At 37.3% G+C, this 144,179-nt stretch overlaps 1 protein-coding gene across 1 annotated transcript; it reads right to left on the reverse strand.

The window, feature by feature from the left end:
• Nucleotides 1–8,392: 8,392 nt before the first annotated feature.
• Nucleotides 8,393–97,369, reverse strand: RB1CC1 (RB1 inducible coiled-coil 1). The gene is given in 24 exon segments (XM_037802431.1): nucleotides 8,393–9,374; nucleotides 10,139–10,209; nucleotides 11,240–11,367; nucleotides 14,071–14,129; nucleotides 16,235–16,282; nucleotides 17,302–17,356; nucleotides 22,156–22,396; nucleotides 22,509–22,617; nucleotides 24,270–24,435; nucleotides 28,507–30,407; nucleotides 30,494–30,620; nucleotides 31,024–31,127; nucleotides 32,488–32,549; nucleotides 33,199–33,280; nucleotides 33,364–33,550; nucleotides 33,827–34,011; nucleotides 36,449–36,631; nucleotides 39,178–39,604; nucleotides 41,066–41,268; nucleotides 53,533–53,703; nucleotides 53,920–54,046; nucleotides 55,842–55,963; nucleotides 56,883–56,996; nucleotides 97,022–97,369. Coding segments are annotated over 22 exon segments (4,785 nt in total). The 5' UTR covers nucleotides 55,913–55,963; nucleotides 56,883–56,996; nucleotides 97,022–97,369; the 3' UTR covers nucleotides 8,393–9,296.
• Nucleotides 97,370–144,179: the final 46,810 nt, after the last annotated feature.

Genomic DNA, 144,179 nt, shown 5'->3' on the forward strand with positions numbered 1-144,179 from the left:
TTACTAGTTAAATGAAATTGATTCAAAACACCATTTACCAAGCTCAGCATCCTGCCTTAGGGAAAAACCTATATTTCTTTGAAGTACAAATGCTAGATTCAGATAGTGACAAAGGTCAGGCTTACAAACTTAGTTTCTTGGACATTTTATTTAAAATGTTGACTACTTCCTGGTGTAAGAGAGTTAGAACTATCACAAAAGGCCTCCTACAGAAAATAGTCAACACATTCCTTGTCTAATGAATCATATCTTCTTAGATTTATATGTGGAACTTCGTTACGGAAGGAGTGACAGCAACCATGCCCTGCTTCCAGTGACATCCAACTTTGTTATTATAATAATCTTGAATATATCCTCATCCCATAGCAGAAAACTTGTGAGAAAACATCGTGCAAAGTAATTTTAATCAATCAATATCCTGTAATTATAATGAACATCCATGTTGCAACTGCAGTTTTAAAAAATTGCTACAAATGCATTAGGGGGCATTTTTCTTTGGCTCTTCTAATCAAAACCAAGCTTTTGGATTTCACTGTCATACAAGTAAACATAATCCTTTTGATGTCAGGCACTATTTAATGGAGACTTTCTGAACGCATTCCAAATATAAAAACTTTTAGTGATATGCTCAAACAAATTAGAGATAATATGATAGTGAAGCACTGAGCAGGAATTTCAGTATGTCAAACTGTTAGAATTTTCAAGAATTACGTAAATAATCTGGGCTGTTTCCAATTCCAGATTGCCTTATTCCAATAAACACCACAGAGCACACGTGAGGTATTTAGGTATTCCTAGAGCCCGCGTAAAATTTAAAAAACTTTAAAAAAGAATTAATTCAATTAATCATCTGGAGAAATAACTCAAGAGTCTATGTTTGGCTGGGATTTTTAAATAATGAGCAGCGGGGCCCAGCAAGACAACATGGATTTGGCTGTAGCCTCAGGGAGTCATGAATGTAATTATAATTTTTTAAAAGCTCAAGCCTAAAAATTTGAAGAAGGCAGCATTAACCAAAGAGGGGTGAAAGGATGGGAGGAAAAGCAGCGGGGGAGGTAGGATGCATCAGTGTGTACACGACCCCACTAAGAAAGAAAGCATGTCCCCACTCCAGGCCATTGCAGCTGGACAGCCATTAGGGACTGATTACTAAACCTGGCTCTCATTTCCAGCTCGCCTGAGCAACTTTTGGATAAACACAGATTTCCAATAATCAGAAAAAATTCATTTATTAGTATTTTTATATTTCCCTTGCAGTTTTCAGAGTATGTTTTGCACTTTTGTTAGTTATATTCCTAAGTATTTTAATGCTTTTGGTGCTATTGTGAATTGAATTGTTTTCTTAATTTCACGTGTATGGAAATATAATTTATTTTTTATATTGATCTTGTACCCTGATATCTTCTAATAGTTTAAAAGTGGATTTCTTAGGATTCTTCTATATACCAAGGTCATGTCATCTGTGAATATAAATACTTTTACTTCTACCTTTCCAGTCTGAATGTCTTTTTTTTTTTTTTTTTCTTGCCTAAATAGAACCACCAGTACAATGTTGAGAAGAAGTAGCAAGAGCAGACATTGTCTGGTTCCTTATCCTAGGGGAAAGCATCCTGCCTTTCACCACTAAAGATGATGTTGGCTGTGGGTTTTGTAGATACCCTCTTTCAGGCTGAGGAAGTGCCCTTCCATTCTAATTGTAGGACATTTGCTGTGTGTTTGAGGGTGCTTGATTTTACCAAATGTCTTTTCTGCATTCAATGGAATGGTCATGAGGCTTGCTTTTTATTCCATTGATATGATGCATTATATTAATTGATTTTTGAATGTTAAACCCATCTTGTATCCCTGAGATAAATCCCACTTGGTCTTGGTGTATAGTTCTTTATATGTTGCTGCATTCAGTTTGCTAATATTTTGCTGAAGACTTTTGTGCCTATATTTATAAGCCTTATTGGTCTGTTGTTTCTTGTGTTTGACTGGTTTTACCATCAGGGTGATAATGGCTTCATAAAATGAGTCGGCAATTGTTCCTTTTTTGTTGTTTTTTTTTTTTTGAGTAGTTTGTGAAAAATTGGATTAATTCTTTGAATGTTTGGTAGAATTCAGTGATGAAACTACTGGCTCAGGGTTTTTCTTTCTCTTTTTTTTTGATTATGGATTCAATCTCTGCACTTGTTATATTGGTCTATTCAGATTGTCTATCTCTTTCTTAGTCAGTTTCGGTAGTTTTTCCAGGAATTCCTCCATTTCATCTAAGTAATCTAATTTGTTGGATTATATTTCCCTTGGCAACCACACTACACCCTACAAATGATGAGTCTGATTCTGGAGTGTCCTAGAACCACACCCTGTATAATGTGGCTTGCAGATATACAAACACAGGGGGAACTTAGTACTATTCACTTGTGGACTTTTTGGTGGGAGTGGATGGAGGACAGTTGGACTGAAGATATTAGAAGACAGAGCTGCACTTGTTAAAGGAAAGGCTTGAGTATTTTCAAATAATGACGACAACTTATACATGCTCTGAAAGTGGAGACCTTTCTTTTTGGCATTCCAGTTACATACATGTTTCTACCCCTTGCTGATGCTCTGAACTAGGATTATTGCTTAGTTCATGGTGTGAGATTCAACTATCTCTACTGAGACTACTCCTTGACCACTGGCCAATTAGTTGTTCGATGAAGTTACAACTCTGCTTGCAAAACCTCTCCGATGCCTCAGGAGTGCATGATTGCTCAGTTGTCACTGGATGTGGTTGCCTTTGGGAAACATCACGTGCCAGAACTGGGAAGAGACCACTCTCTGGTACTCTCAATCCATGCAGGAGGACCAGAAGCAGCGAGAATTCTCCTGTGGAGCAGCATTTTTGAATGCTCTTCGTTAATAGAAGAATGATACTATTAGCTGTGGGGCATCTCAAAATAGTGTAACCAGCCCAGGCTTCAAACATGAATTGTTTAGTTTCTAAAAGAATGAGTTCTTAAACATCATCCCTACAGAAGAGGGAAGTCTAATCCCACAAGCATCAATCATACCTTCAATCTCTCAGCAATTTCAATGCTAATCATATATTACAGACCTATCTCTACACCCAGCCTCGTTCAGAAGTCTGAACTGCTTTTAGTGCTCATTGGTTAACAAGAGTAGCCCTCTGGTAACAAGATTTCTGGAGTCCAAAATGACCACTCTCGAGGTTTAGATTTTAAGTTGTTCATTCATGGTTCCTTCTGTTCAAAGCTACAGGGTAAACTTGAGGTATATTCATGAAAATGTATTACTTTTTAAAGTGACCTAATTAAGTCTATGTGGTACTAAAATAGAAGGGAAACAGTACACACTTCTACTTAACGTACAGCCCATTTTATTTTTTTTGCTTTTTTTTAAATTCGATTTTATTGAGATATATTCACATACCATGCAGACAGCCCATTTTAAAGGTGGCATACCTGCATATCTGACATCTTCAGAAATCAGACTTCTGAACGAGGCTGGCTGCAGAGATAGGTCTGTAATATATGATTAGCTGAGAGATTGCAGGTATGATTGATGCTTGTGGGATTAGACTTCACTCTTCTGTAGGGATTATGTTTAAGAACTCATTCTTTTAGAAACTAAACAATTCATGTTTGAAGCCTGGGCTGGTTAAGCAGATACCCACTGATGCTTCCAACAGAATTCCAAAGAGGTTACAAGAGGCATCTGTAACTGAGTAATAGTCCTACTATGACTATTAGAGGAATTAATTGGTGCCACTTTGAAACCAGTCTAAGAAAAGGGTATTACAACATGAGTTTGGAATTAGACTGTCAGAAGCATCTTTGCTATTAAGTTCCACAAGATTGGAGAGATCATTCTGAAGCAACACATGGGTAAAAATAGCTCCCCAAAGCCTCTGAACGTGTTGGAAATCCCTAAATTGCCAACATTAAACTTCAGGGATAAATTTTGCAGTTGGGGGGATTGCTGTTTCTAGCGGACCTAGAGCCTAATTCTGTAGGAAAAGTACAGGGTGACATCTTTGAAAATGGTTCAAGAGGACTGTTTCAATGAGGCATGGATATCAAAGAGGTTATCTGAGGTGCACTTATACATGGAATGTACATCCTATTATCACTTTGGTTAGAAGAGTACATTGAGGACAAATCTTCCATTTTTGTCATCTTGAGGCTTATCACTTGCTTCTACTAACATTATAACTGGTATTGCTTCTAAGCCCTTATTTATTTTAAGGTGGGACTGAACCAAACAGGTGGAGCTCACTATAAATGCTCTCCAAGTCTGAGACATCTAAGAAGTATGTAAACCAAATAGCTTACTGCTGACTGTTCAGTCTCACTACCACTGCTAAGAGTTGTTTGAAAGAATTTCCATCTTACCCATAAAGATTATAAATTATACAAAGTATTTTTAAAAACTGGCCAAAGATGGCCTGTTTATATTCTAGGAGTATGACTAACATAAAAGCCATCAATTAGTGAACATTAATAACAATTTTAACTGCTTACCCATTATCACTAGGAAGTAAAACAGGTAAATTTGTGAAAATTATATTTTTAAAGTAAGCATTACCCAGTTAGCTGACTTAAGGCATCAAGTCACACGCTTTGTTATCATCTCAAAGGATGAAAGCAGTTTTAGGCTTACCTCCAAAAAGAGGTGTGGAAGCTTTCAAAGGCTAGTGTCTTTGCAGCCCCTCCCACCCTCTGAACCAGGCTGGGCTCTGTGACTCAATATGACCAACAGAATGCAGAAATGACATTATATGGCTTCCCAGTCTCTGGCTTCTGCTGTCCATCTCTGTGGGATGCTGCAGCCACCAACAGAGGCTAGATGAAGAGCCAAGGCATCCCAGAAGGCAGCCTCACCATCCCGGGGACATGCGTGTGAGGTACTGTGAACCAGGAGGCCCCTGTCGAGTTGACAGAATGGCAGCTACGAGCGAATAAATGGTCGCTGTTTTAAGTCACTAAGTTCTGGGACGATCAATTACACATTAATATATCCTTGATACAAAAAATGGATCCAAGAGTGGGATGCTTTCATAAACAAAAACCTAGAACATGTGGCCCTGCCTGACCAAAGCTAGAAAGATTGTTGGGAGGCCGACCAAGGCTGGAAGGATGATGAACAAACTGTCAGGACATGTTGGAAAAATGAAGAAATTGCTACTGGAAGCCGGAAAGATGGTGACTCACAGTAGCAACACAATTGGCAAAACCAAAGAACCTGGTGAATCCAGCCAAGGTTTCCAAGTGATGTTCAAAGTATCAATTGGCTTATTTTATCTGTGTACAATGAGGCATGAGAAGAGAGATGAACTAGAAAATAAACTGCTCAGTTCACAAGCAAAATTTAGCAGAAAGGTAGGAGACCCAGAAATCACTGATCTGGGTCCAGCCACTCCAGTAATCTAAAGATTCCCAAGAAACGGTGTAAGGGTCATGAGCAAATCAGTAATGCCCTGTTAAGACTTGAGAAACATCTCAGTCAGTGTCTAGAAGACTCCCTTAGGAGTTCCTAAGAATCTTAAAGCATGTTCCCACAGCACACTAGCACCAGACATAGCTTTTTTTTTTTTTAGTTTGGGAATATATCTATTTTCGCAAATGGTCATTCTTAAGACTATTCAAAGTTTTACCCAAATATGTTCCTTTTCTGGCTCACATCAATTCTATAAAACAAAGTCAAGGCCCCATTCTTAATGAGGCCACATTAGATAAGAGACAGGAAAAGTGAACTTCAAGGTTGCAGCAAATCTCCTGTCTTCAAATAGATTCTATCCACAAATCAAGAGTAAGTCTGCATTGGTAAAACCAAACAAATGTTTTTTTTTTTTTGCCCCCATTTTTCTACTCATCCATCCATATACTGGACAAAGGGGAGTGTGGTCCATATGGCTTTCCCAATCACATTGTTACCCCTCATAAGCTACATTTTTACACAGTAGTCTTCAAGATTCAAGGGTTCTGGGTTGTAGTTTGATAGTTTCAGGTATTTACAGCTAGCTATTGCAATTCATTAGAACCTAAAAAAGGTTGCCTATATTGTGTATTAAGAGTGCCCACCAGAGTGACCTCTCGGCTCCCTCTGGAATCTCTTTGCCACTGAAGCTTATTTCATTTCCTTTCACATCCCCTTTTTGGTCCAGAAGATGTTCTCCATCCCATGATGCCGGGTCTAGATTCCTCCCTGGGAGTCATATTCCACATTAACAGGGAGATTCACTCCCCCGGGTGACAGACATAGCTTTCTAAAAAGCAAACAGTGAACATCAAATGTATGGGAAATCAACATCATTTTTATATAAAAGAACACAAAATGGAATGGCATCAGATTTCTCAACAGTAACAATGAATGTCTGCAAAATTCTAAATTCAGTTAAACTATAAATCAAATGTGTTCCTACTGTATTTGCAGATTCAAGTTTATCTCCCACTGATTCTATCCTTGGAAGATACTTGATCATAACATCAGCAAGAAAGAAGAGAGAACGCCAAGAAGCAGTGGCTTTCAAACAAATGTTAAGGGAAGTCTTAGGATGATAGCCAATAGTAGGATTAAAAAGTAGCCAGATTTGTTTGAAGCAGGAGAGCTAATGGTTCCAAAATGGAGGACTCTGAAAAATGGGACCAGCTATAATAATATTCAAAAAAACATTTATAAGGATTAGGACTGTGATAATTATGAGATAATAGCACAAAACCATCAAAGAAAAATATGGGATTATAGGAAAGGAAACATAATCATAGTTTCCTATCATAGATTACTAACTTGGCTTAGCAGAGAATATTTAGATTCATGATAATGTGAATTCTAATAAACAGGAAAGTAACATGATATAAAAGCAAGATAAAAATACAGTAATGTAAGGAAAGAACTAAATCTTACTATGAGAAAGTAAATTAATTGATGTCAAATTGATTTATCAAGAAATGGCAGTGCAGTTACAAATGAGCACACCAGGTAAAAATGGCTAAAAAGGTAAAGGCAATTGCTCCAAGGAGCTAAATCTGGGAACAAGGCAGGAACCTTGGGATATGGTACTGATTTTTGTTTTTTGAGACCATGTGTATGTTTTAGCCCTTGATAATTTTGTTAAATAAAAATAAAATGAAAGTTTTTGTGTTTTGCTCATTCTGTTCTTAGAATATATCCAGATAACTATGCCAAAATAAAACTATCCATATAATTCAAGAATATTTAAAGTCTCCTTACAGTAAAATGTGACTTAAATATTCATTCAATCACATAAGAAAACCACATTTCTATTAGAGTGTGAAGAGTGACTTTAAAGGTTTTGGTTATATTTTACAGGAACACCTTCATAATTGTTAATATTTGTTGAGTGCTTAGTACATGCCTGACATCGTTCAAAGCCTTTTCCATTTATAATTCTCATTTAAGTTTCAAAACAGCTCTATGAGTAGACTCTATTATTAATCCATTTTCAACATGACAAAACTGAGGTTCAGAATTTAGGCAACTTGCCCAGAGTTAAATTTAGATCTGGAAACAGAACTCAGGCATTCTGACTCCAAAGCACAGCTTTAAACCATCCAAAGGGTGATGAGTTTAGAGGCCCAAGTTTCATTTTTCTTCTTTATACCTAAGAATATTATTTTACTGTTATCTGTTTTGTCTTGTAAAGGTATGCATGAAAATGGACAGGACAGTTATAAAACAGGACATAAGAAAAACCATAAGCAATAGCAGCCACCATTAAAAAAGCGTGGTGATGGGAGGATGGGCTTGGGGTCTTGTGACAGCACTTCACTGTCCCACAGCACAAGGATTACGGAGGGAATTTTACGGCTCTAATGAAGTCATAATGGCCTATCTGGCAGATTCATTCAGATCCAACCAAATCTGCTTAACAAATCACCTCAACTATTAAGTCATTTAATGCCTTTGTGTCCTTTGTGTAAAGATGTCATGGAAGGATTGAATAGAAACATGTGAAATCATTTGCTCATTTATTCATTAATATGTTGTCAAATTCAGTTTTCTATACACTATGTTTATTCCATTTCTGCACTATTATATATACATATTTAAAAAAATATTTAACTTATTTTTATGAAGAAATTAAATATTTTCTGAAAAAGAATCATTTTATTATTGTTCTCTAGCAACAAACCTAAAATAAATCTTATTCAACTAACTCATTTAAATCCCTTTGTTCAATGGCAACTTTTCTAAAGATCTAGTTAATACAATTCTATTCTATTTAACACTGCTTTACCCTGTTACACAGTATAAAGTTAAAATTTAAAGAACATTTTTGTAACAAACAAGTTTCGTTTTGATATGATACAGAACAATTTTTTCACACTTCCCAGCAGTCACTCAAATTTAATAAAAATGTATCCTTCTTTAAAAGGCACACACATTTACAGGTTTGAATCTTTATTGTTTTAAAATTCTACATGTCTTTTACAATACAATATTTTGTTATTTAAATGACCTCTATATGGTTAATGTACAACGAATATCTTTTTTTCTGAAACTCAACCATGAATTACGATTTCATCAAAATGATCATTCTAAACAGAGTAATATAAAGATGTTGGGAAGATCTAAGTGCTTCATTTTAAACTGTCAATGGCACAGACTCTCCCCCCCACCCTGTAGAACCCAGATGACCAATATGTTGAAAGTGCTTTTGAAGACTGCTGATTACTTATGGCTGATCTTAAGATCAGTCAATCTAATTACAGAGTTCTTTTTTTTTTCCTTGAAACATCAAAGGGCATTTAAAAAAATAAATGAAAGTTTGCTTTAGTAATCTACAGAGGCAAACTCAAAATTATGATTATCTGCATGCAATAACACTCCTCTTTAAATAGTTTTGAAGAATTTACACATTTTATAAAGAATATGTTAAAGAGTGCAAGTATTCTGATACTGATTTCACAAAAGGACAAATGCTGGTAATAATTAACATTTAACATCTATGATCAAGCTAATGTATATTTAACAGGCAATTAACATGGCTAATCATAAGCCACAACACACAGGGGATGCCCTTTGAGAAAAAGAACAAGTTTGGTCCGCATTTCTAGAGTTATCTGGGTAAAAACAAAACCAAAACCATTTTAATTCAGCAAAGGGTTTTGATGAATTTATTGTTCCTAAAATGTAGCCAGTTAAAAAGTAAATGTTGCACACCAATGAAGTATATTGTCATGTTGACTTTTGTATAAAAAGATGGCCTGCTATTTTTGGAGTGGTAAATGAGTACTGTAGGTCAATTCAGAAAAAATGTCACCGGATGTGTTAATTTCTTCTTAAAGTTATACTTTCTTATTCCATGACACAGCTTTCACTCTGTAAAATTTTGTCCCCAAAGGAACTTTAAATCTGTTTTGTGCCTAAGAGGAAAGAAAAGAGGGAATCACTTCAATGATCACAGCAAATGACACAGGTACTTTACTATCACACTGCTCACTGCTGGAGTATTGGGGAGGAGAGGTCTTTATTAAACTACACTAGAGTCACTTGTCACTGGGGAGGATTTACTGAGCCATTATTACTGACTATTGCTAAGGATATGAAATTTAGTACAAAGCGAGCCTTATGTCATTATTTTAAGTTTCAAGGAAACTTCAATATGATTCAGCTCCAGTTGATGTTATGCAGCACTGAGGCCCAAAATCATAGTCAGCCAGAAAGAATAATCAGTAGATTTCATGAATTCCACAGCACCAATATTGCTGACATTATACTCACTTGTACTTTTAACCATGAAGTTTTTTACATTATCTTTTTTTCGATGGGGTATGGACTAAAAATAAGAAAACATCGACACTCTCTCCAAGAAGTATTCACTTTTGGTCACCAATTACGCAGTGTTCTTCTTTTGCAAATAAAAACATTGTTAACTTACAAAGTATAGGACAGAAACTTTATAGTAACAGCCCTGTATAGGTGATGGATTGTTGGTTACCTATCTCTACTATCTAAAGAAAAATAACATACTTATAAAATTGATTCAAGCTCAGTCTTATTAAAAAAATTCAAGCTCTAACTCAAGAGAGGTAAAAGACCAAGAACAGCAACTAGCAATGATTTCCACATAAAGCTTTGTGGGATTCTTTTTTGTAATTTCTAGGCTCATGTCATGATTAGGTTTTACCTTTTTAGCTTGACAGTATTCCTTTTCCATTACTTTTCCAAGTACCCAGGGTCTTCTAGATGTACCTGAAGCTAATGAATCAGATCATTAATTTCATTTGAACATAAGGTTATTATTATTCATAAAAACATAACTACCAGATTTAAAATTCAGATTGAGACTTTCATGAGTGAAAGTATATATAAGACTTCAAAAAGTATTGATATCAGTGAAATGCATATCATTTTATAAAACCAAACTGAATTCATGTTTTTTTCCAACCAGTAATATATGGCTTTTATCACTCATTAACTAAATATAGATGGTATATCAAGTCATAAAACAGTTTGAGAAACATTAAAAATCTAAATGTAAATTGTGAATAAATTTAAGAATTCCAGCCTAACTCAACAGTGCCACCTACTGAAAGAGCTAACAAAAGATGACCTTTTCCCTATCTGAAAGCAAAGTTATGCAGGACTGGTTTCCAGGTAGGGCTTGACCATAAGTCTGCAAGGGCAGGAACTGGCACCTTTCTCACTGGCTATGTTTTGAGCACCAATTGTTTTCACACAGTAAAGCCAAGGTACTGAAGAGTACAGGTGTGATAAAGGTGCCAAAGAAAGTATAGAAGGGCAGTACCTGTGTAAAGGGGAGCTGGAAAATGTGTGAGAATATCGAGTAGTTTACTGAAAAGCACAGGAGGGACACAGGATGATAAATGGGACCAAAAAAACTTTTTATAATATAAGTTAATATCTTTTGAGCCAAAAAAAAAAGGTAATGTCTTTATAAACAAAAGGGCATGCATCAAGCTTGAACAGGTTGTATTTATGAGAATTTTGGCTTAATATAATTCTGCTATTGCTAGGGTATGAGATGTTTGAATCAATTGGATATTCTGATCAATAGAGCAACTGCATAAGCTACAGTCTAATTGTGAACTCTAAATAGAATCCACTAAAATAAGCTGAATAATGCAGATAATAAAAAATAGATTAAGTAAACTTTCCTCCTAGTAACTTCATTGCAATATAATTAGACAACAGGAAAAAAATCTGAATACATTTTTTCCACTCCATTTTATATTTTAATTATAGATGTGACACTTACCACCCTCACCTGGTTTAAGATCCAGGGCAGGCAGAGACTCTGAATGTAGAAAATATAAAGTTGGACTAACGGTAAATAATACATAATTGTCATGGCGTTCATCTAGGATGATGAGTACCAAATCTCCCACCTGGAAACTGAATAAAGGAACATAATTTTATTGCACAGAAGAGTTACTCTGACAACATTAATTACATATTCTGCAAAAACACTATATATTCAAATATTAATGTAATATTAAATTTCACAGACATAACAGTCTTTCTGTACTCTCCCCAGCTCCCAATGGAAATGCTGGTCATATACAGATGTTCGAAAACATAATGCTTCCTTAATAAAATTTCCAATATTATCTAAAGTTTAAAAAAAGAAGAAAAAATACTGCTTGGATGGGGGGGAAGGGGATGTACCTACATTATTTCATCCAGTCATAGGAGGAAGATTATTTAACTTATAATTTTACACCAAAAACATAAGTTCAGAAAGAGGGAAATTACATATAATCACAGTGGCAAAGAAGGAACCACAACCTACTCCCCCAGTCTCTCAGTCTTGTACTCTTTAATTTGCAATAAAAAGCAACTAACTAGACCCATAAGCTTAATAAGGTCTATTCAAGTTATCAGATACCACTGTACAGGCCTGGCAGAAAGATAAGTGGAGAGAAGGAAGTGGATACAACGACCTTCACGGATTAAGTGGTGTCTGTCTCTTTAAAGCCCTGAAGAATGTTCAAAATATCAATAAATGGGCAAAAGGATTTGAAAAGATATTTCTCCAAAAATGACAAATGGTCTATAAATGCTCAAGAGCAATCATTAGGGAAATGCAGATCAAAACCACAACGAGATACCACTTCATGCCTACCAGTATGGCCATAATAATAATAATAATAATAATAATAATAATAATAAAGGAAAATATGTGTTGGTAAGGATGTGGAGAAATTGGAACCCTCATGCATTGCTTGTGTGAATATAAAATAGTGTGGCTGCTGTGGAAGACAGTTTGGCAATTAAACATAGAGTTACTATATGACCCAGCAATTTCACACCTAGAATATACCCAAAAGAATTGAAGACAGGGACTCAAAGTGATAACCTGTATGCCAATGTTCATTGCAGCATTATTCACACTAGTCGAAATATAGAAGCTAACCATGGTCTATCAACAGATGAATGGACAAACAACATGTGCTGTATCTCCATTATAATGGGCTACTCATCAGCCACAAAAAGGAATAAAGTTCTGATACATGCTACAACATGCATGAACCTTATGCTAAGTGAAGTGAAGTTGGACACAAAATGAAAAACATACGATTCCACTTGTATGAAATATTTAGAATTGGCAAATTCATAGTGACAGAAAGTAGATTAGAGTTTAGCAGGGGATGGAGGTAGGGGAATGGGGAGTTATCGCTTAATGGGTACAGTTTCCTTCTGGGGTGACGAAAAAAATTTGTAATAGTGGTGATGGTTGCCAATGCTGTGAATTTAATTAATGCCAACAAATCATATGATTAAAAATGGTTAAAATGGCAAATTTTTTGTTTATATATACACACACACACACACACACACACATGATTATGTTACCATAGTTAGAAAAAAAATTAGTGGTCATTAATTCCATACACCCTAGTTTTCTATAACATTTGCAATACAAAGAAATCCTTTGGCTTCCTGAACTTTTCAGTTCTCTAGAATTTTCATAAAAATAAAAATATAACCTCAACCACTCACCTCCAAATAAAACAACAAAACAAAATACCTGCAGGCCTTTAAAATCAATCCCGTATTTCTTAGTTTCCAAGATCAATTAATTTAATAGGCCCCATACCTGATAAATCATCAATATTAGCTGTGGAAGCTTTTAAAAGATAATCTGTATTCATTAATTATTTATTCTATAAATACTTACTTCCTATGTACCTTCTATGTTGTAGACACTGTCTGACTACCAGAAGATACAACCTTAAAAAGGTACAGGGGGCCTCTCTCCATCAATGTTATTTAAGCTCATCTCTCTCCAATCTCTGAAAAACCCTAAGGTTACCCACTGATTGGATATACAGCTGGAAAAGAGTCACCACTCAGCACTTTCAAATCAGGAGGCAAAATTGTAATGAGATGCCAAAGGTTAGTAACCATGACATATCTCACAATAAAAAATTTGGTCAACAGATCTACTGTAAAGAAAACAAAGGGCCTTTAAAAAAAAATTGAAAAAACTGGGTTAGTGCCTTTTGCATCCATCCAGTCTGGTAAAGAAGACTAACCACTATCCATGAGCTAACAATGTTTGATTATTCCACCACAGACCCTCATTTCAAACAACCCAAACCAAACAACAACATATTACTATGGTGTTGTTTGGTTCAGGAAGATTGACTATTGAATTAGTCACCTGATAAATTTAATACTGCATTATGAACTTGTAGCATGTCAGTAAAATAAAAATGAGGAAATACTGCAACTCTAAGACTCCCTAATCTAAAATGAAAAAGACTGAGGAAGTAAATGAGACTTAAAAAAGGTGGTACAGCTGAAAATTTAACTAGACTCAAAAAGGGTTCAAAGCTTTAGGTGTGAATGATAATTAAAGCTGTAACAGGAATGCTTTGCAATGGAATCCTAATGTTTCCAGAACAACAATTTAGAAAAACCTCGTTTTCCAACAAAAATGATTTTAGTACTATTAAGCACAGAATATGCAGCCCCAACAAACTGACTTTTGGATTATAAACACAGAAATACATTTCCATTAACAATTCAGTACAAGTCAATCCAGTAATTTTTTTTCATAGACAAAATCCCACAAAATATAAAAATACCTACTCTCTAATAGCTATTTTTTCAGAATGCCTTGAAGATACTGAGGACATGCTCTGAGACATCTAAAGAAAAAAAAAAAGAACAGTTCATAAAGCTAATAAAATTAGAGGACCATATGTACTTAATTTATTTGAGTGTTACACACATCCAAGTCTGTGCCCCAGCTTTTAAAGGGTCCAAACTTATTTAATGCTTATTTTCATTAATATAATTCCATTACTGCAACAATCAGTTTCACTGGACAAAGTTATTTTTACTTAGATTACTTACTTGATCAAATTTTGTTGGAATTTTGTTGGAATATACGCACAAGATTCATAAAATTTCATATTTAATCTCAAAAATAAAATACTACAGAGACAGAAACTGAAATTTTAGAGAAGAGTTTAAAAATGCTAGTACATCAATTTTCAAATCTTTCCTTTGGCAAGGGGAAAAAGAAAACAAAAACAAAAACAAAACACCCTGAAGCCCAATATCCAAATAAGAAAAACAAACAAAACAAACCCCACTACTACTATGGTGGAAATGGCAGCATAAAACTTGAGAGCTGATACATTGCCTCCTCTCATCTCCAAGATAATTCCTGAGATGCATCAGTCTGAAAAACCCACTATTTTCAGCAACAGCTAAACAATAAAGAGATGACTGGCCACCTGTCTCTTCCCCTGATGGCGAGTACGATGCAGTGGTCCATGCTGACTGATGTGATGCGGCCTTAGCTCTGCAGACTGCTCTGCTCTTAGAGCAGGTTTCAGACCATTTCTCACCCCACCAAATGTGGGACACTTGTTCCAAGGTCTTGGGGCCTGAACAGGTGGCGAGAACTCCTCTTTCCCAAGCAAAGTGGGACCAATGTACGGTCAGACAAGCCAAGGACAGATCAACTGCCTTGTTTTTTAAATCTAGTTTAAATCATGTTTTAAGTTTTTCATATAGTTATTAGAAAAAAGGGTTCAGATTTCAGGAAAGACTATCTGAATAGAACTGTAAATTTATATTAAAGTATGATTTACATTTAGATACCTTTCAGGATGGGAACACATGTTCTTTGGATGTGAAAAGCAAAATGCTTCATTCATAAATATTTCCAAAGCATTTACTGTGTACCGGGTACTATTCTAGGGGCTAGGAACACAGCAACGAACAAAACTGACTAAACCACTGACAAACAGACCTCCTATTCTCCTGGGGAAGACAGTGCATAAACACATGTTGAGTGATGTGTGGGATAGGTAACTCTTCTTCTAAGTCTTCAGAATTAGCCTTAAAATTGTTTTGGTGATAAATTAATAATTGACATTCTAATCACTATAGAATTAATATGCTTTCTGCTGTTCAAATTATTAAATGGATTAAAAATCTTAAGGTAAGAACTAAAATTATAAAACTTAGAAAAAAGCATAGGAATAAAGGAAAGCAGATACTTCATTATAAGATATTTTTAAAAAGCTTAATTCTGAAGTGCCTTAAATCATTTCCAAAGAACAGAACACCAGCCTTAAACTGTTTTTATTTTCTCATAAACAGTAACTGTTAAAATCTGGAAAATGAAGTAACTGATTAATTAAAGCATATGATTGATTGTAACACTTCAGTTGGCTATTTAAATACTGCGCTTGATTAAATTCACTAGGAGAAAAGCCAAGGTAACTCAGAAGACCCGCACATTGTCCTATGCCTTTCAGACATTCACTTAAAAAGAAGTTCAAGATTCATGAAAAGATATTCTACATTAATCAGGCAAACATGTTCGAGTAAACATGTCCATCTGTAAAAGGCCTGAGACACAGCTCTAACTTATTTACTAACTTTACTAAGAATCCTAACTTGAGATCACAACTACATATAATAATAACCGGAAGAGACTGCACTGATTTTTTTATTGCTTTTAAAAGTATCTCAGGTATTTTATTTGATCAGATCTAGTCTCACTGAAACAGATTTCTTTTCATGCTAAGAAAAAAGTCTAAATCCACAGTCAAAAAGGCTAACTAGGCCTGACCCACCTTTATCATTCTAGGTATCAACAGTCATCAACGACTCAACAAAACTACTGTAAACAAATTAATCAAAGTACACATCCTTCTGACATACATCTTTACAATGAAATAAAATGCAAACAATTAAAAAATGTTAAGATCAATTTGGCAAGAAAAAAACTTACAAGTCTTTGATTTAGCCGCTTATTTTCTTCTTCTTTCAACTGCAATGTCTGCAGGGGAAAAACAAACCTGGGGTTTATCCTGGTATTTATTCAAATAAAGCTATACAGCAACACTGTAATAAATTTCTCAATCTTCAGAACAATGTTTATTTGTGATACGAAACAGTAAAAGGGAAATAATTTTATTTTCTAGGAATCCTTTCCAACTATTTAAATTATTTACTGGCACCTTTACCTAATCCAAGTGCTCTCAAACTTTAATATACATTAGAACTATCCATGGAACTTGTCAATACTGTATGCAGATATCTGAAATCTCTCCCTAAAGACTCTCTTGTTTGATGTCTGACTTAAGAGGAAGGATCTGTATTTAGAACATACACCTCAGGTGATTCCAATGTGAGTGGTCACATAACATTTTAAGCAAAAAAAAAAAAAAAAAAGCTATATTTAAATGTTTACAATTTTGATTATACTTTATTAGACAACTGAGCCTGTAGAAAGAGAAAGAAATTGTTGAAAATCTTACGGGCTTAAGGAATGAAAATGGGCCCATGAACAAATATTTCCCAAATATGCACAAAACTTAGATCTTATCTGATGGTACAATTTGGGGGAATACCTTATTGCCAATTTTCTACTATTTATTTCAATTAATATTTATAAAAACCATAACTCTTTTCTTCATTATTTACTTATTCTTATAATCCTGCCCAAGTTTATAAAAAAAGAACATTTTGTATTTTGTTTTGGAAACAAAATTCTTATATTCAATGTTTTACTAAATGCTCGTGAATAAAACCGTTTTTCTATATATTTATTCAACCTTTTTTTTACTAATACAGACTTCATTAATTATGACAGAAGAAAGGCCTCTAAGAGTACTGACAATTGTTTAGCCTCTTGAAAAACAAAATGATACTCACAAAAATAAGTTCACAATAAAAATTTACCTTTTAAACACAAATAGAAATAGGCTAATAAAGTATACTTGCAGAATAAAATGTATTTAACTGTATCCCCAGACTGAACATATTAAACATATTTCAAGAAAATAATTCACTTACTCGTTCTAACAGCATTATCCTCTGTTTTTCTTCGGATAACGTATGGATGTTTTCTCTAAAAGTGAGAAAGTTATTTACGTCAGTTTTAAGCTTTAAAATTCTGAACTCTGAACTTTTCCACAACATTGATGAAATTTAATTATTGATTCAGAAAGTTTATACTACACTTTCAAAGCAGCCAGTTTAGGCTGGGTCATGTTTTAATGTTGTACATTCTCTGTACCAAAGGTCCTTACCCTAAACATCCAAAACATAATTAGAAAAAAGAACCATTGTCTAGGCTTTTAAACTATTCTGCAAGTAAAATTCTCCAAATACATTTTAAGTAACTTGATGGAAGGCAGGATTTATGCTTCTTCTAAACATGAATTCTTACAGAAGGAAGCTTTTCCTAACCAAGGTCATGAGATTTATTCCTATGCTTTTTTCTAAGTTTTATAATTTTAGCTCTTACATTAAGGTTTTAATCCATTTTGAAGGGCCCAACTTCATTTTCTTGTATGAAGATATCCTGCTGCCTCAGCACTATTTGTTGAAAAGACTTTTATCTTCCCAGTGAATTGTCTTTGCATCTTTACACTAAGTAAGGGTTCACTTGACCATAAACCTAAGGGTATATTCCTGGCCTCTCAAACCCATAGATCTATATGTCAGCCCTCAGGCCAGCACCACGTTGTCAGGATTACCACTGCTTTACAGTAAGTTCTGAAATCAGGAAGGGGAGTCCTTCAACATTGTTCGGCTTTATCAAGAGTGTTTTCGGCTATTCTGGGTCCCCTGCACTTCTGTATGAAGTTCAAGATCAGCTTGTCCATTTCTGCAAAAAGACAACTGGGATTTCAATGGTGATTGCATTGAAACTGCAGATCAATGGGGAGTACTGTCATCTTAACAAGATTAAATCTTCTGATCAATGAGTACGTGATGTCTTTTAGGTAGTTTTTACGCTTCTTTCAACAGTATTTTGTAGATTTCAATGTACAAGTCTTGAATTGTTGTTACATTTATTCCTAAATACCTTATTCTTTTTGATGCTTAATGAATGGAATTTTAGTAATTTCATATTTGCATGATTCATTGCTAGTGTGCAGAGATACAAGTGATTTTTGTATTTGATCTTGTATCCTGCAACCTTGCTGAACGCATTCATTAGTTCTAATAGTTTTTTTAGTGATTTCTTAAGATTTTTTATATGCAAGATGTCATCTGTGAATAGAGATACATTTACTTTTTCCCTTGATTTCTTTTTCTGACCTAAGTGCCCTAGCTAGAACCACCAGTACAATGTCGAGTAGAAGAGCTAAGAGCAGACATCCTTGTCTCATTCCCTATATTAGGGGGCAAAGCATTCAGTCTCTCACCATTGAATTTATTAGTTATGGGTTTTTTACAGATTCCCTTTATCAGGGTGAGGAAGTTCCTTTCAATTTCTAGTTTCTCGAATGTTTCCTTCATGAAAGGTGTTGGATTTTTGTCAAATGCTTTTTCTTCACCTACTCAGATGACCATGAGATTTTTATTTTTATTCTATTTATATGACGTATGACATTGACTGACTTTTGGTAAACCAAACTTGCCTCCCTGGGATAAAACCCACTTGGTCATGGTGAGTAATTTGTTATACACTGCTAGATTCAGTTTACTAGTATTCTGTTGAGGATTTCTGCATCTATATTTTTAAGATATAATGGTCTGCAATTTTCTTTCCTTGTGATGTGTTTCTCTGGTTTTGCTAACAGGGCCCCATAAAATAAGTTGGGAAGCATAACCTCTTCTGTTTTTTAGAAAATTCTGGGAAGAGTTGGTATTAATTATTTAAATATTTGGTGCTTTTATCTTTAATGTCTTTTTTTATACTGAAGTTTTAAATTTTGATGTAATAACATCTACTAGTCTCTTCCTAGGACATCCCTACCACAAATTCAGAAGTCTTCTATTTTCCTTAAGAAATCTGATAGATTTTAAAAATTTTGCCTTTAATATATCTGGAATTTATTTTTATATAAGGCAAAATAATGCATTAATCCTCACCACCACCCCCAAACAATGGGTAACCATTTATGTCCCATTCTAAGGAGTCCATCCTCTCCCAAAATGATTTAAAATGCCATATATAAATTTCCATTTATCCATGGGTTTGTTTTGAGATCACCAACTCTATTAATCTATTTATCTGTGGCTATATTAACAATGTAATGAACTACTATCTTTAGTTTAATATTACATCTTAACACCTAGTTGGACAAATCTCTACTCTGCATTTTTTTTTTAAAAATATGGTATTATCAACTCTGCACATTATTTTTCTTTATGAATTTTAGCATCAAACTTATTAGTTTCTCCTTAACTTATTCTGTTGGAATTTTGGTTTTAGATTAAATATAAGAATAAATCTGGTTTCCACACCTGGGGAATTACTGATATTCTTCTCATAAGCATTGAGGACTACCATCTAGAAGGCTGAGACCTCGATCTTGGGGCTTGCCCTTATGAAGCTTGTTACTGCAAAGGAGAGGCTAAGCCTCCTTACAATTGTGCCTATGAGTCTCCCCCAGAGAACCTCTTTGTTGCTCAGATGTGGCCTCTCTCTTTAAGCCAACTCTGCAGGTAAACTCATTGCTCTCCTCCCCCCCAACGTGGGACATGACTCCCAGGGGTGTAAGTCTCCCTGGCAACGTGGGTCATACTGCCTTTATTAAGTGTATGGACAGATGAATAGAAAAATGGGAACAAAAATTAAATGAGTAATAAGAGAGGTGGGGGAGATGGGATGTTTTGGGTGTTTTTCTTTACTTGTATTTTTATTCTTGTTTTTATTTTTTTCTTGGAGTAATGAAAATGTTCAAAAATTCATTCTGGTGATGAATGCACAACCATATGATGGTACTGTGAAAAAATGTACACTGGATGATTGTAGTTTTATGTGAATATATCTCAATAAAATTGAATTTAAAAAAGGAAAGAAAAAAAGAGAATAAATCTGGTGAGAAAACAATGCCTTTATGATACCATATGTATTTCTTTCTGTGAACTTGGTTTATCTTTTCAAGTCATCTTTCAGGTTAGGTCTTTTCACATCCTGCAGAAAAGTAGTTTCCCCACAAGGAGTTTACACATTTTTTTGTTAGCTATGTCACTAACAAGTTATTCCTTTAAATTTTTGTTGGGATCTTTTATATATACTCAAATTGGCTTTTGCTGATAAACATGTAAACTACTTTTATATCTATATATCTATATATATTTACCTATGACCTTCATTCTGATAGACTCTAAATAATTCTAATAGTTAGTTAAATCTTTTTGGTTTGAAAAGGGTATTATCCTGAAATGATGACAGTTCAGTCTCTTACTTTCCAATTTTTATTATTTCCTGTCTTGTTGAATAGCACTGCTGACAGGTGGCATCCTTGCATTCTTTCTAAATTTATGGAAAATACTTCTAAATGTTTCAACATTATAATTACATTTGCTGTATCTCATCATGCTCATCCAATTAAGAAAGTTTCTTCTAATCTTAATTTGCTAAATTTTAAAAACGTTATTTTTAATGAATGAGCACTGAATATTATCAAGTACCATTTCTGCATATACAACGATGATGATAATACTTCTCATGTAATCTGTGCATATGGTACTATTGAGGGATATTCTAATGTTTAACTATTGTTACCGTATTCCTGAAATACTCTGCTCATGACGACCATATCATCTTAATGCTACCACAACGTATTCCGCATGCTATGATTCTCTGCATCTTATACTCACAAGCGAGATCAACCTAGAATTTTAAAAACCATTTCTATGCCTGTGGTTACATATTCCTTTTCAATCCATGTATTTATTTGTACCTTCTTTTAACTCGATAATCTACTAAATAGCCTTTTATTTTTGTTTATATTAGATCAACTCTTATTTTCATTTTCTAATATATATACTTGAGGCTATATAGTTCTCCCAGAGTACCACCTTGGTTATATTCCTCAGTTTTTGATAGATTTGTTTAGTTGTGAATAACCTGATGTTCATTTGCATTTTATTTTAAATTCTAGCTGGAAGCAGGTATTCAAATTTCCGGTTACATGGACTGCTACTTTTGTAATTAATTTTTAGTATTTTTGCTCTATGTTTAGTGAGTGGTCTGAATAATATCAATGTTTGTAATTTTTGAACTTTCCTTTGTGATTTGTTATATAGTTGATTTCTTTAACTGTCATAATAAAATTTGAAAATTTGAAAATTTGAATTTGAATTTAAATCTAAATTTGAAAATTCAACATTCTACTTCTCTTTTAAATGTTTAAACTTTTAACATATACTTTCAGGCTTTATATCTTTCCTAGTCTAGAAAATCTAACCAGTTTCTAGATCCTTTCCTTTAAACTCGAAAGGAAGCTAAATGCATTTTGTTTTTCAAAAAACTCAGCCTTGCCTTTCTCCAGTATACCTCCACCCAACACACTTCCAGCAAAATCCAAATGCTTCTACTATTTATGACTCTTCACTACTACAGTAACATCTAGGTAATGGGTCTGAAAGCTTAAATGGTCCCTGTAAAGAAGAATGGCTCAACACTACGGCAGCAATTTTATCCTGGCAGTCTTTGAAAATTCTGGTACATATTTATGTGTAGTATGGAAACACATGATCCATATGGACACACAATCAGTACTATTAAAATTATTCCTCACATTTATGGTTTAAAAGTTATAATGAAACAACTTTAAGACATATGAGCTGTGGACAGCCAGTAATGTTAAACATGTTTCCCATCTTCATAGCTTTATACCTTACAGAATTGCAACTACTGGTTTAAAAGCCTTAAATAGCACAGTTAAAGAGAGACATACTCACTGTACGGACATCATGCTTGTCTCCATTGCTGAATCCAACCTTCCTTCATCTGCTGTTTCCATGCCTGATTTCTCTGCTTCACCTGGGAGTTCAGGTGCACAGGCTCCATAAAGTTCTGGGGCTGCAGCTACATACGGTGAAGGAACCAAACTGCTACTACGCAACTTACTGACTTCTTCTTCAAGTTTCTTCTTTTCCTCAAGCAAACGAGCTCTATCTTCAGAAAGTGACTCTATCAAATCTGCAGCCCCGTCCCCCAATTGAAATAAGCATTATTTAATGAAAAAACATTTCACATGAATCATTTTTTTTAAAAAGGCATTAAAACTAAATCACAACAAAATGGCACTAACCTTTATCTCGTTCTTGTTGTTGCATTGTACTTTTCAACTTATCACTAAGGTCATTTATTATGTTTTCTTTTCTCATTTTCTCTCTTGTTAAAACAGTGTTAAAATTGGTCTGGAACACAGAATGATAACTACTTAAATTATCTGAATGCACTTGGCGTCTAGAGCTAAGAAAATATCTCTGCAAATATTTGTTTGAGTGGTGGATTTGTGTGTGAAGAAAATACAGTGATGCCAGAATGACATTTAATTTCAAATAAAATGCTAACAAACTTTAAGACAAAGCTAAATGTATTTTTAGAAATGTTATCACAATTTATAACAGGCATATTAGAAAGAAGAGCTGGTTAAGGTGAGAACTTGGCCCAAGATAGCAGTTAGGTACAAATTACCATTTTAATCTTAAATAACTGCCACTTCACATACACACTGCTTAAAATCTGAAGGTACCTTAGAAGTCACTTCTTCTAATCTCACTTTACAGATACTAAAAGAGGCCTTGAGACATAAAGACCTGAATTAAACAGCAGTCAATTTTTTATTTTGGGGTTTCAGTCAATTAATTTATCCCCTGCTTTATTTTGAAAATCTGAAATTGTGTACGTGGGTGTGTATAAAGGAGCAGAGAGAGAGATGAGAGAGGAAGAGAGAGAAATTTAATACAAAATGAAATTCAGATTTTTAAAGAGACAAGTCAATGACCTTTTTGTTGACAGTTCTTAAAGTTAGTTACCCCCTCCCTGTATACTTAACTTGACTTGGCTTCCATGAAGCCACACTTTTGTTCTGTGATTTTTTTTTTTTCTGGCTGTTCTTTCTCATTCCCTTTTTTCCTTTACTCATTTTAAGGTGTCTTAAGGATTCTGAACTAGATCTCATTTTCTTTCTGTTCCCTGATTTACATCTTTTAATTCTAAAATGACACCAATTTGATCATAATATTGTAGGAAAAATACCACAAATTGTTAAATTTATGTGTCACCTACAATATATATTCCAGTTTTAGAAATGTATTCCTTGGGAAAAAAACAGCCTATCAGTGTCACTCCTGGCCTGAATTTCACCAACAGCCATTCCACCTGCTCCTACAGCCACCAGCTTCAGAGTCTTCAATCTTCCCCATGTTGCCGTGGCAACCTTCATTCAGTGCCCAGGACCTCGGGTGGGGTACAAGCTCCCTAACAGGGCACCCTGGTCCTTAATGCTCTGGCCTCTGTTGATCTCACAAGCTTTACTCCCTCACCAGTGACCAACACTAGTAAGTGAACTGGTAAAGTTCAACAACAGTCCATGTAATCTGCCCCCAGCCTATCATCTGGATAAGAATTATAGAAACAAAGTACAAGAAATTTGAACTGATCAGCACTTGCTAGAATGGAATTTTAGAGCTATATGAGTATAACACTGTCATTTTGCAGAAAAAAGAATCTGATTTCTAGAGAGGTTAAATGATGTAACCAAGATCACACTGGCAGTGAAGAAACCAGAAACAAAACTCACATTTCCTAATTTTTAATCCAGGACTATTTCATTTTGAAATCTCTAAGGTAGTATATATAACATAATGATATAAACGAGTAAAATATACACGTTTTTACCATGAGGAGGTATTTAATAAATATTAACAGGGTCTATGTAAATGAAAAAAAAAAAAAAAACACCTAAAATATAAGCAACCCTCAGCTACACAAAGAGTATTTAATTTAGCTATAGTTTATTTATTCATTGTGAGGACACACAGGAAATGGGTAGAGGGGAACATACCTGCTGTTCGGCAATCAAAGATGTTCGAACATTTTGCATTTCTTCATTCTTTCTTTTTTCTTGTTCTTCAAGTTGTTCTAAAAACTTAGCTTTTTCTTCCTGAAGCTTTTCTTGAAGTTCAGCAACTAAACTTGCAGAATCGTCTCTAGTAGATTCAGTGGCAGAACTTAAAAATTAAATACAGTATTAATTAAAAAAAAATTATAATAGTCACAAATGTATCAATTATATTTAATTTAAATTATTAAAAGGATATTTGCTTTCTTAAACTTAACAGGAATTAATTGGTGATAAAGATATTTAAAGATATTTCTGTATGAACCACCTCTTTCCCTCTCTATCTACAAAGGAAAGGGAAACAAGTAAAAAGGAAAAGTTTAATAAGGACTGTATGATCTCTTGCACTAATATATTTGAATGATTATATCAGATACATTCAGGATAATCTGCTTCTATCAGCAAATGGTAATATTTTTAACATAAAAATCAATATACTTCTTAATGTAGCTTCAAATCTCAGTCTTGCTATCCCTCCAGCTGTAATTTACATGTGTTACAGTTACAAATGTAACAGCATTTACATATTATGGAGAGAGGAAAAATGAAGCAAGAGTCTGTTTCATTTTTAAAGGTTTTGGTTTATATTGCTAGCTAATAAATAACACAAAACTAAAGGTGAACTTCACTGTTTATGCAAAGGAAATTTACATACTCCTGATTCCCATTTCCCTCAAAATTTGATAACACCCAAGGTGTTATCTTCTGACAAAACCCAAGACATGAAAAGTGAACAAGGCAAGGACAAATAAACAAACTCAGGTTAGTGATAATTTTCACTTCTGGTATGGATACTGTAGATATAAATATGATCTACCTAATAATCCTTTACTTAAAAAAAATTTAAGAGGAAGATAACTAGCTTCCCTTTCGTTGCTTCCTAGCTGTCATTTTCTTTTTCTTTTGTACCTCTACCTTCTTTGACTCTTCCTCTTTCTTTATGGAAGAAATGGAGATGTCCTTATATAGTGGTGAATACATAAACATGTGACTATACAGGGAACCATCGATTGTTTATTTACAATGGAATGTATGGTGTGTGAACAAAACCATCTTAAAAAACAAAATGGGTTGATGAAGAAACCTTGAAGGCACTACATTGAGTGAAATAAGAAAGACACAAATATTGCAGGCACTGATATGAACTAAATATAATACGTAAACTCATAAACATGAAATATAAGTTACTAGAAAATAAAATGAGGCTAAAGAATGGGGAGCGGTTTTTCATGGGCAGAATGTTCAACTAGGGTGAAAAACATATGGAAATGGACAGAGGTGATGGTAGCACATTGTGAGAATAACTAACAGTGCTGAATCATCTGTGAATGTGATGGAAAGGGCAAGCTCAGAGTCATGTATGTCACCAGAAGGAAAACTGGAGGTTAAAAGATGGGAATGGATAAAACAGTGAATTCTGTGGCGGACAATGTCCATGATTAACTGTACAAATATTAGAAATCTCTCTCATGAACTAGAACAAGTGTACAACACTGTAACTAGAAGTTAGTAACAGAGGGGCATAAAGGAAAAAAATACCTATTGCAAACTATACACTACAATTAGTAGTATTTTAACATTCTTTCATCAAAATTAACAAATGTACTATACCCATACTAAGAATCAATAATGGATGGGGAGTGGTTAGGGGTATGGGAGGATTTGAGTCTCCTTTTTTTGTCTTTATTTTTTTCTGGAGTAATGAAAATGTGCTAAAAATTGAATAAAAAAATTAACTGTGGTGATGGATGCACAGCTGTATGATGGTACCATGGGCAACTGATTGTAAACTTTGGATCTTTGGGTAATTGTATAGTATGTGAACAATCTCAATTAAAAAAAAAAATCCATAGCTGAAAAGGTTAAAATATTCCTCCCTTTTCCAACTACTATAGGCATAAGGCTGGATTCCCTTCATATACTTAAATTGAAACAACATAGTGAAAATGCAGCAGCAGATATGAGACTCCATTGAGTTAAATATTAAAAAGATTTACAAAAATATGAAACAATGCCACTCATAAATTAAACACTGGTAAAGGAGATCTGTAGGTGCTGAGTTGAAAACTGGATGTATGGTGCTGGACTGTCTTCACCCCAATGCTGCCCTCACCCTTCTTCTAAGAAGTCATCTGCATTGCCACGTAGATTCTAAATTCCCAGAATACCTGCAGAGCTCCAGTCCAAGTATGCCAGTGAAAAAGTAAGCACAAGATGCACTTTTACAGTAGCTTCCTGGCAAGTAACCGAGAACTACCCCTGGTGCTGTATACCAGGTCACTGGAGCTTTTAAGAGATGCCTGAGGACTGCAGTAATTTCCTTCTAAGCCTTGGAGATCCATCAACTTTAGGACGTGCTTCTAGGTCTGTCTTCCTGATATTTCACCTGGAGCTTTCCTGGCCTTCAGCCGTGACTCCCTTAACCTTTGGGAGTCCAGCTCTATAAACATCTGCGCAAGTCCTAATTCCTATGTTAAACCCTTTAAACCCCCCAGAATACTTGAAGAGTTTGTTTTCAAAACAGAAGGGAGAGTTCAACTTGTATACCAATCTACAAATGTTACAAAGCAAGAGACTGTCTAAAAGCAACAATACAAAAAAAGCACAGGTTCCAATATATAATACACATACCTCTAAAATTCACATGGAAGAATTATGATGGAACTAATTGATACATTATGTTCTAAAAACTGTTTATTAGGCCACAAAACCCCTCAGTAAATTTTGAGAAATAGAAATACTGAAGATTATTTTCTCTGCTCAAAAGACAATAACATTAGGGAGTAACAATAATAAAAAGGCAAAACAAAACAGAACAAAATATTAAAAAAAACTATGAAATCCAGAATTTAAGGAAAGCAGATATACAGAATATTCAGACATTCAGAAAATTTCCAGGAATATCCAAATAAACACCTAAGAATATCCAAATAAAATATCCAAATATCCAAATAAAATATCCAGGAATATCCAAATAAATATCTAGGAATATCCAAATAAAATACTCAAAAATCCAAATAAATATCCAAATAAATATCTAGGAATATCCAAATAAAGTTTCATTGTTAAAAGCCACTACTGAATTTATGTAGTTTGTTATTTTTAAATGTTGCAAGAAACATTAATTATTTTAAAACTTAAAAGTTTTTACTTCTTAATGCAGGGGTGTTGGGCTTCCCCACCTTGATGGCTGCTGATGTGCTCACAGACATAGGGGACTGGTGGTTTGATGGTCTGAGCCCTCTACCACAGGACTTGCCCTTGGGAAGACTGTTGCTGCAAAGGAGAGGCTAGGCCTGCCTATAATTTTGCCTAAGAGCCTCCTCCTGAATGCTTCTTTGTTGCTCAGATGTGGCCCTGTCTCTCTAGCCAAGCCAACTTGGCAGGTGAAATCACTGCCCTCCCCACTATGTGGGATCTGACACCCAGGGGAGTGAATCTCCCTGGCAATCTCTCCAGGGGAGGAAGCTAGACCCAGCATCGTGGGATGGAGAACATTCCTGGACCAAAAGGGGGATGTGAAAGGAAATGAAATAAGCTTCAGTGGCAGAGAGATTCCAAAGGGAGCCTAGAGGTCACTTTGGTGGGCACTCTTACGTACAATATAGATAACCCTTTTTAGGTTCTAATGAATTGGAATAGCTAGCAGTAAATACGTGAAACTATCAAACTACAACACAGAACCCATGAATCTTGAAGATGATTGTATAAAAATGTAGCCTATGAGGGTTGACAATGTGATTGGGAAAGCGATGTGGACCACACTTCCCTTTGTCTAGATTATGGACGAATGAGTAGAAAAATGGGGGAATTAAAAAAAAAAAAGGCACCCAGTGTTCTTTTTTACTTTACTTGTTCTTTTTCACTTTAATTTTTATTATTATTATTTGTGTGTATGTGGTAATGAAAATGTCAAAAATTAATTTTGGTGATGAATGCACAACTATATAATGGTACTGTAAAACAACTGAATGTATGCTTTGTTTTGTATGACTGCATGGTATGTGAATATATTTCAATAAAAATGATTAAAAAAAAATGTTTACTTCATAATACGCCCACACTGCCGTATTTACCTAAGGTACATGAGTAAAATCAAGGTACTCTATGATTACACACAATTAAACTTTGAATTATCAATATTTTTACTTTACAATTACAGACTATCAATAATTCTTACCTTCTTGTTAGTTGGCTCTCAAGATGTTTAACTTTTTCCAATAACTCATTCTCAAGAGCCTCTCTCTCCAATTTAAATTCTTTTAGAGCAGTCTGAATGGCAGCTTCTTTTTCACAATCAAGCTTCTGAATTAACTCTTCTCTTTCTTGTTCTTGGTTCATGACCAATTCCTCTTTGCCTTTCTCAAGTTTTTGGATAATAGCTTCAAATTTTTGTTCTTGTTGGGTAATCATTTCATCTTTTTGTTTTTCAAGAGCACTCAATTCTGAGTCCAATTTACTCTGTAGTTCAACTATCTGTTCCTTCAATTTTTTTTCTATTTCACATGCTTGGTGATGCAAGGATGTTACTTTGTTTAATTCAGCTTTAAGCATATCTGATTCCTCTTCATGTCTACTAATTAACTCTGAAATGCACTGATCTTTTTCAATTGTCATTAAAGTTCTTAGCTCTGCTAAGCCCACCTGATAATCTTCATTATTATCTTTAATCTTTTGGTTTAACTTACTTATCTCTATTCTCAGGTTTTCAGTCTCTTGTTCGAGGAGAAGCTTTAAGGTCTCTTTCTGCTGGGCTTTGCTTTCTTCCAGCAAAATTTTAATTTCATCAGTCTCCGCTTCCTTCAATGCAAGTTCAACCTCTAACTTGCATCTCATGTCAGACAAATCAGAAACCTTGAGTTTTAATTCCTGTAGCTGTTGTTCTTTGTCCTGGACAACTGCTGCATGACACTCTTGTATGCTATCGATTCTTTGTTGATTTTCCTTTTTTAGTTTCTCCAAAGAAATGTTGTAGTCTGTCATAACTTTCTCAAACTCCTGCGTATGCCTGACTTGCAGAGTGTCCTCCAATTCCTTCAGATGACTTTGCTCCAAGCATTCAAGTTCTGCCCTCAGTAACTGTATCTTCTCATCATTTTCAACATGGAGCTTTTTTAAGTCTTCTAACACTACCTCTCGAGACTGCTTCAGTTCTTTAATTTCACAATTTTGACTATGCATTATATTTTCCATTTCTAACAACTTCTGATCCTTTTCATTCTGTAGAAAGACGACAGCTTCTTTTTCATGTTTAACCAAAGCAAATTCATTGTCTTTATTTTGTAAAATCTCCTCAAGACCTATTAAGTCTCCTTTCAATTTTTTAATTTTGCTTTCATTTTCTTCACTCTCCTTCATTAGTGCATCAAGTTTAGCTTCATACTCATTTTTTAAGGACTGTAGTTCTTTTTGATGTTTTCCTTTTAGTGTTATTTCCAGAGAACATTTGACTCTTTCAATAATGCTTCTTATTTCTACTGCTGTACATTTTAAAGAATTTGAGAAGTCATACTGTTCTTTTTGTACAAATGTCCTGAAGTGGGAAAGGTCTTCCTTGATGGTCTGTATACTGAAGTGAGAATCTTGGGCAAAAACTCTACATTTTTCCAACTGGACATTTAAAGGGGTATGATCTCCCGAATCCTCTTTACCACATGTATTTGTATCCTGCATACGTCTACTATCTATTGCATTGATAACTGATGAATAAAGTGATTCCACCATCATTTCTGGGCTTTGTGGATCACTAATTGGATTAGGAGATGATAAATTTTCTTCTATTACAAACTCATTCACAGCAGACATAAAATCTGATTCAGGACTTTCGGCTAATGAATCCAAGTCTAAAGAACCTTGGTGAAGAGTCTGTTCACTGTTTGGATGGGGAATAGTTTCAAAATCAAATGTATGTGCATCAATGCTATCTGGAGACAATTCTTCTAAGGGACAAACTGCAGGACATAAGGGATCCTCAACAGAGAGTGGAGGAGGAGTTCTTGGTGAGGTAGTAGTTGTAATTCCTGCTGCACTTTCTATCCTTGGTGAAGAAGTAGACTGCGGGGATGCCTGATTTGTGGATGCCTAGAAAACAGAGTGGGAAGACTTAAAGAACTGCAGCAACATAAACTCCACTAATGAGAACAAGTGTTTGAAAGAAATAAATTTGCCTTTTGTTCACTCAGTAAATCTGTAATAGTCTGAGACATTTCATCCAAACTTTGTGCTGCTTTTACCAAATTATGTAGAGCAAGTACATGCTGGTGTAGAGGTTCAAAGTCGCAAAGTAAGGGAACCCTAAAACAGAATGCATTCAAATTAGATTTCTGATTTCTTAAGGAAAAAGACGGATAACAGTCAATAAATATTTTACTAAGTTAAAAATAACTAGAGCATTATTATCCCTTTTTAAACCAATATCAGGAGTACTTCAAGCAGCCTGAGATATAACCAGGAGAATAATAAATTAGAAATCCTACAATCTGCAATGTCAGAAAAACAATTAACTGCAAGCAAGGCAAAACTCACTTCTACAGTATTTTCCTTTTCTGATAAAATTATGTTCCCACGAAATTTCCTAAAACCACCATAAAAGATACAGCCTACTATAAAATATTTCTCGGAATCTGGTACCCCTTAGGAGTTCCGGTGCTACTTTTCATGATTTAAGTAATAAGTTTAAAATACAAATGACATCTACCTGAGAAATGGTTGAACTTCTGAAGGACAAAATGATTGTAAAAACTGTAAATCTTTTAATGAAATATCTGGAAGTTCACAGTCAAACTTTCGAGGTTTCTGAGTCTGTATAAATAAAATAATTTGTCAAAAAATATAAAGGACAAATTTAAAAATGGATTTTTACTATAATGAAATTCAAGATAACAAAGGAGTGAAAATATTTTGAATGATCTCATTCACACTTAAGAACAAGAAATTTCAGAATTTAGTTCTGATATCAATTCTCCTTAATACTTATTCCCAGAATCCCCCCCACCCTCCTTAAATCTCTGGTAGTGACCAGTAAATGTATTAGAAAATAAAAACAGAGGACTGTTCAATAAAGACATGGTGTACTATTTTTGAGTCTTTCATGACTGAGATATCAGTCGTTGGTAATCAAGTGATTCACTTGTCCCTTCTCTTCTGTTTTCACATCTTTCTCAGTATTCCCATGAATATTAAATGAACCCTTTTGTTTCACTAGTACCTAGGCAAAGTTTAAATTTTATCCTGACCTACAGCATGATTATAAGGATCTACTTCTCTAGTGCTAAATATATTCCCATCACCTGTTAGCATGCTTTGTTGCTTTAACATGATAAAAATATTCATTCTTTTCTATGTAATACTTTTTTTCTTGTCAGTTCCTTGACCTTTCCATTACATTTTCCAAGATATAAACTCTCTGGCAACTTTTGCTTCTTTTAAAAAGGAATTAACTGGTAAGTCCTATCATTTCTTCCTTTATAATACTGCCAAAAATTGTACCTTTTAAAATAGCTTCAATTATTTTCATCATTATTCAAGCAGACTTGGAGACAGCAAGAGAGCCTTCATAAAAAAAGGGTTCCCAGAAAAATGAGTGTAGGAGACTCTATATCACCCCTTCTTAGATATTCAAAAAACAAATATTTAAAGCCTGAAATAATCCTGCCATAAAGAAACATGTTTAACTGGTTCAAAATAAAAATAAATAAGAAACAGCACCATATAAATTTCTTATCACAGGAAGTTTCTTTTCTTCATATAATGAAATTAATGGCCCTCTGACAATATTGGTTTAGAAAATATACCAAGCTAATTTCTCATGGTCTAATTCAAATGAAGACAAAGACAAAGCTACTCTGATTTGTAAAAATGGAAGGAAGGAAGGAAGGGAGGGAGGGAGAAAAGAGAGAAAGAAAGGGAGAGGGAGATTGGGAGAGAGAAAACCAATAGTTTAGTCCTACTAATCCTAACAGTCTACAATGCGGCATTCTCCTCACAAAGACTTGAAAAATTATGATTTTATTTTGAAGCTTTATACAAACTGACTTTTAAAGCCAAAAACATTTTTATGTTGATTAAAAAAAGATCCTGTAAGTTTTTGATAAATACCAATACATTGGAAAAGGTTTTAAAACATACTGAATTTAATCATGGTTAGAAAATAAATACATACACAAAAGGAAGGTGGCCAGGAGTCCAGTCCCCTAAACAGACGATTTCTTAAAAAAGACTTCCCTGTGTGAAGAAATTAACAATACGGTTATCTGTAGTTTTTGGAAAACTAAGCTAAAGTTTGACAATGCTTTATATTTAAAACTTAAACACTGAAAGCAATGTTCCTCTAGACTTTAACGGTAATTAATAGGATTCACATGCATACTAAAGGCTAAAGTCCAGGAAGTGGAAATTTTAAATATTTTCTAAGTAATCATAATTTATTAGCACTTCAAATAATGGCCTAAATTTTAAAATATTTTTTATGCTTGAGAGCTCTGTAAACGTTAAAGAACTCTAACTGGGGTACAGGGAGCAGGCACTACGCTGGATTAGCTTTCATTGCGGTTGTTAGTCTTAACATCACAGCACTTTTTTAGATCATTTAAAGATGGAAATTCTTAAGTGAACATCTATACAATAGTTTGCATACACAAATTTTAATATTTAAACTCCAATATTTGTCAGATACCATACAAATGAAAATTCGTAAATAAACACTTGATACAATAATTTTATATTCAGAAATATTAGGACTTACTATATGGCATAATTGACTTCATAGTTTTAATTCTGAAAATACTACAGCTATTCCTGCCTAGAAAACAAAGAGTATATTTTTTTCTTTTAAAAAATAAATGTATTTACATTATCAATGAAGAACACTTACTAAATAATTTCCCAAAGGACTCCCTTTTTGACTTTTCAGCTTCATACAATCGCTTTCCATCTTTGACTAATGCACCAGCCCACTAGAAGAAGAAAGCTTATGTTAATCATGTACACTGATTCATTAAGGTTTATATGTAATTAAAATAGAATTTAACTTGCATACCTCCCTGTAGTGTTTTATGAACATTTTTCTTCTTACAACCTCAACAACAGCTAAGCAGTACATCTGAGGAACTGTGCTAAGTGCTTCAACAATCTTGACTCTTTCTAATAGCTCTATTACGAGATGGAGCAAAGCTTGCAGTTTCTCTCCATCTTGATCAGCATGAAGCATTACAAAGCAACACCACCTACAGAATGAAATCCGTTATTTTCAATATCCACAAAAGTTTACTAAAAAGAATTCTTTAATGGTTAAGATAAAGAAGAGAAATTACAAGTGCAATGAGAAAAATAATAGGTAAGTGGAGACATATAAACTCCATAAAAAGTCTGACCCCAAAGTTAATCAATCAACCACAAGTATTTTAGTATAGCGTTGAGGGGAAATCTCCCCATCACTTGGGAGGAATAAACATAAACATCATCTCTAAACATCCTAAATTAGATATAATAGAATCACTTACTTCAGTCTGACGTGTAGATTATTTGCTAGTTCTTGTTTGGCAGTGGTACACTTCTGTTAATATCCAAAGAGTTTTCTATGATTTTGCAACATAATCATCAACTGATTTGCATGACTCAGGCACAAATCAGGCAACACAGATGCATCCTTCAAGTTTTCAGCTCTCATCTGGTTAGCTAAAAATCCCTTTGAGAGAAAATATTTTAAAGGACATTACTATTGCTTCATGAAACACATGAACTTCTGTTTAACAGCAAAATCTCTGTTAAACATGAACTGTTCTATTTTCAAAAAAGATTTCAAAATCCCATGTTTACCTGAATGTAGTAGATGATCTCAAAGAACAAAACTCAATTTTTAAGAAGCTTATGCTCATCTAGTTTTGTTTAATTTTTCAATATGGAAAAAAATGAGGCTCAGGAGGAAAAAGTAACTCATCTAAGGACACCTGAATAGTCGTGTTAGAACTAAACCGTATGTGTCTAGACTCCTGCTGCAATCACACTGTTGCTGTCCTATAAAGTCGGTCAGAATACGACATTAAACAAAAAATGGGCAAGAAAAACAACTTATTTAATCCAAGCGACAATATACAATATTTTGTATCTTGCTTTAAAATAATATTTTTCTCTTCTAATAATGCTTTTAAGTGTTTCAGTACAATATGTTCAGTTTCTTTCTTTTAAATAAAGCTATAGGATGTGTTTTGTTCCTTGAAATATAAAAATACATTATATTAAAAAAAAAACCCAAAAAAACAGAGACAGCAATAAGAAAAAGACAGCCCATAGAAAACTTGGCCATAGGCTCAAACAGGCATATCATAAGAAAAACTATAACCAAATGATTCATAAACATATGAAAGCATGTTCAATCTCATTAGTAAGCAGAGAAATGCAAATAAACCACAAAGAGATACACTATACAATTATCAGAATGGCTAAAAGAAAAGTAAATTAACTGACAATGTCATATGTGGCGAGGATATGGTAAAATAGGAACCTTCAACTGTTGGTGGGTATTTTGGGAAACAGACAATATCACTAGAATTGAAAATAAGTATACCGTATGACAGCAATTCAACTCCTAGGTATACCACCCCACAAAATGCTACACACATGCACTAGGAGATATACAAATCTATAATTACAATTATATAAATAAAAAACAAACACAACTAAGCTACAGTGTTACATGTCAGAATAACAGCTATGTATGGGGAAGGAGGAGAAAGTATGATGGGGGGCATGGGGGATTCTGAGGGGCTAGCAATGCTCTATTTCTTGATGTGGGTTGCTGATACATGTCTGTTCACTCAGCAAACTACATTTATGTTTTACGTACTTCTTTCAATATGCACTGTATTTTATGAAAGAAAATTAAATAATCATAAATCTTCTTAGGAAAATGTATCTTGAAAATATCTCCAAGATAAAAAGTATAAAAGCTACACATTAATGCACATATCATCTCATATATTTATAGTATCTAAAAAATACTCAATGCAAAAGCATATAATTCTATATGTACACATTTATGCAAAGGCATAATAAAAGTTTTGAAAGGCTCTACTAAATGGATAATATAGTCACCTCTATGAAGATGAGTTTAACTAGGAAAATCAAGGTGTGCTTTAGCATATCATTTCAATGTTAAGGGAGAAAGGCAGAGAATTGGGGAATTCCAAGAAACTATAAAAGCACAGATATTTCAAGTGTATTTAAAAGTAATAAAATAAAGAAAGGCTGTAGAGCTTTTCTCTATAACATATTGCATATACTCAACCATGCAGGTGAAGTAAACCAATTGTACACCTTAAAATAATTACTTACATGCTTTAATAAAAGAAGAAATTTAGATGGAAAATGCTAGCAGAGAAAAGTTAGAAAATTAGGAAAGTGACTGCTAGAACCAGACTATAAAATTCAACTGTTTTGTTACAGGCTGTTTTCCCACAGTCCTTGTTAGTGTGGGTAAAGGACAAAGCACTTATGAATTAAAGAAAGTCACTAGTGTGGGGGAAAGTGTCTAACCATTTCATAACCATCCTTTGTTTAGGTTCATTGTTGAACTCGCCTTTGACAACAGTTCTTGAACTCTCATATATTAGACCTGAAACCAAAAAATCTTCAAGACTTCATATTTTCTTTTTGTCCCTTACATTTTTTTTGAAAGTGGGGGAAGAAGATACTCAAATGCTTAGCATGATGACTACACTTATGATATCAAAATGTTTTGGTACCAACACATTAACAATGTCTCAAGAGAGCAAAGAATTCCAACAGAAATACAATTTTGATAAATAAGAGCTACATTATTAAAAGCCCCCCAAATCACAACTTTGCTTCCTTCATAGTTTTCCCCGGCTGCTAACAGCATTTTCAGGTTTCATACAAAGTAGCTTCAGCCCTATCAGCGCTTTTAGTCAGTGGTTCTATAAGAAACCACTTCATCAAACCCAACCACCAAGAACATGGCTTTCTGCTTTATTACATGAAAACAATAATACCGCAATGACAGTATTCAAGGATGAAGGGAAAACATGGTAAATAACAAATAGATATTATATATAAAATACTTCTCGGAAAAAACTAAAAATTCCTTTTCTTTAAAAGAAGAAGACTGTACTAAAATACCTGAGCAAGTTCTTTTGTTCATTTACCAGCCGGCTGCAGCTAGCGATCATCTGGTCCAGGGCATAGAGACGATCTTCAAGCCCTTTAATGGCTTTCATATTCTGATTATCAAGTTTGGCAATAGTTTGACGACATTCTGCTAGAAACGGTCGAATAATCCTTGGATCAAGCTAAATGACAAGGAAATATAAATGAATAAAATTGTCAGCAAATAGTTTAAAATATATGTCACACAATATTGATACACAGGTTCACAGAAAATCTAAAGGTAACAGAAAAATAAAGAAAAGCAAAAGCATGGGAAATCTAGGTTATACTTTCATAAGAAAGTACAGAACACGATAGTCATTATACAAGCAAAAGACAATTATCACTGTAGAATACTATGGAACATAGTTCCAGAAATTAATAGCACCATTTAATCAATTCTCAGCATCCCTCAGGAAATGTTAGTTTCCAGTTACTAAAGAAAGCAGAGTTAATGGTTAAAATAAAATATTTTTATCATTAATTCCTTTATTAAGCAGACTTCTCTCTAAAACTTACCAATGTTTTCAGCCAAACTTGGCTCCCTTCTTGTGTCAGAGGATAAAACTCCTTCATTCTGAGTCTCTCTCTCTCCTGAAGTACACTTTCTTAATCCTCACTCAATCTTTCCTGTTCCCCGACTTTTATTCTACAAATTTGGTGGAGTTCATGCAACTCAAAGATTTCTCTAAACGCTGCTCTCCTTACCCCTGAAAGAATCATTTGCACTGGTTGCCTTTTTGCCTACACTCTCTAGAAAAACTGCTCTGCCAAGATCACTAATGATCTCATTTCCCTTTCTGCTTCTGTACGTTTAGCATTGCAGACAACCTTTTCCTAACTTGAGAGCTTTTGGGGCATTCCCTTTACAAGTTCTCAGTTAAGAGTTCTCTGACAGTGTCCTTTTCCAGCTCCTCTTCCTCTATCTGATCCTTAAAAATGGGTGATCCATACGGGCTTTGTCCTTAGCCCATTTTTACTCTTCTGTATATATTTCAGCATGACACATAATTTCTATGGAGGGTAACTGCCAAATCTCTTTCAATCCTCGATCTTCTCACCAAATTCATATTCTGTGTTTCCAATTCTTTGCTAATATCTCCAATGCCAACAATGTCTTCTGTTACTGATTTATTATGATTGCTTCCTGATTAAAAAACCCAAATGGCTTCCTTCTGCCAACAAATCAAATCTGATAAACTTAAATGTAGTAAAGTCTTCAGTGGTATGGTATCAGTTGATCTTTCCAGGCCTGTCTTCTTTTTAAACTGAATTACCTCTTACTTCTAGACAAATCCAGTATTTCTCTACCTATGGTCTCTGTTCACGTTGTTTGTACAGCCTAGATCGTTAAGCCTATCCTGTCCTAGTCAAACTTCAACTCCTTCATGATGCTTTCCTTGACCTCTACAGTCTAAAGAATGTAACTTATTTATTTTATGCACAGTATCTTGTAGACAGGGAGTACAAAAGGGCAGTTAAAACTGAAATATTGTATGGTTATTATCAAGAATCTGATGCAGTTAACAAGAGATTGCACTTCTAACACCACCAAAAAATTTAACAGAGCCATTATTTACATATAGGCAGCCCTTGTTCATGCAATACTGTCATAACTGCAACTCATATAAATGTGAACACTTCCTCAATTTTAGTTCAATAAATCATTAGGGTGGTAGGAGACTGAAAAGGATGACTAAAATTGGTTCAATTTTCAATTTGGACAGAATTACAACAATACATAAACTTAACACAGCAATGATTTTAGGAAGATAAAGACCAGGGATTGACCCTAATTATGATTTCATAATATATTGAAAGTATAATACAACTGCACTGACAAACATGAATACAGTTCATATAATTCGATTTCCTAAATTCTTTTTCTACTTAAAATTTTGATTCCATTTATCCACAAGTAATGAAAAAGAAAATTTCCCAAATAAAGTCTTTAAAGAAATTTTTAAGATTATACATTTTAAACCACAGAATTAAAACACTGAAAATTAATTAGCAAGTTTTCGATGATTAAACACTTATTGTTGTACTAATTTTCACTCTTGGGCTCTTTTAACACCTACAAAAAAAAAGCTAAGATTATCGTTGCCTTAAGAGGAGAAAGCACTAGAAAAATGAAAGTTTCTTACCCTCTCCATTCTTCCCATCCCACTTCCAAGCCCACCCCCACTGCACAGTGCAAACAAAATTCCAACAAGACCACATCTCCTGAAAGAAATACTATGATAACATTAAAACAAACAAACGAAACAAAACAAAAGAAAAAAACATTAGGCTGGTATTAATCTGAATAGTTTTGAAATGAGCTAAGTGCAACCTACCAATTATTAACTGTCAGAGATATAAATCAGTTTGATATAAATCAAACTGCTACCACCACCAGAATCCTCACTGCTTGAATGCACACATCAAGATTCAGGCACTGCTCCAGAAATTTTCCCTACCTTACCTTAAATAATCTTCACAAATTTAGGACCAATCGTACATAATGGTGGATATTAAATAATTCAATTTGTCCAAAGTCATATAGTTGGTTAAAAACTTCTATTCCAAGGCTCATTATTTCCATTATAACATCCATTTTCCCATGATAAAATTGTAGTATAAATAATATATTATTAACACATAATGTTAATATGTGACATCAGAAATATAAAATTCCCTTACTTACCCTGCTCATAGAATCAAAGCACTTCCTGACCAAAGATTCCACATCATTAGGTCTATCTTGAACATTTATCCAGTCTAACAAAGAAACATTAAAAAAAGGCAGATCACCCTCTTTAGCATCTACTGAAGTTTCATCATGCTGGACAGTACTTTGACAAGATTCTCTAATTTCTTTGCCACTTTCAGCATCGGTGGTATCTAGGGTTACATTTTCCACTGACTTGTGAAATGAGGTTAACAGTGATTTGTTAGTTGTTCTAGGCATATCGGGAGAGAGCACCAGTTCAGTGGATCTTTTCATTTCAGCCTTTTCTGAGCCTTCATGTTCAGGTGAAGAATCCAGTCTTCCCAAACATTCCTTGTAACTATGTCTGGTTAGGCACTCCAACAATGGAATCTTGGCCATTACTGAAACGGCAGTTCCTAAACTTAAAATACAAAAGATCTGTCAGTAAAACAATGAGACAACTCTAGTTGTCAGGGATTAGTATATTTGAAAGATATACCATGATTTCATACTCAAATCTTACCACCTATCACATTATATTAATTATTACATATAAAGCTGTCTATGAGGTGTTCTCTACAAGTAGCTTGGTTTAGCGGATAGATACAAGGATATCGTTAACTCAGTAAAATACCACTTAAAGCTAGACAGTTTATACTAAACACTTGGACATGTGGCCTTATTAAATCTTAAGGTATTAAAAAAAATCAAATTTACAAATATAAAAACAAACAAAACTAACAAAAAAGGAAAAATTTTAAAAGTTCAAATTTACAAAAGACTCCCAATACCTGTCCCTTATTTTGTAACCTTTTCTCGTTAAGTCAATCACATAATTTTGATATTGAAAGCATAGGATAAAATTAACAATTCTAGATTAGAATTAGACTAGAATACCTCTAACTTTCATCAGAAACCTCCCAAAAAAGTAGATGGATAGACAGACAGATGTTATCGAAGACAAGGGGAAAATAAGGAATCTTGACCATGTGACTCTTTTAGAAACATATAAAGTGATGCAAGCATATCTAAAAGAACTTAATCATATAAACAGTTACTGAAAAGATTATTATACAAACTTAAAAAATCTCTTTCTAGTCTTAATTACATCATTGCTTTCATTAGTCGGAGCCTTCCTTCCCAATATTTGTGCTGGAAAGGAAGGGGGAGGGGGAGGGAAGGAAAGGAGAAAGAATAGGTTACTTCCCCAATTCAAGGTCAAGGTAAAGAAAGGAAAAAAAAAACAAAAACCCACAATTAAAACACTAAAAAAAAAAAAAAAAAACCTCAAGAAACTGAAAGTACACACACATACACAAAATAAAGGGCTATAATTATGAATTACTGCTATATTTTTACACTTACTGTAGTATCTTTTTATAAAGAACCAGTGAGTATTAGATGTGCTTATAGGCCAAAAAAACTAGAAAAGCCATCTAAATGAGAACTAGGACACAAAGAGATTTTTTCTATCTTGTCAAGCCTGCATTGGGATGGTAATGCTGAAGAAAACATGATATTTTCCTTTACTGTCTAATATTTGAAAGGTTTCCAATTTCTATTTGATATGTTCTTTTTACATTTTGCCTTTTCACTATTGGCAAGTTTTTAGGAGGACAAGAAACAGGCAAAGATTCTAGGTTTTGAAAATTTTTCAAAAGCATTTTGAGCCTTTTCGGTCCAGGAGACAACACCAGAAATAGAAATGTAGAAGACTCATGGCAAATAAACTTTTACAATCTATAAAGCACTATGTTAGAAACCTCTAAAAATAAACCTCAATTATAACAAGTATATGGTCTATGAGAAACAAAATGACAGTGATTTAAACTAACAATAAATTTCAAAGGTATTTCATTATCCATTTTAATGGCAAACATACTGAGTTAGTTTTAACTTGATGTCTTCTACCGAATGCAGATAATTTGAATAAATACTTTCAAACTTGAAAAGTAGCTTTTGGTATGAATTTGAACAGTCCTCCAAATTGGCCATGATAGCAGCCCAGCCTTGGTGTTGAAGATGTTCATCATGGACCAGACCTTCACAAAACGAACAAAGTTTCTTGGCAACTTCATACATTTCCTAGAGGGGGAAAAGAAAAAGAATAAAGACATTAAAAGAAGGCAACGGTTTTGGTGCACATATTTGCATATGTGCATGTACATGTACATGTGAAGGTTCTAAACTCAGAAAATGTTTCCTAAGCAATGTTCTAGTTTATCTTATTGTTCGTGCATTTAAGAATCTAAAAATATCACACAGGTTATGAATAGTGTGGTGTTTCTGAGCAGGTATTCTAAGAGACTGTAAACAGGAGGATTCCCAGAAGGCATCATCTCTGGTAAACAGAACACTTGGGGTTCCAATGATTTGACAAATGGCCAATGTGTGTCATCTCAAATGTCAATGTCTGCTCAAGAGTTATCTAAAGCTGACTTAGCTTATTAAAAAGCAATTTTGCAGAAGACAAAAGCTGAGGACTACTAAATACATTATCCACTTTAAACTAATGTAACTATAATGCACTTCATAAAATATTTTCAAGAGTCTCACTAGCTTATGTAAAATAATGAAAATACCTTCAGATTAGGCTTTTGAAACACAGTTCCAAAGAATAAAGTATAAAAATATTTATCAAATATGAACTTCTAGAAAACAATATAGTAGATACGTGAATAAGAAAAGCCATGGTCACATGAGTTTAATATAATAGGAAATAAAAGGGTTACACAACTTCTGTAACTGCTCTAAGGCAAATATAAAATTTAAGAGAGAAAAAAAGGGTTAGAAGTAAAAGGCTTTCCACAGGTGATAGCATGTAAACAAAGTACTGAGTACCAGGAGAATACAGACAAATAAAGGTGGGAAAAGAAGCATTTCAAAGGATGGAACAGAATCAATTATGTGGCAAAGGCAAAAAAGGATAAAATACTGCTTTTCGAAGAAAAATTAAAGAAGGAGTGAGGGTCAGATGATCAAAGACCCTAAATACACTATGGTGAGAAAGAAGATGGACTTTCCTCAGAAAAGAAAGCTAAAGTATTCTTTTCCATGGAAGAAAATGGTCAAACATATGCTTTGAGAAGATTAATAATACTGAAAACATTTTATAGGATGGAACAGGAAGTAGGTACCTGAGAGAATAGATGTAAAATGATTATTTTATCTTCTAGCTGTCACAGGAGGGTTGTAAAAAGACTACTGTAAAAGCAGCAACAGTTATCTAGTTATCTAGATATCACGATAAACAAGTAATAAGAAACGGTAATCTCTACAGGCTAGGGCTGCCAAAAAGACAGCCCTATGTGTGATATCATCAGAACATAACTTATCAGCCAGTAAGGACATGAGAAAATGCGAAACAACATTATCCACTGGGGAATGCAAATCAAAACCTCAATGAGAGGCCACTTCGCGACCCACCAGAATGGTTATATTATCAAAAAATAAATAAATAAATAATAGGATGTGAGGATGCAGAGAAAGAAGAATAAAAAAAAAAAATTGGAAAGCCATGTACGTTGGTGGTGGTGGTGGTGGTGGTAATGTAAAACAGTGCAGCACCGTGGGAAGCAATATGGCAGTTCCTTGGGAAGTTAAGTATAAAATTACCACATGACCTAAAAATCCCACTTCTAGTTATATATCCAAAGGAACTGAAAACAAGGACTCCAACAGATATTTGTATACCAATGTTCATAGCAGCATTATTCACAAAAGCCAAAATGTGGAAGTGTAAATCAACAAATGAATGGATAAGTAAAATGCGGCATATACATGTAACGGAATACTATTCAGCCGTAAAGGGAAAGAAGTTCTAATACATGCTGCTATGGAGATGAGCACTGACTACATCATGTTCTAACAAGCCTGATGGAAAAGGACAAATACCATATGGTTTCACTTATATGAAATATGTAAAATAAATTCAGAGACAGCAAGTAGATTATAGATACCAGAGGCTGGGGGGAAAGGGAATGAGAAGCTATTGCTTAATGTTTGCAGAGTTTCTGTTTGGAGTGATGAAAGGGTTCTGGTAATGGATGGTAGCGATGGCAGCAAAATACTGGGAATGTAATTAATATTAATGAAGTGTACACATGAAAGTGGTTAAAATGGGAAATTTTGTATCGTATATGTTGTTACAATAAATCAAAATGCAAAAACAAACCATCATACTGATGCCAAAAATATAGGGGAAAAACCCCCCCCATAGAATTATGAGGCAAAATCTGTTTTCATATTTTTAAGAACAGAAGGGAGACAAGGTGATCCCCGCCCCCCAAAGCACCACGAAGCAAAGCTGTCTGGGTACATTAAAGCATGGATTTATGTGTGTATGTGTGTAGAAAAATTTAAAATTATTTAGAGTTCCAATGGACTATTCGATGCCTTAAAAAAGATACAAACTAAAAAAGCTTCTATAAAACTAATAAAACAGCTTTCTTTTACACTGGTTTTCCAAACCAGTGTAATAAAAGCATGGACTGATAATTCAGTAAACGGTTTTGGAAGAATATCTCACAACACACTGCAATCCCCTCCCCACTATGAAATCAGGATATAAAGGTACAGACAAAAATATAAACGTACTTAAAGAAAATGTGGGGAAAAAAAATTCTTAAATACACAAAAGAAAACATAAGAAACTAAATTACATTCTATATAAACATTTAAATTTCTGGAATATTTAAGACCATAACAAATAAAAAGAAGAGTAACAATTAAAAATATGTATTGGATATGTATATAGAATGATATATATAATAGGAAGATAGGCATAATATCCAGAGAACACCTGTCAAAAAAAGAAAACGCCAATCCAATAGGAAACCAGACAAAGAATATGAACAGGGAATTCACAGAATACCACAGATATACAAGATAAATGAAAAATGTTCAAACTAATAATCTGGGAAATGCAGAATAAATTAGTAAGGTACCATTACCACCACTCATCACAATGGAAAGTGTTTTCTTTAGAGTGGGAAATGGACACTCTTCAAAGCCTACTGGTAGAAGCAAAATTTGCAAAAAAATTCTCAAAATCAAATATGCAATTTGACATAATTTTATTTACAGAAATCTGTCCTACAGAAACATTTGCATGGATACACAAATATAAATAATTGCATGTGTTGATACAGAACTGTTCACTAGGAAAAAAAAAGATGATGCCAATGATGTGGGTACAGGAGTCTAAGTAATTATCAAGAGAGGACTGTTTAAATCATGACACATAGAAAATGGGAGTACTATGCAACAAGGAAAAATAATGACAATGACATTTATCTATTTACAAGAAGACCTATTCCTATAAATCCCAGTAAGATAACATGAGGAATAATATGTATGGTATTATGGTCCCATTTATTTGTGAAGCTTGGGTTGGATAGAAAATATGTGAAGAGGGATACGGAATAGAAGTATACCATGTGTGTGCCTCTGTGGATATATAAGTCTGGAAGAATACGCACCAACTGATCATTACTGGGATGGGGGAAGGAGGGGTAGGATGCAGCAGAATAGGAAGTTCACTTTTTCTGTATACATTTTTTATTATTTTGAAGTTTTATAAACATACAAAAATCATCACTACTGTTTTAAAATAATATTGTTAACAAACTGAGCCCCAAATATCTTTGTATTGGTCAGGATTCTTTAGGGAAATAAATATATGTATATTATGTAAATATTGTGAGATTTATCATAGGAATTGGCTCACACAACTGTGGGAATGGGCATGTCCAAATCCTGTAGCGCAGGCTGCAAGCAGTGGAACTACGATGAAGGTTTTTGATGGATTCCCCAAGAGAAGCTGGCTAGCTGAAGTAGAGATGGAAATTCTTCCTTCAGTTTGTAACTTCTCTGTTCCTTTCAGTGGTTCTGCACGTACACATTCTGCAAAAACCTTGTTGGCTTTATGTGCAGTTCTCAAGGGTCCAAACCATCAGACAGAAGGACCTTTCACAGATCCTTCCTCCATGACTGCACATCCAATCCTGACTTCCACTGAAATGGGCAACAAAAGGAGCCCTACTCTCTAGGACTCGCTTTCTGGAAGTTCAGGGAGATCCCTGATAGAGTTGCTTCTGGCCCTTGTCTCAGAGCACACTCTCTGCATAGGCTCAAAATTTTCTAAACTATCAATTTCTGGTCTCTTTGTGCTTAAGAGTTCAGTTTTCACCTTATCCCTTTCCCCTCACATTTCACCACAGGCTGCAGCAAGGAGAAACCAGGCTGCACCTTCCACTTAGCTTGGAAATCTCAAATAAAGTTCACTGCTTTCGAGTTCTGCCTTCCATCTGACAACAGAACTCAATTTTGCCAAGTTCTCTGCCACTTTAAAACAAAGATTGTCTTTATTCCAGTTTCCAATAACACATTCAATATTTCCTTCTAAGGCCTTATCAGAAATAACTTTATCATCCATATTTCTACCAACAGTGTCTCTTCAAAGCTATCTTGACTTTTGCTATCAAGAACCTCACAATTACTTCAGCCTCTACCCGTTACACAATTCCAAAGCCGTTTCCACATTTTTTTGGTATTTGCAATAGCAGCACCCCACTCTCCTGGTAACAAAATCTGTTTTTAGTTTCCTTGCTGCTTAAGCAAATGCCATGCAATGGGCTGGCATCAACGATGGGAATTTATTAGCTCATGGTTTGAAGCTAGGAAAAAGTCCAATCTGCTTATAAAGGACTCTAGTTGCTTAAGACTCATCCTAATTAAGCTGGGTCACACCTTACATTGTAAATAACGTGTTATTTCCAACGGGTTCACCCCCCCAACACACACACCACCAGCAGAAATGATTAAGTTTAAGAAGTTATTTTTCTGGGGTACACAGCTCCAAACCACAATTGGGACTGAGGGTATGGCACGGGCAGAGAGAAGCAGCAGAATAGAAAGTTCACTTTCTCTATTTTCCTATTTTATAAACATCATCATTATCACTGTTTTAAAATAATACTGTTAACATACAAACTGAGCTCAAAATATCCTTGAAAATGCCTTTGAGAACAAGGTCCCTCTTCATTCTCACTGGGAATTTGGCCTTGAATAAATTACTTAACCTCACCTGTCCTTGCTTCCTTCTTTGTAAAATAAAGGAGGAGTAGTTCTCGTTGCAAGATGATGAAGTAAAGCCGTCTTTGCCTGCTCCTCCTCCCTGAAACCAACCAAATACAACAAAGAAAACAAGAAACAAAAACTCCATCTCAAAACTAGGAAACACCTATATCCACACCCACCCCCACCCCCAACACCACCCCCCCAAGACATTTTTCATTAATCCTGTAGAATATGAAACGTGATTCAACTACCTACTATTACAGATCTTTGGCAACAATGGTGAGACCTGAATTCTCACTGTTTGGAAATCTACAGGAAGCATGAATGTGCTGCACCAGCCTCTCTGAACCCTCCCAAGAGCAGCCGGCGATGAAACTGTAAAATCTGTCTGACATACTTTCTAACGACTGCACAAAGGTCAGAGGAAAACCTTTGAGGATAAGCAGCCCTAGAGCTGCTAAATTTTGTCTAAAGTGAAGGGAAGAATAGACCATCTCTCCCTCCCTCACCTTCACACGCACTCTGCTTCTTGAAGGGCTCCCATGTGAACCGGGGAGACCTACTGCCAGCCAGGAGACGCTGAGACTGTCCCACACCCTCACCTAACACTAGTGTCTGGGAAGAATTCAACTTATTCAAAGATGAGCAAGAATTTTAAAAGATGAACCAGTACAAAATCCATACTGCACTGTTACTCTAAGGGGTACAACAACAACAACAAAAGGATTAAGAATAAGGGAAACCAAAGGCAGAAAAACTTTTCTCCTGGATAAAATGGGAATTATGCCCCAATTTTTTCCTAAGAATTTCTTTTTTTTTTTTTTAAAGAGCTCAAAGTAGAGATTCACTAGTTTAAAGATAACATAAGGAAACTTAAAATGCACTGGCAAAGCTCAGGAAATAAGTGGAAAAGGAAAAAACAAATCACTGAAATGAAGACCACATTGGGCTCAATAAAAGGAAGAACAGATGGAAGGAGGACACGTTGCTAAAAAAAATGGGGAATAAGCCAGCCTTTAAAAATCAAAATCAAACGAAATGTAAAAAGCTAAGTTTTTAAAAGAAATTACAGAGCAAATTGCAGATGAAAAGTAGTGTCCCTCAACCCTTTTTAGGTTCTAATAAATTGGAATAGCTAGCAGTAAATAACTAAACTATCAAACTACAACCCAGAACCCTTGAATCTTGAAGTCGACTGTATAAAAATGTAGCTCATGAGGGGTGACAATGTGACTGGGAAAGCCATATGACCACACTCCCCTTTGTCCAGTGTGTGGATGGATGAGTAGAAGAATGGGGGCAAAAAAAAAAAAAAAAAAAAAAAGCACCAAGTGATCTTCTTTACTTTAATTGTTCTTTTTCACTTTAATTTTTATTCATATTACTTTCGTGTGTGTGGTAATGAAAATGTTCAAAAATTAATTTTGGTGATGGATGCACAATTATATGGTGGTACTGTGAACAACTGATGACGCTCTGTATGACTGTATGGTATGTGAATTTATCTCAATAAAATTGAATTATTTAAAAAAAAGAAAAAAAAGTAGTGTCCCTGAAGACCAAAGAAACTAAAGAGAAAAAATAAAACTACTGGATTTCAGAAACAGTTAACCCCATAGACAAAAAATAAATAAATCACTATAGGACAGTAGGGAGTGGGAAATGAAGCTGGCTGCAGTAGAACAGTGTTTGTATCAACAAACTCTTAATGGATGACACATTACTTTACATATACCAAACTGTCATTCAAAATAGCCTACAAATATCTCCAAGCTTCTAATAATCTAGTTTCCATGATCCATTCTTGAAGAAACTACTGGAAAACAAACTACACTGAATTAAGAAACAAATATAGGGAGGGGTGGCTGCTATGCTGAAAAAAACATTCTGTGGGAATTTAAGGCTTTAGCAAGGTTGATATCGTGACAGGTCCAGAAACTGATGCTCAATTCCACTTCACTGGTATTTAAAAATATTTCAACTCTTGGACTCGAACAGGTACATTGAACTGTGTACTGGCCACATATAGAGACACTGCTTTGACGTCCTATACTTCAGGTTAAGGTCTAAAAACTTCGAGCTGTGAAAGAAAAATAAACAGATTCTAAACTGTTCCTCATCCATTAAGTTCTCATGCCTGGAGAAGTTAATGTCAACTCAACATATGATATTCATTTTGTACAATAAGTTATGAACCTGGAAAAAAGGAAAGAAATGTAGATAATATGGTAAAAACATTAGGCAATGAGCATCAAATCCATCTGGACAGAGTCCAAAAGAACTATGAGCATTTATTTTGGTTGGAGAACAGAATGTAAACATTCTAAGCCATCACAATGAAGAAATTGCGAAATTACTAGAGGAAGCCTAGAAGTAGAAGAGAGAGGAAGATTGAATATAGTCTAAATATACTGATTTCTTCACACTACAGCAGTCAAAAAACCTCTGAAGGTGGAAAATCCAGAAATAACAATATAAACACACTTAAGGGTAAAATGGCAATCATTAAAAGAACTAAAAATCACACAGCTAACCAAACCTGAACAGCAGAGAAGAAAAGGTGAGGAAGCAGTGGTAGACTAATGGTGACACTGCTCAGAATAGCAACAGATATTTGACAAAGAAAAAAGAAAAACTAAATGTATTCAGTGAAGCTATCAGTAAAAAGATACCCATTAGAAGAACTCAGACTATAAACCTTCCAAAGTATCCGAAGAAACAAAAATAAAGCAAAAGTAGACAATAGTGAAAGATTACAAACAAAAGAGATATTCAAACAGAAAACAATAAGATGCTAGAAGTAACAAACATATATTTACAAAAATGTAAATGGAATAAACTTCTTCAAAGAAAAGAACTCAGAATAACAATTGATAAAGTTTACCTAACTGATGTTTCAATTTCCATATCAAGAAAACAAACAGTAACTTTTATTTTCAAATAACTAACCATACCTCCGGCCACAAAAATATTGGCCACTCCAAAAATTACAATATATTTTTCTGATTACAAAGTAGTGACATTAGAAATTAATAACTGTATGACAAAAATACTCTAGCACCTGGAGATATAAAAATTCTTACACTTGGGTCAATAAAGAAACCAAAACCCAACTGCAGAGCATGCCATATCAAAACCTATGATATACAACTATAATAGTGCTCAGAGGAAATCTTCATGGTCTTAAACATCTACATATTATATATATAGGTATAAATATATAAAATATATTTGTAAAAGTGTTAAAAAAGTGGAAAATATATTTGCAAAACATCATGTCTCCAACTAAAATTAGAAACGTAACATAATAAACCTAAAACCTAACATTTAAAAAAAGGTAAATACTAAAGTATATTCTTTGAAAACAAAACAATAAAGAAGACATATCATTTGCTAACCTGCTGTTTCTCAACAAAGAACCCTGCCCATTTGGGGCAGTTACTGTTCTCTGCTGTTCCGTGTTGCATTTAGATAAGCCTTGTAGGATCCTCAGCCCCGTGCATTTGAACAACCAAAAACTGCCCACACACTTCCAAAGGCTCAAAAGCTAACATTTGTAAAAGAGAAAAAGCAAGCCACAGAGTGGCAGACAATATTTGCAGTATATATAACCAACAAAGAGCTTACATAAAGATTTTACATAAAGATAACATGGAAGACAATATAAAAGATCGTATATAAATCAATTAGAAAAGGACTGACAACCCAACAAACAAAGTCAAGGAAACTTGAAGAGTCATTTCAATTGTAAAATGACACACATACATTTTTGCATACTGGTACTTTTATGACTAATGAATAGAGTCACCAAGAATGCTGGGTCAAAGGGTATTAGTATCATTTTAATAAATAGCAGCAAATTATGAGCATAAATACCCTTTCTTTTATCTCTTCACCAGCATTTCTTTTTAAATTTTCTTACCATTTTTCACATTTCATTTTTGCAGAATAATTTACCTTTTACAATATGTCAATTTATATTACCTAAAGTTGATCATATTATCCCTGTGTTTCTTAGCCACATTTGAGCAGTGTGCTTTGCCCATTTTCCACAGGATTCTGTTTTTATGAGCTTTTTTATATAAGGTTCTGTCAGAAATGCACGTTGCAAATATTTTTCCCAAACTCTCATTAGACTTTGAACATTAAGTATATATATACATATTTTTTTAGTTTGTGAATTAAAAAATAAATCTTTTTCCCAGTGAAATTTGAAAACTGTTTTTTTATGTTTTTACACTTAGATCTCTATTCCTCCTAGAATTTATTTTTGCATATGGTGGGAATTGCAGGTCTAATATGGTTTTCAGTTGGACAGCTTGTCCAGAAAACTTAAAAATCAAACAAAAAACATCCCCAAAGTTCCCCTCACTCTCAAAAATAAAAATACCACACCGTGGCAATCTTGACATTCATTAAGTTCACGAGCCAATTTTTTAAGAATTAACATTTTTATCATATTAAGAAAATGTTTTTTCATTTGTTTATATCTTGTTTATGCTCTTGTATAGGATTTTATCAAGCTCATATAGCTAACTTGTTAAATATATTCGTATTTGACATATCTAGTGCCACTGCAATTGTAATAATTTTACCATTTCCATTCCTAAGCATGACCAGTACTGAGAAACCCTACTGATTTCTATATATTTATCACATATCCAGCCACCTTACCAAAATCCTTTCAATAGGTTTTTAAATGAAATCTCACATTTCCAAATATGCAATCATCGGCTTTAAAAGAGATTTTTAAAAATCCTGTTCCATTAATCTTCCCACTTACTTCATTTTCTTATTTTAAAGCTTCCCTAGAAGCTCCACAAAAATACTGAATAGACTGTTTCTGATTAATGCAAAGATGGCTTTAGCATTTCACTGATTGGAAAGCTGTTTATTTTTGGTAAAGTCTGTATTATATTTAATTTGTCTCTCTCTAGGTCTATTTTACTTATTAGGAACAGGTGCTGAATTTTAACAAATATCTCTTCAGGAATATATTAATGTGATCGCACAGGTTTTCTCCTTTAAGGCATAAATGGCTGATTCTATTAATTATATTAGTACATTTTCATAAATTGAATCTTTTATCTTACATTTCACTTTGTTTTAAATTCCACTTTGTCAAACATTACTATTGCCATTTTATCTCTGTTCACACTTATCTTTTAGCTCTGTGCATGCCTTTCTTTCACTTTAGTAGTCTGTTTTAATTTTATTTCTCGTGACTATAATTGTGGGTTCTTTGTTTTTTAAACCTATCATAAGTTTTATAATTTAATGAGAGAGGGCTAAATTAAGAGTAACACCAGATATACTGTATTATGTTATTGTATGTTTAGTATTCATTGTAATTTACTGTCTCGACTAGTTCCTTTAAATTTCTGCTATATTAATGAAGTTATTATTCATACTCAGTTCTTCTTTGCCTTCAGAATGTTTTCACTTCACCATTCTAATCCCATCCTCTTTTCCACCTCTCTTGTCCTCTGCCCATATGAAACCTTTAGAATGCCTTTGTCACCCTGAAACACTAGATATTGCTGGGACAGTTTACTTCTTGACAATCTAGATTATTGCTAGGTTTTACAACATTGTCACATCTGTTCTATCTCAAGAACCCTTAATTTATTAAGTTTATCAATTCTGTGTGTCCTTTTGACACGCCTTCATTAATCTTTGAGTGCTTCCTTACTTTTTGGCACTAGATAATTCAGGCTGAACCTGTACTTTCCTTTCCCCAGATGTAGAATCAGATACATTTCTTGAAATTCTCTCTTCTTTCTAACAGGAAATGAGATTTAGAATGCTCAGCATTTTTGTAAATTCTGTCCACTTTAATCTCAGATCACTAATTCAGCATATTAATACCAATGAACCTCTTTTTCATTTCATCTACCTAATTTCTAGATTGTTTTAACGCCATGCTTTAATAGAGAATCACAGTATCTCATAATTACTGATTCCTTATGTGTATATATATCTATTGAATGTATTTCTACCACTTTATCTTTTCTCTGTATAATACTTTCTTGATTTTTATTTTATTACCTTTTATTTTATTTCTCTCTGATCACTGTAATTTATATATCCTATTTGTTTATCCTTTAATTTTTCATATTAAAATGCATGTATTTTATTAAAAATTCACATCTTTTCTATTAGCATGGATTATCTGTATTTTCTGTCCAAATTAAAACATTATGCTTATTATTTTTTAAACTCAGTCAGCAATTGTATAGTCCGTTTTACTAGTTTGCTTATACACCAATGTTTTTGCTCTGTTAACAATCAAAAACCAAATCTAAACGACTCTATTATATAAATTCTGTTTACAAAATTTGTGTTTTTAAAAATATTTTTTTTCCTCTCAAAAGCACCTTGGATCCCTCAATATTTAAAAAAAAACTGTGCCAGAAAGATGAAATAATTACCTTTTTACATTGTATTCCAAGCGAAAATCAGTGGTTTCACAAATGTATATACAACAAAACTTTTACTACATTAAATGCTAGCATTTAATAAATTATTTTTATTAATTTGGTTATTTTACATAAGGTAAATACTGTTATTAATTATTCTAAGAGCTTTGTTTACATTTTATCACGTCTGAAAGCAAAATGTGTCTTAACTGTTAGCTTAGATTCAACGATATACAATAAGGTACTAGCAAATCACAAGAGAAAATCACACGGGTGCAAAACAATGCATTAGGATTGTGAGCAGCAATGTAAGAATACATACTGGTAACATGGTTGTGCTATAGAAAAAAAATATGGGCATGGAAAAAAGAATTATATCTTTACAATTATTTAAACTAACTCTCTTTGTCTATATGTACTCTAACATAGGTACTTTATTTGTTAAAGCAATGCTCAAAAGTAATTATCTGTGTCCATCGTTTAGCAAAGAAGTCGAGCTTGAGACAGCTTTCCCACTCTAAAATCACACAATTCTTCGTAAACATAGAATGATTAAACATGTGTTTGAAATTTAAAAATTGGACATATTAACCGCAACATAATTTTTTAAGAAAGTTTATATTTTACTTTTTTTGCATGTTTTCCATGTAATTTAGACTACCTGCTATTAAGGTTCAACTGTTTTTAAGAACATTCAGTTTATATTCACCAATGCCTAATATGTTAACATTTCGTGAAAATATTACCAAATATGTATGACATAATTTTATTAAATACATCTTTTTAATTTTAAATCGCATTAGATGCAAATAAGTATAACAATATCAAAAAATAATTGTTTATATCTTACCACTGCAAGTTGTGTCCTTGAAGCTACAGTGTGAAAAACTGCAGGCATCATAAGAGACTCTTCAACTTTTATTTCCATGTCATTTTCTGTTGAAAAGGTAGTTTTAGGAATAGCAGGTGGACGATCACATAAGATCATTTCTTTGTTAAAAAGAAATATTGGATTTGTGTCCTATATTTTTAAAAAAGTGCAGAAAGATTGCATTTAAATGTTACATATAATTTAACAAAACTATTCAATTACTCAAAATCAAAATCAAACAAATGAACATTCACATTGTCCTCGATTTAGGAGGCATGCATACAAGCCTCCGTTTTGAACATCAGGCCCCCACACCCCACCTAAGGGGAAGCCCCAGCACCATCCGGAGGGCTCTCGGACACCTACCGTCCCGGCGCTGTAGGTGCACACTCTCCGATCGGCAGCCATGCACTCTCCACCATTGACCACCAGCACCTGGTGCTGGATGGCAATCTTGTATTTGTTTTGAATGGCATGCTTAAGGTCTGCCACACTTAAAAAAAAGAAAAAGAAAAAAGGAAAAAGATCAGTTACTTACATTTGCCCCCATGATGAACTTTTATGAGCAAAGTAGCATTAAGTAAAAATATGTTAGGTTAATGAATTCTACTCTAAGTCCGAACTGTTAAAACTTTTCCCCAAAACAGTAGTAAAAAAAAATTAAGCTTCTCAACTAGCTGATCTTGGATGAATAAATCACCCATGTGCACTTGTTACATTTAAAATTTATAGTCTATGAAATACAGGCAGTAGATAATTATTTTTGTGCACTGTAGCAAAGGAATATGCTCCAATTGACATCAGTTTTGTTAAAACGTGGAAATTCCTTTCTTTTAATTATTTAAGTTCTGTCTATATGTACTCTAACATAGGCAATTTATTAAAGCAAGTTTCAAAAAATCTTTCAGAAAACTATATTTAATGAAAATTCCTTTTAGAAAAAAAATCCCCTAATTTCATATTTTAAATTAAGATTTATTAATTCCAAAAATTATTTATAATAATTTTAAAGTGTCAGATTTTATTTAATCTGTATTCTTACCAAGTCTTTGGTATTATACACTATAAAAATAAGCAGGTTTTAAATTGGCAGATTTATGAGATCCATGTTTACACTATAGAGGAAGTTCTTATATCTCTGTAAGGATCATCTGACAAGAAAAAAATCTACATATTTCAAGGGCTTTTTGCTCTGGGAGAGAACTGCATGGTGGATTCTACACACCAAATCATCTTCAAAATAACATGCCAAAAGCTTGCAGTCTCCAAGCCCACAAGCAAATCGATTTGGCTCATTAAACATCAATGTGGTAACAACAACTGCTGAGCTCCAATGCCAGATGTGAACTCTCAGATGGAATCTGCTCCCAGGCTCCACCACACTAAGACTATGGATGCAAGGAAATCATCTGGACAGGGGCGAAACTAGCAAGCTAACGCTGGTAGCAGAGGTGCCACTCCACTGGAATCAGGCAGCATTACTATGACTGTGCTGCAACAGGAGCAGAAGGGCAAGGCATTCGGATGACAACAAATGTCCCTGGTTCCTTTGCAGGGTGCTTAAGTTTCTCTCTCTCTCTTTTTTTTTTTTAATAAAGTGATTAAACTTTAAGGAAAAAAAAAAGAAGGCTTGGGAATGATATGAACTACTTCTCTTTCTTGTTTGACCTCAAAATACATCCCCCCTTCCCACCCCCATCCAGCTCTCTGTACTTTCACAAATATAGGAGGGCATCCAATAGTCAAATATTTGACACTGCTACCAAGTTGAGGAATTATTAGACATGAGTCTCATTAACCTGGCAAATAAAAGTAAACCTATTTCATTCTCTCATTAAAAAACAAAACAATTTCTATTTACTTTATTCATACAAGGAAATAAAAACAAACTACCAAAAACCATAGGAGTGATATATGTTGCTTTATATGGCTGACAATAATTCCCCTAGCAATGTTCTGTGAAACTTAGAAGAGCAATTAGCTCTAGGAACCCATTTGTAATGAGAGCTTGGTTTGAAATCAGTTTTTATTTGTTTGTGGGTAGGTTTATATATTGCAAACAATACATTCATGAAAACAGAACAAGGCACAACTTAAAGAACTCAACTTTAGCATACCAGAGAAAGATAACAACTGCGTATATAAATGTGTTGGAATAAAAGATTAAAGACTTGGCATATTGCTACATTTATTTAAGAATGGAATAATTTCCTCAAAATCAAATATTTCTTTAACTTTTTACAAGCACACAAAATGTGAAACTGAAGAGAATATATGAAGTAGCTCACGTTTGCACTGTTAGTTCAGTGTCAAATGTCAGGGTAGTTCCAGTGTTGACCAGAAATACATATAACTTCATGATGATTTCTCTGGAATCTGTGAGATTATACCTCACACTGTGATATGGTTACTGAAAGAAAAAGAGAATAAAAGCGATCAATTTTACAGACACAACTACAAATACTAACACGTTTACCATAAGAGACAACACTCTTACTATATAAATGACAAAAAATAAAATGAATTTTGGTGACTAAGAAGACTAACTGGAGAATTTGGCAAACTCATTACCTCAAAAACAACAGAAAACAGTAGTAACACTAATGAAGATAAAAGCATAATCATTCTACCATGTAAGGAAGAAAAGTTTTAAGGAGGAAAGAGACCAGTGGTAAGAACAAAAGCTGATATCTACTTATGGGCACATTTCACACTGTTTTCATGCTATCTCTCTATAATAAAAATAAAAATAAAACAAATGTCTTCCTAACCCCGAAAGTATTTCACCTATTTTTCCCTTTGAATAATAAAAAATAGATGTCAAACTTTTTAAAAAAAAATTGTGGTAACTTATAACATAAAACTTGTCATTTAAGCCCTTTCTAAGTGTACAATTCAGTGGCATTAATTATACTCAAATTATTGTGCTACCATCACCACTTTCCATTACTGAAACTTTTTTTCATTATTCCAAACAGAAACTCCGTACCTATCAAGCAATAATTCTCCCATTCTCTCTCCCACCGTCTCCTGGTAAACTCTCAATTACTTTCTATCTCTGTGATTTGTGATCTGTCTGTTCTACACATTTCATATAAGTGAAATCATACTATAAAGATCTGGATAAAACGGAGGATAAAATTCCAAAGATAGAAAGCAGTGAAAGACAACTATGAATAAATTACTAGAAGTTAGTAGGCACTTTTCCTTATGCTCTTTCTACATGAGCCTTAGAGTAAAATTATCAGGGAGGAAGAATATAGCAAATAAGGTTTCAAAAGTACATTAGATTATGAACTCTTGTTATGAAGGTAAGAAGTGGGACTTACCGTCTTGTCACTGTGAAAAGGACTACCACCTTTCTTTAAAAGATTATTGTATGGCTTATATTTGCTTTGCTTGATATTGGCAACTGAATGGGATTACTGGTTAAACTCAGTGAACTGGAAAAGAAAAATTTCTGCATTATAGAGAGAATTCAATATGTAACAACATATGGTTACTGTTCTTTCCTTTCTTGTAAAAATTACCTTCTAAAGATTAGTCCTCTAACCAGCCTCCTTTTCCTAACTGCTTATTCTCTGAAGCTATAACGTTAAACAAGTCACCATTGAACTCCCTATAACTGCGACACCCTACAGCAATTTCTTAGTCCTTAAAATATAATGGCTCTGGGGTCAGACTCCCTGAGTTTGATCCTGGCCCTATTATTTATAATTACATGATCTTGGGCAAGTTACTCAACCGCCTTCAGTCTCCTCTTTTGCAAAAGAGGAACAAAAATGGTATCGAGGACAGCCAGACTCTAAGATAGCCTCAATTATCCATGCCACCTCCCGTCCTGGTATCCACATTCTAGTAGAATCCTCCATCCTGCCCACCTTGGGTGTGGGAGGGCCTATAATCTGCTTCTAACCAATACAATATGGCAAATGTGATAGGATGTCACTTCCATGATTTGTAACTTAAAATTGTTAACCTCTGTCTTGTCAGTTGACTTTCTCCATTCCTGGCTTTGATGAAGTAAGCCACCTATGGAGAGAGGCCCACTGTGGCAGGGAGCAAAGGGTAGCCTCCCGCCAAAATCCAGCAAGAAGCAGAAGACGGCCTCGTCTTACAACTTGCAAGGAGCATAATCTTGACATCAACTGCATGAGCTTGGGAGCAGAACCTTCCCTAGTCAAGCCTCAGACAAGACTCCAGCCCTGGTCAAGAACTTCACTGTAACCTTGTGAGAAACTCTTAAAGCACAGGACCCTGCTAAGTCGTGCCAAGAAACAGTGAAATAGTAAGTGCGTTGTTTTAAGCGACTAAATTTTTGGTAATTTCTTACTTGGCAATAGATAAGTAATGCAGTAACACCATATCATGGGGGTGTCATGAGAATCAAGTGAGAAAAAAGTGTTCATGTATTCAACAGCCAAAGTTGAAAGGTTCTATACTGCAGAGAAAAAAGAGCTCACGCTTTCAACAAAGTTGAAAGGTTCTTATTTGCATCAGTTCAAATAAGGAACATTAATTCCAAAGTTTATTTAGCGTGTCTAACTCACTTGGCTTAATAGAGAACACTTTTACAAATAACCCTCACCATCATTGCTAACTTAGGCCAAATCAGTTGTCTCATTTTGTACTTGCATATGAGTTGAAATTTGAGCAGTTTCCAAAAATAAACCCCCTGGTCCAAATTTTCCTTTCTGCTTCGACCCAACAGTAAATAATGATCACTTCTCCAAGAACTACCTATATGAACTTATTACCCATAAAAAGATAGCTCTAACTCCCTTATTTTACAAAAGAACTAGAGTCCAGAAGTGGAAGTGAGCAGACTGCCCACTTCACTCCTTCATTAAACATCAAAATACCAATATTGTCCAGTTCTTGTAAATGTCTCCCTGTCTTTGTGCCCTTTCTCCCACTATTTCCATCTGTAATTCCATTGCATGTGAGCACCGAGATATGACTGAGATATGAAACCCTTGGAAAAAATGCATGCCCCTTTTAAATCCTTCTTTAAATAGGCTCTTACCCCACTAATTCCCACCCTTTCACTCCTGGCCACCTCCACCCCTAGTAGCTGGGCTTTATCATTTAAAATGGTCAAGAATTAAGGCATTAATACTTAAGGTGTGGTAAATTCAAAAGTGAACATCCACATGCTAGTTCCACAACTTTGTGGAGATACTAAAAACCACTGAACTGTACACTTGGAAAGAATGAATTTTATGGAATTTGAGTTGTATCTCAATTTTAAAAAGTGAACATCCACAACAATTTAGTTACTTTCTATGTTTTTTGCTTCCAGTATCACAATTTATTACCAATATTTACTTAGTGTCAAAGCTCAAATTATGTGTTTTAAAGGGGTAAATTATATGTTAATAGATCAGACTTAAAAAAAAAAAAAAAAAGGTCCAAGAAGATGACTAATGGCAATTGTAACAAATTGTAAAAAATGGTCATTACTAATGGAGACTCTGTAATATTAGGTGACACTACTTACTTTAAAAATGTTTAATGTCCTCCCAAAAAAGCATTTTCTTAAATTACCTAAGTACCATAAATTAGTCTTGCCTGTAACACAACAATTACTGCCTAATTTATCAGATGGAAAAATCCTTGTTTTTAAATACTCCTTTTTAAAACTACTGATGTGGTCGTTAATGTTGATCATCAAATATTTCTGGTTCCTCCAGGTTCCAGACACCTGATAAGACTGGGCTTCCTTGTTGCTCTGAGGTTAGGTAAGGCCACGTGACTTGCTTTAGCGAGTAAATATAAGGGAAGTGGCGCACTCAACACTTCTAGGCTGAAGCTTTCAGCAACAGTGCACAATTCACTGCATCACTTTCTATTGCTACTTTGTGGCACACTGTGTCAAGATGAAGTTTTGTTCATCTGGGTCCCTCAGTAAGTACAATGAAGAAGGTCCCTGCCAACCCCTGGAGGGCATGTAGCATGAAAGATAAACGACCATATTAGGTCACTAGAATTTTGAAGGTTTCAAACCACAGCATTATCCAAGCTATTTTGACTTATATAATTATATTTTCTTCACTTAACAGGCATTTTCCACATTATTATGAATGCCTCATAAACATCAATATTAATGGCTAGCAAATATTCCAACTTGTGACTTCACCACAATTTACTTACTGCTTCACCCAAGTTTTTGTTTTGTTTTGTTTTTAATTTCACCAATGTAGTTTTTATCTAATGTTTAAAGATTTGTTCCCATAAGGCAGATTCCTAGAAGTAAAACTGCTGGGTCAAAACATTAAAATATTTTTAAGGCTATTAGGCATGTTGCAATATTGCTTCTTTCCAAACGGTGTTACCAATTTCTACTTCTTAGGCAACATGTCCAGTCAACCAGATCACTCACTATCCTTGTCAGTATATTTTAAAATGTTTGCTAATATTTCACCATTTTTATTTACACATTGTCTTTAACTGTTAGTGAGTTTGAACTTTATTCATTCATATATTGCCTACTACATATCAAGCATTATGCTAGACCAAAAAATATAACACTGAACAGTAAGTAATATAAAGTCCCAGGACTACTATGGACCTCAATTACCAGAAAAAACAGTAACTCCATCTTAAAGTTAGCTTAAAAGACAAAGCAAGAGAAACACACATAATGCACCCAACACAGAAACTGAGACAAGAACTCATTCAATTTATTCAAAAGACTTTCATTTTGTGCAAGCATGTGCTAGGCAGTGAAGATGAAAAGAGGTGACGTGTGGTTAGAAAAAGCGGAGAATTGTAATAAATGTGGTGAGCATGAAGAGACAGGAAAACACGGAGGGCACTTAGCCTGGGACTGGGGGAGCACTGGAAGAAAACTGGACCGGGAGCTGTCTGAGGTGGCTTTTCTGGAATCTACAAGAACGAGAGGTGATCAGCCAGAGGGGGCAACCCTAGGAAAAGCATGCAGAGCTGAGAGAAGTGGACACGAGATTAAGTTAGAGAGATAAGCAGGGAATCAGATTACTGTGTTCAATCAAGATTTGCTTAATGAAGAAGTGAATGCATTAATATATGATACCGAATGTCAAACCCACAAGTACAGCCTTTATCTTATAAGTGAAATGAAGTCATTTTGTCTTCTTCATGAAAGTAAAGAAGAATAACAGTGGGGGTAGAAAGGAGGACCTAACTTTAGATTTGGGTGATCAAGGGAGGCCCCATGTGGGTTACATTTAAGTGGAAAAAAACCACCAGTCCTAAGAAGGTGGGAGTCAAGCAGTACAAAGAGACACAACATTCTTGTGAGACTAAACACAAAATCTATGTAAGTAATGATTATTGTAATATTTTTAAGTTTTCCTTTTTGTTTCCTTTTAAAATAACTTTTTTTTTTTTTTTACCATTTTGATAGTTTCACATACAGAGAAAAGTTATCAGCATAGTACAAAGAATCACCTTGTATCCTTTAACCAGATTCACCAACTGTTAACATTTTGTTTCACTAGGCTATCATTTGTGCCACACATACTATCCTCTATATGCACAGATGCACAGACATATTTTTTTCCAAACTACTTGAAAGTAATCTGCAAACAGGATGTTCCTTTATCCATAAATACTACATGTGTATCTATTTTTCTTTGTGTATATTTCTTAACAGCAAGGAATTTCTCATACATAACCAAATTACATTTATCAAATCTTGAAATTTAATATTATATAATCCACAATCCATAATCAAATTATTATCCAAATAATAGCTTTATAAGTCCTCCCCCCTCACCTGGTCCAGGGTCCAGTTCAAGATCACATATTTAGGATTATAAATTCAGTTTTAATATCTATTTAATTTCCTTCAATCTGGAAGAGTTCCTCAACCTTTCCTTATCTTTTCAAGATCTAGGACCAATACTGCTCTTAACCCACAGCGGGGCTTTACGAGTAGAGTAAAGATGGCTCAGTTCCATGTTAAAACTTAAGAGCAGGTTGAGGCAAGCTCTGATAAACTGTAGCAGCTATCACGTGTTCAGTAAATACTGGCAACTTTGATAGACACTGGATATGGTAACAAAATAGGTGTGGTCCCTAGCTTCTGTAAGCATGAAGAAAGTGTTTGCTCTAGTTTCAAATGAAAAGACTCTCAAAACATTCTACCACCACACTACAATTATGACATTTGGAGGTTAGTCAGTAATGTTTAGAAGGCAGAATAGTATAAAGGTTTAGGTTAAAATCACTCATGTGCTATCTGACTGTGGGGAGCCGCTTTCCGGGTTAAGGCCTAGTGGACACGCCGCGACCTGCTCTAGAGTAGCCCCCGCCCATCGTTTGAGCCAAGATGGCGCCCGTATCCTGCTTCCGCATATGACGCATGAGGCAGCAGTTGCTGCTAGCCTATTGTACACGCTTACGTAGTGCCAGCACATTGGTTGTAACTGTTGTATATAAGAAATTACCCGGGCTAGCCTCGGGGAGACAGCCCACAGGGAGCCGTGCCTGACGGCCGCATAGAGGTTGTTCTCCCGCGGGGTATAGGGCCTCGTGTGGAATATGTAACAGAGAAAGTTTTCTTCCTGGCTCCAGTAAAAGGCTTGCATTCACTGCTATTGTGTGCCTCAAGTGTCAGTTTGTCTGTGTCTCTCCCTCTTTCCCTCTGTTCTCCTTGCCGGCCGAGGACAGGACGCGCGGGACCGAGTGAGAAGGCGCCGGACAAGTGGTGGCCCGTACGGGGCACCTTTCGCCTCGCTCCTTTTTCATTGCAGCGGACTTCCCGCGCCTGATCAGCGCGAGAAGGTGAGTGTTTCTTTTACGTGAGAGTCAGGGCCCGTGGGTTCTCAGGCGGTCCCGGGGACTCGGAAGAGCTCTCCGAGTGGTTAAAGTACAGTGCCGACTGCAAGCATGGGGCAGTCTGGAAGTTCACCTTTGTTGGCTCCTTTAAAAACCCTCCTGAAGCAGAGGGGTATCTCAGTTAAGAAAAGCTCCCTACAGAGGTTTCTCGATGATGTTGAAACTTTTGCCCCTTGGTTTCCCTCCACCGGCAGCCTCAGTCTGCCCTCTTGGCTGAAGCTTGGTCACGATATAGACCGGGCGCGGCAGACGGGCGTTTGTCTGGATCCAGTTCTAGTCCCTATATGGGAGACCGTCCGCGCGGTCCTTGAACTGGAGTCGGCTACAGGCCTAAGTCCGTCCTCCGCCTTGCAAGAGGTACGGCACGCTCTCCAGGAAACCCAGTCGGTGTCATCTGCGGCCGGCTCCCATAAAGGCAAGCAGCCAGAGTTGAGTGGTGGTAGCTCGGACACCTCTGCCTCAGAATCGGATAGCGTTGACGGTGAGGGAGCGGAAGCGCCTCCATTAATTGATTGGGAGGAGCCTCCCGCCCCACCCACGCGGCCTTCCGCCCCGCCGGTGCCTGTCGCCGCGTCGCAAAAAACGCCGCGGCTTCCGGTGGGCTGGTTGAGCGGTTCCGCCAAAGGCCCTTACCGAGAGCTCCCACTAGTGCCCGAATCCGATAATCACGATGGTCCGCCTTTGCGGGACCCGGAACCCCTTGCAGGCGGGCCGGGGGAGGGGCATCCACAGCCGTATCCCCCACCCGAATACTCAGGCCCCCTAGACCCCATATCATCAGAATGTGGAAGGAGGCATTTCTGGAAATGGGTCCCCTCTTTCACCTTTAGGCCTTTCGGTATACTAGGTGGGTACCAACCACTTAAGCCAGAACCATCCCCAGAAATGTACCCGGTTATTATTAACCATCAAGGCAACAACCAATATGAAGCATATGATTACAAACTTTTGAAGGAGCTAAGGCAGGCCGTCCATCAGTACGGCCCCAATGCCCCTTATACCCTGAACATGGTTGAAAACCTCTCCGCCCTAAATCATACGCCCGCAGATATCGTTCAGTTAGCCCGTGCTTGTTTGCCACCAGGCCGATTTATAGATTGGAAAGCGTGGTTTGAGGAGTTAGCTGAGGAACAAGCGGCTAAGAACGCAACGGGAAGACATGGCGCGTGGAATACAGACATGCTGTTGGGGAGGGGAGCCCATGCCCAAAATCAAACGCGGTTCCCTCAAGAGGTCTATGCCCAAATCTTCCGTTGTTTCGTGGGAGCTTGGAAAAAGCTGACAGGTGAGGGAGAGGCTCAAGCCTCGCTCAGTAATATTCATCAGGGCCCCACAGAACCTTTTGTGGACTTTGTAGCCAAAATGCAGACTGCAGCCGAGAGAATTTTCTCAGATCCAGGGGTGGCAGAGACTGTAGTTAAACAAATGATATTTGAACAGTGCAATAAAGAATGTAAAGTTATTTTAGCACAAAACAGAGGAAAACAGCTGACGGACTGGGTTCGGCTTTGCAGAGATGCTGGCAGCCCGTTAACTAATGCAGGTCTAGCTGCCATGCTAGCCAACTCCTTACAAGTGTCTGCAAAGAAATCTAAAGAACTAGAAATGAAGCCCAGAGGATGTTATCATTGTGGCCAGCTGGGACATATTAAGAGGAACTGTCCCAATAAAGGTCAACCACCTGCCACTCCACAGTTTGGTAGACCATATGCAGCAACCAGGCTATGTGGCCGTTGCCACAAGGGACCTCATCGCGCAGAAGACTGTAGGTCAGCCTTCGATGCGCAAGGTGTGCGCCTTTCTGGCCGTCCTGAACAGGACCCAAAAAACGGGCAGGGGGGGTCCACCCTTTCGGTGGGCCCCCCTGCATGCCATCCGGCGACACGACGCCCGCCCAAATCCGCGCATCCCCTGGGTCAGCGGGACTGGACCTCTGTGCCACCTCCAGACTCGTACTGACCCCCTCCATGGGTGTCCAGTTGGTAGGGACCTCCTTTAAAGGGCCCTTGCCAACAAAGACTGTTGGGCTCATAATAGGGAGAGCATCCACAGCCCTGAAAGGACTAAATGTCATACCAGGTGTTGTGGATTCAGATTTCACAGGTTACGTCCAGATTATGGTACAATCTCAGCAAGGTACGCTGGTCATTGCAAAAGGTGACAAGCTGGCACAGCTCTTGCTCTTACCCAGCTTACATACACTCTTTCCGAGTAGACCCAGACAGAGAGGAGATAAGGGATTTGGGTCTTCAGGAGAAGTTTTTGAGGGCCTCCATATGTCTCTGGAGTCTCGACCCATGCTGACTATCAAGGTACAAGGCAGATCTTTCCTAGGCCTGCTAGATACCGGGGCCGATCGGTCAATTATAAGACAGCAGGACTGGCCCTCCACCTGGCCAACGTGCAAGGCGGAAGATACCATCAGAGGAATAGGCCAGGTTTCGGCACCCATGCTGAGTGCCGCTGCCCTTCATTGGGCAGACGAAGAAGGACACCAAGGTAGTTTTCAGCCATATGTATTAGCCCTGCCTGTTTCCCTGTGGGGAAGAGACATTCTTACCCAGATGGACGTTACCTTGACCAGTGGTTGCTCCCCAACCTCTAAGCGATTGTTAAAAGGAATGGGATATGTCCCCGGCAAAGGCTTAGGAGCCTCGTTACAGGGACGTGTAGAGCCCATACAAGCTACCTCCAACATTGTCAAGCAAGGCCTGGGTTTTTCCTGGGGGCCACTGAGGGAATGTTCCCACCCACACCCATAAAGCTAAAATGGAAAACCAGATCTCCGGTTTGGGTGCCTCAGTGGCCCTTATCACGGGAAAAGCTCTCCGCATTACACACTCTGGTGTCAGATCAGCTAAGAGAGGGCCACCTCATTCCCTCCACATCACCTTGGAACACCCCTATTTTTGTCATAAAGAAAAAATCAGGCAAATGGAGGTTGCTGCACGATTTAAGAGCCATCAATAATTGCATGGAGCCTTTAGGGCCCGTTCAGATGGGGTTGCCCCTCCTTTCGGCCCTGCCAGAGCGTTGGCCTGTTATCATCCTAGATATCAAAGACTGTTTCTTTTCTATCCCACTTCACACAGAGGATACCCAAAAATTTGCTTTTACTGTGCCCTCTCTAAACCAAGAGGAGCCCTGTCACCGCTTTGAGTGGACGGTCCTGCCCCAGGGCATGACCAACAGCCCTACCATGTGTCAGTTGTATGTCGCTGCACAGTTGGCCGATACCCGGCAGCAATTCCCCAAAGTAAGGATCCTTCATTACATGGATGATATCTTGCTGACTCATGAAAGCCCAGATCTCCTTAACGCTGCACTATCACATTTGGTTCTTACACTTAGAGAGGTCAATCTTGAAATAGCCCCAGAGAAGATCCAGATGACCGAGATTGTCACCTTCCTGGGAGCAAAACTTACGTCTACTCAAGTCTCCCCCCAAAAGGTGTCTCTCAGGTTAGATAAACTGAACACCCTCAATGACTTACAAAAACTCATGGGAGACATAAATTGGGTTCGCCCATATCTGAAGTTACCCAATGCCGAATTAAGACCCTTGTTTGACTTGCTTAAAGGGGATCCGGACTTAGCTTCGCCCCGGTCCTTCACCCCTGAAGCGAGACAAGCACTATGCCAAGTAGAACAGGCACTCAGTAGTGCCACGTTAAAAAGAATAAACCCTGATAAGCCTTTCGAAGCTTGCCTGCTGCCGACGGTGTCACAGCCCACGGCGGTGCTGTGGCAACAGGGGCCATTACTCTGGATCCACCCCGGAGTTTCTCCAAAAAAGATCTTAGAGCATTACCCTACCGCAGTTGCAGATCTGGCCCTGGAGGCCATCAAAAAGGCCATCCAACACCTTGGCCAACCACCAAAAAACCTTAGAGTACCCTACTCTCTCCCACAAATTGAGGTGCTTACCGGATGCATAGATCAATGGGCTGTTCTCCGATGCACCTTTTCGGGATGTATTAATAACCAATATCCCAAAGACCCCCTCTTACAGTTTGTCACCCAACATCCGGTAATCTTTCCCAAAGTGACTTCGTCTAGGCCACTAGCGAACGCCCTCACCGTGTACACGGATGGCTCCAGCTCCGGTACAGGGGCGTATTGTGTGGAAGGGGACACTCCCAAAACAGTGTTTTTTCAACCACAAAAACCGCAGTGGGTTGAATTGCAGGTTACTATTACAGTCCTGAGAGAGTTTCCTGGCCCCCTGAATATTGTCTCTGATTCCCTTTATGTCGTAAATTCTCTACAAATCCTAGAAACTGTGGGCATTATAAAATGCTCCTCCACTGTAAGCACATTCTTTCTCGAGCTGCAAAAGACGATTCGTACTAGGCAACATCCCTTTTACACAACTCACATTAGGGCCCATACAGGCCTACCTGGTCCCGTGGCCCAAGGAAATCACATAGTAGATGTGGCCACTCGACAGCCACACGTCTTCCCCGTGCTGACACCATATCAGCAAGCCCGAGAGTTCCACGCCAAATTTCATATCAATGCAGGTACCCTGGCTAAGCGGTTTAGTATACCGCGAGCGGCCGCTAGAGACATAGTCCGAGCTTGTGGAAATTGTGTTACTCAACAGCATATCCCATCTGTGGGAGTTAACCCTAGAGGTCTCGTCCCAGGAGACATTTGGCAAATGGATGTCACTCATCATTCAGAGTACGGAAAAATCAAATACCTGCATGTGTCAGTAGACACATGTTCTCAAATATTATTTGCCTCTGCTGAGACAGGAGAAAAAGTCCACCAAGTCATTGCACACTGCCTTGCCGCTTGGGCAGCGTGGGGCAAGCCAAAAATGTTAAAGACAGATAACGGACCTGCTTATACCAGTAAAACTTTCCAAAAATTTTGTGATAATATGGGAGTACAATTGAAGCATGGAATCCCTTACAACCCTCAAGGACAAGGTATCATTGAAAGAGCACACAGGTCTCTGAAAGACTTGCTCAAAAAACAGAAAGAGGGGATAGGTCACGGCCTATCCCCAAAGGCTCAACTGTCTGTAGCCTTATTCACGTACAATTTCTTAAATGAAAATTCACAGGGCATGACACCTGCCCTTCAGCACACCTCCCCGAGTCCTCCACATAGAGGTCTAGTCCGATGGAAGGATGTCCTGTCAGGACAGTGGCAAGGCCCTGACCCCGTGCTCAGCTGGGCCAGAGGCTCTGTTTGTGTCTTCCCACAGGAACCAGGACGTCAACCGGTGTGGGTTCCGGAGAGATTGGTGAGAACCGTATCAACGCCCGAGAGCGCTGAGAAGCTGCAGCCTGACCAATTGGGGAACCCCCAACATGACACAAGAGACCCAACCTTCAACGCTGGTGACGACCAGCAAGATGACCAGCAAGATGATAAGAATGATCCTGACCGCCTCCCCGTCGTCCAGGGGGAGGACCGGTGATCCCAACCCCTATTCCCCTATAAATACCCTCCTGATTTGTTTTCTCTTTCTCAGCAGTGTTGCAGTGGTTCAGGGAGAAGATCAGTTCCTCTGGGGCCTCTGGCACCATCCCCCGACGCTAGCTCCCTTTTCTGCGGGGTCCCCCGCCTCTCCTCAGTTCTTCACTCCTAATTTAACTCTTAGCCTCCATCATCTACCTTTGCCTGCCAATGTTTCCTCCATAACCTTCAACGAGACCTTTCCTCTAACCGATGATACGCTGATCCTTTCATTTGCTAATCGCTCTATAGCTAATTGTTCCTGCGCAAACAGCACAAGTACTGCCTGTGATACCCATTGCACTCAGGTGACTTTTGGAGTCTTGCTAGAATTTCTTAATACCTCGGCTGGCTATCAACAGGATTGTGAGGGGTTGCTTAACAAAAATGAGACGAAAAGATGCCTCAAGTTTTCTGGGTTTAGACCAACAGTCCTTAACTGCTCTCGAGATCCTGATGCCCCGCAGCCTCCTTCCCCCCCTTGCGCGCATGATCTGCACAGGAAAACCACTCTGGGGGACTTCTCTTGGCACAGCTGTATGCCCGTGAGGCACCCGTTCCTCTTAAGTGAGGACTGGTGGCTCTGGTCCGTGCGCCCTCACATACGTAATTTCACAGCAATAAGCAAGATCCGAAACTATACTGAGGCATCGGCGTGGGGTACCGTAAACCAATGTCGAGAACCGCTAATCGACCCCATAGCCTCCCGTATCCAAACCTTCGCTCAGCATTTGGCCTGCAACCCCCTGGGGGCATGTCTGGACCTGCGCTATTTCATGCTATTGAATGGTACCCTTACCAACACGTCAACCGACGCGACGGGTGACTCTACCACTGCCAATTGTTCTTTTTCGGGTGCAGAGGGAACATATGCTGATAAGAATTGTTCCTTCCCTTTGCACAGGCAGGTTTGTGTGCTCCCTCCCTTCGCCTTTCTACTCTCTACAGAGCCTACCTTTAACTGTTCCAGCGTCCCCTGTACCCTGTCTGAATGCTGGAACGGATTCCCTCCCTACGCCATCCTAACCTACCGTCCCAGCTATGTTTGGGTCCCGGTCAACACCACTGATTGGGTAGGCCCTATTACCCAGGTTGTGTCAACGGAAAACTTTCCGTTTTCTGGACCTTTTAATCCCTCCCTTAACAGGAAACCAAGAAGTGTCAAAAGCTGGCTGTGGAACCTCGGCGGCATCGTCGCTTCAGTGTTCGTCCCAGCAGTGGGGAATGCGGTGCTTCAAGCCTGGACAACGGAGCAGATCGCCCTGACGATGGAAACAGTCAACACTTTAGCCAATGCCACCCGGGACGCGTTGCACGCCCACAATCTAATGTTAGAGTTGAATTCGCAAGCGATCCAGAAAATGCAAAATGAAATACAGGAACTTGGACAGGAGATAGATGGGCTCTGGAAAACAGTCGAGCAACTGTGTGACACCCGATGGATCCTTTTCAGACTTTGCGTCACTCCGGTCAGGGCCAATGTAACTGTTAACACCCACAAAGTCTCTGACTGGCTTAAAAATACTTATCTGCCAACTTTTACCAATCTTACCCAGCAGGTGGACGTCAGCCTGGACAAGATTGGGACCGTTAAGTTGACCCCCGTTAAGTTCAACCTTGCCAGTTTGGTAACTGACCTGTGGAACCGAGTTACCTCCTGGTTTTCATGGCCCAATCTGACCACTTGGGTTCTCCTCGCTATAGGGTTGTTGGTGGGTTTAGTAATCGTCAAATGCCTGTTAGAACGCTTGTTTCAAGCACAGCAGCAACTGCGCGTTACCACTATGATGGCTATGTCTTCAACCTGTAGTACTCCTGACAGTGGCTTCTATACTGATCGATCCCCGTCCCGGCCACTCGGGGTGGGGCGCTCTGGGGCCAGGTTCGCGGCAAAGTCCATGGCCGTATCCCGGATATAACATATAACTCCAGCAGTCTTAATTTTTGTCTCAGGCGAGTCTCTTAGGCGGAGTCCCAGTTGTGGCCAGACTGGACTCTGGCCATTGCACAGAGACGCCTAGTGACGCCTTTGACGCTGGTTGCCACTCTCCTGCCCCAATCGTCTTTCCCCAGTTACGAGGCGAAGTACTGTAGGGAGAGTCACGTTGTTTCCAGCTCACGGGCTCTCCGGTCTCTATATGAGGTAAGCATTCTGGTCGGTGCCAGAGGTTCCGCCGTAAAATGGCAGGGGCCTAGTCCAGACTCCCCAAAGCACCAAAACATGTAGTGGGTCACTCAGGCCCACGGGAGTACACTCATCAATGGAGACACTGGGTTGAAATATATAAAAAAGGGGGAGATGTGGGGAGCCGCTTTCCGGGTTAAGGCCTAGTGGACACGCCGCGACCTGCTCTAGAGTAGCCCCCGCCCATCGTTTGAGCCAAGATGGCGCCCGTATCCTGCTTCCGCATATGACGCATGAGGCAGCAGTTGCTGCTAGCCTATTGTACACGCTTACGTAGTGCCAGCACATTGGTTGTAACTGTTGTATATAAGAAATTACCCGGGCTAGCCTCGGGGAGACAGCCCACAGGGAGCCGTGCCTGACGGCCGCATAGAGGTTGTTCTCCCGCGGGGTATAGGGCCTCGTGTGGAATATGTAACAGAGAAAGTTTTCTTCCTGGCTCCAGTAAAAGGCTTGCATTCACTGCTATTGTGTGCCTCAAGTGTCAGTTTGTCTGTGTCTCTCCCTCTTTCCCTCTGTTCTCCTTGCCGGCCGAGGACAGGACGCGCGGGACCGAGTGAGAAGGCGCCGGACATCTGACAGAGAAAGAGAGACTATTAATGTATCCTCCAGAGTAAAGATGCTGTTGGAGAAGACCACTAAACAAACAGCAATCTCTTCATCTGGTGTTCAACCTAGAACAGCTCAGCCTAAGAAACTTAATTCATTAACAATAAAACCAAAAAAAGTGAATGAACTTATTTGAGAATTAGCTTGTCAGCACATGTCAAGGAAAATTTAAACTATTTTCAAGGATAGCTTTTGATTGCCCCTGCTCCAGAACCTACATTAAATTTGACTCCATTTTATAGGCACACTTCATTTAGCTCATTTCTAACAGTTCCAAAATGATGTTAATGAAAAGATCATTCTGAGAAGCAGCTCCTGACCTATCCCTAATATAACATCCCATGTTTTCATCTATTTTCTATTTTTCATAGTGCTAGACCAGCAACTTTAACCAGAGGCTCCCTTCTGAATCTTAATTCTCTTCAGCCTCTTTTACCACCAGACACCACAAAGTAACAGAGAGAAAAATCTACCTAGGAAGGTAATTGGGCATTAGTGCCCCTTGGGTCTACCACTGCTGGTAGTCTCTAAAGGTGGGATCATAGCTTTTGTGGCCACAAATGCTTTTTATTTATATTCCACATGTCCTAAATAGACATCACAGAAACTAAAGGGCAATACTTGCTAATATTATTATATACAAGTCATTATGCTAACAGTTTATATGCATTACCTCATTTATTTATCATAACATGTAATAAATCCATATTATTACTATTACCATTTGCAGATGAGGAAAGAGGGTCTTAAACCCAGGTCATTTATAGTATTCATTCAATTAATATCACATAGACTTTTACATGTACTGGTGATTTCTTAGCTGGGGAATAAAACAGAAAACAGTAATACAAAAATTGCCTCTTCTCACAAAGCATTCTTCCTAGTGGATGATGTGAAAATTTCACATCTAATACACAAATTCCATATCTACTTTCAAAAAAGTAAAAATGTAAATCCCAAAATTCATACTCCCACTTTTCTATGTTTTATTCTTTTAGAGATGATATTGTTACCATTAACAATAGCTGTCACTGATTGAAAGCATGAACTAAAGGCTATACCAGGTACATGATATTCTTACAATTCATACGGTGAAAAAGGTTACAATTACCCTCATTATTCAGAGGAGCAAACTGCGGCTCAAAGAAGTTCAATTATTTCTCAAAGTCGCATAGCAAGAAAATGGTACAACCAGAGTTAAAATCAATGTCTGGCTCAAGGAGGAAAAAAGAACATGAATGTACTACTAAAACATTAAGATCCCTTAAATATAACCACGTGTAATAAGCACATTCTAAGATTTGGCATTTTACTGTTCCTTTAGAAATCCCAACACTTGTTTTAGTCCACACATTTTACCCCTTTATTCAACCATTTTTAACTCTTCATTTCCAAATACAATACAAAAAAAAAACTTCCACAGTTAACTGAGGGGTGGAAATGTGACAAAGTAACATTTTTAACCTGAAAGTCATCCCATACAAGAAATGGCAAGACCTACGCACTGGGAGAAAAAGATTTCCTGAGTTCATAGGTAAGAATGTAATTCCCGGCATGTAGCAGACACTGGATTTGCTTCTTTACTTGGTCATCCTGGCTTTGTAGGATTCTCTGGGAATGTGTACACTGAAAGCTTCACAGCTAAAGAAACTTACAGAGAAGAATCTACCTACTATGATAACAAATAGGGGTCTCTTCTTTGCTCTTCCACCAATGAACTAGTTTCTTCACAAAAAATATGGCTTCAAAAAGAAAAGGGAAGAAGACTTTTATAGATTAAAAGAGCTATAAGACCCTAATGCAATGTGTGGAACTGTTTGGATCCTGATTCAAATAAAAATTTCTGTAACTTGACCTGTGTGTAGAAGGCAATTCACCGAGTTTTCCTACAGAATGCTGTGGGAGAGAAGTCAAGTCAAGTAGCTGAGTATAGGACATACAGTGCAGTGCCTGGGACTGAGAGGAAAGTTTCCTAGAGAAGAGAGAACATTCATAATCCATGTAAGTGGGGAAATCTTAGAGTCACACACACATGCCCAAGACAAGACATATACAGAAAGGATCTGGGAGGCCCCCCTACACTTTGGCCTCGAGCTATTCTCCACACTAACCGTATAGGGATAAGCTCTGAAGGATAGCAACTCAATCAGGTCAATCTGCAAAGACTGGGAAATGTTTTGCCATTCAAGGAAAGATCTGTTATAACATTAACTGGATATAAGCTTAAGGAACAGAACCCTAAGAATCTAACTTCCAGCAATAATACAGTAAAATATCAACATATCCATATAAAATATCAAAATATCCTCAGAACCAGAGTCTAACTTCCAGCAATAACACAGTAAAATATCAAAACATCCACATTTCAACAAAAGAGTACAAAACATAAAGGAAACAGGAACTGATGGTCCATGCCAAAGAGAAGATTTAATTGATAGTCAGAAACTATCAATGAGGAAGATCAGACCTGGACTTAGGAAAGACTTTTAAAAAGTGGTCCTACATATGCTCAAGCTGCTAAAGGAAAACACAGACAAAGAAATAAAGTTCAGGAAAATGACAGATGAACACAAAGAGACTATCAATAGAGCTGGAAAATATGAAAAGGAGCCAAACAGAACTGAAGACCACAGGAATAGGAATTAGAAATTCCCTAGAGGGGTTCAACATCAGATTGGAGCTGGCAGAAGAAAGAATCATGGAACCTGAAGACCACTGAAATCATCCAGACTGAGATACAGAAAGAGGAAAGAAGGAAGAAAAGAAACAGAGGAACCCATGGAATACCATCAAGCATACAGACAGACAGGTTGGCAGAGTCCCCAAAGAAGAAGAAAAAGAGAAAGAGACAGAAAGAATATTCAGAGAAATAATGGCTGAAAACTTCCCAAATTTAATGAAAGACATGAACATACACAGAACATACACATCCAAAACACTCAACTAGGATAAACCCAAATCGACTCAAAGTGTGCCATCAAACTGTCGAATGCCAAAGATAGAGAACTCTGAAAGCTGAAAGAGAGAAGCAACCTGTCACATACAAGGAAGCCTCAATAAGATTAAGTGCTGATTTCTCATCAAAACCATGGAAGCAGGAAGGCAATGGAAAGACTTCAGTGCTGAGAGCAAAAATTGCCAATCAAGAATTCTATATCCAGAAAAAATGTCTTTCACAAATGAGGGAATGATTAAGTCATACCCAGATAAACAAAAGCTTAGGGACTTTGTCACCACTAGACTGGCCCTGTAGGAAATGCTAAAGAGAGTTCTGCAGGTTGAAAGGAAAGGATACTGACAACTGACCGGAGCCATATGAAAAAACAGAGATCTCCAATAAAGATAATGACATGGGTAACTATAAATATCAGTATTTTTTATTTGTAACTGCATCTTTTACTTCCTACAGGTTCTAAAAGGCAAATGCAGAAAATGTAAGGATAAGTCAATGATTTTGCACTTGTAATGGATAAACATGCAATTTGTGAAAACTACATGGGGGGGCGAAGGAGTACAGGAACATAATTTATGTACGTAATTGCAGTTGTTAGGTTGATATCAAAGCAAACAAGATTATTATAGTCTCAGTAAGTTAAATTTAAGTTCCATGGTAACCACAATCAAATATCAGACGATATGCAAACTCATAGAGACACAAAGTAGAGTACTGTTTACTAGGGGTGGGAGTAGGGGCAAGGGGGAGTTAATGCACAAGGAGTAGAGTTTCTGTTTGGAATGACTGGAACAAAGACAGACATATTCATCAATGGAATCGAACTGAGAATTCGGAAATAGACCCCCATATATACAGTCGACTAATTTTTGATAAGGCCCCTAAACCCACTGTGTCAGTTTGGATGTATTATGTCCCCCAAAATGCCATTATCTTTGATGCAGTCTTGTGGGGGCATATGTATTGGTGTTGATTAGATGGGAATTCTTTGAGTGTTTCCATGGAGATGTGACTCTCTCTACTGTAGGCAAGACCTTTCATTGGATTATTTCCATGGAGGTGTGGCCTCACCCATTCAGGGTGGTTCTTAACTGGATCACTGGAGTACTTTACAAAGAGCCACACGGCCCAGATGCTTGCTGCAGATGAGAGACAGTTTGAAGACAGTCATTGAAAGCAGACTTTTGCTCCAGAGAAACTAAGAGAGGAAAAATGCCCCAAGAGCAACTAAGAGTGACATTTCTGACAAACTGCAGCCTAGAGAGGAATGTCCTGGGAGAAAGCCATTTTGAAACCAGAACTCTGGAGCAGATGCCAGCCACGTGCCTTCCCAGCTAGCAGAGGTTTTCCAGACACCACTGGCCATCCTCCAGTAAAGGTACCGAACTGTTGATGACTTACCCTGGACATTTTATAGCCTTAAGACTGTAACTTTGTAACCAAATAAACCCCCTTTATAAAAGCCGATCCATTTCTGGTGTCTTGTGAAAAGGCAGCATTACAAACTGGAACACCCATTAAACTGAGACATAACAGTCTCTTCAAAAAATCGGGCTTGGAGAACTGGATATCCATATCCAAAAGAATGAAAGAGGACACCTACCTCACACAATACACAAAAATTAACTCAAAGTGGATCAAAGACCTCAATAGAAGAGACAGCACTATACAACTAGAAGATAATGTAGGGAAACATCTTCAAGACTTTGTATTAGGAAGTCGCTTCTTAGACCTTACACCCAAAGCACAAGCAACAAAAGAAAAAACAGATTAATGGGAACTTCACAAAATTAAAAGCTTCTGTACCTCAAAGGAATTTGTTAAAAAGGTGAAGAGGCAGCCAACTCAATGGGAAAAAATATTTAGAAACCATGTATCTGATAAAAGACTGGTATCTTGCATATATAAAGAAATCCTACAACTCAACGTCAATAATGCAAACAACCCAATTACAAAACCGGCAAAAGATATGAAAAGACATTTCTCTGAAGAGGAAATACAAATGGCTAAAAAACACATTAAAAAATATTCATCTTCACTAGCTATTAGGGAGATGCAAATTAAGACCACAACGAAATATCATCGCACACCAATTAGAATGTCTGCCATTAAACAAATAGGAAGCTACAAATGCTGGAGAGGATGTGGAGAAATTGGAACTCTTATTCATTGCTTGGGACTGTATAATGGTACAGCCACTCTGAAGGACAGTCTGGCGGTTCCTTAGAAAACCAGATATTGAGCTACCCTCAATCCAGCAATTTCACTTCTCGGTATACACCCGGAAGATCTGAAAGCAGTGACACGAACATATATCTGTACACCAATGTTCACAGAGGCATTATTTACAATCGCCTAGAGATGGAAACAATCCAAATGTCCTTCAACAGATGAGTGGATAAACAAAATATGGCATATACACATGATGGAATACTACACGGCAGTGAGAAGGAACAAGGTTATGAAACATATGACAAATTGAAGACATAACGTTGAGTGAAATAAGCCAGATACAAAAAGAGAGAGATTGCAGGTAACAACTAATGTGAACTCTGTGAAAAATGTAAAATAAATGTTTTATATTGTTTGGAGTGGAGGGAAAGTTACTGTAATGGACAGTGGTGACGGTACTGCAACACTGTGAATGTGATTAATCCCACTGAATGGTATGCTTGGGAGGGGTTGAGATAGGATGATTTGTGTTGTATATATTTTAAAAAAGAAAGATAAATTAAAGAAACAATGAACATTAAATGCAATATATGATAATGGATGGGATCTAAGAATGTAGGAGAAAATGCTCAATAAGAATTATTGAGACATAAGAAAAAAGTTGGAATACAGAATATAAACTTGATATAAAGTTAAATTTCTTGACCTTGATAAGTGCACATCAGGTGATTATACAAGTGAATATCCTTATTTGTAGGACATATACAAGGAAGTATTACATGTTCAAGGAATATGTGTGCAACTTGCTTTCAAAAATTCAGGAAACAGATAATTAGGTAGATACATCGATAGATAAACAGAAAAATAGAAAGAATGACACAGCAAAGGTGGCAAAATGTTAAAATTAGTGGATCTGGGTATCTGGCGGTGTGGGTATGTTGGAATTTTCTGTATGGGATTTTATTTTTGCAACTGTACTATAATGTGGAGACACGGAAAGCCCCCTGGCTTAACAAACTATAGAGCAGGGCTTTCCCAAAGCTACAGATGTCTGAAGGCGGACACTGGAGCTAGGGAAAGGCCAAAAGCCTTGCATGTCTGAAAGCGGACTGCAATTTAGATGAGGGAATAATCTCTGAGCTCCTAGCGGGCTCCTTCCATGCTCCTGACTCCCGCCCCACTGCTTCCCATCTAGCCCCCAAAGAAATTGTCCCTTAAGACTAAAGATACGTAAATACACCTCATGGCTTTAGAAAAAATGTACCCCTCCAGGAAATACCTGAGAAGAGTCATGTAGAAAACTACCTTGTATGCTATAAAGACCTGTAGAAATGAGTAGAAAAAACTTTCTCTTGCATGGACACTGAAGACGGAGTGTGCTCCCCTTCTTTCACAATTGGTGCCCCGTGTGAGGCTAATCCAAGCCCGCCATCACCCCTTCTTTATCATGCATATTCGCTCTCACACTTCTCTACCAGGATCTTTAACATATGGTAATCAACAAGCTGATCTCCTTGTATCATTACTCCTGCACCCCGCTGTTGAGTCTCACCAATTCTTTCATCAGAACTGGTGCAGTTTAGAAAAACAGTTTGATGTAACAGCTCAACAAGCCAAAGATATCACCCATAGTTGCCCTTCCTGCCAACTACATAATTTAGCACCACCTATCTATGGCACTAATCCCCGCGGCCTTCAGCCCAATGCCATTTGGCAGACGGATGTCACCCACTTCGTCCTGTATGGTCGTCTCCGTTTTCTTCATGTTGTTATTGACACACACTCTCGATTTCTCTTTGCACTCCCTCTCTCAGGTGAAACTACAACTCATGTTTGTCGCTTTCTATTACAGGCTTTTGCCGTCCTTGGACACCCGCATCAACTTAAAACTGACAATGGTCCTGCCTACACTTCCTCTCGCTTTCATACTTTCTGTTCTCAATGGTCTATACAACAAATAACTGGCATTCCCTTTAATCCTACAGGACAAGCTGTCATTGAACGCACTCATCACACTCTAAAAACATGTCTTTTAAAACAAAAAGGGGGGAATATGGATCCCTCTGCAAGAACAACTAAAGCCCTATTTGTTCTTAATTTTTTAAATCTCTCAGATGAAGGACTGACAGCAGCACAGCACCATTTCCACATGCCGTGTGAAACAAAAAATACAGAAATGGCGAAACCTCCTGTGCTCTGGAAAAATACACAAACCGGACACTGGGAAGGACCAGTGCCCTTATTAACCTGGGGGTGGGGATATGCTTGTGTCTCCACCTAGGCAGGTCCCCAGTGGATTCCAGCGAGACACATCAAACCGTGGCATGGCATGGATGAAGCCAAATCCGACTCCCGAACTCCGCAACCTGAAGATGGAGGAGACAGCTCCGCCAACAATGAAACTGCCGAAAACTCACCAGGCCCCGTTGATGACGTGGGGAGCCCTGAAGAAAACTACTCAAAAGGCTGAAGCAGTACTTCGAAAAACCGGCACTCCTGTAACTCCAGAAACATTATTCCTGGCAACAGTGTCTACCAGCCCTTGCCAGAGCGCAGTAACATCTATCTTTACAATCTTATTACTCTCTCCACTTCAGTGTGTTTCAGCCCACCTGTATTGGGCACACATTTTAGATTCTCCTTTATTCCGCCCCATTACATGGGCGGATTCCCCCTTCCCTATTTCTAACAATGTAACCACTTGGCTGGGTGGAATAAATGTACCACCTAGCGGCTCTTTACTTAATGGCAGCCACTGGATTTTAGCAAATAGTAATATATCCTTTGTCTCCTTTGTGCTGCCCCTCTGTGTATCTCATAATGTAAAATACTGCATGAAACCCCAGCTTAACTCCTGGCCGCCTCAGTGTACACTGTGGCGGCTTGGGCACGTTTTTTTAAGAATATTTGGCATAATATGTATAACTCTACAAAAACATTTGCAATAGCTAGACCCAAGCTCCTGGGGTCACATGTTTTCTCTACCCTTTCTAACTAAATGGCTCTTACCTATTGCTGTGTTTTGTGTTTTGCTTTCAGAACTCCAGTGTGGATGGACCAGCTTAAGAAGACGTGGCACCCATTCCCGGAACCCCCATGATATCCCTATGAATAAGCTTTATGTCACTACAACAAATTGCAATCTTAATAAAAAGGGGGGAGATGTGGAGACACGGAAGGCCCCCTGGCTTAACAAACTATAGAGCGGGGCCTTCCCAAAGCTACAGATGTCTGAAGGCGGACACTGGAGCTAGGGAAAGGCCAAAAGCCTTGCATGTCTGAAAGTGGACTGCAATTTAGACGAGGGAATAATCTCTCAGCTCCTGCTGAGCTCCTTCCATGCTCCTGTTTCCCGCCCTCACTGTTTCCCGTCTAGCCCCCAAAGAAACTGTCCCTTAAGACTAAAGATATGTAAATACACCTCATGGCTTTAGAAAAAATGTACCCCCCCCCCCCGGAAATACCTGAGAAGAGTCACGTAGAAAACTACCTTGTATGCTATAAAGACCTGTAGAAATGAGCAGAATAAAACTTTCTCTTGCATGGACACTGAAGACGGAGTGTGTGCCCCTTCTTTCACACTATAAATTTGATATTATTTCAAAATAAAACATTTTTTAAAAAGATTAGCTAACATCAGAAAGATTCTATAAGGTAAATCTTATGTGTAACGCTCTTGAGTTGATTATTTAGGGAAACAGACAAAATTAGGTCTGTGTCTTGAAGGGCTGTATACCTGTAAAAATGAAGCAAAATATAAATAATAATTTTTGAAGGGCCAGATATGTGAAATAAGCAGAAATGGGAAAGGAGTACTATTACTCTTTCATGGGCACTCTTTCCCAGTCAATAAAAAGAGAGGATGTTGCCCCTCTTTTGCTCTTTTAGATCTCCATTTTTCCGTTGCCCAAATCCTCCCCATAAAGCTGCTTAATCTAAAATTCTCTCTTCTTTATCTTAGCTCCTATACCACCAGTCTTTTTTTAATTCTCTCTTGAAGTACTTAAATTTTAGGTAATCATGTCATAGCTTCACAGCAAAATAAATTTGTGTGGCACAGGAAAGATTTTTTTTATATTTCTATTTTTTTTCTCAAATTTCACAGACTGGGCACCATAAGGGAATATGAATTTTTGTGTAAGCAAAATAAAAGGTTTTGCATTAGAATAACCTGATTTATATTTTAACTCAAAAGTATAGTTTATAAAATAAAGTGCTTTATATGGATAACAGGATGAAATATATTCATGTTAATGCTTTAAATTCTGTTATTAAAAGACAAGTCATGAGACCTACGTAAAGACCAATTTTGTGTACCCTAAGTCATGGTAATTATATTTTGTTGAATTATACCTTCTCAATCAACTCATGAGCTATGTGGCTTTAACAAAGGAAAAAAAATGCAGTTAGTTAAAAAAAAACAAAAAAACAAACTTCCTGACAAGTACATATCTGTCTAAATTTCCATTTCCTAATCTGTATTATAGAATGTTAATTATACCCACTTTATATGGCTGTTGTGGGAAATAAATATGGCGGCTTACCTTACACATCCTCCTCCTCAAAACTATCTCCCTTATTGACTTCTTTGGTTTTATGATTATCTCTCAACTTGGTTTAAGATCTCAGAGTATCGTAAGTACTCTCTGTACCCACACTGAGGAGTCACTAAGTCTGTGTACCCCTCTCTATCCAATTCTTAATACTGCATACCTGGGCTATGGCAATAATCTAACTGCAGACTTCTCAAATCCTTCTTGGAGGACCCCATCTTTAAACAATCTTAGGTCATTTATTTTAATGCCACTTACTTCTCCCCAAACTTTAAACTCTTTGTAACATCTACTCAATTAAATCTAAATTCCTCAGACTGACACTCCACTATTACCTTTTTATTGCTCAATACAATGAAGCTCCACAGCTACGTCATGAATAAGCCTTGCCTGCTCCTTCGTGCCTTTACTCATATTATCCTGTAGGCTCCATTTTGTAAAAACGAAGTCACAAACATCAAAAAGTCTTCTCTAGTTTACTAGTTGTTAATGGTCTATTCTTTAATCACTTTTAGTTCATACTTCATATTTCAATTAATCAAATAGTAAATGCCTTGCTATACTTTTTCTCCCACATGCCTAATGCCTGACATTCTTCTAATGGTACTGTAAATGGCTAGAGGAGATGGGCCACAAAACATACCTCTCTTTGAAGCATCACAGACCTAGACATAACGGACAACTCAATAAGTTTAATGCCAAAGCCAAAGATGAGGACTAGAATAAGAACCAAAATTGTGAAATCAAAACCAAAATGGCTCAGGAGGAAGACTGACTCTCTACTTACAAGAATGGGTAGTTTTACATATTCCTATGTTTGTCATGTTTGTTGATGATCCAACAAAGCTGAATTTTCTGCTTTGTAATTATTAAAATAATTAAAAAGTGTATTGGTAACCAAGCATATATAGTCATCCTGAAGTAGAAAATACTTGGTCAGAAATAAAATGTTCTAACTCTGCACCATTACATCAGTGACCTTGAAGCAACTTACCTAATTTCTTTGAATCTCAGTTTTCTCACCTGAAAAGTGAAAAAGGCACACTAGGTGATTGCACCAAGCCTTCATAAAATGCCATGTGGTCAGATAATACATTAAACCAGTACTACAGTCATTTAATAAATATTAAAAATAAATAAAACAAAAGTTTCATGTGCCAGTCAAGGAAGATAAAAAATAAAATAAAAAATATGTGCTACCTGCCTTCAAGTAGCTCAGTGTATTAAAAAAGGATTCAGGTACCTAGGCAAGATGGCAGACTGGTGAGCTGTATGTTTTAGTTACTCCTCCAGGAAAGTAGGTAGAAAGCCAGGAACTGCGTGGACTGGACACCACAGAGCAATCTGACTTTGGGCATACTTCATACAACACTCATGAAAACGTGGAACTGCTGAGATCAGCGAAATCTGTAAGTTTTTGCGGCCAGGGGACCCACGCCCCTCCCTGCCAGGCTCAGTCCCGGGGGAGGAGGGGCTGTCAGCTCCGGGAAGGAGAAGGGAGAACTGCAGTGGCTGCCCTTATCGGAAACTCATTCTACTGATTCAAACTCCAACCATAGATAGACTGAGACCAGACACCAGAGAATCTGAGAGCAGCCAGCCCAGCAGAGAGGAGACAGGCATAGAAAAAAAACAACACGAAAAACTCCAAAATAAAAGCGGAGGATTTTTGGAGTTCTGGTGAACATAGAAAGGGGAAGGGCCCTGAGGCGCATATGCAAATCCCCAAGAAAAGCTGATCTCTCTGCCCTGTGGACCTTTCCTTAATGGCCCTGGTTGCTTTGTCTCTTAGCATTTCAATAACCCATTAGATCTCTGAGGAGGGCCCGTTTTTTTTTTTTTTTTTTTAATCCTTTTTTCTTTTTCTAAAACAATTACTCTAAGAAGCCCAATACAGAAAGCTTCAAAGACTTGCTATTTGGGCAGATCAAGTCAAGAGCAGAACTAGGAGAGCTCTGAGACAAAACGCAATAATCCAGTGGCTGAGAAAATTCACTAAACACCACAACTTCCCAAGAAAAGGGGGGTGTCCGCCCACAGCCACCATCCTGGTGGACAGGAAACACTCCTGCCCATCGCCAGCCCCATAGCCCAGAACTGCCCCAGACAACCCAGTGTGACGTAAGTGCTTCAAATAACAGGCACACACCACAAAACTAGGCGTGGACATTAGCCTTCCCTGCAACCTCAGCTGACTGTCCCAGAGTTGGAAAGGTAGAGCAGTGTGAATTAACAAAGCCCCATTCAGCCATCATTTCAGCACACTGGGAGCCTCCCTACACAGCCCAGCAGCCCAGAACTGCCCTGGGGGGACGGCACTCACCTGTGACATAGCACAGTCATCCCTCAACAGAGGACCCAGGGTGCACGGCCTGGAAGAGGGGCCCACTTGCAAGTCTCAGGAGCCATACGCCAATACCAAGGACTTGTGGGTCAGTGGCAGAGACAAACTGTGGCAGGACTGAACTGAAGGATTAGACTATTGCAGCAGCTTTAAAACTCTAGGATCACCAGGGAGATTTGATTGTTAGAGCCACCCCCCCCCTCCCTGACTGCCCAGAAACACGCCCCATATACAGGGCAGGCAACACCAACTACACACGCAACCTTGGTACACCAACTGGACCCCACAAGACTCACTCCCCCACTCACCAAAAAGGCTAAGCAGGGGAGAACTGGCTTGTGGAGAACAGGTGGCTCGTGGACGCCACCTGCTGGTTAGTTGGAGAAAGTGTACTCCACGAAGCTGTAGATCTGATAAATTAGAGATAAGGACTTCAATTGGTCTACAAATCCTAAAAGAACCCTATCAAGTTCAGCAAATGCCACGAGGCCAAAAACAACAGAAAATTATAAAGCATATGAAAAAACCAGACGATATGGATAACCCAAGCCCAAGCACCCAAATCAAAAGACCAGAAGAGACACAGCACCTAGAGCAGCTACTCAAAGAACTAAAGATGAACAATGAGACCATAGTACAGGAGATAAAGGAAATCAAGAAGACCCTAGAAGAGCATAAAGAAGACATTGCAAGACTAAATAAAAAAATGGATGATCTTATGGAAATTAAAGAAACTGTTGACCAAATTAAAAAGATTCTGGACACTCACAGTACAAGACTAGAGGAAGTTGAACAACGAATCAGTGACCTCAAAGATGACAGAATGGAAAATGAAAGCATAAAAGAAAGAATGGGGAAAAAAATTGAAAAAATCGAAATGGACCTCAGGGATATGATAGATAATATGAAACGTCCAAATATAAGACTCATTGGTGTCCCAGAAGGGGAAGAAAAGGGTAAAGGTCTAGGAAGAGTATTCAAAGAAATTGTTGGGGAAAACTTCCCAAATCTTCTAAACAACATAAATACACAAATCATAAATGCTCAGCGAACTCCAAATAGATTAAATCCAAATAAACCAACTCCGAGACATATACTGATCACACTATCAAACACAGAAGAGAAGGAGAAAGTTCTGAAAGCAGCAAGAGAAAAGCAATTCACCACATACAAAGGAAACAGCATAAGACTAAGTAGTGACTACTCAGCAGCCACCATGGAGGTGAGAAGGCAGTGGCATGATATATTTAAAATTCTGAGTGAGAAAAATTTCCAGCCAAGAATACTTTATCCAGCAAAGCTCTCCTTCAAATTTGAGGGAGAGCTTAAATTTTTCACAGACAAACAAATGCTGAGAGAATTTGCTAACAAGAGACCTGCCCTACTGGACATACTAAAGAGAGCCCTACAGACAGAGAAACAAAGAAAGGACAGAGAGACTTGGAGAAAGGTTCAGTACTAAAGAGATTCGGTATGGGTACAATAAAGGATATTAATAGACAGAGGGGAAAAATATGACAAACATAAACCAAAGGATAAGATGGCTGATTCAAGAAATGCCTTCACGGTTATAACGTTGAATGTAAATGGATTAAACTCCCCAATTAAAAGATATAGATTCGCAGAATGCATCCAAAAAAATGAACCATCAATATGTTGCATACAAGAGACTCATCTTAGACACAGGGACACAAAGAAACTGAAAGTGAAAGGATGGAAAAAAATATTTCATGCAAGCTACAGCCAAAAGAAAGCAGGTGTAGCAATATTGATCTCAGATAAAATAGACTTCAAATGCAGGGATGTTTTGAGAGACAAAGAAGGCCACTACGTACTAATAAAAGGGGCAATTCAGCAAGAAGAAATAACAATCGTAAATGTCTATGCACCTAATCAAGGTGCCACAAAATACATGAAAGAAACACTGGGAAAACTAAAGGAAGCAACTGATGTTTCCACAATAATTGTGGGAGACTTCAACACATCACTCTCTCCTATAGATAGATCAACCAGACAGAAGACCAATAAGGAAATTGAAAACCTAAACAATCTGATAAATGAATTAGATTTAACAGACATATACAGGACATTACATCCCAAATCACCAGGATACACATACTTTTCTAGTGCTCATGGAACTTTCTCCAGAATAGATCATATGCTGGGACATAAAACAAGCCTCAATAAATTTAAAAAGATTGAAATTATTCAAAGCACATTCTCTGACCACAATGGAATACAATTAGAAGTCAATAACCATCAGAGACTTAGAAAATTCACAAATACCTGGAGGTTAAACAACACACTCCTAAACAATCAGTGGGTTAAAGAAGAAATAGCAAGAGAAATTGCTAAATATATAGAGACCAATGAAAATGAGAACACAACATACCAAAACCTATGGGATACAAAAAAAGCAGTGCTAAGGGGAAAATTTATAGCACTAAACGCATATATTAAAAAGGAAGAAAGAGCCAAAATCAAAGAACTAATGGATCAACTGAAGAAGCTAGAAAATGAACAGCAAACCAATCCTAAACCAAGTACAAGAAAAGAAATAACAAGGATTAAAGCAGAAATAAATGACATAGAGAACAAAAAAACAATAGAGAGGATAAATATCACCAAAAGTTGGTTCTTTGAAAAGATCAACAAGATTGACAAGCCCCTAGCTAGACTGACAAAATCAAAAAGAGAGAAGACCCATATAAACAAAATAATGAATGAAAAAGGTGACATAACTGCAGATCCTGAAGAAATTAAAAAAATTATAAGAAGATACTATGAACAACTGTATGGCAACAAACTGGATAATGTAGAGGAAATGGACAATTTCCTGGAAACATATGAACAACCTAGACTGACCAGAGAAGAAATAGAAGACCTCAACCAACCCATCACAAGCAAAGAGATCCAATCAGTCATCAAAAATCTTCCCACAAATAAATGCCCAGGGCCAGATGGCTTCACAGGGGAATTCTACCAAACTTTCCAGAAAGAACTGACACCAATCTTACTCAAACTCTTTCAAAACATTGAAGAAAATGGAACACTACCTAACTCATTTTATGAAGCTAACATCAATCTAATACCAAAACCAGGCAAAGATGTTACAAAAAAGGAAAACTACCGGCCAATCTCCCTAATGAATATAGATGCATAAATCCTCAACAAAATACTTGCAAATCGAATCCAAAGACACATTAAAAAAATCATAAACCATGACCAAGTGGGGTTTATTCCAGGCATGCAAGGATGGTTCAACATAAGAAAATCAATCAATGTATTACAACACATTAACAAGTCAAAAGGGAAAAATCAATTGATCATCTCAATTGATGCTGAAAAAGCATTTGACAAAATCCAACATCCCTTTTTGATAAAAACACTTCAAAAGGTAGGAATTGAAGGAAACTTCCTCAACATGATAAAGAGCATATATGAAAAACCCACAGCCAGCATAGTACTCAATGGAGAGAGACTGAAAGCCTTCCCTCTAAGATCAGGAACAAGACAAGGATGCCCGCTGTCACCACTGTTATTCAACATTGTGCTGGAAGTGCTAGCCAGGGCAATACGGCAAGACAAAGAAATAAAAGGCATCCAAATTGGAAAAGAAGAAGTAAAACTGTCATTGTTTGCAGATGATATGATCTTATATCTAGAAAACCCTGAGAAATCGACGATACAGCTACTAGAGCTAATAAACAAATTTAGCAAAGTAGCGGGATACAAGGTTAATGCACATAAGTCAGTAATGTTTCTATATGCTAGAAATGAACAAACTGAAGAGACACTCAAGAAAAAGATACCATTTTCAATAGCAACTAAAAAAATCAAGTACCTAGGAATAAACTTAACCAAAGATGTAAAAGACCTATACAAAGAAAACTACATAACTCTACTAAAAGAAATAGAAGGGGACCTTAAAAGATGGAAAAAATATTCCATGTTCATGGATAGGAAGGCTAAATGTCATTAAGATGTCAATTCTACCCAAACTCATCTACAGATTCAATGCAATCCCAATCAAAATTCCAACAACCTACTTTGCAGACTTGGAAAAGCTAGTTATCAAATTTATTTGGAAAGGGAAGATGCCTCGAATTGCTAAAGACACTCTAAAAAAGAAAAATGAAGTGGGAGGACTTACAGTCCCTGACTTTGAAGCTCATTATAAAGCCACAGTTACCAAAACAGCATGGTACTGGCACAAAGATAGACATATAGATCAATGGAATCGAATTGAGAATTCGGAGATAGACCCTCAGATCTATGGCCGACTGATCTTTGATAAGGCCCCCAAAGTCACTGAACTGAGTCATAATGGTCTTTTCAACAAATGGGGCTGGGAGAGTTGGATATCCATATCCAAAAGAATGAAAGAGGACCCCTACCTCACCCCCTACACAAAAATTAACTCAAAATGGACCAAAGATCTCAATATAAAAGAAAGTACCATGAAACTCCTAGAAGATAATGTAGGAAAACATCTTCAAGACCTTGTATTAGGCGGCCACTTCCTAGACTTTACACCCAAAGCACAAGCAACAAAAGAAAAAATAGATAAATGGGAACTCCTCAAGCTTAGAAGTTTCTGCACCTCAAAGGAATTTCTCAAAAAGGTAAAGAGGCAGCCAACTCAATGGGAAAAAATTTTTGGAAACCATGTATCTGACAAAAGACTGATATCTTGCATATATAAAGAAATCCTACAACTCAATGACAATAGTACAGTCGGCCCAATTATAAAATGGGCAAAAGATATGAAAAGACAGTTCTCTGAAGAGGAAATACAAATGGCCAAGAAACACATGAAAAAATGTTCAGCTTCACTAGCTATTAGAGAGATGCAAATTAAAACCACAATGAGATACCATCTAACACCGGTTAGAATGGCTGCCAGTAAACAAACAGGAAACTACAAATGCTGGAGGGGATGTGGAGAAATTGGAACTCTTATTCACTGTTGGTGGGACTGTATAATGGTTCAGCCACTCTGGAAGTCAGTCTGGCAGTTCCTTAGAAAACTAGATATAGAGTTACCATTCGACCCAGCGATTGCACTTCTTGGTATATACCCGGAAGATCGGAAAGCAGTGACACGAACAGATATCTGCACGCCAATGTTCATAGCAGCATTATTCACAATTGCCAAAAGATGGAAACAACCCAAATGTCCTTCAACAGATGAGTGGATAAATAAAATGTGGTATATACACACGATGGAATACTACGCGGCAGTAAGAAGGAACGATCTCGTGAAACATATGGCAACAAGGATGAACCTTGAAGACATAATGCTAAGCAAAATAAGCCAGGCACAAAAAGAGAAATATTATATGCTACCACTAATGTGAACTTTGAAAAATATAAAACAAATGGCTTATAATGTAGAATGTAGGGGAACTAGCAATAGAGAGCAATTAAGGAAGGGGGAACAATAATCCAAGAAGAACAGATAAGCTATTTAACGTTCTGGGGATGCCCAGGAATGACTATGGTCTGTTAATTTCTGATGGATATAGTAGGAGCAAGTTCACAGAAATGTTGCTATATTAGGTAACTTTCTTGGGGTAAAGTAGGAACATGTTGGAAGTTAAGCAGTTATCTTAGGTTAGTTGTCTTTTCCTTACTCCCTTGTTATGGTCTCTTTAAAATGTTCTTTTATTGTATGTTTGTTTTCTTTTTAACTTTTTTTTCATACAGTTGATTTAAAAAAGAAGGGAAAGTTAAAAAAAAAAAAAAAAAGAAACAAGGTAAAAAAAAAGATGCAGTGCCCCCTTGAGGAGCCTGTGGAGAATGCAGGGGTATTCGCCTACCCCACCTCCATGGTTGCTAACATGACCACAGACATAGGGGACTGGTGGTTTGATGGGTTGAGCCCTCTACCACAGGTTTTACCCTTGGGAAGATGGTTGCTGCAAAGGAGAGGCTAGGCCTCCCTATGGTTGTGCCTAAGAGCCTCCTCCCGAATGCCTCTTTGTTGCTCAGATGTGGCCCTGTCTCTCTAGCTAAGCCAACTTGAAAGGTGAAATCACTGCCCTCCCCCCTACGTGGGATCAGACACCCAGGGGAGTGAATCTCCCTGGCAACGTGGAATATGACTCCCGGGGAGGAATGTAGACCTGGCATCATGGGACGGAGAACATCTTCTTGACCAAAAGGGGGATGTGAAAGGAAATGAAATAAGCTTCAGTGGCAGAGAGAATCCAAAAGGAGCCGAGAGGTCACTCTGGTGGGCACTCTTACGCAGACTTTAGACAACCCTTTTTATGTTCTAAAGAATTGGGGTAGCTGGTGGTGGATACCTGAAACTATCAAACTACAACTCAGAACCCATGAATCTCGAAGACAGTTGTATAAAAATGTAGCTTATGAGGGGTGACAAGGGGATTGGGAAAGCCATAAGGACCACACTCCACTTTGTCTAGTTTATGGATGGATGAGTAGAAAAATAGGGGAAGGAAACAAACAGACAAAGGTACCCAGTGTTCTTTTTTACTTCAATTGCTCTTTTTCACTCTAATTATTATTCTTGTTATTTTTGTGTGTGTGCTAATGAAGGTGTCAGGGATTGATTTGGGTGATGAATGTACAACTATGTAATGGTACTGTGAACAATCGAAAGTACGATTTGTTTTGTATGACTGTGTGGTATATGAATATATCTCAATAAAATGAAGATTTAAAAAAAAAAAAAAAAAAAAGACATAATGCTGAGCAAAATAAGCCAGGCACAAAAAGAGAGATATTGTATGCTACCACTAATGTGAATTCTGTGAAAAATGTACAATGTTTTATACTGTAGAATGTAGGGGACCTAGAGATACCAATTAGTGGAGGGGGAATGATAATCTAATAAAAACAGATAAACTATGGAGGGTAATCTCAATGTTATGGGAATGCTCAGGAATGATTATGGTTTGTAAACTTTCTTGGATATAGTAAGATCATGTTGGAAGCAATAGAGTTATTTTAGGTTTTTTTTTCTCTTATTCCTTTGTTTTCTTAGGGGTTGTTAATTTTCTTGGGGTATGGTAGGAACATGTTGGAAGCAATGTAGTTATTTTAGATTATTTGTTTTTCTTACTCCTCTGTTTGGACATGGTTTATTAATTTTCTTGGGGTATGGTAGGAACATATTGGAAGCAAAGTAATTATTTTAGGTTATTTGTTTTCCTTAATCCATTGCTTTGTTTGAAATATTGTGGGGTTTTTTTGGCTGTTGTTTGCCTGTTTGTTTTTAATTTTTTGATAAACAAAGTTAAAAAATTGAAAAAAAATCAGTAGAAAAATGGGAGTAAAAACTAAATGACAAATAGGATGGGATGGGGGGATGGTTTGGGTATTCTCTTTTCACTTTTATTTTTTATTCTTATTCTGATTCTTTCTGATGTAAGGAAAATGTTCAGAAATAGATTGTGGTGATGAACGCATAACTATATGATCATACTGTGAACAGTTGATTGTATACCATGGATGACTGTATGGTTTGTGAATATATTTCAATAAAACTGAATTAAAAAAAAAAGATTCATATAAAATGATCATTACAGTATAATTAATAATAAAAAGAGAGGTATGCCAAAGTTATAACAGCGTGAGAAGGAATGGACAAGAATTCACAAAAGGGAAGTGACATCTCAGAAAACCAAAAGAAGATACATAGAACTGACTTACAATCTGGAACAGGTAATTTATCTTCATTGACCACATTACTGAGACCAAAACTGAGAGGATACATTTAGTAAATCCCTGACTTCCTTTAAGAAAACAATCATTAAAAAGAGCTAGTCCTTTCCTGAACTTGCAACTTTGGGGTGGCTCATTATGTACATTTTCCCTTAAGAGCTGGAAAATCTATTAAATTTCATATAAGTGGGCTGAGAATCTAGATACTCTAAAACTAAAGTTATTACATGTAAGGTAACAGCATAAAGGTCAACTGCTGCTGAAGGTATTAGAAATCACCTTTACATAATGCCTCACATAAACATCAGCCTAGCATATTAGCACAATTTTACTTTTACCCAAATAGTAAAGATTTTTAAAATTTGGCATGATGCTCATTTTATATAAACTTGTCTTAATTTTTATGAAACAAAACCATATTTAATAGTACACAAGTTATTTATGCAAGTTAACACAAACCTCTAAATTAAAAGCAATGGGTTAGTAGCTTAACAACTGACACAAAGTTTTCTCAAAATTATTATGCAGCTCTCTGCCCAAAGACTGCTGCCCTTAGTTTCTATCCATTAAGACAATAACTATTATGGACTTAATACATATATATTGAGATACTGGTAGGAGAGAATATTTGTTCTAATTGTCAAAACATATTTTAAAGCCAAAGTACTTAAAAATGAGATTCTCGTATATTATTATAGATATATGTATGAAACAGAAAAGAATCAAACATATCAGCAAATACACAATAATGGTAGAACTTCAAAACAGGAAAAGATGAATAATTCAAACAATGATATTATGACAAACCATGCAGAAAAATAAACTCTGCCAAAAGATACACAGTCACTAAGAAATGCAAACTAAAAGGTTAATCAGAAAGAATTTTTTTACCCTTCAGATTACTAATGATTAAAATGAGTACCAGGTGCTGACAAGACAGCAGTGAGCACACTGGCGCATTTTTTTACAAGAATATAAATTAGCATAACCTTTAAGGAAATTTAATCTGGCAAATGTACCAAATTTGAAATGTGCAAACCAGCAATTCTACTACTAGTCATGAATTGAAAGCCAATATCAATCAGACAAGTGTACAAAGATACATATCCAATGATTTTCATTACACCATTACTTTTAAACATGAAAAATAAGAAAATTATCAATAGGATAGTTGGTTAAATAAAGTATGGTACAACCATATAATATGACATCATTAGGATGTTTTTAAATGTCATTTACTGATGCTATATGTAGTATTCAGTAAGAAAAACAAGTTACAGAATATACCATACATTCTGTTTGTGGATTTTACCTTTATATTAAGTAATGCAGAGGGATTGAGTATGTACACAAAAGCATTAAAAAAGTCAAAAAGGGTGTAAATCTCCCTGGCAACATGGGACATGACCCCCGGGGATGGGTCTGGACCCACTGTGGGACTGAGAAAGCCTTCTTGACCAAAAAAAAAGGGGAAGAGAAATGAAACAAAATAAAGTTTCAGTGGCTGAGAGATTTCAAATGGAGTGAACGGTCATTCTGGAGGTTATTCTTATGTGTTATACGAACTCCAAATTGAACACATTCATCCATTGTTCATCCAACATTTCCTGAGCTCCCGATATATGCCAGGCATTGTGCTACATGCTGGGAATACAAATACTCTCAAGCTGTTTTCAACCCTAGCAGAACACATGAGAAGAGATTTGGATGACCCTAGATAAGGTAGACAAAAAGCTTCCTAGAGAAAAGGCAAGGATTGGGAATGATTTTGCCTGGATTTGCAGTTTTGCAAATTTCAGTTATTGGCAATTTCTGTCTGCCTGAAGGGTCACTAGCAGCTACATCAAAGAAAATAATCTTCACCAACAAATGGAGTGTCTAGGTTGCCCAGGGACTGAAAAATGGGCATCTGTCTCTCAAATCAAATCTATTACCATCTGATTCTACTCGTCCTCTGCCGAGAGTAAAAGGAGAGAATAAAAGAAAAGAGGAGGTCAGCACCGTTTCCTAAGGGTTCCTTCTAAGAGAAGTTTTCCAGAAGGTTCAGGGTCTCCTAAATGCATGCCCTTTTCTACAACTAGACACAAGCAACTTCATGGAATGACAGAGCCAAAAGACTAATTAGAAAGTGAGCGCAAAAAGACTCAACTCAAATCTGTTCCTAATGTGATATGAAGTGCATTTTCATGAAGAATTTTTTAACATTTTTCATGTCATCTTCAATGCTACATTTTATGATCAGTAAATTTGAAATTGTACCCACCTTCAAAAAATAAACAAACAAAAAGGGCAGCAAAGATATCAGAACAGGAATATTTTTAAAACAAAGATGAATAACTGTTACAGGTATATCCTTCAGTTTTTTTTTCCTATGCATATAAGAAATATACACATGTGTGTGCACAGAAAATATGGTTTCATAAAAATGACATATCTTGCATCCTACTACGCAATTTGTTAGAACTGAATAATAGATATCTTTCTATATCAGTACTTATAAATGTTTTTACACATTTTGGTGCCCTACCATTCATAAAAATTATTTTTAAAAATCCACATATTTGGAAATATTAGCAAATTAATACTCTGAAAAAAAGGCTTTCCCATGCCAGAGTATCATTACGCCAACTCTAGATTGTTATTATTTTTTAATGCAGTTTTGTTGAGATATATTCATACAAACCATCCAAAGCATATAATTGCTGGCTCACAATAATATCACATAGTTGTGCTTATATCCCTATGATCAATTATAGAACATTTTCATTACTCCAGAAAAGTAATAAAAAGAAAAAGAAAACCCAAATCCTCCCATACCCCTTATCCCCCTTCCCATTCCCCCTCCCATTACTGACCCACAGTATTGGTGCGATACATTGTTACTGTTGATGAAAGAATATTAAAATATTACTGTTAACTATAGTCCCTAGCTTGCAATAGAGATCATTTTGAATAATTAGCCTCATTCATAAAAACCAAATTCACTTTATAAATATTATAGCATCCTTTTCATTTTAAACTATTTCATATATGCTGTGTTATTTGATGGCCTCTGCTTAACAGAAACTCAAAAGACCCATTAAAATGAATTTATTAAAAAATAGCTCTTGCATCCAAAGTGTACCGACGATGGGAGCCACATCCATGTCATGTGTTATTGTTACCAGCTGAGATATGACATCTAGGGCTGTGCATGGTACAATTTTTCAGGGATACCAATATTAAGCAGTAACATTTCCTTTAAATATGAATCTTCAATAGCTATATAATTATATCTACGGCAAAAATTTTCTAGTTGTATGTTTTACCTTACAATGGATAGTAAGAACAAAAATGAAACCAAAATTACCTTTATAGAAAATGTTACATTAATATCATTCTATTAAACTCAAACTATTCGTATAAATATACAGCAATACCAAAGAAGCACACATAAATATGGCATTTGGCATTTACAGCGTAACTGCTACAATGGCCATGGACATATTAACAGAATGGTATTGATTTGATTAATATTTTAACTGAGATATTCTGGACAGTTACTGACCAATTATTACATGAGGAATATGAAGGAAAAACAATGTGGATAGTTACAAACCAGTAACAAAAAAATGGAAATGGTACTATGAGCCAATAGAATGTGAGAATTCAAAAGAGTAAAATCATGGTGGGAGAAAATGTTATTCCATAATCCTCAGGGCACTCTGTAAAAGCAGAAGCAAACTAATCAACAAAAGAAAGGGTGCTTGGAGTCACTCCAGTACTATACTTGCAATAAGGAACCAAACAGAACCTTAACTTTACAGAGGGAAGGAAAGAAACACCACCTTCTCAGGGCCCTGGACATCGGGGTCCACTTTACAGATAAAAGTAAGCTTATTAGGTACATAATAACTACAGAGGTAAGTACAAACTCTCCAACCTAGCCCTCCAAAATGTTTCTTTAGCCTTACAGCTATTCCACCATCTCAAAGCAACCTGTACCTGTCATTTATCTTCTTTAAAATCTTCAAAACATTCATCATTTCTTATAACCTTATATACAAAGCTTACATATAAAGTCCCTCTTGTTCACTATTATACTGCAGGGATTCAACTGATATTTCGTGAATGAATGAATTTGGCTCCCACTTGCTTTCTAGCATTGCTGGTTCTACTGGAACTAAACCTCCGTGCTTTTGCACTTGCAGGGTTAGAGTACATTATCGTTTCCTTAACTATAACCTGCAGAGTACTACGTCATCTAGAAACACCCCTCTCCCCTTCATTCACACTCATCCCCACTCCCACTAACCTCTTCATTTTTCCTTCTACAAACCAAGTACGCTTGTATCTTAGAGCCTTTGCATTTACTGTTCCTTCTGCCAAGAATGTTCTTTCCCCAGATAATCATATAGCTAGCTCTCTCACTTCCCTTGGGACTTTACTCAGAAAAGTTACCAATCAGTGAGGTCTTTGCTGTGGCCACTTTATTTAAAATTTCAACCACCCTATCTTGATAACTTCATAACCTCCTTCCTTGCTTTATTTTTCCTCCTTAGCAGGTATCACTCTCTAACACACTGGATATTTTATCTTGAATGAGGACAGGGATTTGTTTTGTTCACTACCTAATCACCAGCACTTCTAGACTAGTGCCTGGCACATAGTAGACACAAAATAAAAACCTGTCAAAATCCTTTGAGGTAGGTAGGATATTTGTCATTCCTTTCTACCAATTTCAAATGATGCCCATATTATAATTCTTTTTATACTGAACTCCTATTTTCTTTCTTTAAAGGCAACAGCAATTATACATTCTTAAATTCCTCATGGTAATTGCTCCAATAATCTTATCTATGGTAAGTAAATAGTAACTGAATGGATATGAATGTCTGCAGAAAGGTACTGCTAGATGTTCATTTTTTTTCTGAGACAGAATATTCTTTGCTACAAAAAAAAAAAAAAAGTGGTTGGCGTTAGAGAATACCATTCCTTGGATGAGAAATTTACTATCCAGTCTTCTTTTTTAAAACATTCATAAGTTACCTACATGTGCAAAGTAAGGCATATAGGAGGTGCTCAGATGTTTGCTGAATGCATGAATAAAAATTTAAAGATAATCTAAAAATTAGAGACCAAATAAAAGCTCTTATCAGCCTTAAATAATCAAACTTTAGGTTCAAAATTGCAACTTTTCAAAAACAAAAGTCTTGTGTCCTTTGCTCTTTTGCAGTTTATAAATATGATTTGCTAAGTCGATCTGCCAAGCTTTCTGACCTTTTGTTTGTCAGCAAGACTTCACTGCTTTCCCTGCCATTCAATAACACTTTATAAAGAACTAAGTCTATAAATAATAATTACCATAAAATACTCAGTCTGTAAATAAAATTACTTTTTAAAAAGTGGTCTGCAACTCCCGATCAACTGATTTATCAACATAAACATTATATGCCTAAAGCATCCCTGATATAAAACACAAGGTTTTAAACACAATTGTAATCACTAAAATAAAAACATAGCAGAAATGCTGAGAAAATGTTCATATTCTGCTACAGCATTCAATAAAAAAGCAAAAATACTTCCAAATCTCTAGCAATGATCCACTTATAGATAAATTTAAAAAAATAAAATAACAGCCATCTCCCTTGGCTTCCCACAATAATATCTTACAAGTGTTGGGAGGACCCTCTTTGCATGATCTAAGGAAACACAATGAAGAATCTTGATTATAACACTGGTTCAAGCCCATTCAAATTAAAAGTAGTCTCCTAAATTGCTGGAGTTGCAAACCGTCCAACCTTTCACATAGATCTTACAAGCCACAGAAATTATCAACAGACAACACGATAATATGGTTAGGAAGATAGGCACATTTTAATGGCCCAAATCATTGTTGTGTATAGTAAACGTGAACACATTCCTATCTCCTAACACGCCTCTCATCAATACGAAGTACATGAGCCCTCCTTGGGACCTGTGTCTACACCATGCTTTAAGCAGTCATGACGTTAAGAACAGGATTACGAAACCTTAACAACAAACATAGCACATCCACCCGGCGGTGGAAGAAACTATCCGAGGATACTCCACTCAGAAGCCATTTCTCATGTTGGTCAACGCATTTGGTTTCTACCAAGGAGCTTGTGACATCCACATCCACACCCCATCCCAAACCTATCAGTGGGGCAGGCAGAGGCTGAGTCATTCCTAGAAGTAACTTTACACCGATCCTCGCACTCCGGGTTCAGGACAAAGACACCAGGTCTAGGTTCCTCCTCCCGGGTTCACTTGGGCCCACCTCCACGCACCGGTTTCCAGAGGGCAAACACCACACGGCTAAGCGGGCGCCGTGGGGACCGGCGAGGAACACAGACTGCGCACATAGGCGGGATCCCGCCGCCCGGTAGGGTGGAGGAACACCTGCCGGGGCGGACCCGAGGCCGCACACACCTGCCGGGCCGAACTCCAGGCGGCACACACGTGCCGCGGCAGGTTCCGGGCCGCACACACCTGCCGGATCGGGCAGGGCTCGGGGACACACACACCTGCCCGGCAGGTCTCGGGACCGCACACACCTGCCAGGTCGGGCAGGGCTCAGGGCCGCATACACTTATCGGACCCGCTCGGGGTCAGCCGGGGGACGCCCTGCGGGGGCAGGGGACACAGGCGGCGGCACTCACCCGGCAACGCCTCCTCCTCCGCCGGTGGCAGCAGCACAGCCGAAGGCCCCCGACACCATCTTCTGCCGCCGCCTCGTCCTCGGCGGCGGCTACCAACCGCCCATTCGGCGCCGCCAACCGACACAACGGCCGCGTCCGGCGCCGGCCCCGAGCTCGGGGCGGGGAGGGTCGGCTCGGCAGGGACACGGTTAGGCCCCTCGGCTCCGGGCCGGGGGCCGGTGGCGGGGGGCCGCGGCCGGTCAGAGCCGAGGGGCCGGGTGACGGGGACCAGGACAGCGCAGAGGCTCGCAGGGCCGAGGACGCTGTTCGCTGGGTTTGTTATTGTCGACTCGGGCCCTTCCTCCGCGGAGCATGCCGGGATCGGAGGCGGGCGGGGGAGGGCGCGGCGCGCCGGTGGCGCCGGGCGGTGTCCGTTTGCGCAGGACCGGAAGTCATGGAACCTGGGAAGGGGGAGGGCCAGCTCCTGCTGTCGGCCCGCCTTCGCTGACCTGTCCTGAAATAACCCGCAGAGACGGGCTCCCGCGGCCTGTGGCTGTGCTGGCCCGCCACCGTCCGGAGGCGGGCGACGCCAAGGTGAGTTTTACCTTACTTCTGAAGCGACCTGGCCCCGGCGAGGCCGACCTCGCAGAACTTTGGACTAGCCTTGGACGAAGAGAGCGGATCTCCCGCGCGGTCTGTCGTGGAAGGGCCTGCTGTCCTGGGCCGGGTGTCCTCTCGCCTGCCCAGGGACCGCAGGACTGCCCCAGGATTCGTGACAGGGTGCCGCCCGCGAGGGCTGGGGCCTGGTTGGCACCCTGAGGAGAGTCCAGGCAAGATTGCTAGCCCTCACGCCCCCCCCACCCCGCCCCGGACGCCGGGATCACCGCGGGTAAGAGTCTCCTGTAACTCTGCAAGGTGGGGCAGCACCAATATTCTCAGACCGGGTAAGGCAGACAAAACATCCAGGAGAGAAGAGAGCTAAGATTCGACCGATTGGAATGAACTGTTAACTGCTACGACCACCAACTTTTAGCTCGATAAAAGTTCTCTTCTGGGTTAGGATGACTCTGCTAGTGGAAGGGAAAAAATTGCAAAGGAATCTCGAAATTGTGGAGATGATCAGGCACAGACAATAACTCGAAGGCATGAGGCTTGAGTGTTAAAATTTGATGAGCAGAAGGTACACTTAAAAAGATTTTATAATACTTTTTTTAAACTAGTATATCTAGAAATATATGGTATGAGTAAAAGTTTACAGGTGTAACCTCAACTGGGGATTGTGTTTGCATAAAGATAATTTTTTTAAAAGGCACCAAAACAGAACAAATTCTGTTAGGAAGCAAAGTTTGCAGTCCTTCATTTGTTATGTTGAACACTGACTTAGAAAAAGAGTAATAAACATTAAAGATTTTATTTTCCACCAGACTGACTCAGTATCTAAAATTTATGCTTGAAAGAGTCTTGTTTTACCATTTTATTTATTTTTAAACTTGTACTGCTAAATATCCCAGAGAGAACTTGTCTTAAAGATCTATGGAAAGTCATTCTCCTTGTTCAGCTTTTGTGAAAGCTGACATTTTCTTACACTGCTCAGTACGATACATAAGAGAAGTGAAAAATAAAGCCCTAAAGTGTCGTCATGCCTTGGGAAAAATGTGAACTGGAAGGACTAAAGAAAGGAACTGATTCTGTTAGGTACATAGTAATCAGCACTCAGAAAATAAGTGGTGAGGAGAAACTGGGCCAGAACATTGGTAAGAAAAACACAAAATTAGGTCTCTAAAGAACATATTGGTTCTTGAACTTCCTCTTGATTATTAGTGACATTTGTCATTGCAAATATAATCCAACTTATAATGTAAAAATTTGGAATATGTCATTTAATAAAAAAAGTTTTAAACATTACTTGTCTGACTTTTTTTTCTTTGGAAAAACAGTTAATTCAATCCTGATTTTGTCTTAATCATAGACCGGGAGAAACTGCCAGAAACCACTGGTTCATACTTTAAAAGGTTTGCACCTTCTCCAGATTTTGTTACTACAGAATTTATTATGCATTTGAAATTCTTGCATACTTATTGGTGAAACTAATTAACATTAATTCTATTATATGTATGAAGAGGAAATACTATTACAAATTATTACTAATACTGCATCAGTCCATAGTAATATATCTTGATAATTTACGTTTTCCTTCATACCAAGCCTATTGAACATCCTGTGTACTCTACCTTCCTAAAAAAAATAAATAAAATCAGAAACAAACACAAAACCTCCTGCAGCATCACTTCTCCATCAAGCTTCCCTACAGGAAGTCCTCAATCCACATTTTGGTCTACTCTGCTTTTCTCATTGAAACTGCAAACAGATTAACAGGGCCCTCCAAATTATCACAACAGATGGGCAGTGCTGAGACTTTGAACTCTAAAGCATTTGCCATTTTTAAATAAACATTTTAGGTGCTTTGATAGATTTACAATGAGGATAAATGAAAGTGGTTATATGTTTAGGGAGAGTACGAGGAGTATACAGGGTCTACTGGTAAAAACCATAAATACTTCAAATCAGTTCCAGTTCAAATCTAAAATCCTATTTATCCTTCAGGTAGCTTTCCCAGGGAGGCCTTCCCTGATATGCCCATGCCCTAGCACTTCATGTTTTATCTTTCATAGCACTCTACTTCTGCTTCCCCAGTCATCACCTTTTATAATTACTTCTTTAATATCTGTCTAACCTGACTAAAAGCTCCTTTTGAAAAGACATGTTTCATCAGTACTTGGGATGCAGTGGTATGCACTCAGTAAATAATCATTTGTTGACGGTGGCCTACACCTTGTTCAGGCCGTCAGTTTATACCTGGACTGACTTCCTAATTAGTCTCCTTTACTTGGTCCATCCAAGTAGAGTCTCATCAGCTCTTTCCTGCCTAACAGCCTTCACTGGTTTGCTTTGTATTCTAGATGCAATTTAAAGTTTTTAACAGCATTAAAAACAACCTCGTGATGATTAGTTATCAATCCATCTCTCCAGCCATATCTCCCAGCACCTTTTGCCTTTATGCATGTTTATATGAAATCCCCTCATTGGGGAATGTCCTTTCTCATGTGTTCACATTTCCGAGTCATCCTTTAAAACAGCTTGGGCATCAGTAGCTTCCAACTTCTAGACAATGTAGTGATCACCTTTCTACTACTATGCTCTATGTCACACAACTGTAAATTATATTCTCCCCTCTTAAGTTTGTGAAACCTTTAAGATTAGAAACTGTGTATTATTCATTTGTAACCTTATAGAGAGCTTGGCACATGGCAATTAATAAAATGCTTGTTGAATGTAATAAATCCTGCAAATATTTATATTCTTGGTCAACTAGATAACTTGGTGTGAAAATCTCCTTCCCTCAAAAATCTTGAAGGCTAATACAAGGAACACAACTCCAAATCATTATAGTGACAAGTTTATATGGCATTAATCCTTTGTCAAATAGGTTTGGTATATTGTGAGGATCATGGTACACATCTTAATTTTGCTAACTCTGCTTGATTTCGGAGTTCATTGAGCATATGCATTAGAATGTTTCTCAAACAATTCAGTGTCTTACCCTAATTTTCTTTTATGTTATTTTCAAATAACCAGCAAGCACAATTCACATAATTTGACTTTATTCCAAGCATGAATCACAATAATTGTCCATTTTTAAAGGGATCAAACAGATTTACTGTTTTCAACTTTGTTTTTAAGATAGTAGCTAATTTGACATGTTTTGTATGGTCATGCACTATTCAGAGGCTGTTGGCATTGTGATTTTGACTTAATGTTTTCAGTACTATTTACAGGCCTTAAAGCTGCCCTACTCAATTGGTCTGTTGGTACTCACATACGTTATTAATAATAATGATGATAGTTACCTTAGGCATGACTAGCATCAAAGATGGTGAAGAGAGCTTGAGCTAGTGAACAACAGTGTTCTAGTGTTGCAACACATCCAAGGAAATATGAGTATGCTTAATTTTCCAAAAGACTTAAATGAATACACAAAGAATTTAAGGTCATTTTTCACATCTAAAGAGAGGCTAACATCTCTGTAGCATCATGCTTTATTAGGTCCTTGTCTCATTATTTAAAAAAAAATAGAGGTGATATTCTATCACTGGAGTGTCTTAAAGCAGAAACTAATCACTCATATAGTTAAAGATGTTATAAAATTGACTCAAACTTCAAGTGTTAGTTGAGCTTCAGGTGGTGGCTTTCAAACTTTTCTTTGACTATGATCCACATTAATGTGATCTGGTACACACATATAAATCTGTATCACTGAAATAAAATGTTTTATGAAAAAATACTTATACTTGCTGCTTGTGATTCACTCTGATAATTTTTCTATTCCATTTTCTTTTTTTTCCCCTACACTAGTGATTCTACTACCCTGTGATGGTTTGAAAGACATTAGGTGCAGTGAGTTAGGCCTCAAACTTCACAATTATTTCATCCTCCTTTTTGCTTCAGTGGCTTCCTGTTTTGACTAGAAATCTAAATAGTGAGGTTTGTGGTTATGTTTATTTTTAAAAATATTAACCACTAGGTAGGTAAGTGCAAAGTAAAACCACAATGAGATACCACTTCACACCCACAAGGATAGCTATTATTAAAAAAAAAAAAAAAAAGAAAAATAACAATTGGACAGGATGCAGAAAAACTGGAACCCTAATGTACTGTTGGTGGGAATGTAAAATTGTGCAGCTGCTGAAGAGAGCACTATGATGGTTCCTCAAAGTTAAGTATAGGTTTACCAAATCATGGGAAGATGGCAGAGTAGGAAGCTCCAGGAATCAGTCCCTCCACCAGAACAACTATTAAACAGGCAGGAACTGTCTGAATCAAATGTTTTGAAACACCAGAGTCCAGTATAACTGTACAGCATCCAGAGAGGAGAGGGAGGAAGAGGCTGGTAAATTATGATAAATATCAGTAAATTGCTCAGCCCCTACTCTTGCATCAGATGGCAGTTGGGGCCTGCCCTTGGCCTAGTTTGCTAGTGCCAGAATGGACAGAAAAGATCCACTTTCCCAAGATCTGAGGTGGGCACAGGTTGATTGCTAATCATGGCTTGTGATTAGCGACTTCAGATCTCTGGAGGCCCAGTTCTGAGGGCAGCCATTGTGAAACAAATATAGTTAGAGCTGCAGAGGATAGTTTAAGGGTTGCATTTGCTGGGCAAGTCAAGAAAATGCAGCTTTTGGGGGCCATGGAAGAAGCTCCTGGCATCCTTCCTCTTGCCTCCCTCATCCCTTCTCCAGGGCAGTTTACAACTGGCCAATGCTGTCTTTGTATGTCCCTGGCCTTGACTGAGCTGGGAAAGAATCACATGGAAAACTTCTCTCCAGCATACCCTCCTCCCAGAATTTGCCCTCCAGGAACAAGCAGCTAGGAACAGGGAAAGCAGTATAAGAAATAATTGAGGCAGGTATCTTGGAGCAGAGTCTTCCCTGCTACAAGTCCAGCAGTGGAACATCCAGGAGAGGGAGAAAGATCTGTCTCCTGGGAAATAGAGGGGGGCATTCAAACTCCAGTAAACAGGCAAATCCTAAGGCCACTAGGAAGCATAAGCCAAGGACAAAGTCAGACCCAGAAAAGACAGGGAGGACCCTGCACTTTGCATTTGCTTTGGGTGGATGTCCCTGATAGGAGGACTGATGCTCAAGAAAATCTCTTGTCATATCGCCAACTGACTGCACACTGAAGAAACAGACATCTCAAGGAATAAATCCCAGAATTGACATTTTAAAATATTACAATGTACAGTGTGCAATGAAAGAATACGAAAGAAACAGGAAATGATAGCCCATCCAAAGGAAGAGGAAAAATCCAGAAAACATCAACAAATTAGACTGGACATGCTAGACAAGGACTATTAAAAAATAAGCTTCAGTATGCTCAAGATGAAGGCAAATACAGAGAAAGAACTAAAGGAGATCAGAAAAACTATGTATGACCAATATGAAAACCTCAATAAAGAGACAGAAGTTTTAAAAAGAACCAAACAGAACTGTAGTTGAAGACCACAGTAACTGAAACGAAAAATTCCCAGGAGGGTTTCAACAGCAGAGTGGAGCGGCAGAAGAAAGAATTGGCGAACTCTAAGAAAGATTTGAAATGAGGTGGGATAAGGATCAGAAAGAAAAAAGAATTATTCAAAGTGAAAATAGCCTAAGAATCTTCTGGGGCCCCATGAAGTATGCCAATGTAGGCATTATAAGGGTCCCAGAAGAAGAAGAAAGAGAGAAAGGAGCAGAAGGAATAGTAAAAAAACAAAAACAGAAAACTTCACAACTTAGCAAATACATTAATATGTGCATTTGAGAAACCCAGAAAACACCAAACAGGATGAACTTGAAGAAGAATAGACTCTTATCACATACTGAATCAAACTGTCTAATGCAAAGAACAATGAGAGAGTTCTGAAAGTTGCAGAGAAAAGTATTGTGTTCCCAATTAGATTAAGTGCCAGTTTCTCATCAGAAACCATGAAGGCAAGAAGGCAGTGGTTGAAATACTCAAAGTGCTTAAAGAAAAAAATTGCTAACCAAGAATTATATATCCAGCAAGGCTTTCTTTCAAAAAATGAGGGAGAGATTAAGATATACCCAGATAAACAAAAGCTAAGGGAATTTATCAGCATTAGACTTTTCCTTACAAGCAAAGCTAAAGGGAGTTCACACTAAAAGGAAGGGACATTAGACAGTGGTTCAAAACAACATAAAGAAATAAAGACCTCCAATAAAGGTAACTATTTGGGTAATTGTACATGCCAGTGCTGTTGTAGTGTATTTTCTGGTATGTAACTCCACTTCTTACATCCTGAAGGTGATAAAATGCAAATGCATGAAAAGTAATGATAAATCTATGGTTTTAGACATAAAATTTACAAAGGTAATTTGTAGTAAGTACAAAAAAAAAGTGGGAGGACAGAGGAGTTTAGGAACGGTGCATGTGTATGCTATTGAAGTCAATTTGTTATCAAATCAAATGTGATTGTTACGTATTTTAGGATGTTAAATTTTAAGTCCATGTAACCACCAGGAAAATATATGAAAATACATATATCCAGATAGAAATGAGAAGTGACTCAATGTGGTACAATACAAAAAAAAAATCAAATAAATATGAAAGTAGGCATTAATGGAAGAATTGAGGGACAAAAAAGGTTTAAAACTTACAAATACTAAATAGCAAAATGGCAGAAGAAAGTCCTGCATTATTAGTATTGACCTTAAATGTAAATGGTTTAAACTCTCCAGTCAAAAGGCAGAGATTGGCAGAATGGATAAAAAAGCATGATCCAATTATATGCTATGTACAAGATACCTTAAATTCCAGGACATAAGTATGTTGAAAGTGAAAGGATGGAAAAATGTATACCATGCAAGTAATAATCCAAAGAGAACTGGGATACCTAAACATTATAATAAAATAAAACTATGTTGAAAACTGCTGCAAGAAAAAACAGATCTCCATATACTTATAAAGGGGTCAATTCAACAAAAATATAAATAAGCACTAACAGCAGAGCCCCAAAAGATATGATGCAAATACTGACAGGCTTGAAGGGAGAAATTGATGGTTTAACATCAATAGTAGGAGATTTCAATACAACAGTTTCAGTACTGAATAGAACATCTAGAGAGATCAAAAAAGAAATACAAGACTTCATTGATACTCTAAACCGACTAGACCTAACAAAACAACAAAATACACATTCTTCTTGACAGCACATAGATAATTCTCCAGGATAAACCATATGCTAGGTCACAAACAAGTGTCAATGAATTAAAAAATACTGAAATCCTGCAATGTTTCTTCCCAAACCACAATGGAATGAAGCTAGAAATCAATAATAGGAAAATGGAAAATTCACAGATATGAAGAAATTAAACTGTTAAAAACCAATGGGTTAAAGAAAAAACCACAAGGGAAATTAGAAAATATCTTGAAATGAAGGAAATGAAAATACAACATACCATACTGGGATGCAGTAAAGGCAATGTTGAAAGGGAAATTTAATGTTCTAAATGCTTACATTAAAAAAGAGAAAGATATCCAATCAGCGACCTAACCTCAAAACTGGAAGAACTAGAAAAGGAAGAGCAGACTAAACCCAAAGTGAGCAGAAAGAAGAGAATAACAAAGATTAGAGTGCAGATAAATGAAATAGAGAATTAAAAAACAACAGGAAGTAACCTAATATAGGTTACTTTCTTGGGGTAGAGTAGGAACATGTTGGAAGTTAGTTGTCTTTTTCTTACTCCCTTGTTATGGTCTGTTTGAAATGTTTTTTATTGTATGTTGTTTTAATTTTCTTTTTTTATTTTTTATATAGTTGATTAAAAAAAGAGTTAATTAAAAAAAATGAAAAAAATATGCAGAGCTCCCCCCCCCCAAAAAAAAGAGGAAGAATCAGTAAAACCAAAAGTTGATTCCTTGAAAAGATCGTTAAAACTAACAAGCTTTTGGATAGATTGACAAAGAAAAAGAGAGAGGACACAGATAACCAAAGTAAAAAATGAAAAACAGAACATTACTACCGATGCCACTCAATTTAAGAAGACAAAAAAAGGTATTATGAACAGCTGCATGCCAACAAATGAGATAACCCAGATGAAATGGACAAATGCATAAACACACACACACACGCTACCTCCACTAACTCAAGAAATAGAAGATCTCAACAAACCACTAACAAGTAGAGATTGAATCAGTAATCAAAAGCCTCCCAACAAAGCAATGCCGAGGACCAAATGACTACATGAAAATTTTACCAAACATTCCAAGAAGATTTGACACCAATCATGCTCAAACTCTTCCAAAAAATGAAGATGAGGGAACACTACCTAATTCATTCTATAAGGCCAACATCATCCTCATGGCAAAGCCAGATAATGATATCAGAAGAAAAGAAAATTACAGACCACTTTTGTTTAATGAATATAGATGCAAAAATCCTCGATAAAATACTGGCAAACCAAATCCAACACATTAAAAGAATTATACACCATGATCAAGTAACATTTATCCCAAGTATACAAAGTTGGCTCAACATAAGAAAATCAATTGAGTCTATCAATTGAATGTATCAATTGATGCAGACAAAGCACTTGACAAAATGCAGCATGCCTTCTAGATAAAAACACTTAGAAAACTAGGAATAGAGGGAAACTTCTTCAACATGATAAAGGGCATTGTGCTAGTTTGGATATGTTATGTCCCACCAAAAGCCATATTCTTTGATGCAGTCTTGTGGGGGCAGATGTATTAGAGTTGATGATATTGGAATTCTTTGATTGTTTCCATGGAGATGTGACTCAATTAATTGTGAGTGAAATGCTTGATTGGATAATTTCCATGGAGGTGTTACCCACCTATTCAGGGTGGGTGTTAATTGGATCACTGGAGTCATAAAGGAATTCACAGACAGAAGGATCTCAGAGCAACTGTGAGTGACGTTTTGGAAGAGCTGCAGCTGAGAGACACATTTTGAAGACGGCCATTGGAAGCTGACACTGACATTTGGAGAATGCCATTTCGAAACACAACCTGGAAGCAAGCAGACACCAGCTACATGCCTTCCCAGCTAACAGAGGTTTTCTGGATGCCAATGGCCTTTCTCCAGTGAAGGTACCCTATTGTTGATGCCTTACTTTGGACACTTTATGGCCTTAAGACTGTAACCTTGCAGCCAAATAAACCCCCTTTATAAAAGCCAATCCATTTCTGGTGTTTTGCAAAACAGCAGCATTAGCAAACTGGAACAGGCATATATGAAAAGCCCACAGCTAACATCATACTTGAAAGACTTAAAAGCTTTCCACCTAAAATCAGGAACAAGATAAGGATGCCCACTGTCACCACTGTTAGTAACATTATACTGGAATTTCTAGCCAGAGCAATAGGCAAGAAAAAGAAACAAAAGGTATCAAAATTGGAAAGGAAGAAATAAAACTCTCCCTATTTGTAGATGACATGATCCTATATACAGAAAATCTTGAAAAACCCACAACAAAGCTGCTGGAGCTGATAAATGAATTCAGCAGAGTGGCAGGGTACAAGATCAACAACCCCAAATCAGTAGTGTTTCTATACACTAGCAATGAACAACTGGAAGAAATCAAGAAAATTCAATTTACAATAGCAACTAAAAGAATCAAATATCTAGGAACAAATCTAACCAAAGATGTAAAGGACTTGTAACAAAAAACTACAAAAAATAGCTAAAAGAAATCAAAGAAGACCTAAATAAATGGAATGACATTCCATGTTCATGAATTGGAAAGCTCAATATTGTTAAGATGTCAATGCTACCCAAAGCGATTTACAAACTCAACGCCATCCTGATCAAATTTCCAACAGCCTTCTTTGTAGAAATGGCAAAGCTAATCATCAAAATTATATGGAAATGTAAGGGGCCCAGAATAGCCAAAGCCATCCTGGAAAAGAACAAAGTTGTAGGACTCACAGTTCCCAACTTTAAAAGTTTTTATAAAGCTGCAGAAATCAAAACAGCATGGTACTGGCAGAAAGACAGATACATAAACCAATAGTATCAAATTCAGAGCTCAGGTCAATCCTCACGTTTATGACCAACTGATTTTTGACAAGGGAGCAAAGACCACTTAATTGAGAAAGAATGGTCTCTTCTACAAATGGTGCTGGGAAAACTGGATCTCCATTGCAAAAAAATGAAGATGGAGTCCTTCCTCAAACCATATACAAAAGTCAACTCAAAATGGATCAAAGACCTAAATATAAGAGCCAAAACTATAAAACTCTTATAAGAGAAGTTAGGGAAGAACCTTCAGGACCTTGTGTTAGGCCAATGGTTTCTTAGACTTTATACCCAAAGTACAAGCAACGAAAGAAGACAAGATAAATGGGGCCTCATCAAAATTTAAAATCTTTGCACCTCAAAGGACTTTATCATTACAATAAAATGATAGCTTCCATAATGGGAGAAAATATTTGGAAACCACATATCTGATAAAGTGTTTAATATTCACAATATATAAAGAAATCCTTCAACTCAACAACAAAAAAAGCAAACAACCCAATTAAAAAATGGCCAAAAAACTTGAAGAGACATTTTTCCAAAGAAGATACGCAAGTGGCCACAAAGCACATTGAAAGATGCCAAGCATTATTAACCATTAGGGAAATCCAAATGAAAACCACGATGAGATGCCATTTCACACCCAGTAGAAGGGCTACTATTAGCAACATGGAAAATTTCAGGTGTTGAGGTGTGGAGAAATAGGAACACTCATTCATTGCTGGTGGAATGGTTCAGTCACTGTGGCAGACAGTTTGGCAGTTCCTCAGAAAGTTATATATAGATTATCATATCACCCAGCAATCCCACTAAAAGGTATATACCCCAAAGAATTGAAAGCAGGGACTCAAACAGATATTTGCACACTGATGTTCATAGCAGCATTATTCACAATTGGCAAAAGATGGAAGCAACCCAAATGTCCATCCACCAATGAATGGATAAACAAAATGTGGTTGATACACACAATGAAATATTATTCAGCTATAAAAAGGAAAGTATTGATACTTTTGATGACATGGGTGAACCCTGAAGTCATCATGTTGGCTGAAATAAGCCAGATACAAAAGGGCAAATATTGTATGACCTCATTGTCACATAGAGAAATGAGGTATTAAAAATGATCATTCTGAGTGACAGATATGCTAGGTATACCACTGACAGGGCCTGGATTCAGCATTTTTTTTTTTTTAATAAGCTTAGGGAGGCAGGAGGTGGGGCTAGAATGCTAATACAGATGATGGCCATGGAAAAAAGGACTAAATTTCTAAAGGTCCTTAACAATCCTAATGTCTTCCTTCTCTCTATCAATAGATGTTACTCCCTCTCTAGAAATGAATTCTTCACATATATCCCAATCTACTCGGCACTTTCTGTGTCTTTGTAGTGTAATCACAGGATTCATTTCAACACATTTGTCATTCTTAAATGTCCTTAATCCTTTTTTAAAAATGTGTATGTTGTTTATACACAACTAAATCATAAGGTAAAATCCCTGAATGCTCTTCCAACCTCTATCTGCTGAGGTCACATTTGGCATTGGCTTACATCCGGTCCCCTCATTTATCCATTTAGTCTGTGCCCTTTGCCCCTCTTAACTCAGCACCCTGGATTCTCTCCCTTCTCATGCTTTTGATAGAATATGTTCATAGGAGGTTTTAACAAAATTGTAAAACAGAAAGCTTTTATTGCCCTCAACTTTGGTTTTCCACTTTTATTTTTCCCTTCTCTACCATCCCTCAGTTTCAGGCTCTTAAAGAAAGGAAACGAGCTCAATCATAGACTTTAGTGAGAATATTTGAATTTTATAAATATCTTGAATTTTCATAGGCGCTCATGTTCTTTCTTAAAAGATTTTTTTTAATTGTCTGAGCAGTTATTAGGCTAAGGAGCACTCTTATCCTAATTTAACAATACATACACCTACTTGTAAATTTTACTAAATTGTTGAATCCCAAGCTTTATGTATCACCTTAACAGGGCATGCTACTACCGTCCAAGTACATCCTAGTCCAAGCACATCCTACTACCATGATGGTGGTGGTCATACTTTGCAGTTATATAACATTTTACAGTTTCCACATACATAATTTCATTTCTTCCTTACTAGCACACCATAAAGCAGGAAGCACAAATGTCACCAGCTCTATTTCACAAATGAAAAGATTTAAGAAGATTATAGGCACAGGCACTACACGGGTAGTTGGCAGCAAAGCCCAATTACAATGAATAAATTCAAGCTGGGATCACTACATCCATATACCTGGTTCTAAACAGGTTGGCCAGGAGACGGAAGTTAAGTTATAAGTCTACACAGTTAATCAGTCAACTCTATATAGTTTAACTTTATGATATTGACAATATTTGACAACCCTTTCACATGTTCAACCTAAAATTTGTCATGCATGTACTAGTCCCAGTGGACTGAGTGGTTATAAGACCCAAACTTCGAACTCTCAGGAGCAACAGTCCACTCAACCCACAGTTATGTTTTCTCTCCTCTTCTATTTCCTTCATCTCCACCCCCTCCTTTCTTTTTCTTTACTGTTCTCTTTCTCCTCTTCTCTCCTTTCCTTTCTCATCTCACCATGTTCCATGAGGGATTTGAGGTAGAAAATTTTTTCCCCAGAATTAAATTTTCTGTTGTGTAATATGAATTAGTTAAATTTGCCTTACAGTATTTCATAGACCAATGATTTCTTAAATTTGTCATTCATGGGGGAACACATAATTCTGCATAATTACGGATTTTAAGATGTTGAGAAAAAGTTCTATTTTTTTTATGTCTCTTTTTGGATAGTGTTTTCCACTATATTATTATACAGATAATTTTGAATTCCTATAATCTTTTTTACTTTTCAGGTTTCTTTAATGGTTGAAGAGATTTGTTTAAAAATGAATTTAATCATTTCACAAACTGTTTCTATTATAAATTTTAATGGCATGTACAGTTAATATGAATACTAATACAATGTTGCTGTTCTGTATGTGTAGTACACAAAATCTGATTTCCCTTGGGAGAAATTTGCTATTTCTCCATTGACTGCTGGGAACGAGCTGCTGTTATATAGAGCTAGCCCACTTCTGCCAGGAGCTATTTCAGTAGGGATTCTTAAAAGATTAGAGATATGAATAGCTACTGCAAGTTTTCCAAAATTACACCAGGGGTCACTGTAAGCTGGAAACTTTCAACCATATTTAGACCTGTGGTGTTAATGTCAATCACTAATATACTTTTAAATCTTTTGTTTTGTAACAGCCTATAAGATCAGTTACCTTAAACTTGTCCAATTTTAATTCAACCAAAAGTAAAATAAAAATTCTGCTTTTTGGATTTTGAAAAGTGCTTCTAATAATGCTTCAGTTAAACAATGACAAAGTATTCTTCCAAGGAAGTTGAGAATCCCTATTTCCAGCAAAATTAGACAAATGATAGTTTAGATTCCAGTTTTAAAATCAGAAAAGATGAATTCTTTAATCTTTCTGCCTCAATAGCCATCTGTACTAGATGATTTCTAAGCTCTCTTCCAGCTCAGTTTTCTGACTGGACAATTAAGCAAACTTGAACCACCTATTGCTTTTAACTATTCTAATCCTATATAGATGGCCACAGAAACTTTTCCTCATATTACTGGAGGGCCATTTTGTTTATGGATTGGTCTTGGGGGAAGACTGAACTAGATCTAGGGCTGTTTTAGAGATTTAAATCCATTTAAGGATGAACCCAAGGACTTTCCTTGAAAGAAGCCAAAGTCTAGATCTAAAGCTTTCCTTCAGACCATTGGCTCTGTGTTCCTCAGTCTCAGTTTAATTCTATACTGTTTAAGTCTTCCCCAGCCAACATGGTTACCCTCTGCTCTCCAACACTCCCTCAAGCACACCCAAGCCAATCAACTGAAACATTAAATGTTTCTCTCTATCAAGGTTTTAGACCAAGTTTCTTCCTCATATTTCTTTCATCCAGGTCTTCCTACTATTTCAACTTTAAATCATTGCTTAAGTCAGTCCCATTCCCCAGAACCCTCATCTTCCATAAATCATGTTTGTTTGACTTCACAGATAAAGTGCTACCTCCTCAGGTAGTCTTTTGCTCCTCCCTTAGCACCAGATTTCCAAACCATAGATTCATCTTTCCTGGAAATGCTCATAGAATTTATCTGTGCCACTCACCTTCCCACTTCGGCATTCATTTTGTTGAACATTACAATAATGTAGTTATTGTACATAGGTATATTTTGCATCTCCAATACATTTCTGAACTCTCTGGAAAGTGACCCCAGCACAGACCCTTAATCAAGAGCTATCACAGAACAACTTTTAATGGATCAGTTACTAAATCTGGAGGGCAAAATAGAACACCATCCTTTATTTTGATCTCACAGGGCCCCTGTATGGCCTGCGGATTATTTATTAGATCAATGACAAAATTTCCTGCATTTTTTTCACCACATCTGATTTATGTCAATGCTACTTCAAACAAGTCTTTCTTGTTTCTATGGTGTTAGATTTCATAAACCCTGGATACTCCGCAATATTCAAATGTAGAATGACTCATGAAGTGAACAAAGTCTGGGCCTAGAACTTCTTAGTCTATAAATAAGGAGGATCTGGATTTAATTTGGGGATGTCCACCTCTACCTAGTTTCATTCCAGCTAGAGATAATTTCTTCATATCTCCTTTCAATAAGTTAATATCTATTGGGAAACAACTGGTGTCTTGGTGCTTTTAGAGTGCTTAGCCTTGAGCATTTCATAAAACCTTACTCTTTCCGTTAGCAAAGAAAGCCACAACTTATTTGAAGGCTTGTTTAATCATTCCTTTCTGTTATGGAATTTCACTGCAGTTCCTACATTCCTAAGATGATTCTTTTGCAAATCCTATTCACCCTGTCCTTCCTATATAATTTCTTAAAATAAGCCCATTGCATAGACATGAGTGAGAAGTGTTTGGTATATAGATTTTTTATGAGAAAGGCAAGAAGAATTTATATTCTGTTGAAGTTCAGATTTTAAACCTTTTCTTGGGGGCAGGGGATAAACCTTTTCATTATTTAATAAACTGTATGGAGCTTTTCTAAGACAATGCACATTCACACAAATTTTGTACTCAGTTTCAGTGGGTTCTCATGGATTGATTAATGGACCTAGACTAGATTAAGAACCCTAGTTTTCTATAATTTCCATCAAATAGCTTAGCAGTTAAGCATTCATCTAAAAGAAAAGCTCCCATTAACTCTCTTGGAGAAGACATATTCACACTTTAATGTCTAATACTTCATTCAGATGATAAGGAACAGTATCTATTCCATTATCAGCTTTTGGAATTATGCTTTTGGCAATGGGACAGAGTTGAAATTGCAAAGGGGAAGAGGACAGAGTCTGTGGGAAGGAGGTTAGTGTACAGGTACTGCATGTTCAAGGAACAGGTAGAAGTGAAAGCCAAGCTTTTTCTTGTTGAGCCAAGTTTGTCTAACCTGTCCTTATTTGCTTGATTCTGTTTTCCTGAGCCTCCAATGCCTTACAATGGAATAGGAATAGGACTACTCTAGTAGATCAGGAAACATATTTGGTGAGTCTAGAAACAAATTCGTATAATGGGGAATTTAGTATGTGATAAGGTGTGGAGAACTTATTCCACATCTGGTGTTGAGGCCTTGGGGTACCCATGTTGATGCCCATCTCTCACCACCCTAAAAAGACTTGCAGATGGGCTAAAGGTCCAAGGGTAAACATCAAAAACCATAGAAGTACAGAAGAAAAATACGACAGGAAAAGTAGATAGCAAAAGATTTGCTTATATAAAACTTAACAGCATCCACCTACTAAACACCCTATGAAGTTAAAAAACAAGTAAAAACCTGGGAGAAAACATTTGGTACAAGAGAGTAAAGATTAATACTCAGACTCAGTAAGGAACAATAAATAATCCTGTAGAAAAATGAGCAAAAGATATGAAAGAGCAATTCAGAGGGAGAAGTGAAAATCATGCAAACGTGAAAGAATGCACAATCCCTCATTATCAGGGAAATTCACATAATAATGAAACATTACTTTATATAATCAACAATATAAAACATTATATTCCCTATTATGATAGTATCAGGGACATAGACCCTGGTATACTAATTTATTTATACTAGCAACAAATGCTTTTATTCAAATAACAAATTATGAAATGTGCAGCCATGCAATGGAATACTACCCAGTCATTTTAAAACACATGGAATATCTAGATGACCTTGTGATGTAGACAGGACATATATTTATTACTACCTTTGCATGTTCCATCTTTCCTTCAGGTGAAAGTGAATCAGAATATGCCAAGAACTTAGGAAAAAAAAAAAAAATTCCCTTTGTTTGGAGCCACTGGGGGACCAAAGAGGTTGCTCATATAACAATTAAAATGTAGAGGGTATTAGAGAGGACAATAGAATTAACTAAATGAAGAAAAAATATTTAAATAGAAAATATATTTAGAGGTTTCATTTTATGATGCATTTGCCCTCTGCAGTAGTCATGAATACAAATAAGTGCTACGTTTTTAGTTAATTATGTATTTTACTTAGTTTTAGTTAATTATATATTTATGCTGGAATAAAATCAGTCACTCTCAGAAGGAGCACTTTTTCCTTTGTCCTGTAGACACAAATGGTATTGGTACCATATTTATATTCAGGTCAATACAGGGAGTTAAATGTACTTGCCTCACATACAGAGAGCAAGGTTTGAAAATGGTAAAGCATTTCTTTACAAATCTATTTTCACTTTCATCTTTCAAAGACCTATATTGCAACTACCCTAGGGTGATCCCTGTTTGGAACTTGTACCCACTTTTGATTTGTAATGAGTAGTAGTGGTGAAAAGTATCAAGAAATTTCAATGCCAATGTAGATAGGTAAACCATTGAAAAGGATTAATGGAACCCCAAAGAATTTATTATTGGACATAAACATTTGTTAAATTTTAGCTAAATGTGATGATGCAAAGAAAAACATTGATATAGGATTTATTATGGGCCAGTGTTTATAATAATAGCTTATCAGAAGTCCTCATCACAGCTCACAGAAACAGAGTGGGTGAGTAATTTCCCCAAGATTACCTAGCTAAAAAAGTGGTAAAGGTGAGATTTGAATCCATGGCATTTAGCTTTATCAAGAATGCCCAGAAAAAAATAAAATAATAATTTTAAAAAAAGAATGCCCAGAAACATTAATATAAAGAATTTTGGTTTGGGGATAAAATATTGAGTTCAAAAGGCTGCAAGGTGGCCATTTTATTAATTCAACATTTATCAAATACTGCCTTTAATACAGGCACTGTACTAAAGAGTAGGAATTGATTTTAAAGGTAAATCCAGTTGACAAGGATTCAAGGTAGTGTGGGGTGGTGTGGGGTGGTGTGGGGTGGGCTGGGGTGGGAGGGTCCATCTAAACAAGCAAAGAGTTCTTTACAATACAGTATCTAATTTTTGTCTAAAAGCAGTAACAATGCAATGGGCATTGAGATCCCATGGTAAAGGCATATAATCCAGATGGACGTGGGAAAGAGTTTGAGCTGAGTTTAAAGACCAAAGTTTGAAAGGCAGGGGTATTCTCAGCACCTCGGGGAATAGTTCATGTGCAGATCTGTGGAACTGAGGGAGTGACTGGATAAGGGTGGAGAAGTGGATTAGGGATAGTCAGGCTAAGCAGTTTGGACTTTTATCTTGAAGGAGTTATTGAAGGCTGTTAAGTGGGTGAGGGGCAGAATCAGATTTGACCTTTTGGAAAATTGGGGAGGAACAGATTGATGAAGGCAAGGAATCAGATCAGATCAGAACTAAGGCAATAGAAGTGGGAATGAAAAGAAAGAGAAACACTTAAGAGTTGAAGGATGAACTATGGGATGTTATTTGTTTTCATCACTGTGCTGTCCCCAGGGCCGTTTAGACATCAAAGAAATAATAAAGTTACAATATATTTGTAATAATTTTAACAAACACTGAGTAGACATTTCATAACAACACAACTTTCAGGTTTCTGGTCTGACGTTGAGCCGTATTCACTGAGTGAGGTAAAGAAATCTAAATATCAAAACAGAGCAGGCCTTTATAAAGAAAAGACAGCTTTGGCTATAATAATTTCAAATGTCTACACATCAGAATGACTGTGAACAAAATTAGAAAGCACACAATAAAGTAGGAAATACTATTTGCAAAAAATGATTGTATTCTTATTAAGTAAATAGCTCATACAAACCACTAAGGAAAATGTGAACACCTCAAAAGGAGGAAAAAAGACAAAATGGCACCAACAGATAATTAATTACGAGTATATTTAAATATAAATATAATTATATTTCATTTCATTAAATTATATTTCATTCATTACCCTTGTGTCTCTTGTATATACACTGAGAAATGTAATACGTGTAATATGAAGAATGGGAGAAATAAAAAGTATAATGTTTCTTAAAATAAATAATTGTCTTTGTTAATAAAGAGACCAGAAGAATATTTTGGATAAGAAGAGAACTGGTGCTTTGTTTGCTGCTTTAAAGAAAATGTGTAATACTACCAACTTCTCAAAAAAAGCCCTTTAAGTACTTTTTCTTTATTTGCAACATATTTTCCCCTAGTTGTAGAATCTTTGAAATATTGGAGTATTTCTGCCACAAAGCAAAGATCCATTTGTAGCCATCATATATGATTATTTATTAATGTTACTTAACGATAGAATATTAGAGGGGTTGAATTTGCCTTGGTCCTGAGGCTGCACAATTGCTGTCATGTTTTCCTGATGGACATACTCTATATTTTTAAGAACTACAAAGATTCAATAAACCAAGAAGTGTTTTTGAAACTAGAAGATTTTAAAATAACACTGCACAACGCTGCTATCCTAAACAAATCCTGTTGAAAGGAAATTTAAAGAGATACATTTTACTGTATCAAAAAGCATATAAGTATTTGCTTAAACTTCCGTATCTTTGCAATGATAAAACTTTTCCCCTTTATAGAAAAGTTTATTCCTATTAAGCATAGACTGTGTTTAATTCATTTTTTTTTTTTTTTGGTCAGATTATGAATTAGTGAACTCTGTCTTTGGTCTATCTTTTATTAAACCGCACTATTTTGTTTAATCATGTAAAAAAGTAATTATGTATTTGAATAACTTGTGTTGAATGTTGTGGTATTGAAAAACACTGGTCTTTCTACACTAATGACGTACAAATAAAATCGTATATTTATGAATTTTAAAATGAATAGAGCAACATAATGTGGCCTAATATAAATCATACATATAATTACAGTCTCAGAAAAGGGGAGAGGGCAGTAAGAAATAATGGTGGAATATTTACCAAATGGGATGGAAACTATAAACCAACAGATTTGAAGAAGCTCAAAAACCCCAAATAAAAGAACCTTGAATAAAACCACAACAAAGCACATCTAACTAAAGATATGTAAGACAGCAAAGTAGCACATGGAGATATGCTTGCTCATTACCATTAGTCATTAATAAATAAATTTAAAATAATGAGAAACCACTAGATATCCACTAAATGCTAAAATTAAGGACTTCTAACATCGAATGTTGGCAATGATAGAAAGCAGCAATAACTCTCATACATTCCTGGTGGGAATACAAAATGGTATTTGGAAAAATACTTTGACAGTCTTTTTAAAGTTAACTGCTTACCATACAACTTGGTGGTCCCACTCTTGGGGCATTTAACCAAGAGAAATAAATACCCATATCCACACAAAGACTTGTACAGCAGATCTTCAAAACTATACAAGTCTTGTTATTTGTTCACAAGAATCGAAAACTGGGAACAATCCTATGTCCATCAATTGGTGAATGGATAAATAAATTGTGGCATAGCTATTCACTGGATTCCACAATATTTAAAGGACCAAACTACAGAGTAAAGCAACAATGGAGAACAATCTCAAAAGCACGCTAAGTGAAAGAAGTCAGACACAAAAGCACTCTCCTACTCTACTTCTGACCCTTCACACAAGATTACATACCGCACAATTCCATTTATATGAATTCTAGAAAAGGAAAAGGCATAGTGACATAAAGCAGATCAGTAGGTTCCAGGAGTGGGAGGTGAGTTGACTTCCCACCTTTTGGGGATGATGGGAATATTTCCTATCATAATTTGGGTCATAATTACATGGCTGTATACATTTGCCAAAACTTAATCTAACTGTACACTTAAAATCGCTGAATTTAATTTTTTTGTAAATTACATGTCAGTAAAACAACTCAAGTGAGAGTGAGAGAGAGAATATTCTGGATGCCATGATCAAATGAGTAAAATAGGGATAGCCAAAGTGGGAGCCTGAGCTCCATGATAAAGACGGTTTGCTTTGAAGCACTGGTTAGGTATTTAGGCTGAGAGTGTGAGAACAATTGGTATGCTTGAAAAGTTGGAGCTAAGCCAGTTAACTGCTATTCAAATTTGGCAGAGGAGGGACAGGGTAATGCAGAAGGGAGAAGAGGGAAAGAGGTCACAAGGATTGTTGGGAGTCCTCCAAGCAGATCATGGCAATAAAGCTAATTTTTAGAAAGAAGAGAATGCAGATATAGAGTTGAAATACTAAAACAGAAAGCAATAAATACTTGGACTGTTAACTCATGACACGTTTCCATCTAATGCTTTTTTTTCTAAGACTACTCCCAACATTGGAACTAAAATTTTTATTAAACTTTAAAAATAAATTTTATTAAAAAAAGAATATTTAAGGTAAACATTTTACCTCTTTTAAAACACTCATGTGAGTGAATGATGTATAGATCAATTTAGTGTCTCTTTTCTTAGATAAAAAAACAGATATGATTCCTTTTAAGAATAACTAATACGCCAAGAACAATTCTAAGAGTAACTGATGTTAACAAATTAGAAAGTTAACTCAAAACAGTTTATCCTTCTGGAATAAACCCCTTTCATAGAACTTTCTTAAGTATTAATTTGTTAGGATTCTGTATGAAATGGAGAAATCACACAGCACATTCTAACCATAGCAAGTAGAAAATTTTCAAATATTTTTAAAGGTATGTATTCCAATCAGAAAATTTATTTCGATTGTCAAAATTCTTAAATTTCTCAAGCGCAAAAATGCTTTAGGATATTTCTGCCCAAAGCTGCTTGCCTCTACAAAGAAAAAAATGAACTTTGCTCTACTTTCATGTTTGAATAGAGATAATGCAGAAGTTAATTTTGAAAACATTTTTGATTTGAGTATGTTTTAATCAAAAGCGGTCTGCTAGCTCACACATTTAAAGAATAAGTAAGGTTTCATTAGAAACTTATCTAACAATAAATAGAATAATCTAACGGAAAACTATTTTTAAAATATTTATACCTCATCAAATTCATTTGACTTAATAGCAAGCTAAGCCATTAAAAATGTCACCAAACTAATTTCACTTTTTATGCAAGCACAAAATAAATGCAGTACTTTTGTTCTGTATCTGAAATACACAGTAATTGCTACAAACATCTCAAATACATTACAAAAGCCAAAATCTTACTTACCCTTTCCAAGTGGATGTTATGAGGTAGAAGAAGGCAAAACTGGTGGAAAAAGTATAAATCCCAGATCTTCATTAAGTACTCTTTGGGAGTATTTACGCATAAGCCTCACCTTCTCTAATTTACATTTGAAAGAAGAACCTTTTGGTCTTTAGGTTGGAATTAGCCTCTGTCCCTGAAGAGATGATGTGGATTTGTCCCAGGAGAAGGTTCTAAGATGTGAAACTCATTTCAGGCACTAGCAATAAAACGGGGGGAAAAAAGGCCAATGGGACTAGCTCCTGTCCTCAAAGAACTTATGGTCTTGTGTAGCACAGTATAAGAGTTGTGATCCCATGAGCACTGGGTAGCTGGGTGTTCTCGGTAGGTTCACCCATTCATAGTTTATAGGATAGTTGTAACACAAAGGATCTAGAGGTGGCAGGTGAAGAAGGGGTTTGGAAAGTTATGCTGAAGGAGAATTCCTCTAAATAAACTGAGATAAAAGAATCTGTCTAGAAGGAAGAAAGATCCTCTTTTCTCTCCCCCACTCCCAGGCTAAGGGCCAGTGTTCGAAAATAAAATGCTCGGAAGGGAAAGAAAATGAGGTATCTTTGGGGAGGTAGCTCAAAACGGCTTGAGTTGAGAGTTTTCAGCTTAGAGGGTGTGGTGTCTATGACACGAGATGAGGGAGAAGAAGTCAATTGAGTCAAATTGTGAAGTTATTAATGACAGGCTAAGGTCACTGAAATTTATCCTGTCTGTTAAGAAGGAGCAACTGAAGGTTTTTAAGCTGGCTGGTAACACAATCAGATTAGTACTTGAGGAAGATCACATTCCTCATCCTTGGACAGAGGTTGATCTTAGAAAGCAGACTAGAAAGGATTATTTAAAATGTGGAAAATTTCCAAGGTCATGTAAGTGTGCAGTCAATACAGAGATGAGGAAAAGGCCATTGGATGTTCACCCCGAGGCTAATGTTGGGACGAATCATCAGTTTTCACAGTAACATCACCCACTATGATGGCAGGAGTTGGGAAAGAAGGAAGACTGTGAGTCAAACTCTAAAACTAATAATAACAGCAAATCAGGCTTGAACCATTACTATGGCCAGGCACAGTGCTAAAAATTTTATGGAGATTATACTCTCTGATCCGCAGAATGCTCCAGGGATGATGGGCTGTAACCGGGAAGTCTATAGCTGGCAGTAGTAAGATGGCTGGAGATTCGAGTGTTTTTTGGCATGTGAGAACAGTTCACCATCTGGAAGCAGCTTGGGGGAGTTACTCCCCCTTCTGTCTCTGTGAAAGGTGGAATGTAGAAAGAAGAGGGCAAAGGGAGAAGCAAAGTCCTTGGAAGACAGGCCAAGCTGTAAGGAAGTCTTTGAAAACCCAGTGTGGCTGACAGTTGGTTTGCCATGGCTTAAAAGGCCTGAGGGAGGGATAGTTCAGAAATAGAATGGAAAGGTTTGGGAGGGTGAGAAATAGAAGAGATTTGAATCAGTGAAAAGAAAGCACAGAGTTACATGGAATGGGACTGGAGATAGATAGGCAACCAGAGAGGACCCAAAGAGGATATAAAATGGAAGCCTGCCAATTCACAAAAGCTCCTCAAGGCTTCTCCTAGCTTTTTCATGGTTGTTACTTTGGTGACTGCTGCCCTTTTCATTTTCTCCCATTAAATCCTGGTCTAATTGTCATCTGGGTAACGGTTAGTTTTTCAGTGTGAGGAAGGCCCCCGATTTGGTTCCATACTCACGGTGGGTGTTGAAGGAATGTCTGTCTTACGGAAGGCAGGGGTTGTGGTGGAAAGTCTGTAGCCTTGTGATCCAAATCCTGTGTCCCCCACATCATAACCTGGGGCCAGTTATTAGCCTCTCTCAGGCATTTCCTCATCTGTAAAAAGGGTGTGAAAGTAACTACCTCATAGTGTGGATTAAATGAAATACATTTATAGGATTAAACTCTGGACATGATACTTGATAAATAGTGGCTGTTATTATTCATTTCTCTAAAAAGATTACTTGAAAGGAGGATTGTATTAGAGTTCTCCAGAGAAACAGAACCGACATTATTTCTTCAGTACTCTTCCAGTAGAGAGTGAAAAAGTATATATGTCACGAACATATTTGCTTTATCCTACAATATGCATAACTATAGTTCTGCTCCTGTATATATTTATATAATTTTTAAAGTAATTATTTCAAATTTACAGAAAAGTTGCAGAAATAGTACAAAGACTTCCCCCTATAGACTTTCCCAAGATTCCCCAAGTAACATTTCACTCATGTTTATTATTTTTCCTTCCTTTATATATTAACACATATTTTTCCGAACCTTTTGAGAGTAAGTTTTATATGATGATCCATTATCCCTTAATACTTCTAAAAATAAGGCTGTTTTCCTACAAAACTACCATACAACCATTAAATCAGGAAATTAACATTGATACAATACTACCATCTAGCATGCATATTGATATTTCCAATCCAAGTGCGCATTTCTTTTTGTTCCCATTTAGTTAATTGAGGCTTGCTTTGTTAACCAATCTAGAGAACATTTTCTTTTAATAATTGAGTTAAGCCCATTTATATTTTTTTGTTACAATGTATCTTGGTCTCAGTTATTTTTGGTTATATTTATTGTGTACTATGTTATATTTACTATGTGATTTTCATTATGTGGTATAGTTTCTCTTTTTTGAAAATTAATTTACTTTTAAGAATTTCTTTTGGTATTTAGCAAGGTTTATATTTTTATTCTAGTGGTTACCTTTTTTTTTTTTCTGTGAGGCAGAATTTTTTTTTAATTTAATTATATTGAGATATACTCACAAACCATACAATCATTCATGGTGTACAATCAGTTGTTCACAGTACCATTATGCAGTTGTGCATTCATCACCACAATCAATTTTTGAACATTTTCATTACCACAAAAATTAAGACTAAAAATTAAAGTAAAAAAGAACACCTGAAACATCCCTTATCCTCCATCCATCCCTATAATTCATTTACTTTTTTTTAAATTAAATTCAGTTTTGTTGAAATACATTCACACACCATACAATCATCCATGGTATACAATCCACTGTCCACAGTATGATAACATACTTATGCGTTCATCACCACAATCTATCTCTGAACATTTTCCTTATATCAGAAAGAACCAGAACAAGAATAAAAAATAAAAGTGAAAAAAGAACACCCAAATCATCCCCCCATCCCACCCCATTTGTCCTTTAGATTTTATCCCCATTTTTCTACTCATCCATACACTAGATAAAGGGGGTGTGATCCACAAGGTCTTCACAATCACACTGTCACCCCTTGTAATCTACATTATGTCTTCAGGAGTCCAGACTGCTGGGTTGGAGTTTGGTAGTTTCAGGTATATAATTCATTTACTTTTGCCCTCATTTTTCTACTCATCTGTCCAAACACTGGATAAAGGGAGTGGGAGCTACAAGGTGTTCACAATCACACAGTCACACAGTGTAAGCTGTATAGTTGCACAATCATCTTCAAGAATCAAGGCTACTGGACTGTAGTTCAACAGTTTCAGGTATTTCCTCTTAGCTATTCCAATACACCAAAAACTAAAAATGGATATCTATATAACTGAAAAGAATAACATCCAGAATGACTTCTCAACTCTATTTGAGATCTGTCAGCCACTGAAACTTTATTTTGTCTCATTTCTCTTTCCCCTTTTGGTCCAAGAAGGCTTTCTCAATTCCATGATGCCTGGGCCAAGCTCATCCCAGTGAGTCATGTCCCATGTTGCCAGGGAGATTTACACCCCTGGGAGTCATGTCCCATGTAAGGGTGAGGGCAGGGAGTTTACCTGCTGAGTGGGCTTAGAGAGAGAGACCACATCTGACCAACCAAAAAGTTCTCTGGGGGTGACTCTTAGGCACAATTTTAAATAGGCTTAGCCTCTCCTTTGCAGTAACGAACTTCATAAGGGCAAGCCTCAAGTTTGAGGACTCAGCCTTCTAAATCAGTAGCCCCCAAAGCTTGTGAGAATATCATTAATTCCCCAGGTGGGAAAATTTAATATTTCCACATTTTCCCCCCAGTCCCTCAAGGGGGCTTTGCAAATACAGTTTTATTCTCTGCCCAAATTACTCTGGGATGTATCAGAGTTTGACACTAACCTGTACAAACCAAGCAAGTTTCACTCACTATTCAAAGTTCCATGTAATTATGGTGTTTGAATAAACTGACCATACAAGTTAAATTATGTAGTGTGTTACAAAAAATATAGATTTTACACCTAGCAAACATCTCTTCCTTTGGTCTCACACAGAATTTATTTATTTTTTTTATTATTATTTTTTTTTAATCATCATTTTATTGAGATATATTCACATACCACGCAGTCATACAAAACAAATTGTACTTTCGATTGTTTACAGTACCATTACATAGTTGTACATTCATCACCTAAATCAATCCCTGACACCTTCATTAGCACACACACAAAAATAACAAGAATAATAATTAGAGTGAAAAAGAGCAATTGAAGTAAAAAAGAACACTAGGTACTTTTGTCTGTTTGTTTGCTTTCCCTACTTTTCTACACATCCATCCATAAACTAGACAAAGTGGAGTTTGGTCCTTATGGCATTCCCAATCCCACTATCACCCCTCATAAGCTACATTTTTATACAACTGTCTTCGAGATTCATGGGTTCTGGGTTGTAGTTTAATAGTTTCAGGTATCCACCACCAGCTACCCCAATTCTTTAGAACCTAAAAAAGGTTGTCTAAAGTGTGCGTAAGAGTGCCCACCAGAGTGATCTCTCGGCTCGTTTTGGAATCTCTCTGCCACTGAAGCTTATTTCATTTCCTTTCACATCCCCCTTTTGGTCAAGAAGATGTTCTCCATCCCACGATGCCGGGTCTACATTCCTCCCCGGGAGTCATATTCCACGTTGCCAGGGAGATTCACTTCCCTGGGTGTCTGATCCCACGTAGGGGGGAGGGCAGTGATTTCACCTTTCAAGTTGGCTTAGCCAGAGAGAGAGGGCCACATCTGAGCAACAAAGAGGCATTCAGGAGGAGACTCTTAGGCACAAATACAGGGAGGCCTAGCCTCTCCTTTGCAGCAACCGTCTTCCCAAGGGTAAAACTTATGGTAGAGGGCTCAACCCATCAAACCACCAGTCCCCTATCTCTGTGGTCATGTTAGCAACCATGGAGGTGGGGTAGGCGAATACCCCTGCATTCTCCACAGGCTCCTCAAGGGGGCACTACATCTTTTTTTTTTTTTCCTTGTTTGTCTTTTTTCTTTTTTTTAACTTTCCCTTCTTTTTTCAAATCAACTGTATGAAAAAAAAAGTTAAAAAGAAAACAAACATACAATAAAAGAACATTTCAAAGAGACCATAGCAAGGGAGTAAGAAAAAGACAACTAACCTAAGATAACTGCTTAACTTCCAACATGTTCCTACTTTACCCCAAGAAAGTTACCTAATATAGCAACATTTCAGTGAACTTGTTCCTACTACATCCATCAGAAATTAACAGACCATAGTCATTTCTGGGCATCCCCAGAACGTTAAATAGCTTATCTGTTCTTCTTGGATTATTGTTCCCCCTTCCTTAATTGCTCTCTACTGCTAGTTCCCCTACATTCTACATTATAAACCATTTGTTTTACATTTTTCAAAGTTCACATTAGTGGTAGCATATAATATTTCTCTTTTTGTGCCTGGCTTATTTCGCTCAGCATTATGTCTTCAAGGTTCATCCATGTTGTCATATGTTTCACCAGATCGTTCCTTCTTACTGCCGTGTAGTATTCCATCGTGTGTATATACCACATTTTATTTATCCACTCATCTGTTGAAGGACATTTGGGTTGTTTCCATCTCTTGGCAATTGTGAATAATGCTGCTATGAACATTGGCGTGCAGATATCTGTTCGTGTCACTGCTTTCCGATCTTCCGGGTATATACCGAGAAGTGCAATCGCTGGATCGAATGGTAGCTCTATATCTAGTTTTCTAAGGAACTGCCAGACTGACTTCCAGAGTGGCTGAACCATTATACAGTCCCACCAACAATGAATAAGAGTTCCAATTTCTCCACATCCCCTCCAGCATTTGTAGTTTCCTGTTTGTTTAATGGCAGCCATTCTAACCGGTGTTAGATGGTATCTCATTGTGGTCTTAATTTGCATCTCTCTAATAGCTAGTGAAGCTGAACATTTTTTCATGTGTTTCTTGGCCATTAGTATTTCCTCTTCAGAGAACTGTCTTTTCATATCTTTTGCCCATTTTATAATTGGGCTGTCTGTACTATTGTCATTGAGTTGTAGGATTTCTTTGTATATGCAAGATATCAGTCTTTTGTCAGATACATGGTTTCCAAAAATTTTTTCCCATTGAGTTGGCTGCCTCTTTACCTTTTTGAGAAATTCCTTTGAGGTGCAGAAACTTCTAAGCTTGAGGAGTTCCCATTTATCTATTTTCTCTTTTGTTGCTTGTGCTTTGGGTGTAAAGTCTAGGAAGTGGCCTCCTAATACAAGGTCTTGAAGATGTTTTCCTACATTATCTTCTAGGAGTTTTATGGTACTTTCTTTTATATTGAGATCTTTGGTCCATTTTGAGTTAATTTTTGTGTAGGGGGTGAGGTAGGGGTCCTCTTTCATTCTTTTGGATATGGATATCCAACTCTCCCAGCCCCATTTGTTGAAAAGACCATTATGGCTCAGTTCGGTGACTTTGGGGGCCTTATCAAAGATCAGTCGGCCATAGATCTGAGGGTCTATCTCTGAATTCTCAATTCGATTCCATTGATCTATATGTCTATCTTTGTGCCAGTACCATGCTGTTTTGGCAACTGTGGCTTTATAATAAGCTTCAAAGTCAGGGAGTGTAAGTCCTCCCACTTCGTTTTCTTTTTTAGAGTGACTTTAGCAATTCGAGGCATCTTCCCTTTCCAAATAAATTTGATAACTAGCTTTTCCAAGTCTGCAAAGTAGGTTGTTGGAATTTTGATTGGGATTGCATTGAATCTGTAGATGAGTTTGGGTAGAATTGACATCTTAATGACATTTAGCCTTCCTATCCATGAACATGGAATATTTTTCCATCTTTTAAGGTCCCCTTCTATTTCTTTTAGTAGAGTTATGTAGTTTTCTTTGTATAGGTCTTTTACATCTTTGGTTAAGTTTATTCCTAGGTACTTGATTTTTTTAGTTGCTATTGAAAATGGTATCTTTTTCTTGAGTGTCTCTTCAGTTTGTTCATTTCTAGCATATAGAAACATTACTGACTTATGTGCATTAATCTTGTATCCCGCTACTTTGCTAAATTTGTTTATTAGCTCTAGTAGGTGTATCGTTGATTTCTCAGGGTTTTCTAGATATAAGATCATATCATCTGCTAACAATGACAGTTTTACTTCTTCTTTTCCAATTTGGATGCCTTTTATTTCTTTGTCTTGCCGGATTGCCCTGGCTAGCACTTCCAGCACAATGTTGAATAACAGTGGTGACAGCGGGCATCCTTGTCTTGTTCCTGATCTTAGAGGGAAGGCTTTCAGTCTCTCACCATTGAGTACTATGCTGGCTGTCGGTTTTTCATATATGCTCTTTATCATGTTGAGGAAGTTTCCTTCAATTCCTACCTTTTGAAGTGTTTTTATCAAAAAGGGATGTTGGATTTTGTCAAATGCTTTTTCAGCATCTATTGAGATGATCAATTGATTTTTCCCTTTCGAGTTTTTAATGTGTTGTAATACATTGATTGTTTTTCTTATGTTGAACCATCCTTGCATGCCTGGAATGAACCCCACTTGGTCATGGTGTATGATTTTTTTAATGTGTCTTTGGATTCGATTTGCAAGTATTTTGTTGAGGATTTTTGCATCTATATTCATTAGGGAGATTGGCCGGTAGTTTTCCTTTTTTGTAGCATCTTTGCCTGGTTTTTGGTATTAGATTGATGTTAGCTTCATAAAATGAGTTAGGTAGTGTTCCATTTTTTTCAATGTTTTGAAAGAGTTTGAGTAAGATTGGTGTCAGTTCTTTCTGGAAAGTTTGGTAGAATTCCCCTGTGAAGCCATCTGGCCCTGGGCATTTATTTGTGGGAAGATTTTTGATGACTGATTGGATCTCTTTGCTTGTGATGGGTTGGTTGAGGTCTTCTATTTCTTCTCTGGTCAGTCTAGGTTGTTCATATGTTTCCAGGAAATTGTCCATTTCTTCTACATTATCCAGTTTGTTGCCATACAGTTGTTCATAATATCCTCTTATAATTTTTTTAATTTCTTCAGGATCTGCAGTTATGTCACCTTTTTCATTCATTATTTTGTTTATATGGGTCTTCTCTCTTTTTGATTTTGTCAGTCTAGCTAGGGGCTTGTCAATCTTGTTGATCTTCTCAAAGAACCAACTTTTGGTGATATTTATCCTTTCTATTGTTTTTTTGTTCTCTATGTCATTTATTTCTGCTTTAATCCTTGTTATTTCTTTTCTTGTACTTGGTTTAGGATTGGTTTGCTGTTCATTTTCTAGCTTCTTCAGTTGATCCATTAGTTCTTTGATTTTGGCTCTTTCTTCCTTTTTAATATACGCGTTTAGTGCTATAATTTTCCCCCTTAGCACTGCTTTTGCTGCATCCCATAGGTTTTGGTATGTTGTGTTCTCATTTTCATTCGTCTCTATATATTTAGCAATTTCTCTTGCTATTTCTTCTTTAACCCACTGATTGTTTAGGAGTGTGTTGTTTAACCTCCAGGTATTTGTGAATTTTCTAAGTCTCTGATGGTTATTGACTTCTAATTGTATTCCATTGTGGTCAGAGAATGTGCTTTGAATAATTTCAATCTTTTTAAATTTATTGAGGCTTGTTTTATGTCCCAGCATATGATCTATTCTGGAGAAAGTTCCGTGAGCACTAGAAAAGTATGTGTATCCTGGTGATTTGGGATGTAATGTCCTGTAGATGTCTGTTAAATCTAATTCATTTATCAGATTGTTTAGGTTTTCAATTTCCTTATTGGTCTTCTGTCTGGTTGATCTATCTATAGGAGAGAGTGATGTGTTGAAGTCTCCCACAATTATTGTGGAAACATCAATTGCTTCCTTTAGTTTTGCCAATGTTTCTCTCATGTATTTTGTGGCACCTTGATTGGGTGCATAGACATTTACGATTGTTATTTCTTCTTGCTGAATTGCCCCTTTTATTAGTATGTAGTGGCCTTCTTTGTCTCTCAAAACATCCCTGCATTTGAAGTCTATTTTATCTGAGATTAATATTGCTACACCTGCTTTCTTTTGGCTGTAGCTTGCATGAAATATTTTTTTCCATCCTTTCACTTTCAGTTTCTTTGTGTCCCTGTGTCTAAGATGAGTCTCTTGTATGCAACATATTGATGGTTCATTTTTTTTCATCCATTCTGCGAATCTATATCTTTTAATTGGGGAGTTTAATCCATTTACATTCAACGTTAAAACCGTGAAGGCATTTCTTGAATCGGCCATCTTATCCTTTGGATTATGTTTGCCATATTTTTCCCTCTCTCTATTAATATCCTTTATTGTACCCATACCGAATCTCTTTAGTACTGAACCTTTCTCCAAGTCTCTCTGTCCTGTCTTTGTTTCTCTGTCTGTAGGGCTCCCTTTAGTATCTCCAGTAGGGCAGGTCTCTTGTTAGCAAATTCTCTCAGCATTTGTTTGTCTGTGAAAAATTTAAGCTCTCCCTCAAATTTGAAGGAGAGCTTTGCTGGATAAAGTATTCTTGGCTGGAAATTCCTCTCACTCAGAATTTTAAATATATCGTGCCACTGCCTTCTTGCCTCCATGGTGGCTGCTGAGTAGTCACTACTTAGTCTTATGCTGTTTCCTTTGTATGTGGTGAATTGCTTTTCTCTTGCTGCTTTCAGAACTTGCTCCTTCTCTTCTATGTTTGACAGTGTGATCAGTATATGTCTCGGAGTGGGTTTTTTTGGATTTATTCTATTTGGAGTTCGCTGAGCATTTATGATTTGTGTATTTATGTTGTTTAGAAGATTTGGGAAGTTTTCCCCAACAATTTCTTTGAATACTCTTCCTAGACCTTTACCCTTTTCTTCCCCTTCTGGGACACCAATGAGTCTTATATTCGGACGTTTCATATTATCTATCATATCCCTGAGGTCCATTTCGAGTTTTTCAGTTTTTTCCCCATTCTTTCTTTTATGCTTTCATTTTCCATTCTGTCATCTTCCAGGTCACTGATTCGTTGTTCAACTTCCTCTAGTCTTGTACTATGAGTGTCCAGAATATTTTTAATTTGGTCAACAGTTTCTTTAATTTCCATAAGATCATCCATTTTTTTATTTAGTCTTGCAATGTCTTCTTTATGCTCTTCTAGGGTCTTCTTGATTTCCTTCATATCCCGTACTATGGTCTCATTGTTCATCTTTAGTTCTTTGAGTAGCTGCTCTAGGTGTGTCTCTTCTGGTCTTTTGATTTGGGTGCTTGGGCTTGGGTTATCCATATCGTCTGGTTTTTTCATATGCTTTATAATTTTCTGTTGTTTTTGGCCTCGTGGCATTTGCTGAACTTGATAGGGTTCTTTTAGGGTTTGTAGACCAGTTGAAGTCCTTATCTCTAATTTATCAGATCTACAGCTTCGTGGAGTACACTTTCTCTAACTAACCAGCAGGTGGCGTCCACGAGCCACCTGTTCTCCACAAGCCAGATCTCCCCTGCTTAGCCTTTTTGGTGAGTGGGGGAGTGAGTCTTGTGGGGCCCAATTGGTGTACCAAGCTTGCGTGTGTAGTTGGTGTTGCCTGCCCTGTATGTGGGGCGTGTTTCTGGGCAGTCGGGGAGGGGGGGTGGCCCTAACAATCAAATCTCCCTGATGATCCTAGAGTTTTAAAGCTACTGCAATAGTCTAATCCTTCAGTTCAGTCCTGCCACAGTTTGTCTCTGCCACTGACCCACAGGTCTTTGGTATTGGCGTATGGCTCCTGAGACTTGCAAGTGGGCCCCTCTTCCAGGCTGTGCACCCCGGGTCCTCTGTTGAGGGATGACTGTGCTATGTCACAGGTGAGTGCCGTCCCCCCAGGGCAGTTCTGGGCTGCTGGGCTGTGTTGGGAGGCTCCCAGTCTGCTCAAATGATGGCTGAATGGGGCTCTGTTAATTCACACTGCTCCCCCTTCCCAGCTCTGGGACATTCAGCTGAGGTTGCAGGGAAGGCTAATGTCCACGCCCAGTTTTGTGGTGTGTGCCTGTTATTTGAAGCACTTCCGTCACACTGGGTTGTCTGGGGCAGCTCTGGGCTATGGGGCTGGCGATGGGCAGGAGTGTTTCCTGTCCACCAGGATGGTGGCTGTGAGCGGACACCCCCCTTTTCTTGGGAAGTTGTGTTGTTTAGTGAATTTTCTCAGCCACTGGATTATTGCCTTTTGTCTCAGAGCTCTCTTAGTTCTGCTCTTGACTTGACGTGCCCAAATTTCAATTCTTTGAAGCTTTCTGTATTGAGCTTCTTAGAGTAATTGTTTTAGAAAAAGCAAAAAGGATTTAAAAAAAAAAAAAAAAATGGCCCTCCTCAGAGATCTAATGGGTTATTGAAATGCTAATAGACAAAGCAACCAGGGCCATTAAGGAAAGGTGCACAGGGCAGAGAGATCAGCCTTGCTTCGGGATTTGCATATGCGCCTCAAGGCCTGATCTCCGCCCTTCCCCTTTCTGTGTTCACCAGAACTCCAAAAATCCTCTGCTTTTATTTTGGAGATTTTCGTGTTGTTTTTTTTCTATGCCTGTCTCCTCTCTGCTGGGCTGGCTGCTCTCAGAGTCTCTGGTGTCTGGTCTCAGTCTATCTATGGTTGGAGTTTGAATCAGTAGAATGAGTTTCCGATAAGAGCAGCCACTGCAATTCTCCCTTCTCCTTCCTGGAGCTGACAGCCCCTCCTCCCCCGGGACTGAGCCTGGCAGGGAGGGGCGCGGGTCCCCTGGCCGCAAAAACTTACAGATTTCGCTGATCTCAGCAGTTCCACGTTTTCATGAGTGTTGTATGAAGTATGCCCAAAGACAGATTGCTCTGTGGTGTCCAGTCCACGCAGTTCCTGGATTTTTACCTACTTTCCTGGAGGAGTAACTAAAACATACAGCTCACCAGTCTGCCATCTTGCCCCGCCTCCTCACACAGAATTTAAAGTTTTAAAACACCATCACTATCATCCTTTTCCCATCAGTCTGATTTATCTTAGTCCTAACCAAGTCCATTTTGTTCATACTGCCTAAATGAAGTCTGATCTCTTTTTCACACTTTTTAACATTTGCTGTATGGAGTAATGCTGACATTCTTAGCTGCTGGACTCTGGCTCTGAGTCTCAGGTGTCACACAGATACCCAAAGTTCCAGGGACCAACCAGGTTATACACAAAGAGCTTAGCATATCAGAATTTAAAAATAGCCATTACAACTCAGGAATAGATATAATTGCAGTAAGCATTTACAATCTAGGAACCTTTACAATAAGCCTGCCCCTGATAACCTATGCTCTCAGATTCAGTTCTCAGAGTTTGCACATTATAGCTAGTCCATATTAGTGAGGCATTATAATGTTTGTCTTTTCATTTCTGGTTTATTTCACCCAGCACACTGTCCTCAATGTCCATTCACCCAGTTGCATACCTCACAACTTCATTCCTTCTTGTAGCAGCTCAATATTCCATTGTATGTATACACCACAGATTGCCATTCCATTCAGTTGATGTACCTTTAGGATACCTCCATCCACTGCGAATTGTGAATACTGCCACCACAAACCTCACTGTGCAAATGTCCATTTGTGTCCCTCGTTTCAGTTCTTCAACATATATACCCGATAACAGGGTTGCAGGACTACATGGTAACCCCATGCTCAGCTTCCTGTGGAACCACCACACTGCCCTCCAGATGGGCTGCTCCATCCTACCTCCCCACCAACAGTGATTAGGTACATCAGTTTTCTCCAGCACTTGTATCCCTCTGTTTACTTTTTAGATGGTTTTATTCATACACCACACATTCTCTCCTAAGTAAATGATCAATTGTTCCCAGTATATATAGCTGTGCATTCACCACCACCATCCACATGGGGACACCTCCATTTCTTCCACAAAGAAAGAAGATGAGCCAAAAAAAGAAAAAAAAAAAAAAAAAAAAGAAAGAAAAGAAAAAGATGACAACTAAAAAGCAACAAAAGAAAAAATAAAATTAAAATAAAATACAATAAAAAGGTCAGACAACAATACCAACACCAAGAATCCCATACCCCTCCCTTATATCCCCCACTTATAGACATTTAGCTTTGATATATTGCCTTTATTACAATTAATGGAAGCACAATACAATGTTTCTGTTAGCTATAAATTCTAGTTTGTATTGATTGTATTTTTCCCCAATACCACCCCATTTTCAACATCTCACAAAGTTGACAATCATTTGTTCTCCCTCATGCAACAACATTCTTATATTCACATTTAATCGCAATCATTGACTACTCTAGGTTTCACTAAGTTGTACTGTCCCAGTATTTATCTTTTCTCTTTCCTTCTGGAGTCCTACATGCCCCTAACCTGCCTCCCTCAACCACACTCACAGTCATCTTCTTTCCGTGCACTTTCAACATTGCGCCACCATCACCCAGCACTGTGCCATCCGTTTCTGGATCTGTGCTCTCAACCCTGCTGAACATTCCATACTCCTTCAGCATCGGATGCCTGATCTTTACCCTCTTTCTGTCTCCTGGCATCTCCATTTCTACACTCTTTTGCAAACCTCTTTCTCCTGTCATTTCCTATCTGTCTGCAGCTCTCCCTTTAGTATTTCCTGTAGAGGAGGTCTCCTGTTCACAGACTCTCTCAGTGTCTGTTAATCTGCAAAATTTTTAACTCCCTCATTTTGAAGAACAGTTTTGCTGGATATAGGATTCTTTGCTGGCAGTTCCTCTCCTTCAGTATCTTGAATATATCTTACCACTGCCTTCTCCCCAACATGGTTTCTACTGAGAAATCCGCACTTAGTCTTATCGAGCATCCCTTGTATGTGATGGATTGCTTTTCTCTTGCTGCTTTCAGGATTCTCTCTTTGTTTTCAACATTTGCAATCTGATTAGTAAGTGTCTTGGATTTGTTCTATTTGGATCATTTCTGTTTGGGGTACACCATGCTTCTTGGACCTGTAATTTTATGTCTTTCATAACAGTTGAGAATTTTCATTGACTATTTTCCTTACTATTCTTTCTGCCCCTTTTCCCTTCTCTTCTCCTTCCGGGACACTTATAACATGTATATTCATGTTTCATATTGTCATTCAGTTCCCTGAGCCCCTGCTCATATTTTTCATTGTCCTCTCCATCTCTTCTTTTGTGTGTAGGATTTCAGCTGTCCTGTCTTCCAGTTCAATTATCCTTTCTTCTGCTTTTCCAATTCTGCTATTGTATGTCTCCATTGTGTTTTTCATCTCATCTATTGTGACTTTCACTCCCATATGTTCTTCCATTTGTTTCTTCAAGCCTGCAAATTCTTCCTTATGCTCACACAGTGTCTTCTTTACATCCTTTATCTCTTTTGTCACATTTTCTTTCAACTCGTTGATTTGATTTAGATTTGTTTGCCCATCTTTAATTAGTGGTTTCACCTATTGAATCTCAGCTGAGGTGTTAGTTTTTTCCTTTGACTGAGCCATATCTTTCTGTTTCTGCTGTAGCTCATGATTTTTTACTGTTTAGGCATCTGATTTTCTTGATTAGTTTATTCTGGAGGATGTTTTCTCTCTTTTGCCTTGGATTTTCTTGGTGGTTTTCTTTGATCTCTATTTCTTTGTTTCTCTCTCTGGTCTGTTGTCAGATTGTCTCTGCCCCCCAGTATTCCCCCAAAATCAGGCACCCACTGTGGCTGCCACAGAGATGGGAGGTAGGCACTGGGCACCCCAGCAACTTCACTGTGTGGTAATATAGATCTGCTGGCTTCCAGTGGTGCTCTATTTCCCTTGCACTTTCTGAACTGTCCAGCAGATGGTGCTGTTTGGTAACTTAATCATCCTTAGAGGCTGCATTGCCTCTGAGCACAGGGTGCATACAGGTGAGCTGAAACTGTGGGATTCCTATGCCCTACTTCGCCAGCCAAAATCTGGCTCAATGTGGGACTACACCTGTGGCAGAGTACTCTCTCAGCTGATCCAGTATTCCAGCTGTCCCCTAGGTAAAGCTATGGCTGCCAGACGCTGCGTCCTTCAAGGATGGGGCAAGGGCTTTCAGACTTAGGGCTGGAAACACAGTCTCTGTTCTCATTGTCTCAGTCTCTTTGTCCCTCACTGACCTGGGCCTTGAATTCTCCTCCCCTGTCTTCAAACAGTGGGGGTATGTCTCCTTGCTGTGAGGGATTTTAAAATCTGTGTCCCTTGTGGGAGGGTTCCCATCTGCTGATTCTGTGCCTTTCCCACATGGAGACTGAATGAGGGGGAGGGGGGAGGACTGGCTGTCTGGGAAGGAAGATTCCTAGCTGATATTTCTTCTTTTTCTACAATTTAGCATATGCAGGGCCTTTCTCCAGTCTATATCCTCCTCCAGAGTTTCAAACAATTCAGAATTTTCCTTTTTTTTTTTTTTTTGGTTGAATCTCTGGAGAGGAGTTTTCATTAGCTATGTAAGTAACCATGTTGATGAGGTCACCACAGCACAAAGGTTCAAAAGAGCAGATGAAAATAACCCCTTGTGGCTGGTCTCCCAGGGTGGCCAAAACTGCTCAGGTCAGGGTAAGCAGATGGCAGCTCTGGTTGCAGAGGAGAAAAGAATTTATTCATGATCTTGCAAGAACAGATGCACAGCCAGAAACATGAAAGGTGTCTAGTGGTTACCTTTTGACTAGTTATTTTATATTATGCTCTTAGTCTTTTTCCTCTTATTATTTAATTTGAGGTATTTAAATAGTATACTTTGTATTTGATTTCCACCTATTACTAATGATACAATCAAATGCATTCTATTTTCCCTTTCTCATGTCATTCTATTTTTTGTTTGGTTCTGTTATTTCTGCTTTGTTAGAACATTTAACATTTATACACTGTTCCTCTCTTTTCTCTACCTTTATTAACTCCTAAATGTACTTTTCTAAAGTTTCCCCAATTACTATGGATAAAAGAAACTTGACCTGCTGTAGATTTCTCAGGAATGGCTCCGTGTGTAAGTCACCTCTGTTCCTGCATGTTAAACATTGGCTTCCTATTGGCTTCATCTCTGAATGACAGTTTGGTTGTAAGTAAAAATCCCTAGTTCATACTTTCTATTCTCAAGTTGAAAATGCTCTTCAACTGTTGTATTGCTATTTGTTGTTGTCAAGAAGTCCAATACCAATCTAATTATTTTTTTTTTTTCTTTTAATGACTTGGTCTCTTGGATTTTTTTTCTTTATCTGTAAAAATTTTTCTCAACTTTTAAATAGAATTACAAGTTCTGTTAAGTAATGTCTTGGAGATGATTGTTTGACTCATTTTTTCCCAGGTACATGATGATGGACCCTTTCAATATTAGAGTCAAGACTTCTGTTGTGTCAGGAAAGTTTTCTTAAGATAAAGTTTTAAATATTTTTTTCCATTTCACAGATCCACACCCTAACTCTTCCCTGCCGCCCCCAGCTCTGGAACTCAAATTATGTAACTGCTATAGCTTCTTTGCCTGTCTTCTGTGTATATAACTTAATTTAATCTTTGTTTCTGAGATTATTTTCCTTTTTCTTCAATTTATTTCCTAAGTTTGGTTAGCTCCCATTCACCATCTTCTGTTTATCCATTTCAATTCTAATTTCATATATGCAGTGCTTGTTTAATTATATTTAGTTTCTGTTAAAGAGCTGTTTCATTTTTCCTTTCCCCTTTTTTCTGATGGGGAGAAAGGAGTGTTTTCATCAGCTTTAAAGATTTGATTTTCATTTACTATTTTCTTCCTTTAAATTCTTTGGATGGATAGTAAACTTTTATGCATTTATTATTTTAGATTTTCCTGAATCAGCAATAGAAGTTAATTTTATGAAGTGGAGGGAAAGTTTGGGTGGCTTATTTGTTTAATTTCAAGAGTGCCATCTTCTGTCAGAAAAGTGAAATGCAACTTCTTTGACAACTGATTTTTTTCTTTGTCTTCTTTTGATTTTTCTCGTTTTTAGTAGAACTATTATCTTCTGCCACTTCCATGTGTCCCTTATGCACAAGTCTCCAAGAAGCTTCACCAACATGCTTCTTCTAACCCCCAAATAGTGCCTTCCCCAAACTGCCATCACTGATCCAACAGCTCTCAGGGCTGTCCTCATTTTATCTACTCAGGTTGGGAAATTTCCAAGAACCACTGTGTGTTCTACTACCTCCAAGACCCTGCCTATCACCCCTCTTCTGAGGATTCTTGCTTGGCTGTGCTTTGGTGTGCCTGGAGAGCCAAATCTGCCACTTTCCTATTTTCATGGATATGACCCCGAGATTGGGTGATTTTATTTGTTCTCCTTGTTTTTTGTGTATGTTGGAAATTTGTGGACAAATTTGAATTTTGGTGGCTACCATACCTATAGGATGCCAGAATTACATTTCTTGTCTTTTTTTAAATTGTGGCAAAATATGCATAACATGAAAATCATTTGAATGATTTTTAAGTTGACAATTTTGTGAGAATAAGTACATTGGCAATGTTTTATAACCTTCACCACTATCTTTTTCCAGAACATTTTCATCATCCCAAACAGAAACTCGTACCCATTATACATTTATTTTTAAATTAAATGGACAGAAATTAAGCTTTATTTCTACTTAAAATGTGACTGTTACCTCATTTTGTATCTGAGGAAACAGGAGCCCATAGAGATGAGTTAATTTGCTTAAAACAACAGATCAGATTAGGAATGGACTGAAATAAAATAATAATCTCTTTGAAAAACAGTGAACATAGTCTGTAGCATGGTCTCACGGTTCCTTTACACTCCTAAAAATTATTGATGACCCTAAAAGAACTTCCATTTCTATGGGTTATATCTAACAGTATTGACCATATTAGATATTAAAATGTTTCAATTGAGAAATTTTTATTAATTCACTTACAAAACAATAATAAACCCATTACATGTTAACATAAGTCACATTTTTAATGAAAAATAACTATTTTTCAAACAAACAAAATATTGACTAAGAAGAGTGGCATTGTTTGTATTTTTGCAAATTTCTTAATGACTGGCCTACTGGAAGAGGGTTGCCTTCTCATATATACTTCTGCAATCAATCAGTTGAAATGTTATTTTCGTTGAGATATCTGAAGAAAACATAACCTTACACAGATGTGCCATTGGAAAAGGGAAGAGTATTTTATTAGCCTTGGCAGATAATTGTGGATATTATTCTTTGATACTACCCCAAAACTTAACAAGTGGTAATTTCTTATAGGCTAGTTGCAATGTAGAATCTGAAACTATGTCAATAAACATTTTGTACTCTGCTACAGTAAAATTCATTGATAGCTTGCATTTTGAATGGCTCTTTTACTCATGCCCAATTGTGTGATATCATGTATCAGTCTTTGGAAAAATTCCAGTTTATTGAATTGTGCAGAACTTTCGAATACTGACACTATGCAATAGAAAAAAGAAATCCATCTTTTTGATGTATTGCACTAACCCCCAGTCAAGGCATTAAATGTAGTGATTAATAGTGTGTTTGTAACCAGGGGCATGAAGTGAGTTTCGGGTTGGATTGGATCAGCTTGTCGCCAAGGGTGGGGAGCTCTACCACTGGGGCTGGTTGTGGAGCAATAATGTGCCTTGTGAGCAGCCGGTAAAGGAGACTCCGGCTTAGCTTGCCTGGTTTCCAGGTATTCTGTGCACACATTGGTGATTCCTGATCTGAGAGAGAAATACTGTCGCTGTTTGCATTGTTTATGATTATCTACCTCAGAAAATCTGATAGAACCAACTAAAAAAATTATGGTATTAAAAATAAAAAGATATTTCAGCAAGGTAGCAAGATCAACATTACTATAATAAAAACTGATAGCTTTCCTATACATTAGCAATATCAGTTTGAAAATGTAATTTTTAAAAAAGACACTGTCCCCCAAAATCTTAAACACCCCAAGATAAACCTTATAAGATGGGAAGTTTTATATAAAGGAAACTATAACATTTTGCTGGTGATAGATACACGGCTGCATAAACAAGGAGATGTGTTATATTCTTGAATAGAAAAGTTTGACATTATTTAGTTATAAATTTCGCCCAAATTAACTTATATTTGATTGATGGAATCCAATCAATATCTTCAAAATGTATTTTATAGATTGGAAAGGTCATTTTAGGTAGAGGAAATAGTTAGTGCAGAGTTCTTAAAATGGGAATCCATTTAGTGTGTTCAAGGAATAGAAATAAAGCCAGAAATGTTGAAAGTGGTGAAAGATAGGAAAAGATTTAAAAAAAAAAAAAAAGCAGTGGAGAAGATCAAGAAAGAGGCAGGGGCCAGATAATGTAGTGCTTTGTGGGCTGCATAAATAGTTTGGATGTTATTCTAAGTGCAATAGAAAGTCTCAAGATAATAGCATGATTACGATTACATTTTACAAATTCACTCTGCTCGCTGGTTGAAGAATGGATAGCCGAGGAAGAAAAACAGAAACTTCAAACTATTAGGTAGCCAAGGCAGAGATGGTGGTGCTTGGACTTGGGTGGAGATATTGATAAATGGATGGATTGGAATATGTTTTAGAAGGAGAAACAGTAGAACTTGCTGAAAGAAGGGATATATGGGGAAAGGGGAAGAAAAGAGTCAAGAATGACTCTTAAGTTTTTGGTATGTGCATTTGAATGAAGGGTGGTGCTATTTATGGAGTGGGGGGAGGTATAAGGGACATGCTATGGTAGGAAAATCATGAGTGTCTTGGACATGTCAAGTTTGACATGCTGGTTAGTTATCCCAGTGGTGATGTCAATTATGTGGTTGGTCATGTTGATCTGAAATTGTGGGAGAAATCAGGTACTAGAGATGTGAATGTAGGAGTCATAAGGATATTGATAATAATTAAAGTCATATGACTAGATGAGAAAAACTAAGAAGAAATTGTGCAGAGAAAGAGAAGGGGAATGAGACTCAGCCCCAAATCGCAGAGATTTAGAACAATGAAAGTTTCTTTCTTACTCATGCTGCACATCCTCTGCCCAGCTGGGGTGGGTGGGGCTTTCTGCATTGTAGTCACTCCGGGATCCAGACTAGCTGAGCAACCACCATCTCCAACACTGTCAAGTTGCCACACCAGAGAGAACAAGACCTGGAGTGACACACATCACTTTCTCTTAACTCATTGGCCAGGACAAATAACCCATCCTTACCAATCTGAAAGGAGCCAGGAAGTAGGACCCTCCCATATGCAAAGAGGATAGAGAGTTGGAAATATTTGGCAAACACATTATTGACCATCACAAAAGGTTAGGTTTATGATGCAGATAAAGTGCTACATTTAGTGATGGGAAGAAGCAGTTGTGCTTTTCCATAGTTTCTTTTTTTTCAGGTGAAGACTAAGACAAAGTCATTTGTTCTGACTAAGAGGTAGTGGTAGATGAGGTGGAAGAAGTTTGAGGGGACATTGTTGTTTTCCTAAGTGTGAAAGTGAATGTCATTAGGGAAAAGTCATTGTTGAGTGCCTATTTAGAATTTGTAGTCACAAGTGTAATGTGACATCTAGCAGTACAATCATGGATTGATCTCCATCAACTTTAGCTGCTCGGGTGAAGATTCTGAGTAGGCAGATATTTGGGTTCAACCAGAATTGAGGTTTTACTACACAAGTATGATGAAGAGTGAGTGAAACCCAGCAATTCCATTTTTTTTTTTGTATATACCTCAAAAAAATTGAAAGCAGAGGCTTGAACAGGTATTTGTACATCAATGCTATAGCCAAATGGTGAAAGCAACCCAAGTGCCCACCGACAGATGAATGGATACAAATTGTGGTATATGCATGCAACAGAATACTATTCAGCTATAAAAAGGAATGAAGTTCTGGTACATGCTACCAAATGGATGAACTTTGAAGACATCATGTTGTGTGAAGTAAGCCAGACACAAAAGGACAAGTATTGTATGATCTCGCTTATATAAAATACCTAGAATTAGCAAATTTCATAGAGTTAGATAGGTTACAGATTTCCAGGGGCCAGGGGAAGGAACAGAAGGAGGAGTTATTGCTTAATGGGTGTAGAGTTTCTGTTGGAGGTGATGAAGAAGTTGGGGTAATTGATTTTGGTGATGTTAGTTCAGTATTGTGAATGTAATTAATACCACTGAATTATATACATGACAGTGGTTAAAATGGGAAATTGTGAGCTGTATATATACTACTACAATAAATTTAAGGAAAAAAAAAGAGTGAGTGGGGCCAGTGAGTTAAAGCTGCTTGCAAAGGAGTAATTATAACAATAATAAACCATGGTTGAAACAAGTCATTGACTGACCCAGTTATTCTTAAGTAGTAAATTCTTCTTTTGAGAAATAAAGAATTGTTAATAACTGATTGTCTAATTTGTCAGTCATAGAGGATGCCTCCTGTCTTCTGGGACAGTCTGCCCCTTTTTCTGGGAACTGCACTCCCACCCTCATCTCAAGTTTATGGCCCAAATGGGAGTGCCATCTTCTACATGCCACCATTCATAGTTGGGAGACCCTACCAGAGAGTTGGTGGCAATTCCTCATCTTCTGGCCACAGCGATTCATCCAGCAAGGGCAGGATGATCCAAACTAGGCCTGTCAGGGTCCTTCCCTGGGATTCTTCTAACTGCACGTTGGAATGGAGGGTCCTTTTCCTCACTGGTAATGAGACCACAGGGGGTGAGCCCAAAGCTATCTAGGGCAACCCATTGTCTTGAGAAGCTGGCCTGAAGGCAGGTTCTGCCTGCAGATGTGAGATGAAGGTGGATAGGCCTTCACCTGGTTCACGTCTCTATCTCCTGGTTGTTCCTATGGCCACTTTCCCCTCTGCTCTTCTTATAGTCTATTTAAGTGGAATCAAGATCCTTTTTTTTTTTTTCTTTCTTTTTTTTTTCATTTCTCTCACTTGCAACCAAAGTGTTCTAACTGATATGACTTATAGGTAAATTTGGATTCTTTCAATTTAGGGTTTTCTGAAGTGTGGTATATTATAATTCTAAGTAGGTGAGTATCACCTGTTAAGAATCTCTGCTTTGTTTCTACTCTGCAAAGAACAGGGGAAGAGAGAAGCTCAGCAGAAGGAAATTTTTCCTACTTTATTAATTGCTCTAAAATGAATTTTCTACTGGGGGGAGAATTCTAAAATATAGAAAACTGAAGTAGGGAGATGTTTATAATGATAAAGGTGGCATAGATAGGCTAAAGATGAGTTGTTTCCCAAAATCAGAGTATAAGAATAAAATGATCTTCTAAGAGTTAAGCTATAAAATTGACATAATAGGGAGCAGATCAGAACCATTGAAAGCAATTGTAAAGAGACAAAATGACTCGCAGGCCTCCATGACTTTTTTCTTTTTTTTTTTTTTTAATGCCCTTGATTAATTTTTAAAATATATTTTAAAACTTAATACAAAAGTAGAGAATAAAATACAATATTTCCTCCTGTATCCATGACCCAGATTCATAAATTATCCATATCTCTTAACCGTTTGTTTCACCTATCCCTCTTTTTTTTTTTTTTTGCTGAAGTATTTTGCAGCAAATCCTGACATTATGGCATGTTAACCCTGCACACCTTAATATGCATCTCTAAACATTAAGCATATTTTGTTATTTATTTAGTGATGAACATCAGCTCACACTCCTAACAACCTGGAAAATGTAAGCATTGCAGGCAGCCAATTCAGCACCCGGCAGTTGGCCTAGTGGCACGGTCCCTGGGCCTTCAGTACATGTTGTGGTGACCGTTCTGCAAGGTGGAGCATCGAGTGGCACCTATGACTCCTGCCTAAAAGGAATTTGTTTCTTGCTGCTGTTTCTTATATTCATACTGCCTCTTTTTCTCATTTGGCGTCTTCTGGGCTCTGTGGTGGTGGAATGCTCCCACACCTAGCTACATTAATGAGCCAACGGCTTACCCTGCATTAGCTTCAGCATAAGTGACAATGCCTGCTCCTTTCTTAGAAGACAATAGGTCACCCTTTCTGCTCACTTCCACTGGCCACCTGTCAACTAGGCAGTAATCCCCTGTGCCGGTTTGAATGTATTGTGTCTCCCAAATGCCATTATCTTTGTGGTCTTGTGGGACAGACGTTTTGGTGCTGGTTAGATTTGCTTGGAATTGTCCCAGCCAGCTGTGGGTGGTGACTTTGGTGGGATACTCCCATGGAGGTGTGACCCCACCCATTCAGGGCGGGCCTTGATCAGTGGAGCCATATAAAACATGCTGACTCAAAGAGACTGGATGCAGTGCAGCTGTGAGTGATGTTATTTGAAGAGGAGCAAGCTTGCTAGAGAGGAATGTCCTGGGAGAAGCCATTTTGAAACCAGAACTTTGGAGCAGACGCCAGCCACGTGCCTTCCCAGCTAACAGAGGTTTTCCGGACGCCATTGGCCATCCTCCAGTGAAGGTACCCGATTACTGATGTGTTACCTTGGACACTTTATGGCCTTAAGACTGTAACTGTGTAGCCAAATAAACCCCTTTTTTATAAAAGCCAGTCCATCTCTGGTGTTTTGCATTCTCCAGCATTAGCAAACTAGAACATCCCCCTTCCCAAGCTTTGAAAGAGTTAGCTAGAAGAAACAAAAAGGTAATGATTAACAAATTCAAAAACATGAACACAAAAAATAGTTACAGATTGCTTGGTACCAAATAACAGGAACCGTTATGCTTGTGCCGAAACACTGTGTCTTGCTACGCTCCAGGGAGTCTGTCCCTGCTAGCCCATTGATCATTGTGTAAGAATAAATAATGTCTGAGATTTAGCCAAAATATTCTAGTATTGTATGCCTGAATGCTAGTGCGTATGTTACAGAGAATTATAAAAATAAAGCTCTGATGCTTTGCTTGGTCGAAGAGTCCATCTTCATACCCAGGCACAACAAGGGGTCTGTCTCCTTCCTTCGCCGACTCCAGCCCCCCTATCAGGACCCTGCCCGTTGCTGAGGCCGGCCCTCGGCAGAGCATTATTCCTGTTTTTACAGATGACAGAAGAGGCTAAAAGAAGTTCTTTTATTCAGCTATTCAACAAATATTTGAGGATCACATCAATGTGCAAACAAATAAATTAAAAGGTAATTACTGAATGTGAAAAGTGCGTTAGAGGATTAAGCTTTTTATTTATTTGTTGGTGTGTTTTATGCCTCCTCACTAGAGAGTAATCCCCATGACGACAGGGACTTTGTCTTGTTTGTGGAGTGTCCCTTAGGATTTTGCACATTGATGTGATCTACAAATGCCATCCACACCAAGAAGACCTTGATGGGATGGTGTAGAGGACACTCCTTTAGATAAAGTGCCCATCAAGGTCTTCTTGGTAGGGGTGGCATTTTTTGTGGGGAGGGAAGTTTAAGAGAATTTTTAATATACAAGTAATTTCTTATGGTGATTAGAAATAGTTTTGAGAATACATGAATGAATACAGCTTAGTAATTCAGGATTTACTTTTGTAAAAGGATGTTGACAAATATTAAACATTTTACATGCACTTTATTTATTTATTTTTTTAAATCATTTTATTGAGATATATTCACATACCACGCAGTCATACAAAACAAATCGTACTTTCGATTGTTTACAGTACCATTACATAGTTGTACATTCATCACCTAAATCAATCCCTGACACCTTCATTAGCACACATACAAAAATAACAAGAATAATAATTAGAGTGAAAAAGAGCAATTGAAGTAAAAAAGAACACTGGGTACCTTTGTCTGTTTGTTTCCTTCCCCTATTTTTCTACTCATCCATCCATAAACTAGACAAAGTGGAGTGTGGTCCTTATGGCTTTCCCAATCCCATTGTCACCCCTCATAAGCTACATTTTTATACATCTGTCTTCGAGATTCATGGGTTCTGGGTTGTAGTTTGATAGTTTCAGGTATCCACCACCAGCTACCCCAATTCTTTAGAACC

This window comes from Choloepus didactylus, chromosome 14 (genome assembly GCF_015220235.1).
Source record: "Choloepus didactylus isolate mChoDid1 chromosome 14, mChoDid1.pri, whole genome shotgun sequence".
Taxonomy (NCBI): domain Eukaryota; kingdom Metazoa; phylum Chordata; class Mammalia; order Pilosa; family Megalonychidae; genus Choloepus; species Choloepus didactylus.